The 109,343-nt window shown below is 50.6% G+C and overlaps 6 protein-coding genes across 7 annotated transcripts; 2 read left to right on the top strand and 4 right to left on the bottom strand.

Annotated features, from left to right (window-relative positions):
- The first annotated feature begins 517 nt into the window (after positions 1–517).
- Positions 518–10,021, top strand: nelfcd (negative elongation factor complex member C/D). Its single transcript, NM_001030511.1, is given in 15 exon segments — positions 518–631; positions 1,374–1,486; positions 1,714–1,823; positions 2,385–2,494; positions 2,570–2,677; positions 3,145–3,297; positions 3,673–3,803; positions 6,862–7,027; positions 7,215–7,349; positions 7,657–7,796; positions 7,902–8,016; positions 8,192–8,287; positions 9,370–9,510; positions 9,592–9,721; positions 9,815–10,021. Coding segments are annotated over 15 exon segments (1,749 nt in total). The 5' UTR covers positions 518–565; the 3' UTR covers positions 9,850–10,021.
- Positions 10,022–12,080: 2,059 nt separating this feature from the next.
- ctsz (cathepsin Z) lies at positions 12,081–19,155 on the bottom strand. The gene is given in 6 exon segments (NM_001112956.1): positions 12,081–13,138; positions 14,378–14,543; positions 14,650–14,800; positions 15,634–15,813; positions 16,551–16,714; positions 19,027–19,155. Coding segments are annotated over 6 exon segments (891 nt in total). The 5' UTR covers positions 19,143–19,155; the 3' UTR covers positions 12,081–13,024.
- Positions 19,156–21,427: 2,272 nt separating this feature from the next.
- Positions 21,428–28,222, top strand: tubb1 (tubulin beta 1 class VI). 2 transcript variants are annotated; one of them, XM_031894677.1, is made up of 4 exons: positions 21,428–21,560; positions 24,878–24,986; positions 25,957–26,067; positions 26,651–28,222. In XM_031894677.1, exons 1-4 carry the CDS (start codon positions 21,504–21,506, stop codon positions 27,748–27,750), a joined length of 1,377 nt encoding a protein of 458 aa, XP_031750537.1. In that variant the 5' UTR covers positions 21,428–21,503; the 3' UTR covers positions 27,751–28,222. The 2 variants fall into 2 exon arrangements, with proteins under 2 accessions (XP_031750537.1, XP_031750538.1); XM_031894678.1 differs by lacking the exon at positions 21,428–21,560 and adding an exon at positions 23,175–23,291.
- Positions 28,223–30,380: 2,158 nt separating this feature from the next.
- On the bottom strand, positions 30,381–34,686 carry atp5f1e (ATP synthase F1 subunit epsilon). Its single transcript, XM_031894746.1, has 3 exons — positions 34,275–34,686; positions 32,245–32,405; positions 30,381–30,950 (listed from the first exon to the last, which is right to left on the bottom strand). Exons 1-2 carry the CDS (start codon positions 34,304–34,306, stop codon positions 32,282–32,284), a joined length of 156 nt encoding a protein of 51 aa, XP_031750606.1. The 5' UTR covers positions 34,307–34,686; the 3' UTR covers positions 30,381–30,950; positions 32,245–32,281.
- Positions 34,687–36,828: 2,142 nt separating this feature from the next.
- On the bottom strand, positions 36,829–52,135 carry prelid3b (PRELI domain containing 3B). Its single transcript, XM_031894540.1, has 6 exons — positions 52,027–52,135; positions 41,789–41,957; positions 41,217–41,306; positions 41,012–41,082; positions 39,723–39,825; positions 36,829–38,828 (listed from the first exon to the last, which is right to left on the bottom strand). The coding sequence occupies exons 1-6, from the start codon at positions 52,056–52,058 to the stop codon at positions 38,709–38,711; spliced, it is 585 nt and encodes a 194-aa protein (XP_031750400.1). The 5' UTR covers positions 52,059–52,135; the 3' UTR covers positions 36,829–38,708.
- A 12,572-nt stretch (positions 52,136–64,707) lies between these two features.
- On the bottom strand, positions 64,708–87,230 carry LOC100495442 (androgen-induced gene 1 protein). Its single transcript, XM_002942787.5, has 6 exons — positions 86,614–87,230; positions 68,797–68,937; positions 67,216–67,317; positions 66,982–67,097; positions 66,744–66,895; positions 64,708–65,591 (listed from the first exon to the last, which is right to left on the bottom strand). Exons 1-6 carry the CDS (start codon positions 86,758–86,760, stop codon positions 65,551–65,553), a joined length of 699 nt encoding a protein of 232 aa, XP_002942833.3. The 5' UTR covers positions 86,761–87,230; the 3' UTR covers positions 64,708–65,550.
- Positions 87,231–109,343: the final 22,113 nt, after the last annotated feature.

The raw sequence follows: 109,343 nt of genomic DNA on the forward strand, positions 1-109,343 counted from the left end.
AATAACCCCCATGCAGTCTATAACATTCCCCTCCCCAGCAAGAGATGCGCAGGTCAGGGAGCAATAACCCCCATGCAGTCTATAACATTCCCCTCCCCAGCAAGAGATGCGCAGGTCAGGAAGCAATAACCCCCATGCAGTCTATAACATTCCCCTCCCCAGCAAGAGATGCGCAGGGAGCAATAACCCCCATGCAGTCTATAACATTCCCCTCCCCAGCAAGAGATGCGCAGGGAGCAATAACCCCCATGCAGTCTATAACATTCCCCTCCCCAGCAAGAGATGCGCAGAGAGCAATAACCCCCATGCAGTCTATAACATTCCCCTCCCCAGCAAGAGATGCGCAGAGAGCAATAACCCCCATGCAGTCTATAACACTGTATCACAGAACCATCCCGGTGCCCCAGTCCCTTACTGTCACTGCCTGCATTCTACTCTATGGCCGCCAGGGGCGCACGGTTACCAGTTTGACAGAACACAGGAAGTACGTCATCCACCTGCGCCGGGCGCGACAGAAGGAAAAGCAAAGCGCTCCCGGGAGTTTGGGACCCGGATACCGGGCGGGATGGACGCGGAGTTTTTCATGGGGGGGGCGGGAGGGATTATTGGGGACTGGGAGGACAGGGGAATGGTACGTACTGGGGTTACTGGGAGAGGCGCTGGGTGAGGGGCAGAGAGACGGGAATGAGAGACATATTGGGGGCAGATATTTTGGGGAGAAACGGGGGGGGCGGGATACAGGGATTGGGCACCGGCAGGGGGAGAGGGAGGGGGTTTTAGGGGGGCTTCAGAGTTGAGGTTAGGCTGGGGTTGGGGTACATATATATTGGGGTTGGGGTACATATATATTGGGGGGGAGGCAGGACAGGGGTTGGGGTACATATATATTGGGGTTGGGGTACATATATATTGGGGGGAGGCAGGCTGGGGTTGGGGTACATATATATTGGGGTTGGGGTACATATATATTGGGGGGGAGGCAGGACAGGGGTTGGGGTACATATATATTGGGGTTGGGGTACATATATATTGGGGTTGGGGTACATATATATTGGGGGGGAGGCAGGACAGGGGTTGGGGTACATATATATTGGGGCTGGGGTACATATATATTGGGGTTGGGGTACATATATATTGGGGGGGAGGCAGGACAGGGGTTGGGGTACATATATATAGGGGTACATATATATTGGGGCTGGGGTACATACTGTATATACTGGGGTACATATATATTGGGGCTGGGGTACATATATATAGGGGTACATATATATATTGGGGCTGGGGTACATACTGTATATACTGGGGTACATATATATTGGGGTACATATAATGGGGTTGGGCGCAGTTCTCACACAGAATTCTTGCCGTTCCAGGATGAAGACTATGGGGAAGGGGAGGATGATGGGGAGGTGCAACAGGAGTGTTTGCGGAAATTCACCACCCGGGATTATATCATGGAACCTGCTGTTTTCAACACACTGAAGAGGTGAGAGGCGCAGGGGCCCCCCAGGCTTCTGTGAGGAATGGGGGGGGGGGGGACAGAACCAAAGGGCAGAGGACAGGGAGCCGGGATGGGAATACACAGGGGGGAGTAGAGCCCAGAGGGTGGGGGAACCCAGAACAACTCCCAGATTGTCAGTGGGGTGGTGGGAGTTGCAGTTCACACAGCCTGAAACCCTCCTGTTACATTAAGTTGTTGCGTGTGAATTCCAGGTACTTCCAGTCGGGGGGGTCCCCAGAAAATGTCATCCAGCTCCTGTCGGAGAATTACAGCGCCGTGGCGCAGACTGTGAATCTGCTGGCGGAATGGCTCATCCACTCGGGTACAGACATTTATTTATTCCGACCCCCCTACTCGTAATTCCAGCCTCTCGTTCATACTGACTTGTTACTATTTCTAGCATCTTTGCAATTGGTCTTCATTTTTTATTTTATTTTTATAGTTATAGAATTATTTGCCTTCATTTCCAGCTATCAAATGGGGGTCACTGACCCCGGCAACCTGAATACTCTCTGCTCTGTGAGGCTCCAGTTTTATTGTTATTATTACTTTTTGTAACTTTATTTTCTAGTCAGTCCCTCTCCTATTCATATACGAGTCTCTTATCCAAACCTCTCCCTGGTTGCTAAGTTAAACACAACCCTAGCGACCAAATAGCTGCTGAAACATGAGTCCTGAATTGAAAATGAAATAACTAAAAAACTACAAATAATAAAAAATTGCAATTGCAAATTGTCTCAGAATATTCAATATACGTCCTTGCCACCCTTGGCCGGGTTAGTTTCCATCAAAGGAAACTGTAGGAATGGCACTGGTGAGTATTCTGGATAAGGGGTGAGCTTTGTGTGTATCCCCCCAAATACCTGTGTGTGATTGGCTGCAGGTGTGGAGCCCGCGCAGGTACAAGAGACGGTGGAAAACCATCTGAAGAGTTTACTGATCAAACACTTCGACCCAAGGAAAGCCGACTCCATCTTTACAGAGGAAGGAGAGGTAACAGGGATGTTCCGCGGGTTGGGGGGGCTAGAGAGTAGATTTGGGGGTACATTCTTTGCTCATTGTGCGCAGACGCCGGCCTGGCTGGAGCAGATGATCGCCCACACCACATGGAGAGATCTGTTCTACAAACTGGCAGAGGCCCATCCCGACTGCCTGATGCTGAACTTCACTGTCAAGGTGGGTACATACGGCTGGGCCCCCCCAGTCACCCCGAGTCTGAGCAACTCCTACTGCGCAGCCTTTGTGTATGAGATCTCCCAAGCCCTTTATTATAGGGGTGGTTCCCCTTTAAGATAACGTTTAGTATGTTATAGAATGACCTGTTCCTAGCAGCTTTGCAATTGGTCTTCATTATTTATTTTTTATAGTTATTGAATTATTTGCCTTCATTGTGCAGCTTTCACACAGGGGTCGCTGACCCCGGCAGCCAAAACCTATTGCTCCAGTTTTATTGTTATTGTTACTTTTTATCCCATATCTTTCTATTCAGCCCCTCCCCTATTTATATTCCAGTGTCTCATTCACACCACTGCCTAGTTGCTAAGGTAAACATGACCCTAGCAACCAGATAGCTGCTGAAAGTCCTTCTCTGGACCCTCAAAACTGTGCTTTGTGCTTCACATATTTTTTTTCCCATTTTGCAGCTGATCTCGGATGCCGGGTACCAGGGGGAAATCACCAGCGTCTCCACGGCGTGCCAGCAGCTGGAAGTCTTCTCCAGGGTCCTCCGTACTTCCCTGGCAACGATCCTGGATGGGGGAGAAGAGAACTTGGAGAAAAACCTCCCCGAATTCGCAGTACATACGTTTAAACCATTTGCGCCACATGGGGGGGGGGGGTGCTGCGCAGATGTAACGTGTGTTACGTGTGTTACGTGTGTTACGTGTGTAACGTGTGTAACGTGTGTTACGTGTGTAACCTGTGTAACCTGTGTAACGTGTGTAACCTGTGTAACCTGTGTTACGTGTGTAACCTGTGTAACGTGTGTAACGTGTGTAACGTGTGTAACCTGTGTAACGTGTGTAACGTGTGTAACGTGTGTTACGTGTGTTACGTGTGTAACCTGTGTAACGTGTGTAACGTGTGTAACGTGTGTAACGTGTGTAACGTGTGTAACGTGTGTAACGTGTGTAACGTGTGTAACGTGTGTAACGTGTTTCTGTGCCCCGCAGAAGATGGTGTGTCACGGAGAGCACACGTACTTGTTCGCTCAGGCCATCATGTCCATCCTGTCGCAGGAGGAGCAGGGGGGGTCGGCCATGAGAAGGATCGCACAAGAGGTCCAGAGATTTGCACATGAAAAGTAAGAGCAATGAGTGCATCCCCTGCTGCCCAATGAAAGGCCATTTATATAACGGGGTACAGCAAGAAAAGGGGGAACTTGTGCTCCCCACTAAACTATAAACCAGTAGGTGGGGGGGCAATGAGGCTGTGACCACAGAATTAATATAAACAACAACAAGAGCCCCTCTGCCCTCCCCCATTATCAATATATATAGGGCATTAACCCATTCTGTGCATTAAGCTGCCGAGAAATGCCCTCCCCTTTATACAGGGATTGTTTGTCCTTATATTGTAATATATTCCAGCTGCCCAACTGGGTCACACTCACCTCCAGTCTGGCCTGTCCTACACTCACTCACCCCCGGTCTGGCCTGTCCTACACTCACTCACCCCCGGTCTGGCCTGTCCTACACTCACTCACCCCCGGTCTGGCCTACACTCACTCACCCCCGGTCTGGCCTGTCCTACACTCACTCACCCCCGGTCTGGCCTGTCCTACACTCACTCACCCCCGGTCTGGCCAGTCCTACACTCACTCACCCCCGGTCTGGCCTACACTCACATCACCCCCCAGTCTGGCCAGTCCTACACTCACTCACCCCCGGTCTGGCCTGTCCTACACTCACTCACCCCGGTCTGGCCTACACTCACTCCACCCCCGCGTCTGGCCCTGTCCCACACTCACTCACCCCGGTCTTGGCCTACCTCACATCCACCCCCGGTCTGGCCTGTCCTACACTCACTACCCCCGGTTCCTGGCCTGTCCTACAGCTCACTCACCCCCGGTCTGGCCTGTCCTACACTCAACTCACGGCCCCGGTCTGGCCTGTCCCTACACTCACTGCACCGCGCCGGTCTGGCCAGTCCTAACACTCACCACCCCCGGTTGGGCTGTCCCCTCCTCCCGTCTGGCCTACACTCACTCACCCGGCTGGCTGTCCTACACTCACTCCCCGGTCTGGCCAGTCCTACACTCACTCACCCCCGGTCTGGCCAGTCCTACACTCACTCACCCCCGGCCTACACTCACTCACCCCCGGTCTGGCCAGTCCTACACTCACTCACCCCCGGTCTGGCCAGTCCTACACTCACCCCCGGTCTGGCCTGTCCTACACTCACTCACCCGGTCTGGCCTACACTCACTCACCCCCGGTCTGGCCTACACTCACTCACCCCCGGTCTGGCCTACACTCACTCACCCCCGGTCTGGCCTACACTCACTCACCCCGGTCTGGCCTGTCCTACACTCACTCACCCCCGGTCTGGCCAGTCCTACACTCACTCACCCCGGGTCTGGCCTGTCAGTCTACACTCACTCACCCCCGGTCTGGCCAGTCCTACACTCACTCCCCGGTCTGGCCTGTCCTACACTCACTCACCCCGGTCTGGCCTACACTCACTCACCCCCGGTCTGGCCTGCCTCACACCCCGGTCTGGCCAGTCCTACACTCACTCACCCCGGTCTGGCCAGTCCTACACTCACTCACCCCCGGTCTGGCCAGTCCTACACTCACTCACCCCGGTCTGGCCTGTCCTACACTCACTCACCCCCGGTCTGGCCTGTCCTACACTCACTCACCCCGGTCTGGCCTGTCCTACACTCACTCACCCCCGGTCTGGCCAGTCCTACACTCACTCACCCCCGGTCTGGCCAGTCCTACACTCACTCACCCCCGGTCTGGCCAGTCCTACACTCACTCACCCCCGGTCTGGCCAGTCCTACACCCTACACTCACTCACCCCCGGTCTGGCCAGTCCTACCCTCACTCACCCCCGGTCTGGCCTGTCCTACACTCACTCACCCCCGGTCTGGCCTGTCCTACACTCACTCACCCCCCGGTCTGGCCTGTCCTACACTCACTCACCCCCGGTCTGGCCTGTCCTACACTCACTCACCCCGGTCTGGCCAGTCCTACACTCACTCACCCCCGGTCTGGCCAGTCCTACACTCACTCACCCCCGGTCTGGCCAGTCCTACACTCACTCACCCCGGTCTGGCCGTCCTACACCCTACACTCACTCACCCCCGGTCTGGCCAGTCCTACACCCTACACTCACTCACCCCCGGTCTGGCCAGTCCTACCCTCACTCACCCCCGGTCTGGCCAGTCCTACACTCACTCACCCCCGGTCTGGCCAGTCCTACACTCACTCACCCCCGGTCTGAGTGTAGGGTGTAGGACTGGCCAGACCGGGGGTGAGTGAGTGTAGGACTGGCCAGACCGGGGGTGAGTGAGTGTAGGGTGTAGGACTGGCCACTCACCCCCGGTCTGGCCAGTCCTACCCTCACTCACCCCCGGTCTGGCCAGTCCTACACTCACTCACCCCCGGTCTGGCCTGTCCTACACTCACTCACCCCCGGTCTGGCCTGTCCTACACTCACTCACCCCCGGTCTGGCCTGTCCTACACTCACTCACCCCCGGTCTGGCCAGTCCTACACTCACTCACCCCCGGTCTGGCCAGTCCTACACTCACTCACCCCCGGTCTGGCCAGTCCTACACCCTACACTCACTCACCCCCGGTCTGGCCAGTCCTACACCCTACACTCACTCACCCCCGGTCTGGCCAGTCCTACCCTCACTCACCCCCGGTCTGGCCAGTCCTACACTCACTCACCCCCGGTCTGGCCAGCCCTACCCTCACTCACCCCCGGTCTGGCCAGTCCTACACTCACTCACCCCCGGTCTGGCCAGTCCTACACTCACTCACCCCCGGTCTGGCCAGTCCTACACACACTCACCCCCGGTCTGGCCAGTCCTACCCTCACTCACCCCCGGTCTGGCCAGTCCTACACTCACTCACCCCCGGTCTGGCCCGTCCTACACTCACTCACCCCCGGTCTGGCCTGTCCTACATATATATTGGTAACGGGTGAGTGCAGAGGGGCTCGTGTTGTCTATAGGTTAAAGTGTAAATGTGGGCGTATCTGTGCGTGGCTGCTGAGTCTCCCCAGACAGTAGAACGAGGCATCTGATTGGCAGAGACAGACGTGAGTAATGGTTGGACGTTGCTGGTGTAGAATAGAGAAGTGCAGGAATATATAAACTCATTACAAATAAATGTTCTTATTCCCCAGGGGCCATGATGTCAGTCAGATCACATTGGCTTTGGGCTCTGCCGCTTCCTACCCTCGGGCCTGTCAGGCGCTGGGGGCCATGCTGTCCAAGGGGGCCCTGAATCCGGCCGACATCACTGTGCTCTACAAGATGTTCACAAGCATGGACTCCCCTCCTGTAGAGCTGGTAGGGCTGGGCTTCTCTGTGTTATGGGCTTGTGGGGCCGGTGCCCTCTGAGTATGGATGGGCTATAGGAGGGGACAGTCTGGTAGCCCACATTAAAGGGACCCTGCCATGATATTTATGGGGCACTGCTTATCTGTAAATGGCTCTGTTACACAGCAAATAATTCCCATTTGTTCTTCCCCCGCAGATCCGCGTGCCGGCCTTCCTGGATCTCTTCATGCAGTCGCTGTTCAAACCAGGCGCCAAAATAAACCAGGACCACAAGCACAAGTACATCCATATCTTGGCCTACGCCGCCAGCGTGGTGGAAACGTGGAAAAAGGTTTGTTGGGGGGCAACCTGGGACCCCCGTTAGCCAACCTTGTGTCTGTATTTCCTCCATTCCCCTCAGCCCTTGCGTTATCCAGGGGACAAGGAAAGGCTTATAATACAGATAGTGTGACGGGGCCCCAGCGGGAGGCGTGTGGTGGGGGCCACTGTGGGGAGCATGTGTGTGCAGTAGGGGCCCCTGGGAGTGTGTGTGGGGCCCCAGTGTGCAGTAGAGCTGTCATTTGGGGAAGGGGCACCCAGTTATCTGTGCTTGGGGTGGGGGGCACCTACACTGCTCACCCCACTGTGCTTCGGTGCAGAACAAGAGAGTGAACATTAACAAGGATGAGCTGAAGTCGACCTCTAAAGCCATTGAGACCGTCCATAACTTGTGCTGCAATGAGAACAAGGGGGCGTCGGAGCTGGTGGCCGAGCTGAGCACCCTGTACCAGTGCATCAGGTGAGCCGGGGGGTAATCGCGGGGGGGCCGGTGTCCTGCCCTGGGTGGGGTTTGCCCCATTGGTGGCGCTGTTACTCACACTGAGATCTTGTGTTTGTGCATTAGGTTCCCTGTGGTAGCCATGGGCGTATTGAAATGGGTCGACTGGACGGTGTCAGAACCGCGCTACTTCCAGCTGCAGACGGATCACACCCCTGTGCACTTGGCGCTACTAGATGAGGTACATTGGGTCCAACTGCCCATTGCTGTGTAGGTTCTACTGAATCCATCTGCTTATTAACTGGTTCTGCTTCTCTTTGTGCCCCCTCTGGGGTATCTGTAATGCTACTCAATACCTGCCGCCTTCAGCCTTTCTGCTCCCCACCCAAATCCCACCGCTTCCCCTCTCATTACAGATCAGTACGTGCCACCAGCTGCTCCACCCGCAGGTCCTCCAGCTGCTCGTTAAACTCTTTGAGACGGAGCACTCGCAGCTCGATGTCATGGAGCAGGTAAGTCCTTGTGCCTCCGAGTACATTATTACATTACATTAACATTTATTTATAAAGCGCCAACATATTCTGCAGCGCTGTACAATAAGTGGGTTACATGCATTGGGCATACAGAGTAACATATAAAGCAATCAGTAACCGATACAGGAGGGGAAGGGAGCCCTGCCCAAAAGAGCTTACACTCTACAAGGAGTAACATATAAAGCAATCAGTAACCGATACAGGAGGGGAAGGGAGCCCTGCCCAAAAGAGCTTACACTCTACAAGGAGTAACATATAAAGCAATCAGTAACCGATACAGGAGGGGGAGGGAGCCCTGCCCAAAAGAGCTTACACTCTACAAGGAGTAACATATAAAGCAATCAATAACCGATACAGGAGGGGAAGGGAGCCCTGCCCAAAAGAGCTTACACTCTACAAGGAGTAACATATAAAGCAATCAGTAACCGATACAGGAGGGGAAGGGAGCCCTGCCCAAAAGAGCTTACACTCTACAAGGAGTAACATATAAAGCAATCAGTAACCGATACAGGAGGGGAAGGGAGCCCTGCCCAAAAGAGCTTACACTCTACAAGGAGAAAGGGTTGAGACACAAGGTGTGGGTACTGATGAGAACCTTCCTACTTTCTCCCAGTGCCCTGATAAACTTCAGTCACACTTTACTGCTGCGCTGCAAGTTGGAGTGATATCCCCCCCCCTCACCCCCAGCAGCCGATCAGCAGAACAATGGGAAGGGAGCAAGATAGCAGCTCCCAGTAGGTATCAGAATAGCACTCAATAGTAAGAAATCCAAGTCCGGCTTGGGACTCCTCCAGTTACATGGGAGTAGGAGAAACAATAGGTTAGCTGAAAGCAGTTCTAATGTGTAGCGCTGGCTCCTTCTGAAAGTACCCCATAAATATCATGGCACTGTCCCTTTAAGGTGCTAAGCTACACAAGGTGATTGGCTGCTTGCTACTGATATAACTGGAATAAGAGTATTTTTGTAGGAGAGATCCCCTGTATATCAGCTCTGGAACTGAAGTAGGGCTCCCTTACCGACCTACCTACTGACCCCCCCCTCTCCTACTTTCTGTGTTTAGCTGGAGCTGAAGAAGACGCTGCTGGACCGGATGGTTCACCTGCTGAGCCGCGGGTATGTCCTTCCTGTGGTCACCTATATCCGCCGGTGCCTGGAGAAACTCGATACCGACATCTCCCTCATCCGATACTTCGTCACAGAGGTGAGAACCCCCGGCTCCGCTCGTCTGAACTGTCCCCCATAATCCATTATTCCTCACTTGTCCCTGTGTCGCCCCCTGTAGGTCCTGGATGTCATTGCACCTCCCTACACCGCGGATTTTGTGCAGCTTTTCCTCCCCATCCTGGAGAACGACAGCATTGCCGGCACCATCAAGGCAGAAGGGGAACACGACCCGGTGACGGAGTTTATAGGTACAGAAATAAGTGCTGAAGTTTAGGTTCCCCTTTAACTGCTGCTTCCAAAGTGAAACCCTTCTATTAATATTTCCCTCTCATTTCTTGTAGTTCACTGCAAATCGAAATTCATCATGATAAACTGACCAGCAGGACGAGAGCTGTGAGCACAAAGGATTGTGGGGGATACAGACGCGTGGGGGAGGGGGGGGGCAACTCTGTGCTGTGTATATACAAACCTGCGTGTCGGGGGGCTGTACAGAAATGTGCGCTTTGTGTGTTTTTGCTTTTTTTTTTAAAATAAATATTCTTACAGAATTCTGTATACTGAGTGCAGGGCACCCACATATCCACGCACACCCCGACCCCTGTGCTCTGCGTGGCGCTGTTACTAGAGTTGGGGGGCGATTGCTCCTCCTTTCTCCACTCCTTTCCCTCATCTGACTGAGAGAAGAGCAAATCTTTGTGTTCCTGAGAATATGAAGAGTGCAGGCACCAAACTTTACTGGTGGCGTTATGTTTGGGTACAGGGGAGAGGCCGTGTTTGGGTACAGGGGAGGCCATGTTTGGGTACAGGGGAGAGGCCGTGTTTGGGTACAGGGGAGGCCGTGTTTGGGTACAGGGGAGAGGCCGTGTTTGGGTACAGGGGAGGCCGTGTTTGGGTAGAGGGGAGAGGCCGTGTTTGGGTACAGGGGAGGCCGTGTTTGGGTACAGGGGAGGCCGTGTTTGGGTACAGGGGAGAGGCCGTGTTTGGGTACAGGGGAGGCCGTGTTTGGGTAGAGGGGAGGCCGTGTTTGGGTACAGGGGAGAGGCCGTGTTTGGGTACAGGGGAGAGGCCGTGTTTGGGTACAGGGGAGGCCGTGTTTGGGTACAGGGGAGAGGCCGTGTTTGGGTAGAGGGGAGGCCGTGTTTGGGTACAGGGGAGGCCGTGTTTGGGTACAGGGGAGGCCGTGTTTGGGTAGAGGGGAGAGGCCGTGTTTGGGTAGAGGGGAGAGGCCGTGTTTGGGTACAGGGGAGAGGCCGTGTTTGGGTACAGGGGAGAGGCCGTGTTTGGGTACAGGGGAGAGGCCGTGTTTGGGTACAGGGGAGGCCGTGTTTGGGTACAGGGGAGAGGCCGTGTTTGGGTACAGGGGAGAGGCCGTGTTTGGGTACAGGGGAGAGGCCGTGTTTGGGTACAGGGGAGGCCGTGTTTGGGTACAGGGGAGAGGCCGTGTTTGGGTACAGGGGAGAGGCCGTGTTTGGGTAGAGGGGAGAGGCCGTGTTTGGGTAGAGGGGAGAGGCCGTGTTTGGGTAGAGGGGAGAGGCCGTGTTTGGGTACAGGGGAGAGGCCGTGTTTGGGTACAGGGGAGAGGCCGTGTTTGGGTACAGGGGAGAGGCCGTGTTTGGGTACAGGGGAGAGGCCGTGTTTGGGTACAGGGGAGAGGCCGTGTTTGGGTACAGGGGAGAGGCCGTGTTTGGGTACAGGGGAGAGGCCGTGTTTGGGTACAGGGGAGAGGCCGTGTTTGGGTACAGGGGAGAGGCCGTGTTTGGGTACAGGGGAGAGGCCGTGTTTGGGTACAGGGGAGAGGCCGTGTTTGGGTAGAGGGGAGAGGCCGTGTTTGGGTAGAGGGGAGAGGCCGTGTTTGGGTAGAGGGGAGAGGCCGTGTTTGGGTAGAGGGGAGAGGCCGTGTTTGGGTAGAGGGGAGAGGCCGTGTTTGGGTACAGGGGAGAGGCCGTGTTTGGGTACAGGGGAGAGGCCGTGTTTGGGTACAGGGGAGAGGCCGTGTTTGGGTACAGGGGAGAGGCCGTGTTTGGGTACAGGGGAGAGGCCGTGTTTGGGTACAGGGGAGGCCGTGTTTGGGTAAAAGGCACTGGGCAAATTGCAACTGCTACACCACTTTTGGCCCTAACTGGCAGAAGCACCACCAGGGCACTAACCTGAGTGGCCCCTTAGTCACTGGGACCTATTGTGGCTAGCAGGTTACCTGTCCGCTGAGCCAGGGCCTTGGGCTCCTCACCTTGGCTCCCAGCTGTTATTCCTTCTGCCCCAAATAGAGCCCTTTAATGTTATACCTTTCTGGGCCCTCCTCCTGCTTTAGAACCTTCCAGTGACGTCTCTAGTGGCCACTACAAGCAATTACATCTCCATTTCTCAGTACTCTGTCTCCATCTAGTGATCAAACACAGACATTACAACACAATACAACTTCACAACTAATTCATTTAATTCTGAGCAACATTCCCATGTGTCTGTGTGAGTTTCCCTCGGCACCCCCTGGCTGGCTCTTTGGCTCCTGATAACCCCCCCCCTAATGTATGTGTGAAATAATGAATTAACAACCCCCCCCCCCCCCCCCCCCCCGAGTGTTTTGATAAAACACAGAACTGATGAAGATTCTTTAGCGATAAAATTTTATTAGGAAAACACAAAATCACTTGCAGCGTGTTTTACTTTCCCTTTAATCTCGGCACAAAAGCAAAATCTACAAGATCATTCCATGTGATTGGCAGCAGCGATCCCCCCCCCCAGCAGCGCACTGACTGCCAACATTAACCCCTTTATTGCTGGCACAAATAAAACCTATGCAAAATTCCTGATAAAATAAAATTCTCAGTTAGATCTGTCATTTTATCCCTGATACCTGAGGTTGGTGTATTTAAGGCGTATTTACCCCTGACACCCCTTAGGGCCCATCCATGGGGCATATATACCTGAATTAGACTGAGGCACAAGTCACATTAACAGCCCTAAGGAGCAGATCTCAGCGCTCTCAGGAGCAAGCCCTCTATTCATTATTTGCCCCCTAGTGGGCATATTTTGAATGACACCCAGGCTTGTTCTGCCCACAGAGTGAGGTGCAACCCGGGGGGCAAGACAGGGGGCAAATGCATAACCAGGGTGGGTTGTTGCTTGGCAACTGAGCCAGATGGAGTTTGCATTAGTTCTGTGGCCCCAAACCTTATTGGCCCCAGGGTGGCTGCCAGCCGTACCCCATGGCCCTCATCCAATCAGCATTAGGCACTAAAATCATATAAAAGCACAATAAAAAAGATTCAGTAAATCAGTGCAGTTAATTGATCAGAAACATTGGAATCAAGTAGCCAATAAACACTGTTCCTGCCCCCGCAGTTACCCCCATGTACCTGGTGATGCCCATAAGCACTGCCCCCGGGCCCCTATTGCCCCCCTGAGTCAGTAACAATTTACTCTGCAGTAAAACCCAGATACTGCGTTTGTTCTAAAGCGAAGCCCCCAATATGGGAACGTAATAAAGAATCCAAGGCAAATGCGGCTGCGGGGAGTTGTTGCGGCTGCGGGGAGTTGTTGCGGCTTCTTGTTCCTTATGGGAGAATGGGGTCGCCGTAGGCACAGTCCTCCTCAATAGCCAGATTGTAGTCGGCCCCCTTGCCTCCCTTGTACGCACTGGTGACTATGCGCAGCCAGCCCCTCTCTCCCTGCGGGGGGAACACACACATATTAGGGTAAATACATGTACCGCCGAAACCTACAGGAAACAAGGGTGCTGGGAGTTGTGTTCCATGGCAGCTAGGGGGCTTCCCATATGGACTCCCTGAGTTAAAGCGCTATGTTGCCCTGTTGGATTCAGTCCCATAAACAGTATATCTCTTGCTATTTTGTACATAGAAAAGATGAACTACAAGTCCCAGAATTCCTTGTGATCATTTTTGGGGGCTTAGCAGGAGTTAAATAGGAGAGATCCTGGGGCAGGTGTAACAGTAAGTGGGGTATTTATTCTGGGACACAGAACCTAGAAACCCTTCAGAGGTCTTTGAACTATAACTCCCTGCACTGTAGCAGGCTGCCTGGAGGATCCTGGGAGTGACCTAGAGGATTCTGGGAGGATTATTGGGGCACAGTAGGAGGAGTTAAACAGGAGAGATCCTGGGGCAGGTGTAACAGTAAGTGGGGTATTTATGCTGAGACAGAGAACCAATAAATCCTTCTTTGAACTACAACTCCCTGCACAGTGGAAAGCTGCCTGGAGGATTCTGGGAGTGAACTGGGGGATTATGGGAGTGAATTAGGGGATTATGGGAGTGACCTGGAGGATTCTGGGAGGATTATTGGGGCACAGTAGGAGTTAAACAGGAGAGATAGTGGGGCAGGTGTAACAGTAAGTGGGGTATTTATGTAGGGACAGAGAACCTATAAACCCTTTTGTGAACTACAACTCCCTGCACAGTGGCAGGCTGCCTGGGGGATTATGGGAGTTACTTGGAGGATTCTGGGAGGGACAGAGAACCTAGAACCCCTTCTTTCAACTACAACTCCCTGCACAGTGGCAGGCTGCCTGGGGGATTCTGGGAGTTACCAGGAGGATTCTGGGAGGGACAGAGAACCTAGAACCCCTTCTTTCAACTACAACTCCCTGCACAGTGGAAGGCTGCCTGGGGGATTCTGGGAGTTACCTGGAGGATTCTGGGAGGGACAGAGAACCTAGAACCCCTTCTTTGAACTACAACTCCCTGCACAGTGGAAGGCTGCCTGGGGGATTCTGGGAGTTACCCGGGGGATTATGGGAGTTACCAGGAGGATTCTGGGAGGGACAGAGAACCTATAAACCCTTCTTTGAACTACAACTCCCTGCACAGGCTGCCTGGAGGATTGTGGGAGTTGTAGTCAATGGCAGGTTTGGGATGGAAGCAGCTGGTTTATATGTCAGAGTTTCTCACCCAGGGCTCCCCCCATGAATTGCGCACAATCCAGTATTCGGCGCCGCTCTCGTCCAATCCCCATCCAGCGACGGAGACAATATGGTTGATCATGGCGCTGGGCTGGTACTCGGCGTACAGACCCCCCGTGTAGGCATCGAGCTTCTCCGTGGCCATAATCCCACAGCTGCAGGCAAAGCACAATGGGGTTGGGGGTTATAGTTGGGTTTTCTGTCTCCCCAGCAGGGGGGGCACTGACCCCAGGGTACCGCCCACAGGGGCGGGTTCCCTACCTGATTGGCCCATTCTTGTAGATCTCCGCCATCATCTTCTCCCTCCCGCTGACCGAGCCGAAGTCCCCGACCTTCCATAGTGTGTAGTTGGACAGGTAGAAGCACTTCCCGAAGGTCACGCAAGTGCCGCATTGGTTAAACTTGTCGCATTCTGATTGGGGGAGAAACCAATATATTAACCCTTCCTTCCCTGTATATCTGTATTTATATCTATGGGAGGGAGCGACATGGCAGCTCCTACACAGACCTTACTGGCTGCGGGAGAGAAACCAATATATTAACCCTTCCTTCCCTGTATATCTGTATTTATATCTATGGGAGGGAGCGACATGGCAGCTCCTACACAGACCTTACTGGCTGCGGGAGAGAAACTAAGTGGAATATAAATAAATAATACTCAGGAATACCCTGTAAATTATATCCTTATAAAGGAAGCTTACTGATGTCATCAGTTATAATCAGTGCTTAGTGATGTCATCAGTTATAATTGGAGCTTAGTGATATCATCAGTTATAATCGGTGCTTAGTGATGTCATCAGTTATAATCGGAGCTTAGTGATGTCATCAGTTATAATCGGAGCTTAGTGATGTCATCTGTGTATAATACAGGGATATTATATGGACATGAAACTCCTTATTATAGATTAATAAACTACAGTTGGGTCATTTCCCTATGGGACCAAATAGTAAATTAGATCCTTATAAACGGAGCTTAGTGATGTCATCAGTTATAATAGCAGGATTAGTGATGTCATAATAACTTAGTGATGTCATTTGTGTCACATGACTTACTGAAACTTGTATATTATAATAAATACAGTACCCTCATCCCTTTATATGGCCATGGAACGCCTCAGTGACTTATAATATCCTTATATTTTACAACAGGGGGTACATTATTCACTATATAATTCACCCCATCCCAGCTGAGATCTGAATGGCCTTTATTTCCCAGAAGCCCCTGTGTAACCCGGAGTTGCTCACTTTGGTCCCTGGCTTGGTAGTTGTTGCAGGTCTCGTCGGGAATCCCGTGGCTGTTCGCATACTCCCAGACTCCCCCGTGGTCTCCCCCCTCGCAGGATCCGGCGTTGGCGCAATCAATGACGTGCTGGACGGACAGGTAGGCCGAGGGCCACACCCCCTTGCGCTTGATATTAATCCTGTCTGCGAATGGAAAGCACAGGGTCCCAGTCAGTCTCAGTCCCCCCCACGTGCCCCCCCCAGCGCCATTCTCTATTAGTGAATGGGGCCAAGTTACCCTTTAAATAGAAGACAGTAGAGCCAGGACTTTATTGCCTTTATACATGAAACCAGTTGTTGCCATACTGCTTCCCAGGCCTGAAATGGTGTCAATAAAACAACTCCATCTAGTGACAAAACCGGATACGACGTCCCAGCCCAGACGAGCAGTATGGCAGCACCGGCAACCAGAACGGAAAGAAACTGTCTGTGAATTAAAGGGGCGGTTCAACTTTAAGTTAACTTTTAGTAGAATGGCCAATTCTAAGCAACTTTTCAATTGATCTTCATTATTTATTTATTATAGTTTTTGAATTATTTGCCACCTTCTATCTCCTTGTAGCTTTCAAATGGGGGTCACTGACCCCGGCAGCCAAACCCTATTGCTCTGTGAGGCTCCAGTTTTATTGTTATTGTTACTTTTTATTCCTTATCTTTCTATTCAGCCCCTCCCCTATTCATATACCAGCCTCTCATCCAACCTACTCCCTTGTTGCTAAGACAATTTGGACCCTAGCAACCAAAATGGCTGCTCAAACTCTTGAACTGAAAATGAAATCACAAAAAAACCCCCCACAAATAATAAAAAATGAAGACCAACTGCAAACTGTCTCAGTCTCTCTCTGTCTCAGATTGGAAGGGGGATATAAGTAGGTCGGTACCGGCCATGGCGCTGGTGCTCCCGTGGGCCCAGCAGGAGCCGCAGTACTGGGGGATGTGCTGGTTCCGGGTGGTGCTGACATAGTTGGTTCCATTCAGATTGCGCCAGTCCCAGACTTTCGGCAGCTCCGACACGGGGAGGTACTCGTGGGGCCGCGGGTAGGTCCTGGGGGGCCGGGGGGAGAGTGCGGTTAGAAAAACAATGAAATCCAGTTTAAAGCAGATCCATGAAGGAGCCCTCAGTCCACTCAAAGGGGGTTGGGCTTGTGGTGAGTGGGTGTGGTCTGAGCTGGTCATGGCTGGGGGGTTGGCTTCATCAGGCAGTCGCCGGGTTGTCACTATGTGTGTAAGGGATGTTTTATTTGCCTTTGGGCCCCAAGGTGCCCATTGGGCTCCATCTTGTCCTACTGCCTCCATCTTGCCCTACTGTCTCCATCTTGCCCTACTGTCTCCATCTTGCCCTACTGTCTCCATCTTGCCCTACTGTCCCCATCTTGCCCTACTGTCTCCATCTTGCCCTACTGTCTCCATCTTGCCCTACTGTCTCCCTCTTGCCCTACAGTCCCCATCTTGCCCTACTGTCTCCATCTTGCCCTACTGTCTCCCTCTTGCCCTACTGTCTCCCTCTTGCCCTACTGTCTCCCTCTTGCCCTACTGTCTCCCTCTTGCCCTACTGTCTCCCTCTTGTCCTACTGTCTCCATCTTGTCCTACTGTCTCCATCTTGTCCTACTGTCTCCATCTTGCCCTACTGTCTCCATCTTGCCTTACTGTCTCCATCTTGTCCTACTGTCTCCATCTTGCCCTACTGTCTCCCTCTTGCCCTACTGTCTCCCTCTTGCCCTACTGTCTCCCTCTTGCCCTACTGTCTCCATCTTGTCCTACTGTCCCCATCTTGCCCTACTGTCTCCCTCTTGCCCTACTGTCTCCCTCTTGTCCTACTGTCTCCATCTTGTCCTACTGTCTCCATCCTGCCCTACTGTCTCCATCTTGCCCTACTGTCTCCCTCTTGCCCTACTGTCTCCCTCTTGTCCTACTGTCTCCATCTTGTCCTACTGTCTCCATCCTGCCCTACTGTCTCCATCTTGCCCTACTGTCCCCATCCTGCCCTACTGTCCCCATCCTGCCCTACTGTCTCCATCTTGCCCTACTGTCCCCATCTTGCCCTACTGTCTCCATCTTGCCCTACTGTCTCCATCTTGCCCTACTGTCCCCATCTTGCCCTACTGTCTCCATCTTGCCCTACTGTCTCCATCTTGCCCTACTGTCTCCATCTTGCCCTACTGTCCCCATCTTGCCCTACTGTCTCCATCTTGTCCTACTGTCCCCATCTTGCCCTACTGTCCCCATCTTGCCCTACTGTCCCCATCTTGCCCTACTGTCTCCATCTTGCCCTACTGTCTCCATCTTGCCCTACTGTCTCCATCTTGCCCTACTGTCCCCATCTTGCCCTACTGTCCCCATCTTACCCTACTGTCTCCATCTTGCCCTACTGTCTCCATCTTGCCCTACTGTCTCCATCTTGTCCCTCTGGAGCCACAGACAGAGCCAGAATGACGGATGTTGAGTAGAGTTGCAGGTTCCTATACAGACAGGGCTGGATGTATCACGTGAGTGGGGGGCACGTGTGGCACAGGAAGTCGGGGGGGGGGTATTTGCCACTTCCTACTCAGAGATCACAAGACCAAACACACAGATAATCCCCAGTCGGCCGGGTGTATAATTCCATACTTCCTCCTACTGAGCACTGGGCCCCGCCCACACACTAGGTCACATGACAGTACGGGGGGGTAATTAGGGTTACTGTGCTATTATATTATTACCCTATACATTTATATCACAGACTGGTGTCAGACCCTGGGGGTTGTACTGGGTAAAGGGAAAGTGAGATACGTCTGTGCAGTTGGTCAGTTTGTAATTTCTGTAATTAACCATGTGACTACCCCCCCCCATGTGGGGATTCCCCGCTGCTATGGGAACGGGCCAGAAAACGTATCAGCAACACAAAGTGACTCGGAATTAGAAATAGGAAGCAAGTGGCAGAGAGTTGTAGTTCAATGGCGGCTGTACCCCACTAACAGGCTGGGAAATAACCACTTGGGGGGGGGAAAGGGTTTCACAGGAAGTCAGTTCCCCCCAAGTGCAACAATGTATCCCTGGCAGGAAGTCATGTGACCAGCGCAGTCTCTTTCTGTCTCTGTCTCTTTCTGTCTCTGTCTCACTCTGACTTTGCTTTCTCCATCTAATCTGTCTCTCCTGAGCCCTGTCTGTCTGATCTGTCTCACTCTGACTGCCCTCTGTTTCCCCCCTGAAATCTCACCCTTTCTAACAGCCCCTCTCCCATGGTAGGGCCCCCCAGTAACAGGACTAGGGCCCCTGGCACCCCCAAACACACTATACAAATCACTGCTACAGACAGACAGACAGACAGACAAATAGACAGACAGACAGACAGAGGTTTGGGGGGGGGGGGCACTTACCTGATACCCGGGTGCCGTTTGAGGGGGGGCCTGTAGCAGTGCTGCCCCTGCTGGAAGTAGAGCCCCCCACTGGCCCAGGGGAGGAGGCAGAGGAGCAGCAGTAGGTGCCCGGCCATGATGGGACTCTCATGTGACTGACAGGGAAGGAACCAAACTGCCCCTTGTGCTGACTCACTGGGCTGCGCTCCCTGCTCTTAAAGGGACAGTGCACCATTTGTGTATGTACTTGGGGCCCCTTTCATACAGAACCTGAGGTTCCTCCTATATAGAGATAGATACATAAATAGATAGATAGACAGATGATAGATAGATACACAAATAGATAGATAGATAGATAGATAGATAGACGGATAGATAGATAGATAGATAGATAGATAGACAGATAGATACATAAATAGATAGATAGATACATAAATAGATAGATAGACAGATGATAGATAGATACACAAATAGATAGATAGATAGATAGACGGATAGATAGATAGATAGATAGATAGATAGACAGATAGATACATAAATAGATAGATAGATACATAAATAGATGATAGATAGATACATAAATAGATAGATACATAGATAGATAGATACATAAATAGATAGATAGACAGATGATAGATAGATACATACATAGATAGATAGATAGATAGATAGATAGATAGATAGATAGATAGACGGATAGATAGATAGATAGATAGATACATAAATAGATAGATAGATAGATACATAAATAGATGATAGATAGATACATAAATAGATAGATACATAAATGGATAGATAGATACATAGATAGATAGATGATAGATAGATACATAAATAGATAGATAGATATAGATAGATACATAAATAGATAGATAGATACATAGATAGACAGATGATAGATAGATAGATAGATACATACATAAATAGATAGATAGATAGATACATAAATAGATAGACAGATAGATAGATACATAAATAGATAGATACATAAATAGATAGATGATAGATAGATAGATAGATAGATACATACATAAATAGATAGATAGATACATAGATAGATAGATAGACGGATAGATAGATACATAAATAGATAGATACATAAATAGATAGATAGATACATAGATGATAGATACATAAATAGATAGATAGATACATAGATACATAGATGATAGATAGATACATAAATAGATAGATACATAAATAGATAGATGGATAGATAGATAGATACATAAATAGATAGATACATAAATAGATAGATACATACATACATACATACATACATAGACAGATAGATAGATATATAGATAGATATATAGACAGATAGATAGATAGATAGATAGGTAGACAGATAGATAGATACATAGATAGACAGATGATAGATAGATAGATACATACATACATAAATAGATAGATAGATACATACATAAATAGATAGATAGATAGATACATAAATAGATAGATGATAGATAGATAGATACATACATAAATAGATAGATAGATACATAGATAGATAGATAGACGGATAGATAGATACATAAATAGATAGATACATAAATAGATAGATAGATACATAGATACATAAATAGATAGATACATAAATAGATAGATAGATACATAGATACATAGATGATAGATACATAAATAGATAGATAGATACATAAATAGATAGATACATAAATAGATAGATAGATGGATAGATAGATAGATACATAAATAGATAGATACATAAATAGATAGATACATACATACATACATACATACATAGACAGATAGATAGATAGATAGATGATAGACAGATAGATAGATAGATGATACTGTGCACTTGGGTATTAGCACCTCGAGTACCAGAGGGCTTATAATGACCAAGGGGGGCAAAGCTACAGCCCCTGATCTGCTCTTGGCTCAGGAGCTTACACTTACTGTTCCTGACACACAATGTGTAAGTAGAAATGCAGAGAACAAGAAGGCAATGACACCCCCTATTGGGCAGATGGGGTAAATACCAATGATAAGACTCTGGCTGAGGCCCCCCATGTGATATATAAGGAGCCCCCCCTGTGTCAGAACTTACCCCAAACAGCAGCAAACTGGGTGCTGAACTCGGGGGTGCAGGGACTGGCACTTACCCCCCCCCCCCCAGCCCTGGCTGCAGTTCTATAGAACCCAGTGTATATCATAGCCAGTGTATCCGCCATCACTGCCTGTTTAGGAAGATACAACCCGACCCATTTGCCCCACATCCTCCCAGTTCCCTGTCCCTCGGGCGCCCGGCTGTGCAGAGATAACACTCACTGACGTCAGCTCGGCTATAAGAACCCTGGGGACTTAGTGGCTCCCACAGTGTCACTGCAGCTCCACCGAGAGGGTCACCCACCCACAGAGCCCACCCACCCACAGGGCTCACCCACCCACAGAGCCCACCCACCCACAGGGCTCACCCACCCACCCACAGGGCTCACCCACTCACCCGGAGGGCTCACCCACAGAGCACCGGCACCATGCGCGAAATAGTCCATCTACAAATAGGCCAATGTGGCAACCAGATTGGCTCAAAGGTATGTGCTCCCCTCCTACCCCCCAGTCTATGGGCTCCCTTTCTACCCCCCCAGTCTATGTGCTCCCCTTCTACCCCCCAGTCTATGGGCTCCCTTTCTACCCCCCAGTCTATGGGCTCCCTTGCTACCCCCCCCCAGTCTATGTGCTCCCTTTCTACCCCCTATGGGCTCCCTTTCTACCCCCCTATGGGCTTCCTTTCTACCCCACCCCCCCAGTCTATGTGCTCCCTTTCTACCCCCCAGTCTATGTGCCCCCTTCTACCCCCCAGTCTATGTGCCCCCTTCTACCCCCCAGTCTATGGGCCCCCTTTCTACCCCCCAGTCTATGGGCTCCCTTTCTACCCCCCAGTCTATGGGCTCCCTTTCTACCCCCCAGTCTATGGGCTCCCTTTCTACCCCCCAGTCTATGGGCTCCCTTTCTACCCCCCTATGGGCTTCCTTTCTACCCCACCCCCCCCAGTCTATGTGCTCTCTTTCTACCCCCCTATGTGCTCCCTTTCTCCCCCCCCCCCCCAGTCTATATTCCTTGCTGTAGAACTGTTCTGGAAGCCTCTCAGTGCACCCAGTTATTATTATGTTGGGGTTTCTTGGTTTGAGTTGCACCCCAAGATTTTGTTTTGAAACAATTTGGCTTTTCTATGATAAAATTTTGCATTTGGGGCGGAAGAGGCGACACTGCGATGGGCCCAGGGATCAGCCAATCACTTTTATTGCGAATTAAAGGGGTCATAGTGGCCCCCATATCCAGCATGCAAATGTGACTATTTTAGGGTGTAACTACAAGAGCCTGGGGTGCTGAGTTCCAGCTGATGGGCAGCCCCCCTATGGGCACAACTCCCTGCCCCCCTATAGGCGCAACTCCCTGCCCCCCTGCTATAGGCGCAACTCCCTGCCCCCTGCTATAGGCACAACTCCCTGCCCCCCCGCTATAGGCACAACTCCCTGCCCCCCCCTGCTATAGGCACATCTCCCTGCCCCCCTGCTATAGGCACAACTCCCTGCCCCCCTGCTATAGGCACAACTCCCTGCCCCCCCTGCTATAGGCACATCTCCCTGCCCCCCTGCTATAGGCACATCTCCCTGCCCCCTGCTATAGGCACAACTCCCTGCCCCCCCCTGTTATAGGCACAACTCCCTGCCCCCTGCTATAGGCGCAACTCCCAGCCCCCCTGCTATAGGCACAACTCCCTGCCCCCCCCTGCTATAGGCACATCTCCCTGCCCCCCTGCTATAGGCACATCTCCCTGCCCCCCTGCTATAGGCACAACTCCCAGCCCCCCCCCTGTTATAGGCACAACTCCCTGCCCCCCTGCTATAGGCACAACTCCCTGCCCCCCTGCTATAGGCACAACTCCCTGCCCCCCCCTGCTATAGGCACAACTCCCTGCCCCCCTGCTATAGGCACAACTCCCTGCCCCCCCTGCTATAGGCACAACTCCCTGCCCCCCCCTGCTATAGGCACATCTCCCTGCCCCCCCCTGCTATAGGCACAACTCCCTGCCCCCCCCTGCTATAGGCACAACTCCCTGCCCCCCTATAGGCTGATCCCCTTTGCCTCTCGCTGGGGGCGGGGCTTCTAATCCACAAGGAATGTAATGAAATACCTGATATGTATCGGGCTGTTCCTGCGCTTATAGTGACACAGGCGGGATTGTATTAGCAGCCGGGCTTCCCGGGAAGCGCCTGAACGCACCGCTAGCACTCTATGTATGAAAACATATCAAGGCCAAGGTAACGTTATCCCTTTGTGCAGGTCTGGCTGGGAGCAGTGATACCGTATGTTACACTCGCTGCGGCTAATACGGAGTTAATGTAGTTACTGCTGCCGGCTGCAATGATTTCCACTCTGTTATGCAGAATTAATGGGGTGAATAGCTGTCTGGGCTAGGGGGTGTGCAAATAGTGGGGCAATGTCCTGGGCAGTAGGGCAAGATGGAGACGGCAGGGCAAGATGGGGACGGCAGGGCAAGATGGAGACGGCAGGGCAAGATGGAGACGGCAGGGCAAGATGGGGACGGCAGGGCAAGATGGGGACGGCAGGGCAAGATGGGGACGGCAGGGCAAGATGGAGACGGCAGGGCAAGATGGAGACGGCAGGGGAAGATGGACACGGCAGGGCAAGATGGACACGGCAGGGCAAGATGGGGACAGTAGGGCAAGATGGGGACGGCAGGGCAAGATGGACACGGCAGGGCAAGATGGACACGGCAGGGCAAGATGGGGACAGTAGGGCAAGATGGGGACGGCAGGGCAAGATGGGGACGGCAGGGCAAGATGGACACGGCAGGGCAAGATGGGGACAGTAGGGCAAGATGGGGACGGCAGGGCAAGATGGACACGGCAGGGCAAGATGGACACGGCAGGGCAAGATGGGGACAGTAGGGCAAGATGGAGACGGCAGGGCAAGATGGACACGGCAGGGCAAGATGGACACGGCAGGGCAAGATGGGGACAGTAGGGCAAGATGGGGACGGCAGGGCAAGATGGGGACGGCAGGGCAAGATGGACACGGCAGGGCAAGATGGACACGGCAGGGCAAGATGGAGACAGTAGGACAAGATGGAGACAGTAGGACAAGATGGAGACAGTAGGGCAAGATGGAGACAGTAGGGCAAGATGGAGACAGTAGGACAAGATGGAGACAGTAGGACAAGATGGAGACAGTAGGGCAAGATGGAGACAGTAGGGCAAGATGGAGACAACCCACTGATCTGCATCACTGTTGAAATATAACTCCCAGCCAGGAGCTGCCAGGTGGTTTTGGGAGTAGTAGTTGAACAATGGCTGAAGGGGCATTACAGCTATTATTTGGTAAACCCTCCAACAGCTCTACAGTATTTAAAGATCAATTGGCCACAACAGGGGGGCACCGCTTTACAAGATAAAGCAGTATGGCAGCTTCCACATCATTTGTACAAATATAGAGATAAACAAACTCATTGCAGGATATAACTATAGAATATAACTCTGTGCCTCTAAGCCCCACCCCCATAACGTGACAGTCGCTCAGGCAGAAGGGACTCGGAACTCTCGCTCGAGAGCTGCAACATCAGGGTGTGTCTGTGGGGTCTCGGAGCCGCTGGGCAGAGCTGATAAGGAGAACTTGGGCTGGTCCTGCTGAATGGAGGGGGAGATAGGGCTGCGGCTCCTCCGTGCTTCCTGGGCGCCATTAGGGCTTATTATCATATATAACCCACTGCCCCGGGCAGGGCACAACCTGGGGCGGCTGGAACTGGGTTAGGAACGCTGTAGGGTATTGGGGTGCAGGAGGGGCCCCCAAACAGCCTGGTGACATCTCCATTTTGTGTTTCATGCAGTTCTGGGAAGTGATCAGCGATGAACATGGGATCAATAACCAGGGCAGTTACCATGGAGACTCGGCGGTACAGCTGGAGAGGATCAACGTCTACTTCAACGAGGCCCATTGTAAGTTCCGCTGGGACCCAAACGGGTCCAAATATAGAGAATAAGGCCCCTGGGAAAGTGGGGAAAGTATGATATAAATCAGGAATCATGGTTCCCAATAGTGATGGGCGAAATGTTTCGGCAGGCATGGATTTGCGGCGAATTTCCGTGTTTCACCATTGGCGGATTGTTTTGCGAAATGGATGAAAAAATTTGGCGCAGAAAAATTCGCCTGCGTCAAAAAAGAATAGCTGCGGGCGACGAAATAATAGCCGCGGGCAACAAAAGAATAGCCGGGGGCAACAAAAGAATAGCCGGGGGCAACAAAAGAATAGCCGGGGGCAACAAAAGAATAGCCGCGGGCGACTAAATAATAGCCGCGGGCGACAAAAGAATAGCCGCGGGCGACAAAAGAATAGCCGCGGGCGACTAAATAATAGCCGCGGGCGACAAAAGAATAGCCGCGGGCGACAAAAGAATAGCCGCGGGCGACAAAAGAATAGCCCCGGGGGCGACAAAAGAATAGCCGCGGGCGACAAAAGAATAGCCGCGGGCGACAAAAGAATAGCCGGGCGACTAAATAATAGCCACAGGCGAGAAAATAATAGCCGGGCAACTAAATAATAGCCACGGGTGACAAAATAATAGCCACGGGTGACAAAATAATAGCCGCGCAACAAAATAATAGTCGCGCAACAAAATAATAGCCACAGGCGAGAAAATAATAGCCGCGGGCGAGAAAATTATAGGCGGATGACAAAATTATAGCCGCGGGCGACAATTTTTTTTGCCGCACGACATTTTCGCCGTTTCGTAGATCTTTTGAAAGATTCACAAATTTTTCAGTGAAACGGAACAGATTCGCTCATCACTAGTTCCCAATGTTGTGATGAGACGGTTCGGGGGAGTTGGGGATAAAGGCCACATTAGCCCTAAATATGCCATAAAACCCCAAATCATTCATGGTGATGCGTTTCCCCCTCTCTCCCAGCCCACAAGTACGTGCCCAGAGCCGTGTTGGTGGATCTGGAACCCGGGACCATGGACAGTCTCCGCTCCAGCAGCATCGGACCTCTGTTCCGCCCCGACAGCTTTATCCATGGTGCGTCTCCTGTAGGTTCTAATTGGGGCAAATTGTGGCCTTGACCAAAAGTCTGAAATCTGCCCATATTGTCGGCTACAATGTCCTACTTGGCCACTTCCTGATCTCATTGGCTGCTTAGTCCCTAAACCGGATGTCTGTAGGTGCAGCCACCTAGGCAATTGCCCCACTGCCCCATACATCATCACTGAGGGCTTTTCATCTAGCCATGGGAGGCAAAATACTGTATTGGGCCACCGTAATGAATCTCTGGGCAAACCCCCCACCCACAGTGACTGAGGCCTCTCCCTCTAGCCATATTGACAAATTATTAGCCAACTGAGCCTCTCTATGTTCTGTAGTCATTTCTAGCAGTTAAAGTTCTCTTGCTCCAGCCATGGTACCAACACAAAGGGCAACTGGGCCTGTCATATAGTACCCCTGTCCAAATCCCTGCTGCCCCGACCCATAAGATATACAGCTCAGTAATTCTGTGGTAAAGATGGACAACCTCTATCTCCAAAGTCATCTCCATCCCAGTTATCCGACTGGACCTTCTCTCTACGCCATAAGGGTTTAACTCTTTTTTGTCTGAATATTTCAGGAAATTCTGGCGCTGGGAACAACTGGGCCAAGGGCCACTACACAGAAGGAGCAGAGCTGATCGAATCGGTAATGGATGTGGTGAGAACGGAAAGCGAAAGCTGCGACTGTCTGCAAGGGTTCCAGCTGGTCCATTCCCTTGGGGGGGGCACCGGTTCCGGGATGGGCACGCTGCTCATTAATAAGATCCGGGAGGAGTACCCCGACAGGATCATGAACACGTTCAGCATCATGCCCTCGCCCAAGGTCTCCGACACGGTGGTGGAGCCGTACAACGCCATCCTGTCCATCCACCAGTTGATAGAGAACACGGACGAGACCTTCTGCATCGATAACGAAGCCCTGTACGACATCTGCTTCCGCACCCTGAAGTTGACCACCCCGACCTACGGAGACCTCAATCATTTGGTTTCCATGACGATGAGCGGGGTGACCACATCTCTTCGCTTCCCCGGGCAGCTCAACGCCGATCTGAGGAAGTTAGCGGTCAACATGGTGCCCTTTCCGCGCCTCCATTTCTTTATGACGGGCTGCGCTCCCCTGACATCTCGCCGAAGCCAACAGTACAAGGCGCTGACCGTGCCCGAGCTCACCCAGCAGATGTTTGACGCCAGGACCATGATGACCGCCTGTGACCCCCACCATGGCCGCTACCTGACCGTGGCCGGTATCTTCCGGGGTCAGATGTCCACCAAAGAAGTGGACGAGCAAATGCTATCGGTGCAGTCCAAGAACAGCGCCTACTTTGTAGAGTGGATCCCGAACAACGTCAAGGTGGCCGTCTGCGACATCCCACCCCGCGGCCTCAAGCTGGCGTCCACGTTCATCGGCAACAACACGGCCATTCAGGAGATCTTCAGGCGGATCGCCGACCAGTTCTCGGCTATGTACCGCCGGAAAGCGTTCCTGCACTGGTACACCGGCGAGGGCATGGACGAGATGGAGTTTACCGAAGCCGAGTGCAACACCCACGACCTCATTGCCGAATACCAACAGTACCAGGAGGCCACGGCCGAAATGGAAGAATACTTCGAAGAGGAGGAGGAGGAAGTGGTTGAAGGAATACGGATCACAGAAACGATAGAGAAAGTCATCAAGTAGGAGTCGGCCGGCTCCCAAATAGAAGATTTAACCAAAATTGACCAAAATTTAGTGACAGAACTCAAGTTGCTCCTCAGGCTTTGGGCCTCCTCATACCTTATAGCAATTCTGTTGGTTCCGATCACAGAATCATTATGGAGGACCCTTCGCTTGTTCTGGGATTGGGGTTCATGTATAGAAACGTATATTATGGGTTTAGGGAACGGGTTCTGCCCACTTTTTTATATCAAAGCCAATAGGAGAGATCGACCAGTCGGAGACATTAGTTACAGATATCGGGGGCCATTAGTGAAGCAGAAGCCGCTGCCGTATAAAGGGGACACCGGAGGCTTTCCGTGCCCGACCAGTGAGTCTGACCTCACAAGTTGAAGAGAAGCAGCTTTAAAGGGGCCCCGTCAGAATAAATAGGCGATAAATGTCATATTATGTATCATAGTTTATAGAAAACAAATATACTTCTACTTTAGGTCAAGTGTTGTGGTTATTGGGGGGGGTGGGGTGATTATTGGGGGGTGGGGGGGTCTTGGTACTGGGAGCCTTTATCACTTTAAGGTCAAAATTACAATAAAACAGACAGTTGCCCCATTTATATGGGGGGTTTGCATAACACAGGTCATAGGTCTTCTGTCTTGGGTAGGGGGTCTCTCAGTCTGGCCCCCTTCTGCCGCCCCCCAAGCAGGTGTATGATGTACAGAGTGCTATTCTGCAATTGGTCTTCATTTTTGATTGTTTGTACTTTTTTTAGTTATTTTACTTTTTTTTTTAATGCAGCTCTCCAGTTTGGAGTTTCAGCGGCTATCTGGTTGCTAGGGTACAAGCTACCCTAGTAACCAGGGAGTGGTTTGAATAGGCAACTGGAATATGAATAGGGGAGGGGCTGAATAGAAAGATAAGGAATAAAAAGTAACAATAACAATAAAACTGGAGCCTCACAGAGCAATAGGGTTTGGCTGCCGGGGTCAGTGACCCCCATTTGACAGCTGCAAAGAGTCTAAAGAAAAATAAAATAATGAAGACCAATTGCAAAGTTGCTAGGAATAGGCCATTCTAGAACATACTAAAGTTAACAACCCCTTAAGCACAGGTTGGACACCTTTACTCTAGAGCAGCGGGGGCCTCATTTAGCCCCCAATGGCGGTTCAGCCGTTGCTCGGGGTTACAGCTGTAGGAACATACTGGTGTATCAGCCTCAGGGCAGCAATATTTACCCCCAAATCTCAGCCCGACCTACTTTTAGGCAAATAGGCTTTCTACCCAGAACTCCCCATACTGACAGTCAGGCTGAGTGCCCTTATCATTGATCCAAGGACCAGCAGGGAGGGGCTATCTTGGCTCTATCCCGTGCATTGTACAGAAGGAGCCAGTGTATCTATACTCCGCCCTATTTCATTGCAGCCAATGAGACTTTGGGAATAGCAGTACCAGCTGATCAAGGAACCCCATCACACAATCGCTCCCTTCCCGTCCCCGTTGCACAAGGAGCTGCTGAGAATGTCACTACGCCCCACAGAATAACACTCGTTAGTTTAAGTGGATACTTCAGAGAGGAGGGTGAGTGCCACTCACTTCAAGTACAGATCCCTGCCTCACAAGTCACACAGACGCCACCAATCAAACGGCGCCACTGGATTCCAGAGAATGCAAAGGGCAAACGTATGGGCAAATGTTAGCTGTACTCATAGGATACATTGCTGCACTTATAGCTCCTCCCCCACACAATGTGCAAGAGTAAGCTCCGCCCTATACAATTAGGTATTAGTATTAGGGTGAAGTCACACGGAGCTACTAGTAGCAGCTACAGAAACAGACAATGCTGATCATTTACTGATAATTGTCCCTATATGTGTTTAGCAGAGGCAATTCTCAGTACTGTCTATGGCAGGGGGTTTTCTGGTGTTTAGTAGCTGCTACTAAGTAGCTCTGTGTGTCTTCACCCTTAGGGCAAAGTCACACTGAGCTACTAGTAGCAGCTACTTTTTCACAGCTACTAAACCCCAGAAAATCCCCTGCCATAGACAATACTGGGAATTTCCTCTGCTAGAGACAATTATCAGTAAATGATCAGCATTGTCTGTTTTAGTAGCCGTGACAAGTAGCTGCTACTAGTAGCTCTGTGTGTCTTCACCCTAAGGGAGAAGAGACACAGAGCTACTTAGTAGCAGCTACTTGTCACGGCTACTAAACTCCAGAAAATCCCCCGCCATAGACAATACTGAGAGTAAATTCTGCTAAACACACATAGGGGCAGTTATCAGTAAATTATTAGCATGGTCCATTTCTGTAGCAACGACAAGTAGCTGCTACTAGTAGCTCCATGTGTCTTTAGGGTGAAGACACACTGTGTTACTAGTAGCAGCTACTTTTTCATGGCTACTACACACCAGAAAATCCCCTGCCATAGATAATACTGAGAGTTGCCTCTGCTAAACACACATAGAGACAATTATCAGTAAATGATCAGCACTGTCTGTTTTAGTAGCTGCTACTAGTAGCTCAGTGTGTCTTTGCCCTTAAGGGAGCTATTGTTGAAGTTTATAATAATGGACAATGTACCCCAATAACCTGTGTTATCACCACCATAAAACTTGTTATGGTGCATTACTTTGTTTAAAAAAAAAAATACCAAAATGGCAATTTCAAATATTTTCCGTTTAATAAGCAGCCAATGTAAGCAGAGAATTCAAGGCCAAGTAGTTCTCTCTCATCAACGAAGCCAGTGATTGGTTGTTCCTAAGCTTTAACTACAGGAATGAGCAGCAGTCGGAATAGTAGGGGTCCCCCTAGTTAGAAAAACACTTCACCTCCATTTTTGGGGTGAGAAGAAAAAGTTGACTCATTACTAAGGGAGGAGCCCGGAACCCAATCATGTGATCAATAAACACAAAGATACAGAGAAGGAATGTTCCGGGCTCCCACCCAGAGTAACAGATACAAACTCGCTGTGTGAGTGTGAGTGTCGGTGTGAGTGTGAGTGTCGGTGTGAGTGCAGACTCTATAAATAAACAAAGGGCATTTCCCCAAAACTAGAAACAAATCTGATCCTGATTTATTTACTCATGGAGTTCAATGTAGGAACAGAGAACAGTTGCCTCGTTAAGTTAATGATTCCGCATCACAGGAGGAGGGTCTCCCCGGCCGCCGCGGGGGGTTGCACTTCTCTCGCCCAGAGGAGGAACGAGCTGCTGGGTAAGAGTCACATGCTGCAGGGGAGAGAGAATGTGGCAGTTAGAATGTGGCAGTTAGAATTCTGCAGCTTATATATCTGTATAAATGTACAGGATCTGTGTGAAGTCACAACGACCAATAGAATGAAGTCTTACATAACCAATGGCCCCAGAAGCCATTGTATGTATGTTATTTGGCCAATTCTAAGCAACTTTTCAATTGGTCTTCATTATTTATGATTTATAGATTTTTAATTATTTGCCTTCTTCTGGCTCTTTGCAGCTTTCAAATGGGGGTCACTGACCCCAGCAGCCAAACCCTATTGCTCTGTGAGGCTCCAGTTGTATTGTTATTGTTACTTTTTATTCCTTATCTTTCTATTCAGCCCCTCCCCTATTCATATACCAGCCTCTCATCCAAACCACTCCCTGGTTGCTAAGGTAACTTGGACCCTAGCAACCAAATAGCTGCAGAAACTCCTGAACTGAAAATGAACTAAAAAAAAAAAAAACTACAAATAAATAATGAAGACCAATTGCAAATATTACTCTCTACATTATACTAAAAGTTAACTCAAAGGTGACCAACCCCTAACATTCCTCGGCTGCTTATTGGGTACCAACAGAATTCCTATAGCAGAGAGATCAGGGCTGGAGCAGGAAGGTCATTACGTCTATAAAGTGCTAGCTCTTGTGCCAATATGGATTACTGAGACACCACATGCTACATATAAATGGCAACAATACAAGTTCTCTAATTATAAATCCATCGGGAAGGACAGGGGGGGCGGCACAGGGAGGGACGGGGGGGCGGCACAGGGAGGGACGGGGGGCGGCACAGGGAGGGACGGGGGGGCGGCACAGGGAGGGACGGGGGGGGCGGCACAGGGAGGGACGGGGGGCGGCACAGGGAGGGACGGGGGGGCGGCACAGGGAGGGACGGGGGGGCGGCACAGGGAGGGACGGGGGGGCGGCACAGGGAGGGACGGGGGGGCGGCACAGGGAGGGACGGGGGGGCGGCACAGGGAGGGACGGGGGGGCGGCACAGGGAGGGACGGGGGGGCGGCACAGGGAGGGACGGGGGGGCGGCACAGGGAGGGACGGGGGGGCGGCACAGGGAGGGACGGGGGGGCGGCACAGGGAGGGACGGGGGGGCGGCACAGGGAGGGACGGGGGGGCGGCACAGGGAGGGACGGGGGGGCGGCACAGGGAGGGACGGGGGGGCACTTGTGTGCAGATTTGCAATGTTTTAGAATTCTCTGTATCTATAATGTAAAGGCCCAATACACAGAGCACATTGTGGGGGCGGGAGCAGAGAGTTCCTCGTTACCATTCCATTGGCCGCTTCCTCATCCAATCGCCGGCAGTTATTCCTTCTTCGGTTTAGCGATCCTCACATTGGCCAATGCCGCCTTCTCCGCTTCCACTTTAAACTGAGGCTTGAGTGCCGCCCGCACCGCCCTGGCGCAGATCTGCGAGTACCTGATGTAACTGGGGGGCAAACGGCAGCGACAGTTACTCACATATTGGGGTGTCAGACCCCCCCCGACTTGTTATAGGCAGGAAAACCTGCGCCACTGGGGCTTCACTGGGGGGGTAGTTTCTTAAGGTGGCCATACACGGGCCGACTATAGCTGCCGATATGGGTCCCTTGGACAGATTCGGCAGCTAATCGGCCCGTGTATGGGGAGAGCAGAGCGGCCTGGCCGACCGATATCTGGCCTGAAATTGGCCAGATCTCGATCGGGCAGGTTAGAAAATCTGGTCGGATCGGGGGCCGCATCAGCTCGTTGATGCGGTCCCCGATCCGACTGCCCCATTGCCGCCCACATAACCCGATCGTCTGGCCCCAGGGCCAAACGATCGGATTATTATTTTTTTTACCTAAATGCTCCCCGATATTGCCCACCCGTAGGTGGGGATATCGGGGGAAGATCCGCTCGCTTGGCGACATCGCCAAGCGAGCGGATCTGCTTGTGTATGGCCACCTTTACACTAAGTTACATATACACATGTAAGAAACAGCCCATCATTAAAGGTAATGGTAAGATCCTGGGGGGGCAGATTTAGCCAATAGCCAGTGCAAGGGGGGCAGATTTAGCCAGCTCAAGGGGGGGGGGGGCAGATTTAGCCAGCTCAAGGGGGGGGGGAGGGCAGATTAGCCAGCTCAAGGGGGGGGGGGGGCAGATTTAGCCAGCTCAAGGGGGGGGGGGGGGGCAGATTTAGCCAGCTCAAGGGGGGGGGGGGGCAGATTTAGCCAGCTCAAGGGGGGGGGGGGGGCAGATTTAGCCAGCTCAAGGGGGGGGGGGGGCAGATTTAAGCCAGCTCAAGGGGGGGGGGGGGGCAGATTTAGCCAGCTCAAGGGGGGGGGGGGCAGATTAGCCAGCTCAGGGGGGGGGGGGGCAGATTTAGCCAGCTCAAGGGGGGGGGGGGGGGGCAGATTTAGCCAGCTCAAGGGGGGGGGGGGGGCAGATTTAGCCAGCTCAAGGGGGGGGGGGGCAGATTTAGCCAGCTCAAGGGGGGGGGGGCAGATTTAGCCAGCTCAAGGGGGGGGGGGCAGATTTAGCCAGCTCAAGGGGGGGGGCAGATTTAGCCAGCTCAAGGGGGGGGGGGGCAGATTTACCAGCTCAAGGGGGGGGGGGGCAGATTTAGCCAGCTCAAGGGGGGGGGGGCAGATTTAGCCAGCTCAAGGGGGGGGGGGGGCAGATTTAGCCAGCTCAAGGGGGGGGGGGCAGATTTAGCCAGCTCAAGGGGGGGGGGGGCAGATTTAGGCCAGCTCAAGGGGGGGGGGGGCAGATTTAGCCAGCTCAAGGGGGGGGGGGGCAGATTTAGCCAGCTCAAGGGGGGGGGGGCAGATTTAGCCAGCTCAAGGGGGGTGGGGGCAGATTTAGCCAGCTCAAGGGGGGGGGGGGCAGATTTAGCCAGCTCAAGGGGGGGGGGGCAGATTTAGCCAGCTCAAGGGGGGGGGGGCAGGATTTAGCCAGCTCAAGGGGGGGGGGGCAGATTTAGCCAGCTCAAGGGGGGGGGGGGCAGATTTAGCCAGCTCAAGGGGGGGGGGGCAGATTTACCAGCTCAGGGGGGGGCAGATTAGCCAGTCAAGGGGGGGGGGCAGATTTAGCCAGCTCAAGGGGGGGGGGGGGCAGAGTGGGTGGTAGGGTGGGGGGGAAATGTCCCAGTGCCGGGACAATAATGTACATAAATAAGTCGCTAACAGACGGAGTGTATATATATACCGCTTGGCTACATACAGGGCCTCGCTATGGGGGTATTTAGCCCTCAGGGATGAAGCCGCCGGGCTAGAAACACCCAATACCCTCCGCCCCCCCCTCACCTACCTGAGCCCGGCCCCCCCTCACCTACCTGAGCCCGGCCTGTCTCCAATAAGCCACCATTTTGCCGCAGGAACCGAATCTCCAAATCAACCAGTGACCGAAGAGCGACTGACAGAAGGTCAGAAAGCGCCGATAGGAAAGGGAGGGACCTATATCTGTCGGCGGCCAATGACCTAGAAGCGCTGTATAATATCAGCCAATCACACGCAGCCCTGGAGGGTGAAAGGCAGCGGCCAATAACAAGAGCGGACAGGAGGAGGCGTTCTATCCTCGTCGAATCTCGATGGTTTCGCTCCCTTTCGCATTTCTTTTTTGCTTGTAACAACTTTATTGCGAGCAAATAAACAGAACAGTAACCTAATAGCAAGATGGCGGCCGGGACATTTTGTACCTCAAGGAGAGAGGGAACACAGTGACCTAAGCCTCCTTCATGTAATTACTTCAAATAAAGGAACAGTAACACTCTGTAATATAAAATACAGTCTGGAAATCTCTTCCCCCTCCCAGATACCCCCCCCCCCTGAAAGCCCAGTTACTGAGTGACTGAAACCCAAGTCTTTCCCTATAACTTAATCTTTGTTATGTGCTAAGGTGGGACCTGAAAGTGGGCTTAAACCTAAATACTCTAATAACCACTGCCATAAAGAGATAAATATATGGGGCCACATTCATTCCATCCCTCCAGATATTGCTGAACTACTGCTCTTATCTTCCTTTGACAAGATGGTGGGAGTTGTAGTTTAACGACAGCTGCAGGCTGGCCTGCCCTGACCTATGGCGGCAAGAAAACTAAAATAGACGCTGCTGCCTTGTGCGGCTTTACCCCTAGGGCAGGTGGGTCAGCGTTGGGATTTGGGTGATTTAGGGCTCAGGAGCCAATAGTAACAGCACCGAGAACACAGTGGGGCTCATTTAAAAACACTTTGCACCTGGGCAGTAACCCATGGCAACCAATGAAATGGTGAGCGGGATCAGATTTGGGTTCCGCTGTGATCCCTATAGAGTTGTTTAAGGGATTCTGTTGATATTTATGGGCACTGTTTATCTCTAAATGACACTGTTACACAGCTAATAATTCCCTCTGCCATTTAACCTTTTATTCTTCAACCAACAAATGTATTTGTAGCTGTAATATTGGTGTGTAGGCGCCATCTCAGTGCCTTGTGCCTGAGTCTGAGCTTTCAGCCAGCGCTACACATTAGAACTGCTTTCAGCTAACCTATTGTTTCTCCTACTCCCATGTAACTGGAGGAGTCCCAAGCCGGACTTGGATTTCTTACTATTGAGTGCTATTCTGATACCTACTGGGAGCTGCTATCTTGCTTCCTTCCCATTGTTCTGCTGATCGGCTGCTGGGGGTGAGGGGGGGGGATATCACTCCAACTTGCAGCGCAGCAGTAAAGTGTGCCTGAGTCTGAGCTTTCAGCCAGCGCTACACATTAGAACTGCTTTCAGCTAACCTATTGTTTCTCCTACTCCCATGTAACTGGAGGAGTCCCAAGCCGGACTTGGATTTCTTACTATTGAGTGCTATTCTGATACCTACTGGGAGCTGCTATCTTGCTCCCTTCCCATTGTTCTGCTGATCGGCTGCTGGGGGTGAGGGGGGGGATATCACTCCAACTTGCAGCGCAGCAGTAAAGTGTGAGTGAAGTTTATAAGAGCACAGGTCACGTGATTGGCAATTTGGAGGACAATTTTGTTGCTGGAAAGGGGTAACCATTTGGAAGCAGCATGTCCCAGGGCAGCACAGTCAGAAGAATTGTAACACAAATGGTTTCTTTCTTTAAAGGGGCAGTAAACCCCCCTTGTGCAACAAATAGAGCTTGTTCTGAACATACTTTTTGCCTATTGTTTTCATCATAAAAATTGAATGTAGTTTTTTATTTTTTGAGCCAAACAGAGAAACTGAAACTACTCTGTGTTTGGTCCTCGTGAGGGTGGTGAACTAATAAGGCCGGATTCCTTTAAACTGGGTCTTGAATTCATCCAAAACTCAGATCAGACAGATTTGGTGCGATTTCCAGGTTTGTTCCTTTTGTTCGGCAAAGGAAAGGGATAGAAGTAGCGTTTTGGGCTGATTGAAAATTTCTCCAAAGACCCCACTAGCCCCGCCCATCTGTGCCACTTCCTGCTGCCTCCTTTCCCAGGCTGTGCAGGGGCGGGGGCACTGTAGGATAGGAACCAATCAGCAGCTAGGCTGACCTGATAGGGAACTGCAGCCTGTCTGTGCTTGTGTGAGTGCAGGGCTGTGATTGGCTCTCCCCCTCCTACTGTGCTTCTGGCAGGGACCGTTAGGACACGCCCACCCCTCAAGTGAAACCCAGACAGGGACCTGAGAGGATCTATAGGGAGCTCCAATAAAGGGGCCATTGTTACAGATAGGGTTAATGTTCAGCCCAAAGGGAAACCAGCACCGTATATTATTCATAATTGCCTACAGGGTTAGGGGTTTCATTTATCCTCCTTTAAAGTTCTGTGAATGTAATAAGGGGGCATTGCCTAAAGGAACCAGTATGGCAGCTCACACACACCAATAGAAACTCACACGTAACAGTCACATAAGAGACACGGAGCCAAAGTTGTTGTTTTCCCCACTTTACTTGGCTTTGTTGATGAAATAACATCCCTTTTAGTAAGAACAATATTTATATAAAAATAAACTCTGGAGTGATCATTTTTACAAAAATGTCCATGAAGGCGCCAGTATTAACCCATGCAATGCTCGGTTCTGCCGGCCCGGCCAGATCTCTCCCAGGGTGCCCAGAACCACTGAACACTGGTTACATCAACAACAGGTAGCAGAACACAGATATATATATATATTCAATAGTAACGATGAACAATAAAAACGAGCAGTGGGGGGGGGGGGGGGGTGTTGTTTACCCAAGTGGTTCTTCCCGCAAGTACAGACTTCAAAACTGCTAATACCCCTCATTAAATACCCCCCCAGGCACTACATTATCCTCAGTACTTCAACAATAACTCCTTCATTTTTCTGTGACCTTCAATTACAATCTCTGTGACGTCCTCCTATCGCTTTAGGGTAACCGGTATGAACTACAGCTCACAGCCCTGGTCTTTTCAAAGTTAAAGGGGCTGATCACCTTTAAGTTGACCTTTAGTAGGTTATAGAAAGGCCAATTCTAAGCAGCTTTTCAATTGGTCTTCATGATTTATAGTTTTTGAATTATTTGAACTCTTTGCAGCCTCTCCTATTCTGATATCAGTCTCTCCATCAAACCACACGCTGGTTACTTAGGTCATTTGAATCCTAGCAACCAAATAGCTGCAGGAGAAAACACTACAAATAATAAAAAATGAAGACCAATTGAAAACTGTCTCAGAATATGACTCTCTACATTATACTAAAAGTTAACTCAAAGGTGAACCCCCCCCTTTGTAAAGCGCATAATCCCCCCACCCTGGGATTCCCTGTTGGATGTTACTACCTGCCCTGTACGGGTGCTGCCCCCGCGGGGCTGGGAGAGGGTGGGGAAATACAATAGAAGCAAATTTACATGCTTTGAATAGCAGAGGAACATGCAGCCAATCAAGAGCCAGTTATATAAGTGGCCAACATACCCCCCCCCCCCCCCCCGTGTCCAACATAGAGTTTGTGCTCCATTTAAGATCTATATTATTATATTTTCTGGCTTCGGGGCAACTGCAGAAGGAGAGGGCAATAATCCAATTTTGATCACTAATTAAATGCCCTTTATAATGCAATCCTCCTTCTCTGTAAACCCGAGACACAGGCAAGAGATGGTGGAAGGGAGGGGCTAGTTGGTGGAAGGGAGGGGCTAGTTCTCATAGAAACTGCTAATTATGGGGGGGGGGGGGTAACTAGGGTAAAAATAAAATAATGGCCCTCAGTGTTGATGTTGGACACGGGTCTATGTGGCCCCTCTGATGGTAGGAAATAAAGGAAATTCTTACTGATATTATAAAAAGGGAGAAATGAACCATTTCTAAAGCCTAAATGCAGTCGGCGGCAATACGAGCGTTGCTACGTTGCCAGGCAACCATCAGTCGTTAGCGCGAGGGATAAAGGCATTATTCTGTTATAGGCATAGGTCACATGGTTGGTCCCATACAGTGAATTTGGAGTAAATGAAAAGCTTTCCAGGGCCGCCCCCACTTCAGCCTTAGATGGGGGAGGGGTCTCAGGTCACATGACACAAGTCGGGCATTTGGCCACGTTAGAAAGGGCTGGCATCCAGTCGTATCCATGGAGGGCCGCCTGCTGGTCCCCCTAATGTCATCGTTGTTCCCCCAAAGCCGTTGCCCCCCCCCCCCCCCCCCGAAACAAAGTCCAATTTGAAAACCTACTCAATAAAGATACATTCTTAAATAAGAATAAATAGATTAACTGTAACTGCGTGGGGGGAGGAGCCACGGCTTGCTCCGTATCATTGGCTAACTAAAATAACTAATCGCTACTGTGGCCCCTTCCGTGTCATCATTTCTCCACGAACGCCGCCGCCGCCATCGAGGACCTGATGCTGCTCCTGGTCGACGCTTTGAGATCTTCAATTTCGGCGTTTAATCGGCCGATGACCCACTCCATGGCGTCCCGACCCTGCAACGGAACCAAGGGGGGTTAGTGCCGGAAGCTCCGACAGCGCTGCGCCGACTCTAACGCTCTAGAACCTGCACTTTATATGGAACAAACCTGGCAACTCCCAGCATCCTTCAGTACAGCACAGAGCAAAGCCCCTGATTATTTAATAAGGATGGAACTCTATGGGGGTGATGTAATAAAATGCCCAGGAGCAGTAACCCATAGCAACCAATCAGCAGGAAGCGTGTATTGGTCACCTGTTTACAAGCTATCATTTTATTGGTTGCTTTTGGTTAATGCTCCTGGGCAAATTAGCACCTTTTATTACATATAAGGGTATATAGCGACCAACACTAGGGTCCAGTCCCTCCTTATTGCTTTAAAGGGGATATTCACCTTTAGTATGATGGAGAGAGTGATATTCTGAAACAATTTGCAATTGGTCTTCATTTTTTATTATTTATAGTTTTCGATTTATTTTACTATTTGTTCAGCAGCTCTCCAGTTGCTAGGGTTCAAATTACCTTAGCAACCAGGGAGTGGTTTGGATGAGAGGCTGGTATATGAATAGGGGAGGGGCTGGATAGAACGATAAGGAATAAAAAGTAACAATAAAACTGGAGCCTCACACAGAGCAATAGGGTTTGGTTGCCGGGGTCAGTGACCCCTAGCTGTTTTTTCAAAAACTATAAAAAATAAATAACGAAGACCAATTGGAAAGTTGCTTAGAACTGGGCATTCTATGACATACTAAAAGTTAAGCATAATCATGAACGAATCAGCCAATGGGAACGGACCATGTTGCTGGCAATATTGAGTGTCTGGGGAAAGAATAGAAGTAACAGAGCACAGGGGGCGCTATTTCTCTAAAGCCCTGGGGTAATGGCCCACATTGGGGGGGCAGGGACTTACCTTGTTTGCATTGGAAGAGATGGTATTTGCCATCATGCCCTCTAGGTAACTGCTCAGACTGACCCCCTTCACCGTGATGATGGCTTCCTGGGTCAGCACCGTCCTGTAACAAAATACATTTATTATTCCACTGATTGGCTTTACTTCCCCTTAGTAAGTACAGTATGGGGGGGGGGGCAAGGTGGGGTGACTTATTACATATGGGGGGTGAAGTCTAACAAGAGTAATATTCTGAGAATTTGCAATTGGCAGAGCCGCAGAGCAATGTGTGAGAGACAGGCAGAGCCGCAGAGCAATGTGTGAGAGATAGGCAGAGCCGCAGAGCAATGTGTGAGAGACAGGCAGAGCCGCAGAGCAGTGTGTGAGAGACAGGCAGAGCCGCAGAGCAATGTGTGAGAGACAGGCAGAGCCGCAGAGCAATGTGTGAGAGACAGGCAGAGCCGCAGAGCAATGTGTGAGAGACAGGCAGAGCCGCAGAGCAATGTGTGAGAGACAGGCAGAGCCGCAGAGCAATGTGTGAGAGACAGGCAGAGCCGCAGAGCAGTGTGTGAGAGACAGGCAGAGCCGCAGAGCAATGTGTGAGAGACAGGCAGAGCCGCAGAGCAATGTGTGAGAGACAGGCAGAGCCGCAGAGCAATGTGTGAGAGACAGGCAGAGCCGCAGAGCAATGTGTGAGAGACAGGCAGAGCCGCAGAGCAATGTGTGAGAGACAGGCAGAGCCGCAGAGCAATGTGTGAGAGACAGGCAGAGCCGCAGAGCAATGTGTGAGAGACAGGCAGAGCAATGTATGAAAGACAGGCAGAGCCGCAGTCTAACAAGAGTAATATTCTGAGAATTTGCAATTGGTCTTCATTTTTTATTCAGTTATTTCACCATTTGTTCAGCAGCATTCCAGTTTGGAGTTTCAGCCACTCTCTGGTTGCTAGGGTCCAAGTTACATTAGCAACCAGGGAGTGGGTTGGATGAGAGACTGGTATATGAATAGGGGAGGGGCTGAATAGAAAGATAAGGAATAAAAAGTAACAGTAACAATAAAACTGGAGCCTCACAGAGCAATAGGGGTTTGGTTGCTAAGGTCCAAGTTACCTTAGCAACCAGGCAGTGGGTTGGATGAGAGACAGGAATATGAATAGGAGGAGGGGCTGAATAGAAAGATAAGTAATAAAAACTAACAATAACAATAAAACTGGAGCCTCACAGAGCAATAGGGTTTGGCTGCCGGGGTCACTGACCCCCATTTGAAAGCTGCAAAGAGTCGGAAGCGAAAGACCAATCAAACTGTTACTCACTTCCCAGGGTCTTGGGGGTGCGGCTTGTAAAGGAGTCGTTCGTCCACGGACACCATGTTTGTGAATGTGATCTGCAATAAAGGGAACATCCCAGTGTTAATCACTATGGCAGCAGGAGTAGTGAGTACGTGTTGTAAGCGCTCAGCAGAGATGGCAATGGGGGGGGGGGGGGGTTGAATGCAAAAGGCAGCACGGTCAGACTTACATTGGAGGATTTCAGCTCCATTGTTTTCTCCCCAGGATCCACCACGGAATGTTCATGAACGTAGGTCTTGGTTCTAGATGCCCCGATAATCTAGAAGAGAACACGGAACAGCTCAGTGAATAAACAGATGCAGAGAGTGATATAGAGACAATTTGCAATTGGTCTTCATGTTTTGTAGTTTTTTTTAACTACTTGAATTTCTGTTCGGCGGTTTTCCAGTTTGGAGTGTAAGCAGCTATTTGGTTGCTAAGGTGTAACTTACCTTAGCAACCAGGGAGTGGTCTGAATGAGAGACAGGTATATGAATAGAGGAGGGGCTGAATAGAAAGATAAGGAATAAAAAGTAACAATAACAATAAAACTGGAGCCTCACAGAGCAATAGGGTTTGGCTGCCGGGGTCACTGACCCCCATTTGAAAGAAGAAGGCAAATAATTCAAAAACTATAACAAATAAATAATAAAGACCAATTGAAATGTTGCTTAGAATTGGTCAATCTATAATCTTAATCTTTAATAAAGGCATCAGAGACTTCAATGCAGAGTGTTTACCCCCCCCCCCGGCCCAACTCACCGACTTGACCAGGGAAGGCATCCCCCACTCGGTGCTGAGGAGCCGCTCGCTGTGCAGTTTGCCGCTGGGGTCCACGTGCCGGTTCAATACGTCCACCCCGACGACGCTGGGGTTCATGGGATTGGGGTACTTCTGCATGGCGGCTGTGGTGACCGTCTCCCATGGGTGGCTGCGGGGAAAGCAGGAATATGCTCATTATCACGGCATTGTATAGGGAATAAAGTGCCCCCTGTTGTACAGTATAAGGATATTGGAAGTCACCAAGGAGTCACGTGACCATATAAAAGCCCCCCCCCAGCCACAGCCCGGGCAGCAAAGCTTGCAATTCCTTGCGTCAGAGACACGGGGCGGGTTCTGCAATCTCCTGCAGTGCAGCATTGGGCAACGGGCCGGTACTGTTTGTACTTGTACTGCCGGGGCCTCTATTCTGTGTAACTGCACGTCATTGGCTAATGAGAGGGACACACCCCTGAGAGAAACGTCTATAGAGATTTATTCTGATAACAGCTTACTTCCCCTTTAAAATCTTAACATTGAGACACAGGCAGAGCCGCAGAGCAGTGTGTGAGAGACAGGCAGAGCCGCAGAGCAGTGTGTGAGAGACAGGCAGAGCCGCAGAGCAGTGTGTGAGAGACAGGCAGAGCCGCAGAGCAGTGTATGAGAGACAAGCAGAGCCGCAGAGCAATGTGTGAGAGACAGGCAGAGCCGCAGAGCAGTGTGTGAGAGACAGGCAGAGCCGCAGAGCAATGTGTGAGAGACAGGCAGAGCCGCAGAGCAGTGTATGAGAGACAGGCAGAGCCGCAGAGCAGTGTATGAGAGACAGGCAGAGCCGCAGAGCAATGTATGAGAGACAGGCAGAGCCGCAGAGCAATGTATGAGAGACAGGCAGAGCCGCAGAGTAATGTATGAGAGACAGGCAGAGCCGCAGAGTAATGTATGAGAGACAGGCAGAGCCGCAGAGCAATGTGTGAGAGACAGGCAGAGCCGCAGAGCAGTGTGTGAGAGACAGGCAGAGCCGCAGAGCAATGTATGAGAGACAGGCAGAGCCGCAGAGCAGTGTGTGAGAGACAGGCAGAGCCGCAGAGCAGTGTATGAGAGACAGGCAGAGCCGCAGAGCAATGTGTGAGAGACAGGCAGAGCCGCAGAGCAATGTGTGAGAGACAGGCAGAGCCGCAGAGCAATGTGTGAGAGACAGGCAGAGCCGCAGAGCAGTGTATGAGAGACAGGCAGAGCCGCAGAGCAGTGTATGAGAGACAGGCAGAGCCGCAGAGCAGTGTATGAGAGACAGGCAGAGCCGCAGAGCAGTGTATGAGAGACAGGCAGAGCCGCAGAGCAGTGTATGAGAGACAGGCAGAGCCGCAGAGCAGTGTATGAGAGACAGGCAGAGCCGCAGAGCAATGTATGAGAGACAGGCAGAGCCGCAGAGCAATGTGTGAGAGACAGGCAGAGCCGCAGAGCAGTGTATGAGAGACAGGCAGAGCCGCAGAGCAGTGTGTGAGAGACAGGCAGAGCCGCAGAGCAGTGTATGAGAGACAAGCAGAGCCGCAGAGCAATGTGTGAGAGACAGGCAGAGCCGCAGAGCAGTGTGTGAGAGACAGGCAGAGCCGCAGAGCAATGTGTGAGAGACAGGCAGAGCCGCAGAGCAGTGTATGAGAGACAGGCAGAGCCGCAGAGCAGTGTATGAGAGACAGGCAGAGCCGCAGAGCAATGTATGAGAGACAGGCAGAGCCGCAGAGCAATGTATGAGAGACAGGCAGAGCCGCAGAGTAATGTATGAGAGACAGGCAGAGCCGCAGAGTAATGTATGAGAGACAGGCAGAGCCGCAGAGCAATGTGTGAGAGACAGGCAGAGCCGCAGAGCAGTGTGTGAGAGACAGGCAGAGCCGCAGAGCAATGTATGAGAGACAGGCAGAGCCGCAGAGCAGTGTGTGAGAGACAGGCAGAGCCGCAGAGCAGTGTATGAGAGACAGGCAGAGCCGCAGAGCAATGTGTGAGAGACAGGCAGAGCCGCAGAGCAATGTGTGAGAGACAGGCAGAGCCGCAGAGCAATGTGTGAGAGACAGGCAGAGCCGCAGAGCAGTGTATGAGAGACAGGCAGAGCCGCAGAGCAGTGTATGAGAGACAGGCAGAGCCGCAGAGCAGTGTATGAGAGACAGGCAGAGCCGCAGAGCAGTGTATGAGAGACAGGCAGAGCCGCAGAGCAGTGTATGAGAGACAGGCAGAGCCGCAGAGCAGTGTATGAGAGACAGCAGAGCCGCAGAGCAATGTATGAGAGACAGGCAGAGCCGCAGAGCAATGTGTGAGAGACAGGCAGAGCCGCCAGAGCAGTGTATGAGAGACAGGCAGAGCCGCAGAGCAATGTATGAGAGACAGGCAGAGCCGCAGAGCAATGTGTGAGAGACAGGCAGAGCCGCAGAGCAATGTGTGAGAGACAGGCAGAGCAATGTGTGAGAGACAGGCAGAGCCGCAGAGCAATGTGTGTGAGGAGACAGGCAGAGCCGCAGAGCAATGTGTGAGAGACAGGCAGAGCCGCAGAGCAGTGTGTGAGAGACAGGCAGAGCCGCAGAGCAGTGTATGAGAGACAGGCAGAGCCGCAGAGCAATGTGTGAGAGACAGGCAGAGCCGCAGAGCAATGTGTGAGAGACAGGCAGAGCCGCAGAGCAATGTGTGAGAGACAGCCAGAGCAATGTGTGAGAGACAGGCAGAGCCGCAGAGCAGTGTGTGAGAGACAGGCAGAGCCGCAGAGCAGTGTATGAGAGACAGGCAGAGCCGCCCAGAGCAGTGTATGAGAGACAGGCAGAGCCGCAGAGCAGTGTATGAGAGACAGGCAGAGCCGCAGAGCAGTGTGTGAGAGACAGGCAGAGCCGCAGAGCAATGTGTGAGAGACAGGCAGAGCCGCAGAGCAGTGTATGAGAGACAGGCAGAGCCGCAGAGCAGTGTATGAGAGACAGGCAGAGCCGCAAAGCAATGTGTGAGAGACAGGCAGAGCCGCAGAGCAATGTGTGAGAGACAGGCAGAGCCGCAGAGCTATGTATGAGAGACAGGCAGAGCCGCAGAGCAATGTGTGAGAGACAGGCAGAGCCGCAGAGCTATGTATGAGAGACAGGCAGAGCCGCAGAGCAATGTGTGAGAGACAGGCAGAGCCGCAGAGCAATGTGTGAGAGACAGGCAGAGCCGCAGAGCAATGTGTGAGAGACAGGCAGAGCCGCAGAGCAATGTGTGAGAGACAGGCAGAGCCGCAGAGCAATGTGTGAGAGACAGGCAGAGCCGCAGAGCAATGTGTGAGAGACAGGCAGAGCCGCAGAGCAATGTATGAGAGACAGGCAGAGCCGCAGAGCAATGTGTGAGAGACAGGCAGAGCCGCAGAGCAATGTGTGAGAGACAGGCAGAGCCGCACTGACATGTGAAACGGAACACTAAATATAAGTGAAGTCAGATGGGAATGGGGGGGGGGGGGGGGGCAGATGGTTCTACAGGATCAGCACGTGGGGCCGGTGCTGGCCGACTGCCCTTCCCTGTTCTACAGCAGAACCAGATCCCATGAGCCCTATGGCCGCTCCCACCATATATATATAACTGTAACGGAGGTTCCAAGGCAGCAGAATGTGACAGTTTGCGACTGCACCTCCCCCCCCCCCCCCCCCACACAGTGAGACAGAGAGGCAATTAGAGCAGTGGCCCCTCCGGTGCCTGTAACAAGGTGTCCCCTGCCCCCGGGTGGGACAATGGCACGGGGTGAGCGCACATTCCCACACAACAAGCAGCACTAACCGGTTGTGGGTAAGGAATGTGCGACCTGAGTGACACGACAAGGAGGGGCCCAAGGGCACAGCCAGCAATAACCTTATCTGCCTCCCTGCCCCCCCTGTGCCTCCCTGCCCCCCCCCCGTGCCTCCCTGCCCCCCTGTGTCTCCCTGCCCCCCCCGTGCCTCCCCTGCCCCCCCCCGTGCCTCCCTGCCCCCCCCGTGCCTCCCTGCCCCCCCCTGTGCCTCCCTGCCCCCCCGTGCCTCCCTGCCCCCCCGTGCCTCCCTGCCCCCCCGTGCCTCCCTGCCCCCCCCGTGTCTCCCTGCCCCCCCGTGCCTCCCTGCCCCCCCGTGCCTCCCTGCCCCCCCGTGTCTCCCTGCCCCCCCGTGCCTCCCTGCCCCCCCTGTGCCTCCCTGCCCCCCCTGTGCCTCCCTGCCCCCCTGTGCCTCCCTGCCCCCCTGTGCCTCCCTGCCCCCCCTGTGCCTCCCTGCCCCCCCTGTGCCTCCCTGCCCCCCCTGTGCCTCCCTGCCCCCCTGTGCCTCCCTGCCCCCCCTGTGCCTCCCTGCCCCCCCTGTGCCTCCCTGCCCCCCCTGTGCCTCCCTGCCCCCCCTGTGCCTCCCTGCCCCCCCTGTGTCTCCCTGCCCCCCTGTGCCTCCCTGCCCCCCCTGTGTCTCCCTGCCCCCCCCCTGTGCCTCCCTGTGTCAGAACAAAGGGCAAATTAAACCAACGAAACACAATCCTGGTGCCACACACTAAATACCCAGCAGCCCCCGACAGCCTGACTGTATATCGTGGGGGGAGAGTTCTCTGTGATTTCAGCTGCCGGAGGCCCTTGGGCCCAGTAAGAGTAAAATGGCACTACAGGCTGGGACTCCCAGCAGCCCCTTACTGGGCCACACTTCTCTATATAGGGCCCCCCTTCTGTGCCTAAACTAACCGCTGGCCTATGGGCAGCTACAGGGCAACTGCAATAATCTAGTCAGGGCCTCTCTATACTGCCTGTAACAATCTATGGTACCCAGGGCCTCTCTATACTGCCTGTAACAATCTATGGTACCCAGGGCCTCTCTATACTGCCTGTAACTATCTATGGTACCCAGGGCCTCTCTATACTGCCTGTAACAATCTATGGTACCCAGGGCCTCTCTATACTGCCTGTAACAATCTATGGTACCCAGGGCCTCTCTATACTGCCTGTAACAATCTATGGTACCCAGGGCCTCTCTATACTGCCTGTAACAATCTATGGTACCCAGGGCCTCTCTATACTGCCTGTAACAATCTATGGTACCCAGGGCCTCTCTATACTGCCTGTAACAATCTATGTACCCAGGGCCTCTCTATACTGCCTGTAACAATCTATGGTACCCAGGGCCTCTCTATACTGCCTGTAACAATCTATGGTACCCAGGGCCTCTCTATACTGCCTGGTAACAATCTATGGTACCCAGGGCCTCTCTATACTGCCTGTAACAATCTATGGTACCCAGGGCCTCTCTATACTGCCTGTAACAATCTATGGTACCCAGGGCCTCTCTATACTGCCTGTAACAATCTATGGTACCCAGGGCCACTAATTACACTAACTGATACTTTGTAGCACCAGTGCAACTCATTACACAACCTTAATTACCCCATTATACCCAGGGGGCCCATTATACCCAGGGGGCTCATTATACCCAGGGGGCTCATTACACAGTGTAACAGTCAGGGCCACTGTTTGGGGCCACAGGGGCTCATTACAGACAGGAGCCCAATCTTTAGGGAGCTGCACAGACACTGAACGGATCAGCACAAGTAGATCAGCCGGCGCTCAGAAGCCCCAGGGGCAGCACAGATAGTGGGGGAGGGCAGATTTAGAAGTCACGGGGCACTTACTCTAATACATCTTGTGCAGATTTAGGGCTGGAGGTAAGTTCCTGTATCATACTGGGGGGCTGAATGGGGCTATGGGGAAAGTCCCAGCATTCCATCTGGGCAGATGTAGGTTGGAGGGCAGTTGCCCCCTTATAGTATTACACCCACTCTGTGGCTGTTACTGTATTACGGGGGGGGGGGGCAGAAGCTGGGGGGGGCTGGAGTGGCTGTTACTGTATTACAGGGGGGGCAGAAGCTGGGGGGGCTGTTACTGTATTACAGGGGGGCAGAAGCTGGGGGGCTGTTACTGTATTACAGGGGGGGCAGAAGCTGGGGGGGCTGTTACTGTATTTACAGGGGGGCAGAAGCTGGGGGGGCTGTTACTGTATTACAGGGGGGCAGAAGCTGGGGGGGCTGTTACTGTATTACAGGGGGGGCAGAAGCTGGGGGGGCTGTTACTGTATTACAGGGGGGGCAGAAGTGGGGGGGCTGTTACTGTATTACAGGAGGGCAGAAGCTGGGGGGCTGTTACTGTATTACAGGGGGCAGAAGCTGGGGGGGCTGTTACTGTATTACAGGGGGGCAGAAGCTGGGGGTCTGTTACTGTATTACAGGAGGGCAGAAGCTGGGGGGCTGTTACTGTATTACAGGAGGGCAGAAGCTGGGGGGCTGTTACTGTATTACAGGGGGGGCAGAAGCTGGGGGCTGTTACTGTATTACAGGGGGGCAGAAGCTGGGGATCTGTTACTGTATTACATGGGGGGCAGAAGCTGGGGGGCTGTTACTGTATTACAGGGGGGCAGAAGCTGGGGGGGCTGTTTCTGTATTACAGGGGGGCAGAAGCTGGGGGGCTGTTTCTGTATTACAGGGGGGGCTGTTACTGTATTACAGGGGGGGCAGAAGCTGGGGGGGCTGTTACTGTATTACAGGGGGGGCTGTTACTGTATTACAGGGGGGCAGAAGCTGGGGGGGCTGTTACTGTATTACAGGGGGGCAGAAGCTGGGGGGGCTGTTACTGTATTACAGGGAGGGCAGAAGCTGGGGGGGCTGTTACTGTTTACAGGGGGGCAGAAGCTGGGGGGGCTGTTACTGTATACAGGGGGGGCAGAAGCTTGGGGGGGCTGTTACTGTATTACAGGGGGGCAGAAGCTGGGGGGGGCTGTTACTGTATTACAGGGGGGCAGAAGCTGGGGGGGCTGTTACTGTATTACAGGGGGGGCAGAAGCTGGGGGGGGCTGTTACTGTATTACAGGGGGGGCAGAAGCTGGGGGGGCTGTTTACTGTATTACAGGGAGGGCAGAAGCTGGGGGGGCTGTTACTGTATTACAGGGGGGGCAGAAGCTGGGGGGGCTGTTACTGTATTACAGGAGGGCAGAAGCTGGGGGGGCTGTTACTGTATTACAGGGGGGGCAGAAGCTGGGGGGGCTGTTACTGTATTACAGGGGGGCAGAAGCTGGGGGGGCTGTTACTGTATTACAGGGAGGGCAGAAGCTGGGGGGGCTGTTACTGTATTACAGGAGGGCAGAAGCTGGGGGGGGCTGTTACTGTATTACAGGGGGGGCAGAAGCTGGGGGGGCTGTTACTGTATTACAGGGGGGGCAGAAGCTGGGGATCTGTTACTGTATTACATGGGGGGCAGAAGCTGGGGGGCTGTTACTGTATTACAGGGGGGCAGAAGCTGGGGGGCTGTTTCTGTATTACAGGGGGGGCAGAAGCTGGGGGGCTGTTTCTGTATTACAGGGGGGGCTGTTACTGTATTACAGGGGGGCAGAAGCTGGGGGGCTGTTACTGTATTACAGGGGGGGCTGTTACTGTATTACAGGGGGCAGAAGCTGGGGGGCTGTTACTGTATTACAGGGGGGCAGAAGCTGGGGGGGCTGTTACTGTATAAGGGAGGGCAGAAGCTGGGGGGCTGTTACTGTATTACAGGGGGGCAGAAGCTGGGGGGGCTGTTACTGTATTACAGAGGGGCAGAAGCTGGGGGGGCTGTTACTGTATTACAGGGGGGGCAGAAGCTGGGGGGGCTGTTACTGTATTACAGGAGGGCAGAAGCTGGGGGGGCTGTTACTGTATTACAGGAGGGCAGAAGCTGGGGGGGCTGTTACTGTATTACAGGGGGGCAGAAGCTGGGGGGGCTGTTTCTGTATTACAGGGGGGGCAGAAGCTGGGGGGGCTGTTACTGTATTACAGGGGGGCTGTTACTGTATTACAGGGAGGGCAGAAGCTGGGGGGGCTGTACTGTATTACAGGGGGGGCAGAAGCTGGGGGGGCTGTTACTGTATTACAGGGGGGGCAGAAGCTGGGGGGGCTGTTTACTGTATTACAGAGGGGCAGAAGCTGGGGGGGCTGTTACTGTATTACAGGGGGGGCAGAAGCTGGGGGGGCTGTTACTGTATTACAGGAGGGCAGAAGCTGGGGGCTGTTACTGTATTACAGGAGGGCAGAAGCTGGGGGGGCTGTTACTGTATTACAGGGGGGGCAGAAGCTGGGGGGGCTGTTTCTGTATTACAGGGGGGCAGAAGCTGGGGGGGCTGTTACTGTATTACAGGGGGCTGTTACTGTATTACAGGGAGGGGCAGAAGCTGGGGGGGCTGTTACTGTATTACAGGGGGGGCAAGAAGCTGGGGGGCTGTTACTGTATTATAGGGGGGGCAGAAGCTGGGGGGCTGTTTCTGTATTACAGGGGACAGAAGCTGGGGGGGCTGTTACTGTATTACAGGGGGGCAGAAGCTGGGGGGCTGTTACTGTATTACAGGGGGGGCAGAAGCTGGGGGGGCTGTTACTGTATTACAGGGGGGGCAGAAGCTGGGGGGGCTGTTACTGTATTACAGGGGGGGCAGAAGCTGGGGGGGCTGTTACTGTATTACAGGGGGGGCAGAAGCTGGGGGGCTTACTGATTACAGGGGGGCAGAAGCTGGGGGGGCTGTTACTGTATTACAGGGGGGCAGAAGCTGGGGGGGCAGTTACTGTATTACAGGGGGGCAGAAGCTGGGGGGCTGTTACTGTATTACAAGGGGGGCAGAAGCTGGGGGGGCTGTTACTGTATTACAGGGGGGCAGAAGCTGGGGGGGCTGTTACTGTATTACAGGGGGGGCAGAAGCTGGGGGGGCTGTTACTGTATTACAGGGGGGCAGTATTACAGGGGGGGCTGTTACTGTATTACAGGGGGGGCAGAAGCTGGGGGGGCAGTATTACAGGGGGGGCAGAAGCTGGGGGGGCAGTTACTGTATTACAGGGGGGGCAGTATTACAGGGGGGGCTGTTACTGTATTACAGGGGGGGCAGAAGCTGGGGGGGGCTGTTACTGTATTACAGGGGGGGCAGAAGCTGGGGGGGCAGTTACTGTATTACAGGGGGGGCAGAAGCTGGGGGGCAGTTACTGTATTACAGGGGGGGCAGAAGCTGGGGGGCAGTTACTGTATTACGGGGGGGCAGTATTACAGGGGGGCAGTATTACAGGGGGGGCAGTATTACAGGGGGGCAGTTACAGGGGGGCAGTATTACAGGGGGGGCAGTATTACACGGGGGGCAGTATTACAGGGGGGGCAGTATTACAGGGGGGCAGTATTACAGGGGGGCAGTATTACAGGGGGGCAGTATTACAGGGGGGGCAGTATTACAGGGGGCAGTATTACAGGGGGGGGCAGTATTTACAGGGGGGCAGTATTACAGGGGGGCAGTATTACAGGGGGGGCAGTATTACAGGGGGGGCAGTATTACAGGGGGGCAGTATTACAGGGGGGCAGTATTACAGGGGGGGGCAGTATTACAGGGGGGGCAGTATTACCAGGGGGGGCAGTATTACAGGGGGGGCAGTATTACAGGGGGGGGCAGTATTACAGGGGGGGGGGGCAGTATTACAGGGGGGGCAGTATTACAGGGGGGGCAGTATTACAGGGGGGGCAGTATTACAGGGGGGCAGTATTACAGGGGGGCAGTATTACAGGGGGGCAGTATTACAGGGGGGCAGTATTACAGGGGGGGCAGTATTACAGGGGGGGCAGTATTACAGGGGGGGGCAGTATTACAGGGGGGGCAGTATTACAGGGGGGGGCAGTATTACAGGGGGGGCAGTATTACAGGGGGGGCAGTATTACAGGGGGGCAGTATTACAGGGGGGGCAGTATTACAGGGGGGCAGTATTACACGGGGGGGCAGTATTACAGGGGGGGGGCAGTATTACAGGGGGGGCAGTATTACAGGGGGGGCAGTATTACAGGGGGGGCAGTATTACAGGGGGGGCAGTATTACAGGGGGCAGTATTACAGGGGGGCAGTATTACAGGGGGGGCAGTATTACAGGGGGGGCAGTATTACAGGGGGGGCAGTATTACAGGGGGGGCAGTATTACAGGGGGGGCAGTATTACATGTAACTCTGTGACCCTTTAGTGATGTAGAATTATATTAGTTCTGAGCTTATGGGGGGGGGGGGACAGGGGGGTAGATGGGGGGGGCTGGGGGGGACAGTTTCCATACACGGGGGGGGAGGGGTAGAACTAGTGGGGCAGTTACAGGGGCAGTTGGTGCCGCAGGAGGGGTAGATAGCGGCAGAAGGTTCCAGAAGCCCCAGGGGTCGGTAGGTTTCCCGGTGTTACCCCCCCCCCACCCTTTCCGTGCCGGCCCCGCCCCCTCACTCACTCAAACACGTGTTCCGATGTCCAGATCTTCATCCTTCCGCTCCCCTATCCGGCCTCCGACTGACAGCGGCTCCGGCACAGCGCGGGGAATCATGGGAATGGCAGCGTCACTAACTGCGTCACAGCCGGTGGGCTGGGCTTAGTGCGGGAACCGCCCACTTCTACTGTAGTGTGACCTTCCCTGTCTGTGTTATATCTACTGATATGTACTGTGTCCCCTCTGTATATTTGTATTTATACATATGGGTAGGGGGTGCCATAGTGTTTCCCTTAGACAGTACAGTATGGGGGTACAGCTTATTGTGTGCCCAGAACATTCCTTCTCTGTATATTTGTATTTTATACATATGGGTAGGGGGTGCCATAGTGTTTCCCTTAGACAGTACAGTATGGGGGTACAGCTTATTGTGTGCCCAGAACATTCCCTCTCTGTATATTTGTATTTATACATATGGGTAGGGGGTGCCATAGTGTTTCCCTTAGACAGTACAGTATGGGGGTACAGCTTATTGTGTGCCCAGAACATTCCTTCTCTGTATATTTGTATTTATACATATGGGTAGGGGGTGCCATAGTGTTTCCCTTAGACAGTACAGTATGGGGGTACAGCTTATTGTGTGCCCAGAACATTCCCTTTCTGTATATTTGTATTTATACATATGGGTAGGGGTGCCATAGTGTTTCCCTTAGACAGTACAGTATGGGGGTACAGCTTATTGTGTGCCCAGAACATTCCTTCTCTGTATATTTGTATTTATACATATGGGTAGGGGGTGCCATAGTGTTTCCCTTAGACAGTACAGTATGGGGGTACAGCTTATTGTGTGCCCAGAACATTCCCTCTCTGTATATTTGTATTTATACATATGGGTAGGGGGTGCCATAGTGTTTCCCTTAGACAGTACAGTATGGGGGTACAGCTTATTGTGTGCCCAGAACATTCCTTCTCTGTATATTTGTATTTATACATATGGGTAGGGGGTGCCATAGTGTTTCCCTTAGACAGTACAGTATGGGGGTACAGCTTATTGTGTGCCCAGAACATTCCCTCTCTGTATATTTGTATTTATACATATGGGTAGGGGGTGCCATAGTGTTTCCCTTAGACAGTACAGTATGGGGGTACAGCTTATTGTGTGCCCAGAACATTCCTTCTCTGTATATTTGTATTTATACATATGGGTAGGGGGTGCCATAGTGTTTCCCTTAGACAGTACAGTATGGGGTACAGCTTATTGTGTGCCCAGAACATTCCTCTCTGTATATTTGTATTTATACATATGGGTAGGGGGTGCCATAGTGTTTCCCTTAGACAGTACAGTATGGGGGTACAGCTTATTGTGTGCCCAGAACATTCCCTCTCTGTATATTTGTATTTATACATATGGGTAGGGGGTGCCATAGTGTTTCCCTTAGACAGTACAGTATGGGGGTACAGCTTATTGTGTGCCCAGAACATTCCCTTTCTGTATATTTGTATTTATACATATGGGTAGGGGGTGCCATAGTGTTTCCCTTAGACAGTACAGTATGGGGGTACAGCTTATTGTGTGCCCAGAACATTCCTTCTCTGTATATTTGTATTTATACATATGGGTAGGGGGTGCCATAGTGTTTCCCTTAGACAGTACAGTATGGGGGTACAGCTTATTGTGTGCCCAGAACATTCCTTCTCTGTATATTTGTATTTATACATATGGGTAGGGGGTGCCATAGTGTTTCCCTTAGACAGTACAGTATGGGGGTACAGCTTATTGTGTGCCCAGAACATTCCTTCTCTGTATATTTGTATTTATACATATGGGTAGGGGGTGCCATAGTGATTCCCTTAGACAGTACAGTATGGGGGTACAGCTTATTGTGTGCCCAGAACATTCCCTTCTCTGTATATTTGTATTTATACATATGGGTAGGGGGTGCCATAGTGTTTCCCTTAGACAGTACAGTATGGGGGTACAGCTTATTGTGTGCCAGAACATTCCCTCTCTGTATATTTGTATTTATACATATGGGTAGGGGGTGCCATAGTGTTTCCCTTAGACAGTACAGTATGGGGGTACAGCTTATTGTGTGCCCAGAACATTCCTTCTCTGTATATTTGTATTTATACATATGGGTAGGGGGTGCCATAGTGTTTCCCTTAGACAGTACAGTATGGGGGTACAGCTTATTGTGTGCCCAGAACATTCCTTCTCTGTATATTTGTATTTATACATATGGGTAGGGGGTGCCATAGTGTTCCTTAGACAGTACAGTATGGGGGTACAGCTTATTGTGTGCCCAGAACATTCCCTCTCTGTATATTTGTATTTATACATATGGGTAGGGGGTGCCATAGTGTTTCCCTTAGACAGTACAGTATGGGGGTACAGCTTATTGTGTGCCCAGAACATTCCCTTCTCTGTATATTTGTATTTATACATATGGGTAGGGGGTGCCATAGTGTTTCCCTTAGACAGTACAGTATGGGGGTACAGCTTATTGTGTGCCCAGAACATTCCTTCTCTGTATATTTGTATTTATACATATGGGTAGGGGGTGCCATAGTGTTTCCCTTAGACAGTACAGTATGGGGGTACAGCTTATTGTGTGCCCAGAACATTCCTTCTCTGTATATTTGTATTTATACATATGGGTAGGGGGTGCCATAGTGTTTCCCTTAGACAGTACAGTATGGGGGTACAGCTTATTGTGTGCCCAGAACATTCCTTCTCTGTATATTTGTATTTATACATATGGGTAGGGGGTGCCATAGTGTTTCCCTTAGACAGTACAGTATGGGGGTACAGCTTATTGTGTGCCCAGAACATTCCCTCTCTGTATATTTGTATTTATACATATGGGTAGGGGGTGCCATAGTGTTTCCCTTAGACAGTACAGTATGGGGGTACAGCTTATTGTGTGCCCAGAACATTCCTTCTCTGTATATTTGTATTTATACATATGGGTAGGGGGTGCCATAGTGTTTCCCTTAGACAGTACAGTATGGGGGTACAGCTTATTGTGTGCCCAGAACATTCCTTCTCTGTATATTTGTATTTATACATATGGGTAGGGGGTGCCATAGTGTTCCCTTAGACAGTACAGTATGGGGGTACAGCTTATTGTGTGCCCAGAACATTCCCTCTCTGTATATTTGTATTTATACATATGGGTAGGGGGTGCCATAGTGTTTCCCTTAGACAGTACAGTATGGGGGTACAGCTTATTGTGTGCCCAGAACATTCCTTCTCTGTATATTTGTATTTATACATATGGGTAGGGGGTGCCATAGTGTTTCCCTTAGACAGTACAGTATGGGGGTACAGCTTATTGTGTGCCCAGAACATTCCTTCTCTGTATATTTGTATTTATACATATGGGTAGGGGGTGCCATAGTGTTTCCCTTAGACAGTACAGTATGGGGGTACAGCTTATTGTGTGCCCAGAACATTCCCTCTCTGTATATTTGTATTTATACATATGGGTAGGGGGTGCCATAGTGTTTCCCTTAGACAGTACAGTATGGGGGTACAGCTTATTGTGTGCCCAGAGCATTCCTTTCTGTATATTTGTATTATACATATGGGTAGGGGGTGCCATAGTGTTTCCCTTAGACAGTACAGTATGGGGGTACAGCTTATTGTGTGCCCAGAACATTCCCTCTCTGTATATTTGTATTTATACATATGGGTAGGGGGTGCCATAGTGTTTCCCTTAGACAGTACAGTATGGGGGTACAGCTTATTGTGTGCCCAGAACATTCCTTCTCTGTATATTTGTATTTATACATATGGGTAGGGGGTGCCATAGTGTTTCCCTTAGACAGTACAGTATGGGGGTACAGCTTATTGTGTGCCCAGAACATTCCTTCTCTGTATATTTGTATTTATACATATGGGTAGGGGGTGCCATAGTGTTTCCCTTAGACAGTACAGTATGGGGGTACAGCTTATTGTGTGCCCAGAACATTCCCTCTCTGTATATTTGTATTTATACATATGGGTAGGGGGTGCCATAGTGTTTCCCTTAGACAGTACAGTATGGGGGTACAGCTTATTGTGTGCCCAGAACATTCCTTCTCTGTATATTTGTATTTATACATATGGGTAGGGGGTGCCATAGTGTTTCCCTTAGACAGTACAGTATGGGGGTACAGCTTATTGTGTGCCCAGAACATTCCTTCTCTGTATATTTGTATTTATACATATGGGTAGGGGGTGCCATAGTGTTTCCCTTAGACAGTACAGTATGGGGGTACAGCTTATTGTGTGCCCAGAACATTCCTTCTCTGTATATTTGTATTTATACATATGGGTAGGGGGTGCCATAGTGTTTCCCTTAGACAGTACAGTATGGGGTACAGCTTATTGTGTGCCCAGAACATTCCCTCTCTGTATATTTGTATTTATACATATGGGTAGGGGGTGCCATAGTGTTTCCCTTAGACAGTACAGTATGGGGGTACAGCTTATTGTGTGCCCAGAGCATTCCTTCTCTGTATATTTGTATTTATACATATGGGTAGGGGGTGCCATAGTGTTTCCCTTAGACAGTACAGTATGGGGGTACAGCTTATTGTGTGCCCAGAACATTCCTTCTCTGTATATTTGTATTTATACATATGGGTAGGGGGTGCCATAGTGTTTCCCTTAGACAGTACAGTATGGGGGTACAGCTTATTGTGTGCCCAGAACATTCCTTCTCTGTATATTTGTATTTATACATATGGGTAGGGGGTGCCATAGTGTTTCCCTTAGACAGTACAGTATGGGGGTACAGCTTATTGTGTGCCCAGAACATTCCTTCTCTGTATATTTGTATTTATACATATGGGTAGGGGTGCCATAGTGTTTCCCTTAGACAGTACAGTATGGGGGTACAGCTTATTGTGTGCCCAGAACATTCCTTCTCTGTATATTTGTATTTATACATATGGGTAGGGGGTGCCATAGTGTTTCCCTTAGACAGTACAGTATGGGGGTACAGCTTATTGTGTGCCCAGAACATTCCTCTCTGTATATTTGTATTTATACATATGGGTAGGGGGTGCCATAGTGTTTCCCTTAGACAGTACAGTATGGGGGTACAGCTTATTGTGTGCCCAGAACATTCCTTCTCTGTATATTTGTATTTATACATATGGGTAGGGGGTGCCATAGTGTTTCCCTTAGACAGTACAGTATGGGGGTACAGCTTATTGTGTGCCCAGAACATTCCCTCTCTGTATATTTGTATTTATACATATGGGTAGGGGGTGCCATAGTGTTTCCCTTAGACAGTACAGTATGGGGGTACAGCTTATTGTGTGCCCAGAACATTCCCTCTCTGTATATTTGTATTTATACATATGGGTAGGGGGTGCCATAGTGTTTCCCTTAGACAGTACAGTATGGGGTACAGCTTATTGTGTGCCCAGAGCATTCCTTCTCTGTATATTTGTATTTATACATATGGGTAGGGGGTGCCATAGTGTTTCCCTTAGACAGTACAGTATGGGGGTACAGCTTATTGTGTGCCCAGAACATTCCTTCTCTGTATATTTGTATTTATACATATGGGTAGGGGGTGCCATAGTGTTTCCCTTAGACAGTACAGTATGGGGGTACAGCTTATTGTGTGCCCAGAACATTCCTTCTCTGTATATTTGTATTTTATACATATGGGTAGGGGGTGCCATAGTGTTTCCCTTAGACAGTACAGTATGGGGGTACAGCTTATTGTGTGCCCAGAACATTCCCTCTCTGTATATTTGTATTTATACATATGGGTAGGGGGTGCCATAGTGTTTCCCTTAGACAGTACAGTATGGGGGTACAGCTTATTGTGTGCCCAGAACATTCCTTCTCTGTATATTTGTATTTATACATATGGGTAGGGGGTGCCATAGTGTTTCCCTTAGACAGTACAGTATGGGGGTACAGCTTATTGTGTGCCCAGAACATTCCTTCTCTGTATATTTGTATTTATACATATGGGTAGGGGGTGCCATAGTGTTTCCCTTAGACAGTACAGTATGGGGGTACAGCTTATTGTGTGCCCAGAACATTCCCTCTCTGTATATTTGTATTTATACATATGGGTAGGGGGTGCCATAGTGTTTCCCTTAGACAGTACAGTATGGGGGTACAGCTTATTGTGTGCCCAGAGCATTCCTTCTCTGTATATTTGTATTTATACATATGGGTAGGGGGTGCCATAGTGTTTCCCTTAGACAGTACAGTATGGGGGTACAGCTTATTGTGTGCCCAGAACATTCCTTCTCTGTATATTTGTATTTATACATATGGGTAGGAGGTGCCATAGTGTTTCCCTTAGACAGTACAGTATGGAGGTACAGCTTATTGTGTGCCCAGAACATTCCTTCTCTGTATATTTGTATTTATACATATGGGTAGGGGGTGCCATAGTGTTTCCCTTAGACAGTACAGTATGGGGGTACAGCTTATTGTGTGCCCAGAACATTCCTTCTCTGTATATTTGTATTTATACATATGGGTAGGGGGTGCCATAGTGTTTCCCTGTGCCCCCCTGCACTCTCCGTCCCGTCTCTATCACTCTCACTCTCTCTCTCTCACTCTCTCCCAGTATAACAGCAGGTCGGTGCCAAGGACACGCTGGGGGGGGGTGGAATTACGTAAGGGGTGGGGCAGGATTGGGTAAGTAGGGGAAAGGTGACTGTCACACTTGGGGCAGTTCCACGTAAGGGTCACGTGAAAGTGACTTTTCAAGGGGAAACAAAGAGTCCCTTTTGCTAAAAAGCTCCAGAGATAACGGCGTCACGTGACAGATAAGAGACTGACGCAGCCACTCGGGGGCCCCGGAGCCGGTTCCAGCCCACGTGTGGGAGCTGCAGTTCAGTGGTTTTGTTTGCACTGCCCTAGCCCAGCTTTGCTCTCTGAGTTAACTCTTAGTATGATGTAGAGAGTGATATTCTGAGACAGTTTGCAATTGGTCTTCATTTTTTATTATTTGTAGCTTTTTAGTTATTTCACTTTCAGTTCAGGAGTTTCAGCAGCTATTTGGTTGCTAGGATCCAAGGTACCTTAGCAACCAGGGAGTGGTGTGAATGAGAGACTGGTATATGAATAGGGGAGGGGCTGAATAGAAAGACAAGGAATAAAAAGTAACAATAACAATAAAACTGGAGCCTCATTTGAAAGCTGGAAAGGCAGGTTGTTTTACCGTTACAGTCATCACCTCACCCAGTTGCCCCTCAGACTCAGAAGCACCAGTCGTTTCTAGGAGAGTTGGGCAGTACTTTGGCCACAGAGCTGTACTTGCCCCTGGTCCCTCCCTCACACCCCTCCAGCCGACACCCACTCTCCATTCTATGAATTAGGGGTGTTTGCAGATAGACCCCCCTAATTTAGCAAATCTACTGCGTTATTGGTCATCCAATGGATCAACTGTGGCTTCTATGATTGGTCGATAAAGGTACCTGCTGCCGGCTGATTGGGCTGCCCAGGCTGCTGTTGTCATTTGATTGGTTGAAGGTGTCAGTGAAGTTGTCACTCCTTTTTGCCCCAACACGGGCAGATAGCAACTGTCACTCAAACTGATTGTGTCTGAGCCTATCAGCCCTATTCAAACCAAAGGGGATACCCCCATTCGCTGAGCCCTGGATCTCATTATATATATATATATATATTGCCCCTTAGTGCCTAGAAGGGGGGTTATTAGAAGCAGAGGTAGGTACTTAGCTCCTGTTTTGTGCAGGAATTTCCCCAAAATCAGATTCCCTATCCCTTCCCCATCTGTGGTACATTCCAAAGAGCTTTGACTGATAGGGGCTTCTGGGAATTGTAGTTTGGTTATTTGGTTGGTCATTGTTAACCGGCATTAGGGGAATCCTGGGGGTGCTGGGAGTTTTACCAATCAGGGAATCCTGGGGGTGCTGGGAGTTTTACCAATCAGGGAATCCTGGGGGTGCTGGGAGTTTTACCAATCAGGGAATCCTGGGGGTGCTGGGAGTTTTACCGATCGTCAGGGAATCCTGGGGGTGCTGGGAGTTTTACCGATCGTCAGGGAATCCTGGGGGTGCTGGGAGTTTTACCGATCGTCAGGGAATCCTGGGGGTGCTGGGAGTTTTACCAATCAGGGAATCCTGGGGGTGCTGGGAGTTTTACCAAACAGGGAATCCTGGGGGTGCTGGGAGTTTTACCAATCGTCAGGGAATCCTGGGGGTGCTGGGAGTTTTACCAATCAGGGAATCCTGGGGGTGCTGGGAGTTTTACCAATCAGGGAATCCTGGGGGTGCTGGGAGTTTTACCGATCGTCAGGGAATCCTGGGGGTGCTAGGAGTTTTACCGATCGTCAGGGAATCCTGGGGGTGCTGGGAGTTTTACCAATCAGGGAATCCTGGGGGTGCTGGGAGTTTTACCGATCGTCAGGGAATCCTGGGGGTGCTGGGAGTTTTACCGATCGTCAGGGAATCCTGGGGGTGCTGGGAGTTTTACCAATCAGGGAATCCTGGGGGTGCTGGGAGTTTTATCGATCAGGGAATCCTGGGGGTGCTGGGAGTTTTACCAATCAGGGAATCCTGGGGGTGCTGGGAGTTTTACCAATCAGGGAATCCTGGGGGTGCTGGGAGTTTTACCAATCAGGGAATCCTGGGGGTGCTGGGAGTTTTTATCGATCAGGGAATCCTGGGGGTGCTGGGAGTTTTACCGATCATCAGGGAATCCTGGGGGTGCTGGGAGTTTTACCAATCAGGGAATCCTGGGGGTGCTGGAGTTTTACCGATCATCAGGGAATCCTGGGGTTGCTGGGAGTTTTACCAATCAGGGAATCCTGGGGGGTGCTGGGAGTTTTACCGATCGTCAGGGAATCCTGGGGGTGCTGGGAGTTTTACCGATCGTCAGGGAATCCTGGGGGTGCTGGGAGTTTTACCGATCGTCAGGGAATCCTGGGGGTGCTGGGAGTTTTACCGATCGTCGGGGAATCCTGGGGGTGCTGGGAGTTTTTACCGATCGTCAGGGAATCCTGGGGGTGCTGGGAGTTTTACCGATCGTCAGGGAATCCTGGGGGTGCTGGGAGTTTTACCAATCAGGGAATCCTGGGGGTGCTGGGAGTTTTATCGATCAGGGAATCCTGGGGGTGCTGGGAGTTTTACCAATCAGGGAATCCTGGGAGTTTTACCAATCAGGGAATCCTGGGGGTGCTGGGAGTTTTACCGATCATCAGGGAATCCTGGGGTTGCTGGGAGTTTTACCAATCAGGGAATCCTGGGGGTGCTGGGAGTTTTACCGATCATCAGGGAATCCTGGGGGTGCTGGGAGTTTTACCAATCAGGGAATCCTGGGGGTGCTGGGAGTTTTACCAATCGTCAGGGAATCCTGGGGTTGCTGGGAGTTTTACCGATCGTCAGGGAATCCTGGGGGTGCTGGGAGTTTTACCAATCGTCAGGGAATCCTGGGGGTGCTGGGAGTTTTACCGATCATCAGGGAATCCCGGGGGTGCTGGGAGTTTTACCGATCGTCAGGGAATCCTGGGGGTGCTGGGAGTTTTACCGATCGTCAGGGAATCCTGGGGGTGCTGGGGAGTTTTACCAATCAGGGAATCCTGGGGGTGCTGGGAGTTTTTATCGATCAGGGAATCCTGGGGGTGCTGGGAGTTTTACCAATCAGGGAATCCTGGGGGTGCTGGGAGTTTTCCGATCGTCAGGGAATCCTGGGGGTGCTGGGGGTTTTATCGATCAGGGAATCCTGGGGGTGCTGGGAGTTTTACCAATCAGGGAATCCTGGGGGTGCTGGGAGTTTTCCGATCGTCAGGGAATCCTGGGGGTGCTGGGAGTTTTACCGATCATCAGGGAATCCTGGGGGTGCTGGGAGTTTTACCGATCGTCAGGGAATCCTGGGGGTGCTGGGAGTTTTACCGATCATCAGGGAATTCTGGGGGTGCTGGGAGTTTTACCGATCATCAGGGAATCCCGGGGGTGCTGGGAGTTTTACCGATCATCAGGGAATCCCGGGGGTGCTGGGAGTTTTACTAAACATCTAACAAAACCGTCTGTAGGTTTGAGAGACATGTGGCACATTCAGCCAGCAGATGGCGCCATGTAGTTCCCCTGGCTGCACTACACAGTAGAACAGGGAAGGCAAGTGCATGGCATACAAAGGGTGCCTTCAACTACAAATCCCAGAATCCCCCGTAGGCACCCACAGCAGCCGGGCACTGAAACCATTAAACATCGCACAGAGCTGCTTTGTGGGACCCCGGTGGCTGGTGGGTTGGGCCTGGGGGTCTCTCTGCGCCATATACAGCAGGCTTGTCTGAAGAGCTTGCAGCTGAGTTCCCAGTGTTCAGTTTGACCCTCCCCAGTAGAACTGAATTCTTGCCTTTTTCACGCTGCTGCTGCTTCCTACAGGGGTGGGGGGCAATACAGAAGCAATGTAGCCCCCCATTGGCTAATGGATAGAGGGGTGCAACCAGGGTGTGAGCACCTAGCAACCAGACAGCCGCTGAAACGCCAGAGCTGCTGTGAAATAACAAAAACACAAATTATAACAAATGAAGACCAATTGCAAATTGTCTCAGCCTATTACTTTCTACATAATAAAAGTTAACTCAAAGGTGACAACCCCTTTAAAGGGGGGCGGGGCTCATTTTTATAGTAGTTTCTAGCGCGCAATCTCCATATAATGATCGGGGTGGGGGCAGATACCTCTTTCCATGTTGATATTATAATAAATCTGCCCCCCCGTGTGTATTATTATGGGGGCTGCTGCCTCTGCAAACCCCACAACCAGAATCAATAAAGGACAAGTTAAATGCAGTGCCTTCAACTACCACAAGGGGGTGCCAGTGTCCTGCCGTAACCCGCGCAAATCCCCCTGCCATTGGAACTGCTTGATATGAGCGGCGCTTTCTATTCTCCCCACTGCCAATAACTATTCTTTACCCCCCCAAGGGCTGGTACCATTATACAGAACTAAAGGGGGGGGGGCAATATGGCAGCTCCCACCTATACGTATACAGGAAATGTAAATGTTCTGTGATGAATGGAGTCCGATTTATTGGTGAGTTATACAATACGAGGTGGGACAGAGACCCCCCCAGCCTACTCAGGGGGTGCAGGGAATAATAAGTGACATTGTTCTGAGCGGAGCAGCACAGATTACAGAGAGATAGAATGACTTGCTGATGGTTTTATCCCCCAGAACGGACAAAGGCGGCCATGGAGCATTGACAGATGAGATCAGACCACCGCAGACCTCGCCTGAGCAAATCCCCCGTTTCCTGGGGGCACAATAGGCTCTGCGCGCTCACACGGGGCCCCTCAGCCGCGCCTGTCAGGGCCGCTCAGTCCAGTTGGTAACGCTTGTCACCCCCTATTGAGCGGCCCATTCTCCCCGGCCTCATTGCCTTTGTGCCCAAACTCTCCCCGCGGGTCTCTCCGCACTCCCGGCCGCCTTTCTCATCCACAGAGCAAATAAAAGGCCCCAGAATCTGTCACCGGATCCCTGGTTCCCACAGGCGCCGCCGCAACTCCCTGCCGGCCAAAGGCTGACGTATTGCTGCTGTGATACGGGGGGGGCCCACCCAGAAAGAGATGGAGGGGCAAGTGGCACAGAGCAGAAATTGGGACTGAGAGAAGGAAGAGGAAGGAAAGGGTTAATCCAAGGGCAAATATGCCTACGAATGCCCGGGGCCCTAAAACCCTGCGCTGCCCTATTGGCAGGGCCACCATATGGATTTTGGGGTTCCATACTGCTAGGGAAGCAGGGTGCACTTCACTAGGGAGGCCCATTTATTAGCCCATAGGTTACCGGGGTAGAATGGGACCCTATTGGAAAGGCCTGTACATGTAGGCCACACCCACAATCTACCCAGTCACTCTCATATGCTGAAGCCCCACCCATAATCCACCTGAGAATGACACTTTTCCATCTCACAAGGTGCCAGACTGCAGTATCCCCCTACTATTGCCATCTCCCTATGTTAGATAACACCAATATGGCAGATAGGCTAATAGGGAAGACTGTCATTGGAGCATTTTCTTGCATATGTAATTCAGTTCGGATCCCATTGCTGGACTAAAGGATTTAGCCGAGGGCTTCACTAGTCACGTGAGGTCAACGCAGGCTCATTGTCATTGGTTGGTACAATGTGCCATAAATTTCCCATGAGGCTTTGTTCTTCATTTTACTTTATTCATATCCGTTGCCCACGGATAAATCACGGCTACTGCCCTTGTTGGGGTAGAACCCAGTACCCAGCTACTATGTTATAGAATGACCTATTCTTAGCAACTTTTCAATTGGTCTTCATTATTTATTCTTTATAGCTTTTAAATGATTTGCCTTCTTCTTCCAACTCTTTCCAGCTTTCAAAATGGGGGTCACTGACCCCGGCAGCCAAAACACTAAATATTGTTACTTTTTATTCCTTATCTTTCTATTTAGGCCCTTCTCTATTTATATCCCTATCTCTCTTTCAAACCACTGCCTGGTTGCTAGGTTAAATTGGACCGTAGCAACCAGTTTGCTACTGAAATGCCAAACTGGAGAGCTGCTGAACAAAAAGCTAAACCTGCAAATAATAAAAAAATGAAGACCAATTGCAAATTGTCTCACACAACCAGCACTATATATTTATATATACTTTTTCTTCTATATATTTTATAGGTTTATATAGGTCTATATATTTTATAGGCTACCCATAATGCCTTGTTACCACAGAAGCAGCTTTGGACCAATGATAAAAGCACTGATTGTTCTTTATTAGGCAGAGGTAGATGGAGGGTCCGTCTGGGGTTGCCACCTCTCTGTGGCCATAGATCCGGGGGGGCTGTTTTGACCCGGACAACCCTTATGTCCGGGTCAAAACCAGAGAGGTGGCAACCCTAGGTCCGTCTCTTGGCTGTGCCCCCCCCGACAACTCGCACTACGGACGCACACAATTAGCAGCGTGTCGGTTACACAACATGGAATGCAAAAGACTCTCTTGCGCCCCCCCATGGGAGAAGGGAAACAAGTCTCAGTCCGTAAGTCTTTATGGGCGATGGTGACCCAGTCCATATGGGGGTTCCATTCAAAAGCCGGCCCCTTAATGGCAGCACAAACCAGAGGCTGGCGCTGTTCTTATGCAGCTCTATGGTAAAATGGAAAGTGGCCAAAAGTGGTACTGCAACTGCTCATCTATTTTGTTATTTAAAATGAGTCGCGGCCACAAAGAGCCCTTGATGAGCGAAGTGCAGGGGAAGGGCCATCGGCAGCGCAGGGGAAGGGCCATCGGCAGCGCAGGGGAAGGGCCATCGGCAGCGCAGGGGAAGGGCCATCGGCAGCGCAGGGGAAGGGCCATCGGCAGCGCAGGGGAAGGGCCATCGGCAGCGCAGGGGAAGGGCCATCGGCAGCGCAGGGGAAGGGCCATCGGCAGCGCAGGGGAAGGGGGCTACAGTGTACGTTCCCGCCAACTGGGGGAAGGGGGGGGGGGCAATTAAAGTCCTAATCTTCTTCCTGATTCCCTTCCAGAGGGGAAAAAAACTACAATAAAAAAAGAAGTAATCCTTTGTAGAAAAAAAATAGTGGGAGGGTCCATGATTTTATTTTGCTTTCCGTTTCCTGGGAGGCTTTCGGGGGGTACCTGTGAGACAAGAAATATACAGGAGTCAGGTCATGTGTGGGCCCCCCCCACAACCCCCCCCCCCCCGGGCCAACAATCGGATCATAATGGGGCCTAGGGGGGCCTCTGGGAAGAGAAACTCTCCCAAGAGTCCTCTATCAAAAGAAACACAGGATTTCTTGTCTCCTTCTGTGTCACATGTTCTTCTGTGTCAGACTTCCTACTCTCAGAAACATCCTTCAGGGCAGGGGCACGTGTCTGCTCAGTTTGCTCTTCTTTCCTCTCTCCCCCTCCCTTCTCCTTCTCTCCTCCCATCTCTACCCCTCCCATCTCTGTGTAATCTGAGCTACCAGCAGCCAGAGCTGCAGCAGGAAGCTACTGAGACCAAGCTAAAATGGCAGCTACTACCTTAAATAAACAGAGGGAGCTTCTAGGGCTGTTACTCAGGCAGGTAAAGCTTTCTGCTGAATAAATATAGGGCTCCAGGTGGCACTATTGTGGCTGTTCTATTGGCAATAAAATGTCTGATTGCTCCCCCTTTTTGGTGATTAAAGAGGAAGGAAAGGTCCTTCTACTTTAATCACCAAAAAGGGGGGCAATCAGACAGTGGGTGGAGTCTTGTGTCAAATCTCACTGGTTTCATCATGTGGCTCTGGGTCAAAAAAAGGGGTTCACATGGGGCCCTCCCCCCCACAGACCCACTGGAAAAGGACCCAGTCCATGGGAATTTCCAGCCTCCCTCATTGGCGTCTGGCAAGCTCCCACCCAGTATGCATTGCAAAGGCCTTCCTCAGGCCTCAGGTCACCAAGTTGGCAACAGACCTGGACTGGCAACCTGTGGGTTGTGGCAAATGCCAGAGGGGCTGCCTCCCCAGATGTATTGTTCCGGGGGGGGGCTGTTTGGGCCTCTATGTACCTGAAATGCCAGGCCCCAGTAACATCCATTTCCTAAGAACCTAAAGAAACTTCCACCTTAATCTATGGAGCCCAAAGTGTTTCAGATAATGGACCAAACCATTTTGTAGGGGGTTTTCCGCCCCTAAACCACGAATGTGGCCAGTAATGCCTGCCCCCCCCCCCCCCCAAAGATGATCCATTTACAAATGAACTGAAAGCAAATTTACCAACTTGGGCACCACCAGCGACTGTAAATGGGTTTAATGACGGACTTACCCCAGCGGAACCAAGTGAGGAGCTCCCCCAGGCAGTAGAACGGGACCGTAACCAGCATAGCCCCCGCGAAAAACACTGCCAGACCCACAGCGTCAAGCTTGGCCAGGAGAGGGTAAACCCAAATGCCCGACGCGTGGTGTATCCACAGAACCCTGGGGGGGGGGGGAGGCCAAAGGGTTAGTTCCATACACAGCTCACCAGAATGGCTTCTCAGGGGCCACACCAACTATGATCTTACCAGGCCATGTAGAGCAAAGAGAAGGCGGCCATGATGGATATGCCCCACTTCCTGCTGGGATACCGATGCGAGCAGGCATAGAGCTCGACGAGGAGGAGTGGGAGGACAACCGTATGCTGTGTGCGGGGGGCAAAACGGGGTAATATCAGTATCAATGGCAGGTAACCAACAGAAGTGCAGCCAATCAGTACAAGAGACTGCAGCCTATCAGGATGAAGCTATGGAGTAACTCACCATACAGTGGTTCAGCCATTGGGGAATGATAGAGTCCAGAACCTTGGGGTAGACGAGCTCGCGGTCATAGGCGTAGATACCCCAGAAGGAGGCGACTACAAACTGGTGAGAGACACACAGCGTGTTTGGTACAAACACCAGGTTAAAGGGGAAGCAAACCTAAACATTTACAGAATGGGTAATTCTAAGCAGTTTTAATTGGTCTTATTTATTTGCCTGTTGACTCTTTGCAGCTTTCAAATGGGGGTCACTGACCCCGGCAGCCAAACCCTATTGCTCTGTGAGGCTCCAGTTTTATTGTTATTGTTACTTTTTATTACTTATCTTTCTATTCAGTCCCTCCCCTATTCATATACCAGTCTCTCATCCAAACCGCTCCCTGGTTGCTAAGGTAATTGGAGCCCTAGCAACAGGATAACTGACCCCAGCAGCCAAATCCTATTGCTCTGTGAGGCTCCATGTTTATTGTTATTGTTACTTTTTATTCCTTATCTTTCTATTCAGCCCCTCCCCTATTCATATTCCCGTCTCTCATTCAAACCACATCCCTGGTTGCTAAGGTAACTTGGACCCTAGCAACCAGATAACAGCAGAAATTGGAGAGGTTGTGAACAAAAAACCCACAAATAATAAAAAGACCAATTGCAAATATTACTCTCTACATCATACTAAAAGTTAAAGGGGGGGGGTTCACCTTTGAGTTAAGTTTTTGTATGTTATACAATGGCCAACTTGAAGCAACTTTTCAGTTGGTCGTTATTATTTATTTTTAATAGTTTTTGAGTTATTTTTACCTTATTTTTACCTTCTTCTCCTGACTCTTTGCGGCTTTCAAATGGGGGTCACTGACCCCGGCAGCCAAACCCTATTGCTCTGTGAGGCTCCAGTTTTATTGTTACTGTTACTTTTAATTCCTTATCTTTCTATTCAGCCCCTCCCCTATTCATATATCAGTCTCCCATCCAAACCACTGCCTGGTTGCTAAGGTAATTGGAGCCCTAGCAACAGGATAACTGACCCCGGCAGCCAAACCCTATTGCTCTGTGAGGCTCCAGTATTATTGTTACTGTTACTTTTAATTCCTTATCTTTCTATTCAGCCCCTCCCCTATTCATATTCCTGTGTCTCATTCAAACCACCCCATGGTTGCTAAGGTAATTGGAGCCCTAGCAACAGGATAACTGACCCCGGCAGCAAAACCCTATTGCTCTGTGAGGCTCTAGTTTTATTGTTTTGTTACATATTTTTCTATTCAGCCCCTCTCCCATTGATATATATATATATATACCAGTCTCTCATTCAAACCACTCCCTGGTTGCTAAGGTAACTTGGACCCTAGTAACCAGATAGCTGCTGAAGAAAAAGTGAAATAACTGAAAAACTACAAATAAAAAAAAAATGAAGACCAATTGCAAATTGTCTCAGAATATCACTCTCTACATCGTACTAAAAGTTAACAAAGATGAACTTTATTTTGCTGTTTTCGCGTTAATGTAATTGCCCCGGCGCTCTCCAGGTTGAGTTTATACCCCCACACCCTTTCTATCTACCCCCCCCCAGCAATCTTGCCCACACACTTACCACGCCTATAGGAAAGGCCAGGACGGCGAAGGTGCCATCTCTGAGCTGCAGGAGGAAGGAGGAAAGCTTCTTTTTCTTGGGCAGAACCAGCGGCGCCAGGTCCGACAGAACACAAATTGCAAAGAACACGGTCTGGAGAACCTGTAACAGGGAAACGGCGTTATTCTCAGCAAAACCACTAAAACCACTGAAAAGATATTTCATGTTTTCACTGGGAGACGCAGAGTTAAATACGGGTCACGCCAAGTTCCTAGACAAGTGGGGGGGGGGGAGGGGGGGAGGACTAATAATACATATTAGGGGGGGAGTATTAAGTGGAATTTATGGATAAGATATCTGCAAAATTAATGGTGCAAATGCTACAGGTTCGTGCCGAGTGCAGACGAGTGGGGGGATCAGACAATCACACAACACTCATTTGTGCTGATACAGAATATTGTATAATAACCCCCAGACTTCCCATCATCCCCAGCGGCAGGGCTTAACCCTATCTGTACCTCAATTAGCTAAAGTCTTGGGCAACCTATGGGAGAACATTGGCACCAACAATCCGACTGTCCCCTTAGGTAAATTCTGGGAGCATAACGGAGGCAACTCACTGCTGCAGCAGCACAGGGGATAAACCAAGCAGACATGCAAGATGGAAGGCAACACCGGAGATGGTCAGGACTGGGATTGAAAATGGGCCCTGGCATTCCCAGTACCCAGAGGCGCAAACAGCCCCCCCCCCAGCCCAATAAATAGTGACTGTCTGTGGCACCTTACAGCCCCCCTGGCATTCCCAGTACCCAGAGGCGCAAACAGCCCCCCAGCCCAATAAATAGTGACTGTCTGTGGCACCTTACAGCCCCCCTGGCATTCCCAGTACCCAGAGGCACAAACAGCCCCCCCAGCCCAATAAATAGTGACTGTCTGTGGCACCTTACAGCCCCCCTGGCATTCCCAGTACCCAGAGGCACAAACACCCCCCCCAGCCCAATAAATAGTGACTGTCTGTGGCACCTTACAGCCCCCCTGGCATTCCCAGTACCCAGAGGCGCAAACAGCCCCCCCCCAGCCCAATAAATAGTGACTGTCTGTGGCACCTTACAGCCCCCCTGGCATTCCCAGTACCCAGAGGCACAAACAGCCCCCCCCAGCCCAATAAATAGTGACTGTCTGTGGCACCTTACAGCCCCCCTGGCATTCCCAGTACCCAGAGGCACAAACAGCCCCCCAGCCCAATAAATAGTGACTGTCTGTGGCACCTTACAGCCCCCCCTGGCATTCCCAGTACCCAGAGGCACAAACACCCCCCCCCAGCCCAATAAATAGTGACTGTCTGTGGCACCTTACAGCCCCCCTGGCATTCCCAGTACCCAGAGGCACAAACAGCCCCCCCCACCCCCAGCCCAATAAATAGTGACTGTCTGTGGCACCTTACAGCCCCCCTGGCATTCCCAGTACCCAGAGGCACAAACAGCCCCCCCCCCCCCCCAGCCCAATAAATAGTGACTGTCTGTGGCACCTTACAGCCCCCCCGGCATTCCCAGTACCCAGAGGCACAAACAGCCCCCCCAGCCCAATAAATAGTGACTGTTTGTGGCACCTTACAGCCCCCTGGCATTCCCAGTACCCAGAGGCACAAACAGCCCCCCCAGCCCAATAAATAGTGACTGTCTGTGGCACCTTACAGCCCCCCTGGCATTCCCAGTACCCAGAGGCACAAACAGCCCCCCCCCCCCAGCCCAATAAATAGTGAGTGTCTGTGGCACCTTACAGCCCCCCTGGCATTCCCAGTACCCAGAGGCACAAACAGCCCCCCCAGCCCAATAAATAGTGACTGTCTGTGGCACCTTACAGCCCCCCGGCATTCCCAGTACCCAGAGGCACAAACAGCCCCCCCAGCCCCAATAAATAGTGACTGTCTGTGGCACCTTACAGCCCCCCTGGCATTCCCAGTACCCAGAGGCACAAACAGCCCCCCCAGCCCAATAAATAGTGACTGTCTGTGGCACCTTACAGCCCCCCTGGCATTCCCAGTACCCAGAGGCACAAACAGCCCCCCCCCAGCCCAATAAATAGTGACTGTCTGTGGCACCTTACAGCCCCCTGGCATTCCCAGTACCCAGAGGCACAAACAGCCCCCCCAGCCCAATAAATAGTGACTGTCTGTGGCACCTTACAGCCCCCTGGCAATTCCCAGTACCCAGAGGCACAAACAGCCCCCCCCCCCCAGCCCAATAAATAGTGAGTGTCTGTGGCACCTTACAGCCCCCCTGGCATTCCCAGTACCCAGAGGCACAAACAGCCCCCCCAGCCCAATAAATAGTGACTGTCTGTGGCACCTTACAGCCCCCCCGGCATTCCCAGTACCCAGAGGCACAAACAGCCCCCCCAGCCCAATAAAATAGTGACTGTCTGTGGCACCTTACAGCCCCCCTGGCATTCCCAGTACCCAGAGGCACAAACAGCCCCCCCCACCCCCAGCCCAATAAATAGTGACTGTCTGTGGCACCTTACAGCCCCCTGGCATTCCCAGTACCCAGAGGCACAACAGCCCCCCCCAGCCCAATAAATAGTGACTGTCTGTGGCACCTTACAGCCCCCCTGGCATTCCCAGTACCCAGAGGCACAAACAGCCCCCCCAGCCCAATAAATAGTGACAGTCTGTGGCACCTTACAGCCCCCCTGGCATTCCCAGTACCCAGAGGCACAAACAGCCCCCCCAGCCCAATAAATAGTGACAGTCTGTGGCACCTTACAGCCCCCTGGCATTCCCAGTACCCAGAGGCACAAACAGCCCCCCCCCCAGCCCAATAAATAGTGACTGTCTGTGGCACCTTACAGCCCCCCTGGCATTCCCAGTACCCAGAGGCACAAACAGCCCCCCCCCAGCCCAATAAATAGTGACTGTCTATGGCACCTTACAGCCCCCCTGGCATTCCCAGTACCCAGAGGCACAAACAACCCCCCCCCCCCCAGCCCAATAAATAGTGACTGTCTGTGGCACCTTACAGCCCCCCCGGCATTCCCAGTACCCAGAGGCACAAACAGCCCCCCCCCCCCCCAGCCCAATAAATAGTGACTGTCTGTGGGCACCTTACAGCCCCCCTGTCATTCCCAGTACCCAGAGGCACAAACAGCCCCCCCCAGCCCAATAAATAGTGACTGTCTGTGGGCACCTTACAGCCCCCCTGGCATTCCCAGTACCCAGAGGCACAAACAGCCCCCCAGCCCAGCCCAATAAATAGTGACTGTCTGTGGCACCTTACAGCCCCCCTGGCATTCCCAGTACCCAGAGGCAACAAACAGCCCCCCCCAGCCCAATAAATAGTGACTGTCTGTGGCACCTTACAGCCCCCCTGGCATTCCCAGTACCCAGAGGCACAAACAGCCCCCCCCCCCAGCCCAATAAATAGTGAGTGTCTGTGGCACCTTACAGCCCCCCTGGCATTCCCAGTACCCAGAGGCACAAACAGCCCCCCCAGCCCAATAAATAGTGACTGTCTGTGGCACCTTACAGCCCCCCCGGCATTCCCAGTACCCAGAGGCACAAACAGCCCCCCCAGCCCAATAAATAGTGACTGTCTGTGGCACCTTACAGCCCCCTGGCATTCCCAGTACCCAGAGGCACAAACAGCCCCCCCCACCCCCAGCCCAATAAATAGTGACTGTCTGTGGCACCTTACAGCCCCCCTGGCATTCCCAGTACCCAGAGGCACAAACAGCCCCCCCCCAGCCCAATAAATAGTGACTGTCCGTGGCACCTTACAGCCCCCCTGGCATTCCCAGTACCCAGAGGCACAAACAGCCCCCCCCCCAGCCCAATAAATAGTGACTGTCTGTGGCACCTTACAGCCCCCCTGGCATTCCCAGTACCCAGAGGCACAAACAGCCCCCCCCAGCCCAATAAATAGTGACTGTCTGTGGCACCTTACAGCCCCCCTGGCATTCCCAGTACCCAGAGGCACAAACAGCCCCCCCCCCAGCCCAATAAATAGTGACTGTCTATGGCACCTTACAGCCCCCTGGCATTCCCAGTACCCAGAGGCACAAACAACCCCCCCCCCCCCAGCCCAATAAATAGTGCTGTCTGTGGCACCTTACAGCCCCCCCGGCATTCCAGTACCCAGAGGCACAAACAGCCCCCCCCCCCCCCAGCCCAATAAATAGTGACTGTCTGTGGCACCTTACAGCCCCCCTGTCATTCCCAGTACCCAGAGGCAACAAACAGCCCCCCCAGCCCAATAAATAGTGACTGTCTGTGGCACCTTACAGCCCCCCTGGGCAATTCCCCAGTACCCAGAGGCACAAACAGCCCCCCCAGCCCAATAAAATAGTGACTGTCTGTGGCACCTTACAGGCCCCCTGGCATTCCCAGTACCCAGAGGCACAAACAGCCCCCCCCCAGCCCAATAAATAGTGACTGTCTGTGGCACCTTACAGCCCCCCTGGCATTCCCAGTACCCAGAGGCACAAACAGCCCCCCCAGCCCAATAAATAGTGACTGTCTGTGGCACCTTACAGCCCCCTGGCATTCCCAGTACCCAGAGGCACAAACAGCCCCCCCCAGCCCAATAAATAGTGACTGTCTGTGGCACCTTACAGCCCCCTGGCATTCCCAGTACCCAGAGGCACAACCAGCCCCCCCAGCCCAATAAATAGTGACTGTCTGTGGCACCTTACAGCCCCCCCTGGCATTCCCAGTACCCAGAGGCACAAACAGCCCCCCCAGCCAATAAATAGTGACTGTCTGTGGCACCTTACAGCCCCCCTGGCATTCCCAGTACCCCAGAGGCACAAACAGCCCCCCCCAGCCCAATAAATAGTGACTGTCTGTGGCACCTTACAGCCCCCTGGCATTCCCAGTACCCCAGAGGCACAAACAGCCCCCCCAGCCCAATAAATAGTGACTGTCTGTGGCACCTTACAGCCCCCTGGCATTCCCAGTACCCAGAGGCACAAACAGCCCCCCCAGCCCCAATAAATAGTGACTGTCTGTGGCACCTTACAGCCCCCCTGGCATTCCCAGTACCCAGAAGGCACAAACAGCCCCCCCAGCCCAATAAATAGTGACTGTCTGTGGCACCTTACAGCCCCCCTGGCATTCCCAGTACCCAGAGGCACAAACAGCCCCCCCCCAGCCCAATAATAGTGACTGTCTGTGGCACCTTACAGCCCCCCTGGCATTCCCAGTACCAGAGGCACAAACAGCCCCCCCCCAGCCCAATAAATAGTGACTGTCTCGTGGCACCTTACAAGCCCCCTGGCCATTCCCAGTACCCGAGGCACAAACAGCCCCCCCCCCCAGCCCAATAAATAGTGGAGTGTCCTGGTGGCACCTTACAGCCCCCTGGCATTCCCAGTACCCAGAGCACAAACAGCCCCCCAGCACCAATAAATAGTGGGACTGGTCCTGTGGCACCTTAAGCCCCCTGGCATTCCCAGTACCCAGAGCACAAACAGCCCCCCCAGCCCAATAAATAGTGACTGTTCTGTGGCACCTTACAGCCCCCCTGGCAATTCCCAGTACCCAGAGGCACAAACAGCCCCCCCCCCCAGCCCAATAAATAGTGACTGTCTGTGGCACCTTACAGCCCCCCTGGCATTCCCAGTACCCAGAGGCACAAACAGCCCCCCCCCAGCCCAATAAATAGTGACTGTCTGTGGCACCTTACAGCCCCCCTGGCATTTGCCAAAACCTACAGATTGGCCTGTACTGGAGAAGCCAATATATAAATATGCTCCATGCACAGATCACTAAGAGGTGGTCAAGTTGCCCCCCAATATCAGCCCATGTATGGCCATACCAAGCATCTGCCTCCCTAACTGCCCCAATTGCCCCCCTAAACAGTGCCACAGCCTGTAGTGCAACAGGTGCTTCTTACATAAAACTCTCCCAATAAACCCAGTGGTACCTGCCGAACATTCCGGAATCCCTATGTTTCATAACAACATTATCCCGGGGGCACAGAGTTTCTCATGGGGGGGCGGGGACCAAGCAGAAACTCAATGATAAATTGGGTGGAGATTAAATGGGACTTAGAAAGCAGCTAAACTATCCGGCATCATAAATACCATGATAATAGCGTTTAGACAGGAGGGGGGATAAGACGCAGAAAACACTTATTTGATACAGAATATTCCGGAATAGCCCATTGGGTTCTGTAATGTTCTAACTGCACCGACACTTTGCTGGGAAGATGGCGGCCAAGTGACAAGGTGTCTGTGGGCAGATTCAGTATCCGGGGTGCTGGGAGTTAGCGATCAGGGTCGCCATCAGAAATAACGGGGCCTCTCACAAAAAATTTTTCTGGGTCCCCCTCCTCCCACAACCTGCCCCCCAATGGACTCTCCCCCAGTGACCCCTCCCATCAGAACAAAGGACACATAGCATTGGTAGCCAGGGCCCCCCTAAAACACTGGTAGCTAGGGGTTACGTTTTGCATTGGTGCCAGTCAGGGACCCCCTAAAACATTGTTAACCAGCCCAGGGCTCCCTAAAACATTACTCGTCCTCCCCCAGTGTCTCCATACTATGGCCTGCTCCTCCAGCTCCACCCAGCATCCTCCAGCGCCCACCACCCAGCACCCACCAGCTCGACCCAGAATCCTCCAGCTCCCCCCACAAAGCACCCTCCAGCTCCCCCCAAGTATCCTCCAACTCCCCCTACGTCCTCCGGCTGTGTCCCCCAGCTTCCCGCCCCAGCATCCTCCAGCTACCCCCCCCCACAGCATCCTCCAGCTCCCCCCCCACAGCATCCTCCAGCTCCCCCCCCCCACAGCATCCTCCAGCTCCCCCCCACAGCATCCTCAAGCTCCCCCCCACAGCATCCTCCAGCTCCCCCCCAGCATCCTCAAGCTCCACCCACCCAGCATCCTCCAACTCCACCCGCCCAGCATCCTCAAGCTCCCCTCACCCAGCATCCTCCAGCTCCCCTCACCCACCATCCTCCAGCTCCCCCTAAGTCCTCCGGCTGTGTCCCCCAGCTCCCCCCACCACAGCATCCTCCAGCTTCCCCCACCCCAGGATTCTCCAGCTCCCCCAACAGCATCCTCCAGCAACCCCTACGTCCTCTGGCTGTGTCCCCCAGCTCCCCCGCTGCATTCTCACTTTTATAAGGTTGCGCCCCCTGTGTCAGTACAGTACTGACGTCCCACGTACGCACGAGACGCGACCAATGGGATTACCACCAATGATAGGGGCCCGGAATTGATTAAAAGGGGCTCGAGCTACTAATAAAACTGTAGCACGGCCGGGCCCCCTTTAATGTTAAAATCGCACGGACCCGGGACGACTGTCCCCCCTGTGCCCCCCTGATCTCCGGTTGTTGGTTGCAGACTCTGCCCCGAACGTACAGGAGAGTATCAGCCGTCTGTGACTGTTCCCTCTGTATATACAGCACTGCCGCTCAGGGAAATGCCCCCGGGGAGCAAATAAGGGGAAAAGGGCAGAGCTGCCTCTGAGAGCAGATAATAAAGACATTAAAACTGTAACAAAATGGAAAGGGAATGAAGCCGGGCAGATAGTACAGAGGTGGGAAAGGGGCAGAAAGGAACAGAGGGGAAGGGAGAATGGGCAGGAGTAAGGAAAGAGAGTAACACTACTATACTAGTAATACTATAGGGAAAGGGACAATAAGAGTAGAAATGTGGGGGGGAGAGTTAGAGCGAGGGAAGGGGGCGATCACAGGAAGAGATGAATGTAGGGTAAAATATGGATAAAAGGGGATGAAATGTGGATAAGAGAAGCAAATGATAAAAGATGCCGGATAAAGGGGAAAAATATCAAAGCATAGAAATATCAGGCAAAAGAAAATTCAAGGAAAAGAAACATGGAACAACAAAGAGAAACAGGTTATTGTGCATTTTATTTCTGTCTACAGGGTTGTGGGCCGGGGCCTGTATTAGCCCTGCTGCTGTGTGTTCTGGGGTATTATACATGGAATTGGCACTATATTTATCTGCTGTGGGTTCTGGGGTATTATACATGGAATTGGCACTGTATTTATCCTGCTGTGTGTTCTGGGGTATTATACATGGAATTGGCACTGTATTTATCCTGCTGTGGGTTCTGGGGTATTATACATGGAATTGGCACTGGTATTTATCTGCTGTGGGTTCTGGGTATTATACATGGAATTGCACTGTATTTTATCCTGCTGTGTGTTCTGGGGTATTATACATGGAATTGGCACTGTATTTATCTGCTGTGGGTTCTGGGGTATTATACATGGAATTGGCACTGTATACATGGAATTGGCACTGTATTTATCCCGCTGTGGTTCTGGGTATTTATACATGGAATTGGCACTGTATTTATCCTGCCTGTGGTTCTGGGGTATTATACATGGAATTGGCACTGTATTTATCTGCTGTGGGTTCTGGGGTATTATACATGGAATTGGCACTGTATTTATCCCCGCTGTGGGTTCTGGGGTATTATACATGGAAATGGCACTGTATTTATCCTGCTGTGGGTTCTGGGGTATTATACATGGAATTGGCACTGTATTTATCTGCTGTGGGTTCTGGGTATTATACATGGAATTGGCACTGTATTTATCCTGCTGTGGGTTTCTGGGGTATTATACATGGAATTGGCCCTGTATTTATCCTGCTGTGGTTCTGGGGTATTATACATGGAATTGGAGCTGTATTTATTCCTGCTGTGTGTTCTGGGTATTATACATGGAATTGGCACTGTATTTATCCCGCTGTGTGTTCTGGGGTATTATACATGGAAGTTGGAGCTGTATTTATCCTGCTGTGTGTTCTGGGGGTATTATACATGGAATTGGGCACTGTATTTATCCCGCTGTGTGTTCTGGGGTATTATACATGGAATTGGCACATGTATTTATCTGCTGTGTGTTCTGGGGTATTATACATGGAATTGGCACTGTATTTATCCCGCTGTGTGTTCTGGGGTATTATACATGGAATTGGCACTGTATTTATCTGCTGTGGTTCTGGGGTATTATACATGGAATTGGCACTGTATTTATCTGCTTGTGGTTCTGGGGTATTATACATGGAATTGGCACTGTATTTATCTGCTGTGGGTTCTGGGGTATTATACATGGAATTGGCACTGTATTTATCTGCTGTGGTTCTGGGGTATTATACATGGAATTGGCACTGTATTTATCTGCTGTGGGTTCTGGGGTTTATACATGGAATTGGCACTGTATTTATCCCGCTGTGGGTTCTGGGGTATTATACATGGAATTGGCACTGTATCTTATCCCTGCTGTGGGTTCTGGGGTATTATACATGGAATTGGCACTGTATTTATCCCGCTGTGGGTTTCTGGGGTATTATACATGGAATTGGCACTGTAGTATCCCGCTGTGGGTTCTGGGGTATTATACATGGAATTGGCACTGTATTATCCCCTGTGGGTTCTGGGGTATTATACATGGAATTGGCACTGTATTTATCCGTGTGTGTTTCTGGGGTATTATACATGGAATTGGCACTGTATTTATCCTGCTGTGGGTTCTGGGGTATTATACATGGAATTGGCACTGTATTTATCTGCTGTGGGTTCTGGGGTATTATACATGGAATTGGCACTGTATTTATCTGCTGTGGGTTCTGGGGTATTATACATGGAATTGGCACTGTATTTATCTGCTGTGGGTTCTGGGGTATTATACATGGAATTGGCACTGTATTTATCCGCTGTGGGTTCTGGGGTATTATACATGGAATTGGCACTGTATTTATCCTGCTGTGGGTTCTGGGTATTATACATGGAATTGGCACTGTATTTATCTGCTGTGGGTTCTGGGGTATTATACATGGAATTGGCACTGTATTTATCCTGCTGTGGGTTCTGGGGTATTATACATGGAATTGGCACTGTATTTATCTGCTGTGGGTTCTGGGGTATTATACATGGAATTGGCACTGTATTTATCCTGCTGTGGGTTCTGGGGTATTATACATGGATTGGGCACTTGTATTTATCTTGCTGTGGGTTCTGGGGTATTATACATGGAATTGGCACTGTATTTTATCCTGCTGTGGGTTCCTTCTGGGGTATTATACATGGAATTGGGCACTGTATTTATCCTGCTGTGGGTTCTGGGGTATTAAGTACATGGAATTGGCAACTGTATTTATCTGCTGTGGGTTCTGGGGTATTATACAAAGGAATTGGCGCTTGTATTTATCCTGGGTTTGTTCCCCAAGCAGTATGTGGCATTATTAGACCACTCTTTCCTGATTATTACTCGGTACTCACCTGGTGGTAATGATACTGAATACACTTTAGAAACACACGACACGGGACCTGAGAGGATCTATGGGGAGCTGCCTCCCTAACTGCCCCAATTGCCCCCCTAAACGGTGCCGCAGCCTGTAGTGCAACAGGTGCTTCTTACATAAAACTCTCCCAATAAACCCAGTGGTACCTGCCGAACATTCCGGAATCCCTATGTTTCATAACAACATTATCCCGGGGGCACGGAGTTTCTCATGGGGGGGGGGGGGGGGGCTAAGGAGAAGCTCAATGATAAATTGGGTGGAGATTAAATGGGAATTTGGAAAACAGCTAAATTATCCGGCATCATAAATACCATGATAATGGAGTTTAGACAGGAGGGGGGATAAGACGCAGAAAACACTCCTTTGATAAAGAATATTCTGGAATAACCCATTGGGTTCTGTAATGTTCTAATTGCACCGACATTTTGCTGGGAAGATGGCGGCCAAGTGACAAGGTGTCTATGGACTGATTCAGTATCCAACCTTCGGCTGTCAGAGGGGTACTGCGATCAGGGTCGCCATCAGAAATCACGGGGCCCCTCAACAAAATTTTCTGGGTCCCCCTCCTCCCACAACCTGCCCCGCAATGGACTCTCCCCCAGTGACCCCTCCCATCAGAACAAAGGACACATAGCATTGGTAGCAAGGCCCCCCTAAAACGGTGTGTTCTGGGGTATTATACATGGAATTGGCGCTGTATTTATCCCGCTGTGGGTTCTGGGGTATTATACATGGAATTGGCACTGTATTTATCCCGCTGTGGGTTCTGGGGTATTATACATGGAATTGGCCCTGTATTTATCTGCTGTGGGTTCTGGGGTATTATACATGGAATTGGCACTGTATTTATCCCGCTGTGGGTTCTGGGGTATTATACATGGAATTGGCACTGTATTTATCCCGCTGTGGGTTCTGGGGTATTATACATGGAATTGGCCCTGTATTTATCCTGCTGTGGGTTCTGGGGTATTATACATGGAATTGGCCCTGTATTTATCCCGCTGTGGGTTCTGGGGTATTATACATGGAATTGGCACTGTATTTATCCCGCTGTGGGTTCTGGGGTATTATACATGGAATTGGCACTGTATTTATCCCGCTGTGGGTTCTGGGGTATTATACATGGAATTGGCACTGTATTTATCCTGCTGTGGGTTCTGGGGTATTATACATGGAATTGGCACTTCTGGTATTATCTGATCCTTCCGCTGTGGGTTCTGGGGTATTATACATGGAATTGGCACTGTATTTATCCTGCTGTGGGTTCTGGGGTATTATACATGGAATTGGCACTGTATTTATCCTGCTGTGGGTTCTGGGGTATTATACATGGAATTGGCACTGTATTTATCCCGCTGTGGGTTCTGGGGTATTATACATGGAATTGGCACTGTATTTATCCTGCTGTGGGTTCTGGGGTATTATACATGGAATTGGCACTGTATTTATCCCTGCTGTGGGTTCTGGGGTATTATACATGGAATTGGCACTGTATTTATCCCGCTGTGGGTTCTGGGTATTATACATGGAATTGGCACTGTATTTATCCCTGCTGTGGGTTCTGGGTATTATACATGGAATTGGCACTGTATTTATCTGCTGTGGGTTCTGGGGTATTATACATGGAATTGGCACTGTATTTATCCTGCTGTGGGTTCTGGGGTATTATACATGGAATTGGCACTGTATTTATCTGCTGTGGGTTCTGGGGTATTATACATGGAATTGGCACTGTATTTATCTGCTGTGGTTCTGGGGTATTATACATGGAATTGGCACTGTATTTATCCTGCTGTGGGTTCTGGGGTATTATACATGGAATTGGCACTGTAATTTATCCTGCTGTGGGTTCTGGGGTATTATACATGGAATTGGCACTGTATTTATCTGCTGTGGGTTCTGGGGTATTATACATGGAATTGGCACTGTATTACTGCTGTGGGTTATCTGGGCTGTGGGTTCTGGGGTATTATACATGGAATTGGCACTGTATTTATCCTGCTGTGGGTTCTGGGGTATTATACATGGAATTGGCACTGTATTTATCCTGCTGTGGTTCTGGGGTATTATACATGGAATTGGCACTGTATTTATCTGCTGTGGGTTCTGGGGTATTATACATGGAATTGGCACTGTATTTATCCTGCTGTGGGTTCTGGGGTATTATACATGGAATTGGCACTGTATTTATCCTGCTGTGGGTTCTGGGGTATTATACATGGAATTGGCACTGTATTTATCCTGCTGTGGGTTCTGGGGTATTATACATGGAATTGGCACTGTATTTATCCTGCTGTGGGTTCTGGGGTATTATACATGGAATTGGCACTGTATTTATCCCGCTGTGGGTTCTGGGGTATTATACATGGAATTGGCACTGTATTTATCTTGCTGTGGGTTCTGGGGTATTATACATGGAATTGGCACTGTATTTATCCTGCTGTGGGTTCTGGGGTATTATACATGGAATTGGCACTGTATTTATCCTGCTGTGGGTTCTGGGGTATTATACATGGAATTGGCACTGTATTTATCCTGCTGTGGGTTCTGGGGTATTATACATGGAATTGGCATTCCTTGGGGGTTAAGGATTGCTTTATCCTGCTGTGGGGTTCTGGGGTATTATACATGGAATTGGCACTGTATTTATCCTGCTGTGGGTTCTGGGGTATTATACATGGAATTGGCACTGTATTTATCCTGCTGTGGGTTCTGGGGTATTATACATGGAATTGGCACTGTATTTATCTTGCTGTGGGTTCTGGGGTATTATACATGGAATTGGCACTGTATTTATCCTGCTGTGGGTTCTGGGGTATTATACATGGAATTGGCACTGTATTTATCCTGCTGTGGGTTCTGGGGTATTATACATGGAATTGGCACTGTATTTATCCTGCTGTGGGTTCTGGGGTATTATACATGGAATTGGCACTGTATTTATCCTGCTGTGGGTTCTGGGGTATTATACATGGAATTGGCACTGTATTTATCCTGCTGTGGGTTCTGGGGTATTATACATGGAATTGGCACTGTATTTATCCTGCTGTGGTTCTGGGGTATTATACATGGAATTGGCACTGTATTTATCCTGGCTGTGGGTTCTGGGGTATTATACATGGAATTGGCACTGTATTTATCCTGCTGTGGTTCTGGGGTATTATACATGGAATTGGCACTGTATTTATCTGCTGTGGGTTCTGGGGTATTATACATGGAATTGGCACTGTATTTATCCGCTGTGGGTTCTGGGTATTATACATGGAATTGGCACTGTATTTATCCTGCTGTGGGTTCTGGGGTATTATACATGGAATTGGCACTGTATTTATCCTGCTGTGGGTTCTGGGGTATTATACATGGAATTGGCACTGTATTTATCCTGCTGTGGGTTCTGGGGTATTATACATGGAATTGGCACTGTATTTATCCTGCTGTGGGTTCTGGGGTATTATACATGGAATTGGCACTGTATTTATCCGCTGTGGGTTCTGGGGTATTATACATGGAATTGGCACTGTATTTATCCTGCTGTGGGTTCTGGGTATTATACATGGAATTGGCACTGTATTTATCCTGCTGTGGGTTCTGGGGTATTATACATGGAATTGGCACTGTATTTATCTGCTGTGGGTTCTGGGGTATTATACATGGAATTGGCACTGTATTTATCTGCTGTGGGTTCTGGGGTATTATACATGGAATTGGCACTGTATTTATCCGCTGTGGGTTCTGGGGTATTATACATGGAATTGGCACTGTATTTATCCGCCTGGGGTATTATACATGGAATTGGCACTGTATTTATCCTGCTGTGGGTTCTGGGGTATTATACATGGAATTGGCACTGTATTTATCTGCTGTGGGTTCTGGGGTATTATACATGGAATTGGCACTGTATTTATCCTGCTGTGGGTTCTGGGGTATTATACATGGAATTGGCACTGTATTTATCCTGCTGTGGGTTCTGGGGTATTATACATGGAATTGGCACTGTATTTATCCTGCTGTGGGTTCTGGGGTATTATACATGGAATTGGCACTGTATTTATCCTGCTGTGGGTTCTGGGGTATTATACATGGAATTGGCACTGTATTTATCCTGCTGTGGGTTCTGGGGTATTATACATGGAATTGGTGGGTTCTGGGGTATTATACATGGAATTGGCACTGTATTTATCCTGCTGTGGGTTCTGGGGTATTATACATGGAATTGGCACTGTATTTATCCTGCTGTGGGTTCTGGGGTATTATACATGGAATTGGCACTGTATTTATCTGCTGTGGGTTCTGGGGTATTATACATGGAATTGGCGCTGTATTTATCCTGGGTTTGTTCCAAAGCAGTAATGTGGCATTATTAGAAACTCTTTCCTGATATTACTGGTACTCACCTGGTGGTACTGATACTGATACATTTGAAACACAGACAGGGACCTGAGAGGATCTATGGGGAGCTGCCTCCCTAACTGCCCCAATTGCCCCCCTAAACGGTGCCGCAGCCTGTAGTGCAACAGGTGCTTCTTACATAAAACTCTCCCAATAAACCCAGTGGTACCTGCCGAACATTCCGGAATCCCTATGTTTCATAACAACATTATCCCGGGGGCACGGAGTTTCTCATGGGGGGGGGGGGGGGCTAAGGAGAAGCTCAATGATAAATTGGGTGGAGATTAAATGGGAATTTTGAAAACAGCTAAATTATCTGGCATCATAAATACCATGATAATGGAGTTTAGACAGGAGGGGGGATAAGACGCAGAAAACACTCATTTGATAAAGAATATTCTGGAATAACCCATTGGGTTCTGTAATGTTCTAACTGCACCGACACTTTGCTTTGAAGATGGCGGCCAAGTGACAAGGTGTCTGTGGACTGATTCCGTATCCAGCCTTCGGCTGTCAGAGGGGTACTGCGATCAGGGTCGCCATCAGAAATCACTGCTGTGGGTTCTGGGGTATTATACATGGAATTGGCACTGTATTTATCCAGCTGTGGGTTCTGGGGTATTATACATGGAATTGGCACTGTATTTATCCCGCTGTGGGTTCTGGGGTATTATACATGGAATTGGCACTGTATTTATCTGCTGTGGGTTCTGGGGTATTATACATGGAATTGGCACTGTACTTATCCTGCTGTGGGTTCTGGGGTATTATACATGGAATTGGCACTGTATTTATCCTGCTGTGGGTTCTGGGTATTATACATGGAATTGGCACTGTATTTATCCTGCTGTGGGTTCTGGGGTATTATACATGGAATTGGCACTGCTGTGGGTTCTGGGGTATTATACATGGAATTGGCACTGTATTTATCCTGCTGTGGGTTCTGGGGTATTATACATGGAATTGGCACTGTATTTATCCCGCTGTGGGTTCTGGGTATTATACATGGAATTGGCTCTGTATTTATCCTGCTGTGGGTTCTGGGGTATTATACATGGAATGGGCACTGTATTTATCCTGGCTGTGGGTTCTGGGGTTTATACAATGGAATTGGCACTGTATTTATTCCTGGCTGATGGGTTCTGGGGTAATATACATGGAATTGGCAGCATGCTATTTATCCTGCTGTGGGTTCTGGGGTAATCATACATGGGATTGGCACTGTATTTATCCTGCTGTGGGTTCTGGGGTAATTATACAGGGAATTGGACTGTATTTATCCTGCTGTGGGTTCTGGGTATTATACATGGAATTGGCACTGTATTTATTCTGCTGTGGGTTCTGGGGTATTATACATGGAATTGGCACTGTATTTATCCTGCTGTGGGTTCTGGGGTATTATACATGGAATTGGCACTGTATTTATCCTGCTGTGGGTTCTGGGGTATTATACATGGAATTGGCACTGTATTTCCTGCTGTGGGTTCTGGGGTATTATACATGGAATTGGCACTGTATTTATCCTGCTGTGGGTTCTGGGGTATTATACATGGAATTGGCACTGTATTTATCCTGCTGTGGGTTCTGGGATATTTATACATGGAATTTGGCACTGTATTTATCCTGCTGTGGGTTCTGGGGTATTATACATGGAATTGGCACTGTATTTATCCTGCTGTGGGTTCTGGGGTATTATACATGGAATTGGCACTGTATTTATCCTGCTGTGGGTTCTGGGGTATTATAGCATGGAATTGGGGCACTGTATTTATCCTGCTGTGGGTTCTGGGATATTATACAGGGAATTGGCACTGTATTTATCCTGCTGTGGGTTCTGGGGTATTATACATGGAATTGGCACTGTATTTATCCTGCTGTGGGTTCTGGGGTATTATACATGGAATTGGCACTGTATTTATCCTGCTGTGGGTTCTGGGATATTATACAGGGAATTGGCACTGTATTTATCCTGCTGTGGGTTCTGGGGTATTATACATGGAATTGACACTGTATTTATCCTGCTGTGGGTTCTGGGGTATTATACATGGAATTGGCACTGTATTTATCTGCTGTGGGTTCTGGGGTATTATACATGGAATTGGCACTGTATTTATCTGCTGTGGGTTCTGGGGTATTATACATGGAATTGGCACTGTATTTATCCTGGGTTTGTTCCAAAGCAGTAATGTGGCATTATTAGCAACTCTTTCCTGATATTACTGGTACTGAGAATAGTGCTATTCAGCTGGTTCTGATATTACTGGTACTCACCTGGTGGTACTGATACTGGTACATTTGATACACAGACAGGGACCTGAGAGGATCTATGGGGAGCTGCCTCCCTAACTGCCCCAATTGCCCCCCTAAACAGTGCCCCCGCCTGTATTGCAACAGGTGCTTCTTACATAAAACTCTCTCAATAACATTCCGGAATCCCTATGTTTCATAACAACATTATCCCGGGGTCACAGAGTTTCTCCTGGGGGGGGGGGGGCCAAGGAGAAGCTCAATGATAAATTGGGTGGAGATTAAATGGGACTTAGAAAGCAGCTAAACTATCCGGCATCATAAATACCATGATAATGGAGTTTAGACAGGAGGGGGGATAAGACGCAGAAAACACTCATTTGATACAGAATATTCCGGAATAACCCATTGGGTTCTGTAATGTTCTAACTGCACCGACATTTTGCTGGGAAGATGGCAGCCAAGTGACAAGGTGTCTGTGGGCACATTCAGTATCCGGGGTGCTGGGAGTTAGTGATAACCAACCTGTAGAAGCCCATGATTCGGACCCTAGTGAAATGGGAAAATCTTCAATCTCATCCATTAAATCCCAGTCACATGAAATGCACACAATTAGGATTAATGCCGCTGCAGGCTGCACTGCTTTATAACCAGCCCCATGTAACCAGAAGTGATTGCTCTCCAGCCCTGAGGCACAGGGGGTTCCTATGGGGCTGCCCATACACTGCCTGACCTACCAACCCACTTACACACAGGAGTAGGTACAGGGAGCAATTTGTTGGGCAATTAATGCAGCAGCAGAGGGGATAAAGCAAGTAGCCCTGCCAGTAGGTGGAAGGTACCATGTGGTTCTGCTGGGGGGGGGGGGGGGATTAGCCCTATATCATGCAAGCAGTCATTATACCACGCCTAATATCGAACTCACCTGGTTAATAAAGGTCAAGTACTTCCACCTGCCCCCATACGAGTGGGCCCCATGGCTCTGGGCCGCCCCTGTCACTTCCAGGTTCTGTTGGACCCCGAAGATATTCCAGCCCAGGAATCCCAGATGTAGCGCCAGCACCGCCGCCATCTTGGTACTCCTCCTACGCCTGCCTGGGCTAAACGAACTGCGGCCGGGGGAGCGGGGGGGGAGCACGAAGTCTGTCAGGGCAAAGAGCGCCGGAGAAAGGCGTAAACACGTACTGCGTCTTCTAACAACACGCTTAGTGCCCCTGTGTAGCCTGCAGAGGGAGCGCAGCCCGGGCACCGAGTGCTTCTGGGTAACATCTACCCCCCCGCTGCAACATGGTTTGTTCCAAAGCGTCGCCCTGTGCCAGAGTCCGTGTTGGTGTCGATGCCAAGGTGCCCTCAGGGGCTGCACTTCCTTCCCTTCTGTGAAGTGTTTTTCAGGATATTACTGATACCGGTACTGAGAATAGTGCTGTTCAGCTGGTTCTGATACTGCTGCTACTCAACTCGTACTAATGATACTTTTAGTCAGCTGGTACTCGCTGGATTCTGGGCCAACCAAAAACATGGCCGCTGTTTGCACTGCAGAGGGACAGGTATCAGTCAGAGGCTGGCCAATCAGCAGGAGGCAGATCTGTTCCAGGAAGTGGAGTGGAGGGAAATCATGGACTCTGCACAGTAATGCTGAGAGTACCACCTGTAGTATATATAGGGAACCCCATAGTCAGGGTGCAGGGAGTTAGTTAACCCTTCCCATTCAGCAACATAATAAATGGTACTAGTGCGACTGCCAGAGCTGTTGCTGTGTACTCTGGATCTGAGATTTCCCATCAGCCTCTGTGACACCTGCAGTGGAACCCCAGGATAGGGAACTGAAGCCTGTCTGTGCTTGTGTGAGTGCAGGGCTGTGATTGGCTCTCCCCCTCCTACTGTGCTTCTGGCAGGGACCGTTAGGACACGCCCACCCCTCATGTGAAACCCAGACAGGGACCTGAGAGGATCTATAGGGAGCTCCAATAAAGGGGCCATTGTTACAGATAGGGTTAATGTTTAGCCCAAAGGGAAACCAGCACCGGGTATTATTCATAATTGCCTACAGGGTTAGGGGTTTCATTCATTACCCAATATGTCTCCTTTAAAGCTGCCGGACTGCCCCCTGTCCCAGGATTCTCCTCTCACTGTCACCGGGAGTTGGTGAGATCTTTGCATTTAGCCACCCCGGGGGGCTACAATCTGGTGTAGCTACACATAACTCTGCTCACACTACCTTGGTACCAGTAGTAACCAGCACAGGCCCATATTGGGCACACTCAGCATTTCTTAAAGTGACAGTGGACCTTTTTATTGCAAAGGGGGATCAGCCATTATATTGCCAATTATTCTGTTATTTTTCTGTTCTCATTTCCTTGCGTCTGTATTATCTTGCTGATAAATTACAATTTGTCTCTTATCTACATATTGTGTGGTTTATTGTCTATTATGTTTGGGTTAGTGATCACTGCTGTTGCAGTTCCCAGGGAGTTGTTGCCCCCCAACTTATAACTTATCCAAACCCCCACAAATTTCCCACTAAGGCTTGGGATCTATCCTGTTAGCACCCCTGTATGGCCCTGGACCAGTACCAACTGTGAGCCTGACCCCCAACATCACTGCCCAACCTCACTAATGCTCTTGTGGCTGAATGGGAGCAACTCCCAGCAACACTGTTCCACCATCTAGTGGGAACCTTCCCAGAAGGGCAGGGGCAGTTATAGCAGCAAGGGGAGGGGCAACCCAACTGACCCCCTGTGGGATGGAACCCCGACTGTGAGCCTGATCCCCAACATCACTGCCCAACCTCACTAATGCCCTTGTGGCTGAATGAGAGCAACTCCCAGCAACACTGTTCCACCATCTAGTGGGAACCTTCCCAGAAGGGCAGGGGCAGTTATAGCAGCAAAGGGAGGGGCAACCCAACTGACCCCCTGTGGGATGGAACCCCGACTGTGAGCCTGACCCCCAACATCAGTGCCCAACCTCACTAATGCTCTTGTGGCTGAATGGGAGCAACTCCCAGCAACAATGTTCCACCATCTAGTGGGAACCTTCCCAGAAGGGCAGGGGCAGTTATAGCAGCAAGGGGAGGGGCAACCCAACTGACCCCCTGTGGGATGGAACCCCAACTGTGAGCCTGACCCCCAACATCACTGCCCAACCTCACTAATGCCCTTGTGGCTGAATGGGAGCAACTCCCAGCAACACTGTTCCACCATCTAGTGGGAACCTTCCCAGAGGAGTAGGGGCAGTTACAGCAGCGAAGGCAACTCTATAGTAACCCCCTTAGGTTGGGAATGGGGTGCTGGGTGGGCAGGTGTCTGGATAGCGTATCTTTTGCCCCAAAGCATTACCACATGGCACCATATAGTTCATTAGTCCTACATTCTTGCTCAAATATTTGCCATGTGTTCCTGGGTGAGGGAAGTCCGTACCCCCCGGGGCCTCAGTTTAACCTGACACTTCCATTATACAAAGAGCCGCTTGTTAAGAACACGACCTGAAGGAAATGCTCTTTATCGGATCAAAGATGACAATGAGTGAAACCCAATCTTTGCATTAAGGACATTATCCAATAGGCTTTGCTGGGCTTTATATACACCGTTTTGCTTGACATAAAGTTCTCTAATGCCTAATTGATTTTTTAGCTGCTTTGAGTGGCGTTATTATGGGATGTTGGCTCAGTGTAGAGCATCAAAGACAGGATTGAAGTTCTCTGCTATTATAACCTGCTGTCCGTATACCCCTCGGCCTTCCTCTGTTAGTAGGAAAACAAGGAGAGTGTGTGGGGAAGCCAAGAACGTTTCCAGATGTGCAGCCTTATATGTTCTACAGAGATAATATCGTTATAGAAGCTTCTATATTGAATGACCAAGGTGGCATTGTCAGGCAAGGGCAGCCCAGGCTCTGTATTATTATTATTATTATTGTACTTTATAATGTCCCCAGAGAAACCAGTGAGGTTCCTGCTATACATTGACCCTCAAACCCACGGGATTAGATGCTTATTCTGGGTAGAGACATGCTGATTGCCTTTTATAGGGCGTCTTTAAACCCATCATCTCGTTACCTTGTCCTTCATCTTCTAATCAATCTTAAAAGGTTGTATTTGACCCATTTAAGCTGTTATATAAAGTCTTTTACCCTTTTTTCCCTTGTAAATTTTTCCAAGCTCTTACCTTGAGCTTTTTAACCAGGCAACTGTAGGCTGATCATTTCTAGTTATTTTACCAAATACATTATCTTCCACTATAATCTAAATCCTAAATCAGTGGTTGATAGACTAAGACAAACGCCTAAGATCCAGCCCTTGATTAGGGCCGCCACTAATTACAGGTTTACAGATATACAGAAACATTGGGGTAACAGTCACACCGCTATAGTTCCAGGGGTACCCAGGGCACAAATCAGCACTCACCCCAAATCTTCCCCTAACTGGCCTTCAGGCTGGGCCCCCTTAGCCCATAACAAGGTTACAGATATATAGAAACATTGGGGTAACAGTCACCCCGCTATAGTTCCAGGGGTACCCAGGGCACAAATAAGCACTCACCCCAAATCCCCCCCTAACTGGCCTTCAGGCTGGGCCCCCTTAGCCCATAACAAGGTCACAGATATATAGAAACATTGGGGTAACAGTCACCCCGCTATAGTTCCAGGGGTACCCAGGGCACAAATAAGCACTCACCCCAAATCCCCCCCTAACTGGCCTTCAGGCTGGGCCCCCTTAGCCCATAACAAGGTTACAGATATATAGAAACATTGGGGTAACAGTCACCCCGCTATAGTTCCAGGGGTACCCAGGGCACAAATAAGCACCCCAAATCCCCCCCTAACTGGCCTTCAGGCTGGGCCCCCTTAGCCCATAACAAGGTTACAGATATATAGAAACATTGGGGTAACAGTCACCCCGCTATAGTTCCAGGGGTACCCAGGGCACAAATAAGCACTCACCCCAAATCCCCCCCTAACTGGCCTTCAGGCTGGGCCCCCTTAGCCCATAACAAGGTTACAGATATATAGAAACATTGGGGTAACAGTCACCCCGCTATAGTTCCAGGGGTACCCAGGGCACAAATAAGCACTCACCCCAAATCCCCCCCTAACTGGCCTTCAGGCTGGGCCCCCTTAGCCCATAACAAGGTTACAGATATATAGAAACATTGGGGTAACAGTCACCCCGCTATAGTTCCAGGGGTACCCAGGGCACAAATAAGCACTCACCCCAAATCCCCCCTAACTGGCCTTCAGGCTGGGCCCCCTTAGCACTTAGCAATGATAGGCCCATAGGCCTGTGATACAGGTAGGGGCATTAGCCATGGGGGTGACATTTATCAGGTGGTTGCAGGTAAGTTGGGGCAATATATATATATATGGGGGGGCAATATGATACAGGTAGTTTTAAGGAGTTAATGTGGTGACGGCCCCTGAAAATGATCCAACTCCCAGCAGCCCTCTAATTGTCACTTATATATTCTTTGGTTGTCTTGTAACTATGACTACTGGAATGTAGACATTCAGGAGCGAGAGAGATGGGGTTGGGGGGGGCGAAAAAAAAAAGCCTGGTTTCCGTGACAACTGATGAAAGCATAACTGCATGAAAGGGAGAAAATAAATAAATTAAAATCATAACAGAGAATCTGCTGCATCTTTATTTTTGGGGGATGAAATCACCGAGGAGAAGGCAAGTGACTGTCGCCATAGGGGTGCGCGGGGTGTTACGGGGGGTAAGTACCCGTGTGCTGTTTGCCCTGGGGCAGTAGGTTCCATGTAGAATGAGCAGTAGTGTCGGAATGAGAATAATTAAAGGGGAAGTTCACCTTCTGATAGAATAAGGGAGTCCTGGGGGGGCTCAGGAACTTGTACAGGGGGTTTATATTCAGCGCTGGGCTCGGTGATAGTGAGCAAGCAGAAAGCAGCTATATACTGTATATACTGTATATATATATATATATATATAGTCATTCCTGCCCCCTGTAGGGAAATATCTCCTTTCAAATGTAAATGTGCATTTATTGTGCTGGAAATGTCTTTTGTCCCCTCCATTCATTTTACCTGTTATTACTAATTCCTTCTGCTGTCAGTCTGGGGCCACAGCATGAGCGAGCAGGGAAGAAATTACTTGGTATGGTACTATATACAGTATATATTATTATTATTATTATAAGAGTGCTTATTCAGACTTACATTTACTTTTGGGTTGCTAGGGATACTTTCCCTGGCAACCTCCCTGCCACATCTGTCTCCCCCCCCCCCCGTCTCCCTCAGTCCTGTGTGTGTTGGGGTAATGCCCAGAACTGAGCAGAGCTAAATAGGAAGGAATTCATGTTGCTATCAGTATAGGACCATGGGGAGACCGGCCTATCTGCTGCCCCGTAACTGGGGGACACATGGAAGGGGGGTCAGGGTTGGTGGCCTTTTCTCCATCATTAGCTCTAGCTGTACGGAAGGGACCAGCCATGGAGAGCGCCTTAACCTTGCAGAACACAGAGTGGAAGATGAAGACCATGTCTCTCCTATAGCCATAGGGTTAAACTCTGGATCCCTGCCAGTCCCATTTGGCAAATATTATTGCAATGATTGACATGGAGACCAGCTCTCTCCTGCTTGTGGCAGATCCAAGACAGGCAATCAGTTCTGAATCATTCCCTGGAGCTGCTGTTTAACCTCTTTCCCAAAGCGCCTGTCAGTAGGAAATAACTGTCTGCGGAGATACTGGCTGCTAAATACACAGGGCATAGCGGCCAAAAGCCTTGTTATACTGCATTGGGGGCGAACTGTGTGGTTTGAGCATGTCTTAGCACTAAGGTCAATATATAACAAGGCCCCCAGGGGATCAGGTTTGGCACAGGTCTGTTTGAATTGAGTGGGGAAAGCCAGTGAGGAAGAGCTGGACATGTGAGGAAGAGCTGGACATGTGAGGAAGAGGTGGACATGTGAGGAAGAGGTGGACATGTGAGGAAGAGTTGACAGGGAGAGGAAGAGCTGGAGATGCGAGGAAGAGTTGACAGGGAGAGGAAGAGCTGGAGATGTGAGGAAGAGTTGACAGGGAGAGGAATAGCTGGAGATGTGAGGAAGAGTTGACAGGGAGAGGAAGAGCTGGAGATATGAGGAAGAGCTGGAGATGTGAGGAAGAGTTGACAGGGAGAGGAAGAGCTGGAGATGTGAGGAAGAGCTGGACATGTGAGGAAGAGCTGGACATGTGAGGAAGAGCTGGACATGTGAGGAAGAGGTGGACATGTGAGGAAGAGGTGGACATGTGAGGAAGAGCTGGACATGTGAGGAAGAGCTGGACATGTGAGGAAGAGCTGGACATGTGAGGAAGAGCTGGACATGTGAGGAAGGGCTGGACATGTGAGGAAGAGCTGGACATGTGAGGAAGAGTTGACAGGGAGAGGAAGAGCTGGAGATGTGAGGAAGAGTTGACAGGGAGAGGAAGAGCTGGAGATGCGAGGAAGAGTTGACAGGGAGAGGAAGAGCTGGAGATGTGAGGAAGAGTTGACAGGGAGAGGAATAGCTGGAGATGTGAGGAAGAGTTGACAGGGAGAGGAAGAGCTGGAGATATGAGGAAGAGCTGGAGATGTGAGGAAGAGTTGACAGGGAGAGGAAGAGCTGGAGATGTGAGGAAGAGCTGGAGATATGAGGAAGAGCTGGAGATGTGAGGAAGAGCTGGAGATGTGAGGAATAGCTGGAGATGTGAGGAAGAGCTGGAGATGTGAGGAAGAGTTGACAGGGAGAGGAAGAGCTGGAGATGTGAGGAAGAGTTGACAGGGAGAGGAAGAGCTGGAGATATGAGGAATAGCTGGAGATGTGAGGAAGAGCTGGAGATGTGAGGAAGAGTTGACAGGGAGAGGAAGAGCTGGAGATGTGAGGAAGAGTTGACAGGGAGAGGAAGAGCTGGAGATGTGAGGAAGAGTTGACAGGGAGAGGAAGAGCTGGAGATGTGAGGAAGAGCTGACAAAGTGAGGAAGAGCTGACAAAGTGAGGAAGAGCTGACAGGGAGAAGAGGAGCTGGAGATGTGAGGAAGAGCTAACAAAGTGAGGAAGAGCTGACAGGGAGAGGAAGAGCTGGAGATGTGAGGAAGAGTTGACAGGGAGAGGAAGAGCTGGAGATGTGAGGAAGAGCTGGAGATGTGAGGAAGGGCTGGAGATGTGAGGAAGAGCTGACAAAGTGAGGAAGAGCTGGAGATGTGAGGAAGGGCTGGAGATGTGAGGAAGAGCTGACAGGGAGAGGAAGAGCTGGAGATGTGAGGAAGAGCTGGAGATGTGAGGAAGAGCTGACAGGGAGAGGAAGAGCTGGAGATGAGAGGAAGAGCTGACAAAGTGAGGAAGAGCTGGAGATGTGAGGAAGGGCTGGAGATGTGAGGAAGAGCTGACAGGGAGAGGAAGAGCTGGAGATGTGAGGAAGAGTTGACAGGGAGAGGAAGAGCTGGAGATGTGAGGAAGAGCTGGAGATGTGAGGAAGGGCTGGAGATGTGAGGAAGAGCTGACAAAGTGAGGAAGAGCTGGAGATGTGAGGAAGGGCTGGAGATGTGAGGAAGAGCTGACAGGGAGAGGAAGAGCTGGAGATGTGAGGAAGAGCTGGAGATGTGAGGAAGAGCTGGAGATGTGAGGAGATGTTTGAGTAGAAGACAAGGCATAGGGGCAAGAGGGCAAGCTGTAAGTGGGGATCACTAGGGAACTCTAAAGCATTGGAGGCAGCAGGGGCTTAGGGTGGAGGCGATAGTTTGAATGAACCAAGTTTCCCTTTTTCCCAATTCAATCCCTCCCTGCCCCGACTCACAGGTTTGGGTTCATACACCGCACGGGTCAGTAGGCAAGAAGAATTCCTGCACTGCATGATAAACCCAGAGGCATGCTGGGAATAACAGTACTTTGCTCCAGTAATTGGCCCAGAGTGCTCCCTATGTAAACATGTCTGGTTGAGTTAACTGGATCTTCCCCTCACAGCCATAAACGTAACAAGCGTCTCACACGCGGGGCCCCCCATGGCGGGACGGAACCAACCACCCTTCATCTCAGAACCTGCCCGAAGGGACTCTATTGGCTAATTGCAAACATGTAACGTTTAGACTGTACCTCTTTAAAGTCTTTATTAGCCAAAGGCCAAACATGCACCGATGTCTGGTTCAATTTCATTCATCCTTAAACTGCCCATATACTGGTGGATCAGCGTGTGTGTGGCCCAGATTGGGCTGATCCGATTGATAGGCCCCTGGCCCCACAGGTCATATAGGGGACCCATTGGGAGAAGTCGCATCCCAGACCACACGCAGCCCTCACCTTGCTGGATTATCCATCCAACCCAATCAATATAAGGTGAACCCCAACAGTGTTTGTTTGGCCCCTGAAGCCAATCAGCTGCCATCTTTTTAAGGGGTGATCAAATCAGCAGTCAGCATTGGCCGGTATATGGCCACTTATAGAGCAAAGCACCATAAATAGTCAGAGAACTCCGAGTATTCCTGAAATCAGCAAAGCAGGATTCTGTGGTCCGACCCAAGTTTTCCCAGAACCCCCTAAACACGGGCGCCGACAACTGCGTGTGAAATACGAGGCCTATGGTTACATCATGTGACATTAGTACATCAGTGATCTCGTTTAAAGGCCAAGTCATCATTCCTCGTAGCCATGTAATGTGCGTAGCGTGCCCCCCCGTCTGTCCGACCAATTAACCCGAGTCCCAGTTGGTTCTGATGCACAAATCTCAGCTGTCGGAGCCCACCCTTCCCATCACAGGTCCTCTGGCCGGGAGCCCACAACAATCACAGTGTCATAAACCCCACAAGCAGAAATATGCGCTGTGCAAATATCATACGGTGGGAATCAAAAATCTCTCAGCAAATATTTTAACAGCGCTCAGAGGGGACTGCGGAACGGTCACGAGCTCCTGGGCCAAGATAGTGATTGGCAGCCTCACCTCTGCTCTGTGCGGTTACTGTGCTGTGTGTAGATATGTTGTGTTACAGGGGTTACTCACCTTTGTTTAGCACGATGTAGAGAGTGATATTCTGAGACAGTTTGCAATTGGTCTTCATTTTTTTATTATTTGTAGTTTGTTAGTTATTTCATTTTCAGTCCAGGAGTTCTCCAGTTTGGAGTTTCTGCAGTTATTTGGTTGCTAGGGTCCACGTTTTGTTAGCAACCAGGGAGTGATTTGGATGAAAGACTGGTACAGGTATGGGATCCCTTATCCAGAAAGCTCCAAATTACGGAAAGGCCATCTCCCATAGACTCCATTATAAGCAAATAATTCTGATTTTTAAAAATGATTCCCTTTTCTCTGTAATAATAAAACAGTACCTGTACTTGATCCCAACTAAGATATAATTACCCCTTATTGGGGGCAGAACAGCCCTATTGGGTTTATTTCATGGTTAAATGATTCCCTTTTCTCTGTAATAATAAAACAGTACCTGTACTTGATCCCAACTAAGATATAATTACCCCTTATTGGGGCAGAACAGCCCTATTGGGTTTATTTCATGGTTAAATGATTCCCTTTTCTCTGTAATAATAAAACAGTACCTGTACTTGATCCCAACTAAGATATAATTACCCCTTATTGGGGGCAGAACAGCCCTATTGGGTTTATTTCATGGTTAAATGATTCCCTTTTCTCTGTAATAATAAAACAGTACCTGTACTTGATCCCAACTAAGATATAATTACCCCTTATTGGGGCAGAACAGCCCTATTGGGTTTATTTAATGGTTAAATGATTCCCTTTTCTCTGTAATAATAAAACAGTACCTGTACTTGATCCCAACTAAGATATAATTACCCCTTATTGGGGGCAGAACAGCCCTATTGGGTTTATTTAATGGTTAAATGATTCCCTTTTCTCTGTAATAATAAAACAGTACCTGTACTTGATCCCAACTAAGATATAATTACCCCTTATTGGGGGCAGAACAGCCCTATTGGGTTTATTCAATATTTATATGATTTTTAGCAGACTTAAGTTATGGAGATCCAAATTACGAAAAGATCTCTTTTACAGAAAACCCCAGGTCCAGAGCATTCTGGATAACAGGTCCCATCCCTGTATATGAATAGGGGAGGGACTGAATAAAAAAGAAAGTTACAAAAAGTAACAATAACGATAAAACTGGAGCCTCACAGAGCAATAGGGTTTGGCTGCCGGGGTCAGTGACCCCCATTTGAAAGCTGCAAAAAAAAAAAAGTTTTTGAATAATTCAAAAACTTTAAGAAATAAATAATGAAGATCAATTGAAAAGTTGCTTAGAACCTACTAACAGTTATCTGCACGAAAATGTAGGCGTCTCTGCAATACATTAAAGGAAAACTGCCATGATATTTATGGGGCTGTTTATCTCTAAATGACACTGTTACACAGCAAATAATTCCCTCTGCCATTTAACCTTTTATTCTTGAACCCACAAATGTATTTGTAGCTGTAATATTGGTGTGTAGGCGCCATCTCAGTGCATTGTGCCTGAGTCTGAGCTTTCAGCCAGCGCTACACATTAGAACTGCTTTCAGCTAACCTATTGTTTCTCCTACTCCCATGTAACTGGAGGAGTCCCAAGCCGGACTTGGATTTCTTACTATTGAGTGCTATTCTGATACCTACTGGGAGCTGCTATCTTGCTCCCTTCCCATTGTTCTGCTGATCGGCTGCTGGGGGTGAGGGGGGGGGGGGGGATATCACTCCAACTTGCAGCGCAGCAGTAAAGTGTGACTGAGTCTGAGCTTTCAGCCAGCGCTACACATTAGAACTGCTTTCAGCTAACCTATTGTTTCTCCTACTCCCATGTAACTGGAGGAGTCCCAAGCCGGACTTGGATTTCTTACTATTGAGTGCTATTCTGATACCTACTGGGAGCTGCTATCTTGCTCCCTTCCCATTGTTCTGCTGATCGGCTGCTGGGGGTGAGGGGGGGGGGGGGATATCACTCCAACTTGCAGCGCAGCAGTAAAGTGTGCCTGAGTCTGAGCTTTCAGCCAGCGCTACACATTAGAACTGCTTTCAGCTAACCTATTGTTTCTCCTACTCCCATGTAACTGGAGGAGTCCCAAGCCGGACTTGGATTTCTTACTATTGAATGCTATTCTGATACCTACTGGGAGCTGCTATCTTGCTCCCTTCCCATTGTTCTGCTGATCGGCTGCTGGGGGTGAGGGGGGGGGATATCACTCCAACTTGCAGCGCAGCAGTAAAGTGTGCCTGAGTCTGAGCTTTCAGCCAGCGCTACACATTAGAACTGCTTTCAGCTAACCTATTGTTTCTCCTACTCCCATGTAACTGGAGGAGTCCCAAGCCGGACTTGGATTTCTTACTATTGAGTGCTATTCTGATACCTACTGGGAGCTGCTATCTTGCTCCCTTCCCATTGTTCTGCTGATTGGCTGCTGGGGGCGAGGGGGGGGGGGGATATCACTCCAACTTGCAGCGCAGCAGTAAAGTGTGCCTGAGTCTGAGCTTTCAGAAGGAGCCAGCGCTACACATTAGAACTGCTCCCATGTAACTGGAGGAGTCCCAAGCTGAACTTGGATTATATACTGTGTGTATATATATATATATACATATATATAGGTGTGTGTATGTGCATTAATAGGTATGTGTATATATATATGATCATTTAGAAGAGTTGAACTTGATGGAACTTGTCTTTTTTAACCAAAGTTACCTATGTAACCATGTGGGGTGATGTAATAAAAGTCACTATGTTTGGCCAGGAGCCGTAACCAATCAGCAGGTAGCATTTACCGGTCACCTGTTTCAAAGCAAACATCTTGTTGGTTGCTATGGGTTACTGCTCCTGGGCAAACATAGTGATTTTTTGTTACATATGGGGGTATGTGTTGCAGTTTGTGCCCATAAGTGGTGGCACCCGTGCCAGGTGGTGTAGATAGGGGGCAGCGCAGAGCATTGCGCCCAGCAGGAGTTGGCATGAGTTTTGTAAGGGGCAAATCACGTCTCGTATTGAACACTTTATTGTGTGCAATAAAGGAAAGAAGAGGTTAAACCTCAGTCGTGTCATTCCGTTCGCCCACGCAGAGCTGCAGTGGCAGGAACATTATGAGCAGGAACGCCACACTGCCACTTACGGTCATTAGAACTCTACCCACGCCGTGCCAGCCTGCCCCCCGGCACACCAGCAACATGGCTACTGAACAGCAACAGGGGGAGGGGACTCATTTTGGACCCAACCCCATTACCAATATGCTAGTTATGGACTCACCCTGTGCAGGTAACCATAGGTAAGAGTGTAAGCTCCTTTGCCCACGTATTGGTCTTTCCTTCTTGGTGTTTTCTTTGGTGCCATAGGAATTATATATATATTTACTTCTATAGATTTAGGAAATCAAGCGAAGGGTCAGTTGGAAATTGAGTAGTGATGGGAAGGAGCACATACCTGCTGCAGTACCACCTTCTACCAGCAGGTTGCAGTGAAGAGCTGCCCCCGAAGGTTCACTCATAAGCACTATGGAACAGCTGATGTGACTCTATAATAACCAGTCATTCCCCTGCTGGAAAGTTCATGTAGGAGCCGCTCATATCAGTCAGTAAATAGATCCCAATACAAACAGCCGATGTGACTCTATAATAACCAGTCATTCCCCTGCTGGAAAGTTCATGTAGGAGCCGCTCATATCAGTCAGTAAATAGATCCAAATACAAACAGCTGATGTGACTCTATAAATAACCAGTCATTCCCCTGCTGGAAAGTTCATGTAGGAGCCGCTCATATCAGTCAGTAAATAGATCCCATACAAACAGCCGATGTGACTCTATAATAACCAGTCATTCCCCTGCTGGAAGTTCATGTAGGAGCCGCTCATATCAGTCAGTAAAATAGATCCCAATTACAAACAGCTGATGTGACTCTATAATAACCAGTCATTCCCCTGCTGGAAAGTTCATGTAGGAGCCGCTCATATCAGTCAGTAAATAGATCCAATACAAACAGCCGATGTGACTCTATAATAACCAGTCATTCCCCTGCTGGAAAGTTCATGTAGGAGCCGCTCATATCAGTCAAGTAAATAGATCCAATAAAACAGCCGATGTGACTCTATAATAACCAGTCATTCCCCTGCTGGAAAGTTCATGTAGGAGCCGCTCATATCATTCAGTAAATAGATCCCATACAACAGCTGATGTGACTCTATAATAACCAGTCATTCCCCTGCTGGAAAGTTCATGTAGGAGCCGCTCATATCATTCAGTAAATAGATTCCCAATACAAACAGCGATGTGACTCTATAATAACCAGTCATTCCCCTGCTGGAAAGTTCATGTAGGAGCCGCTCATATCAGTCAGTAAATAGATCCCAATACAACAGCTGATGTGACTCTATAATAACCAGTCATTCCCCTGCTGGAAAGTTCATGTAGGAGCCGCTCATATCAGTCAGTAAATAGATCCCAATACAAACAGCTGATGTGACTCTATAATAACCAGTCATTCCCCTGCTGGAAATTCATGTAGGAGCCGCTCATATCAGTCAGTAAATAGATCCCAATACAAACAGCTGATGTGACTCTATAATAACCAGTCATTCCCCTGCTGGAAAGTTCATGTAGGAGCCGCTCATATCATTCAGTAAATAGATCCCAATCAAACAAGCTGATGTGACTCTATAATAACCAGTCATTCCCCTGCTGGAAAGTTCATGTAGGAGCCGCTCATATCATTCAGTAAATAGATCCCAATACAAACAGCTGTGTGACTCTATAATAACCAGTCATTCCCCTGCTGAAAGTTCATGTAGGAGCCGCTCATATCAGTCAGTAATAGATCCAATACAAACAGCTGATGGTGATCTATAATAACCAGTCATTCCCCTGCTGGAAAGTTCATGTAGGAGCCGCTCATATCAGTCAGTAAATAGATCCCAATACAAAACAGCCGATGTGACTCTATAATAACCAGTCATTCCCCTGCTGGAAAGTTCATGTAGGAGCCGCTCATAATCAGTCAGTAAATAGATCCCAATACAAACAGCTGATGTGACTCTATAATAACCAGTCATTCCCCTGCTGGAAAGTTCATGTAGGAAGCCGCTCATATCAGTCAGTAAATAGATCCCAATACAAACAGCCGATGTGACTCTATAATAACCAGTCATTCCCCTGCTGGAAAGTTCATGTAGGAGCCGCTCATATCAGTCAGTAAATAGATCCCAATACAAACAGCCGATGTGACTCTATAATAACCAGTCATTCCCCTGCTGGAAAGTTCATGTAGGAGCCGCTCATATCAGTCAGTAAATAGATCCCAATACAAACAGCCGATGTGACTCTATAATAACCAGTCATTCCCCTGCTGGAAAGTTCATGTAGGAGCCGCTCATATCATTCAGTAAATAGATCCCAATACAAACAGCTGATGTGACTCTATAATAACCAGTCATTCCCCTGCTGGAAAGTTCATGTAGGAGCCGCTCATATCAGTCAGTAAATAGATCCCAATACAAACAGCCGATGTGACAAAGGGGCAAGGGCACTAAGGGGGGCAAGAACACATCTGCCCAGGGTCTGTCTGCCCCCCGACCTTATGCCAAATATAAAATGCCTGAGTGCCCAATCCCTTCCACGGAGGCTGGGGGCAAATGTGCGGAGTCTGGGGGCAAGATTCCCTCTTTGCACCAGGGGCATATTTAGGGCTGGTGTGCGTTGTGCATATGCCCCATAGGGGTGTATTTAGGTCCGGTGCCGAGTGCAAACTTGCCCGATTTTTGCCTTCCATTTTGGAACCGATCCCTATTTTCCTGCTGTGAAGCCTCCCCCCCCCAGATATTTATCCCACCCCGACGTGCCCCTTGCCCCTTCCTTGATAAATATGCCCCTAAGTGCATTCAGTTCAAATATTTTTCCCACCTAAATCTGCATCTAATAAATATGTTATGAAACCGGGCGGCTGCGGCATGTGACCCCGAGAGAAAAATGGGCTGTTGGGAGATGAGTCTGAAGCCTGGGGGGGGGGGGGGGAATGTGGGAAATGCGGCTTCGGAGATGAAGTTTGGGAGCCGAATTGGGAAGGCGAACGGCACCGTAGGGATAATCAGGAGCGGGACGGCTGGACTCGATAGGCGCACACCCGCTCCCCTGGCACTGCCCTCAAATCTATTACTTGTGCCACATAGGGATTCCCCTGTACTAAGCACAATTCAGCAGGAACAGCCCCCTAAGTTTGCCCATAGCCTGTACAGAGAGATACCATAAAACTATGGCACATAGGGATTCCCCTGTACTAAGCACAATTCAGCAGGAACAGCCCCCTAAGTTTGCTCATAGCCTGTACAGAGAGATACCATAAAACTATGGCACATAGGGATTCCCCTGTACTAAGCACAATTCAGCAGGAACCGCCCACTAGTGCTCACCTGACCGTGTGTGCTGCTGGGTGCTGATCGCAGTTTGTGTGGTGCTCGTTGAGCTCAATCATGAGCAATTGTAGCCCTGGAGGGTGTGGTGCGCCCAAGGATGCTGATCCAGGAAAGCCCCAGGCCTCATCTGAGTCACCTAGGCCTCGGGGTGCTTCTGCAGAAGGAGGAGTTTCTGAGGGGCCCCAAGCGGAGTCCCCAGTGCAAGTTGCGGGGTTTAACCCTGATATGCTGCCGCATGAACCGGGATTCCAGGAAAATCTGGCCAAGGGAATTCAGAAGTTTAAGGAGAAAAGGGCTGAGCTTGCGGCTCTGAAATCTCTAATAAAGACCAAGAGGTACGAGTGCGCTAAGGCCTACAGCCTGGCCCGGCCCCGCAAGAAGGTAGAGATTGCTGCCCTGTGCGACAAGCAGCGCACTCTGGAGCGGGAGCTGGACTTCCTTGGCAAGGGAATCGGTGCGGTAAAGGAATCGTTTGATAATGCCGAGCGGTTCCGGGAGATGGAGCAGAGGCGCCAGGAGGAAAAATACAGGGCATCGCTGAGAAGCAGAGCCATTACTGAGGTGTCCAGCGATGAGGAGCCTGAAAGCTCTGGGGCCCTCCAGCCAAACCGGCCGGCTCCAAAGTGCCAAGGAACACCCACTGGCACTCCTACTGGTACCCCCTCAGGTACACCGGGCCTCCTAAGGGAGATCAGGCAGGCGGAGTCTCCTTGCTCCCTGAGGCCGCAAAAAATGGTCTTTTCTTTGGAAGAAATTGATGATATTGACCCCAAGGAAAAGGTGAAAGCAAAGGAAAAGAAACAGCAGCTGGAAGTAAGTAGCTTTGTCTACACAGAATCTGATTTCCCTGTCCTGCCCTCACCCCAAAATCAGCCTATGTCTATGGGTGTCTCCCAGGCTGCCCCTCAGTCAGCTGAGGATGTTGGGGTGCAGTCAGCCCCTGCTGCGTTGGCCAGTTGGGCACAAAAAGCAAATGCCAATGTGGCTGCAGCAGGGAAAAGTGAGAATCTGCCATCTGGGAGGAATGCAGGGCAGCCGGCGCAGAAAATGGCTGAAAGGGAGTCAGTTTGCCACACTGCTGCAAACATTGGTGCAGAACAACAAGCGGGCCCTGAGGGTGACATCTCACAGCAGCCAGAGGCCATTACATCCACTACTGTGTCTCTCCCAGACCAGGAAAAAGCCAGTTGTGATGGGAACAACTCGGAGCGGAACCATAAAGGCAAAGCTGGAGTCGCTGAGCAGCAGGAGGAACAGCGAAAGGGAAACAAGAAGAAGGAGACCAAGCCTGCTCCTAAATCTGGCAGGAAGAAGGCGGCTGCAAAAGACTCTGCAGCGGACTCTTGTAGTTCAGCAATTCCAACTGCTGCCATTTCCAATGGTGCAAGTGTGTGTGGGCGTGACTGCAGTGAGGGGATCGGTGAGCAACTGCCTGAGGCTGGTGAGTGCACTGGGAATGTGAATTCTGTGGGTGTAAATGTGTGTGGGGGGAAAGTGTTGGGGGGCTCGGGTCCAACTGTGCAAGGGTCAAATGCTGTTGTGCAAGAGGTGAATGTGGGTGCAGATACAAGTGCTGTGGGTGCAGGTACGAGTGCTGTGGGTACAAGTGCTGTGGGTGCAGGTACGAGACCTGTGGGTGCAGGTACAAGTGCTGTGGGTGCAGGTACAAGTGCTGTGGGTGCAGGTACAAGTGCTGTGGGTGCAGGTACAAGTGCTGTGGGTGCAGGTACAAGTGCTGTGGGTGCAGGTACGAGTGCTGTGGGTGCAGGTACAAGTGCTGTGGGTGCAGGTACAAGTGCTGTGGGTGCAGGTACGAGTGCTGTGGGTACAAGTGCTGTGGGTGCAGGTACAAGTGCTGTGGGTGCAGGTACAAGTGCTGTGGGTGCAGGTACAAGTGCTGTGGGTGCAGGTACAAGAGCTGTGGGTGCAGGTACGAGTGCTGTGGGTGTGGGTACAAGTGCTGTGGGTGCAGGTACAAGAGCTGTGGGAGCAGGTACAAGAGCTGTGGGTGCAGGGGTGAATGACCCAACTGGCGCAGTTAATGCCACAGCGGCGGGTGTGAGTGCAGTGAATGAGGTGGCGGGAGTGAGTGGCCAAAGCTTTGCTAATATTGTCCGTGGCAAGGCTAAAGGGCCTGGCAGTGTGAATGTGGCGAAGGTGGCAGTGAGTGGGGCGCGTGTGAGTGACAAACCTGCAGTGGGGAATTACCCCCGACGTGGGAGGATCTACCCCGCAGACTCGGGGAGGCGCAGGAATGTGGTGCGGTTGCAGTGGGAGGGGGAGGGTCCCTTGCCTGAAGGAAATATTGTCGTTGATAAGATCTGTGATATGGGCTTCACTGCAAATGATATTTATTGTTTTGTGCATAACAAAGTGTTCAAAGATTATACCATCAGCTTCATGAGGCCCCAGGAGCTAGACGAGTTCTGGGAAAAGTTTAGGGATGCCACAGGGATGTGGGAGGGGTTTCGGGCAGTGCCCGTGTCTAGGCCTGGGGTCTGCAAGGTCACCATTCTCATAGAGAACGAGTCCATCCCCCCCGCAGACCTTAAGATCTGGCTGAGGAGGTATGGGGATGTGATAGGGGAGCTGGAGAGGGACTTTGGGTACAGGGGGATATGGACGGGGGGCTGGCAGGCTAAGGTGCGCCTACGCACAGTAGGCAATGTCACCCAGCACATCCCCAGCTCCGCATACATTGGCCGGGATTTAGTCTGCTGCTTTTATCCCGGGCAGCCCAGGGAATGTTGGAAGTGCGGCTCCACCAGGCATTTCAGTATTAGTTGCGATGTACTGAAATGCGCCATGTGCCTTGGCGTAGGTCATGTGGCAAAGCACTGTCCCAAAAGTATCCGGTGCAACTTGTGCGGAGAGCTCGGCCATGCGTATGGTTCCTGTCCTATGTCGTGGCAAAGCATTGAGGAGGAATACCGCAAGGAAATGGGGGTGCTGGAGTCCGAGGCCACACAGGGTCAGGTGGTTGGGGAAACTCAGCCTGTGCCTGATCCTGACCCGTTCATCCCCCATAATTCATCTCAGCCTCCCCAGGGCCCCCAGCCTCCCCAGGGCACCCAGCCTTCCCGGGCCCCGCAGTCTTCCCAGGCCCCACAGTCTTCCCGGGCCCTGCAGTCTTCCCGGGCCCTGCAGTCTTCCCAGGCCCCGCAGTCCTTCACATCCGTTAGGGCAACACGGGGAAGGGGCAGAGGGAGAGGGCAACCTAGTGGACGGTCACTAATGTCCCAAAGGGTAGTTCAGGAGACCCCCCCTTCTGAGCGGCCTAGTGTGGCTAACAACACATTGGGGGATTGGGTTAAAGTAGGCGAACCCCAGAAAGCCACCTTGGCCAAACAAAAGGCTACCAACTCGAGTGGGGGGAATCACAGGAAGAAAGAGGAAAGGGCAGAGGGTGCCCATGCAAAGGAGGGGGCTGATCCCTTTCCTTTATCTGTAAACAGATTTGCTCCTTTATCTTGGGGGGAGAGGGCAGAGTTGGAGGAGGAGGAGGAGCTAAACAGGGAGCTGGCACGGTCTGATAACGCCAACTCTTCCTCTTCGGAATTTGAGTACATAAGTCCGGCTGAAGCTGAAAAGCTTCCATCTGGTCTCTCTGCAAAGAGGGAATGCTCTGACGATGATAGGAAGGTAAAAAGGAGGGTGGAAACCTCCTCATCTTAATCACCCTGTAAATGGCTGTTCCCCCTCCGATACGCGTCGTGACCATTAATGTCGCGAGCGTTAAGTCTGTAGGTGCAAGAGACACGGCCTTCTTTTTTCTCTCCCGAGTTGAGGCAGACATTTTATTTTTGCAAGAGACCAGGTTATGCAATCTTCAGGTGCTCCATAGGGCCAAGAAGGAATGGGTGCACGGTCCTTCTTACTGGTCTCTTGCGGCCGAGATGTACAGCGGAGTGGCGGTCCTTTTTAAGACCAGTAAGGTAACAGTCAAACGGGTGATTGAGGTAGAGATGGGCAGATGTATGGTCTTAGACGTCCTGCTGAATGGGCAGAATCTTCGCCTTATTAATGTGTACGGTCCTCAGACCCTAAAGGCGAGGAGGGACCTGTTTAGCAGGATTAAGCCCTTTCTTTTTACAGCCCGGCCGATAATTTTTGGCGGTGACTTTAACACCGTGACTAGGCCTATGGATAGGGGAGGTGCCGCAGGTCGGCTGGGCTACGATAGCATTTACCTGAATAGCATAGTTAGTCAGGCCGGCCTAGAGGATGTGCACATTCGCCACTTCCCTGACCGCACGGGTTTCACTTTTTATAGAGGAACATGTAGAAGTAGGATAGACAGGTTTTTTGTTAAACAGGACTTCATAGTGTCTCCTCCTGAGGTGACAGCCGTGGAGTTCTCCGATCACTGTATGGTGAGTGTGTCCTTGAATGTTTCAGAGTCCCCTCAGAGGGGAAGGGGTCTTTGGCGCCTGAATTCGGCCCTCCTGGGGAGGAGTGTGTAAATCAGTCCTTCAGGGAGTTCTTTCAGGCTCAGGAATCCTTATTAGATCTGTGCAACACTAAGGCGGAGTGGTGGGAGATGGTCAAAAAGAGGGCAGCAGGACTCTTTTGAGGCCTAGCAAACAAGATACAAATTGATAAAGATCGTGCCTACCAATCTCTCAGGAGAAAGTTAGACAGACTGGTGTCTGATGGGGCCCAAGGTGGGGAAGTTGCCAGGGTCCGTGCCCTCATGAAGGAGTATCAGTATGACAGGTACTCTTCCCTGGTTTTGGAGAGGGACTACGGGAAGCACCACTCGCCCGACCCTTACCAAAACTGCCGGGAAGTGTTTTCCCGCAAGTCCATACACGGCTTGCAAAATGAGGCTGGGGTACTAGAGACTTCGGTCCCTGGTATTCTCAGAGTTGTTAAGAACTACTATGCTAAACTCCTGAAGGGGCAGGGGCTCTCCCGGGCCAGTATGTCTTCCTTTCTGGAAGAGACCCCTATTCTGCAAGATGAGAATATTTCTTTTGACGAATTGGAGTGTGAGATTGGAGTTGAGGAGGTCAGGAAGGCAATTGAAGGCTTAGGCCTCAAAAAGTCTCCAGGGCCTGACGGTTTAACAGCCGAATTTTATAAACAGTTTGTTGATGTCCTGGCCCCTCGTCTCACAGAGGTATTCAATAGCACCCTGGAAGAGGGCCTACTCCCTCCCTCTATGAGACACTCAGCTCTTATTCTCCTCGCCAAGGGTTTGGACCAGTCTAAGGTTGAGAACTGGCGCCCCATCGCTCTTCTCAATACAGACCGAAAGATTCTGGCAAAGGTCATGTTCAACCGCCTTTTTCCTTTTGCAGAAAGGCTTCTTTCCCCCTCTCAGCACTGCACAGTGAAGGGCCGCAGCACCTTTTCCGCTGTCCTTGGCATCCGGGAGGTCCTAGAGCGGTGCAGGATCTGCGAGTGGGGTAAGTATCTGCTGACTTTGGATCAGTCAAAGGCTTTCGATAGGGTAAACCACGAGTATCTCTGGTTGCTCCTTGACAGGTACGGTCTTCCGGGTAAATTTGTTAATTGGCTAAAGATTTTGTATAAAGGGGCCGAGAGTTTCCCACTTGTGAATGGTTGGTCCGGGGAGAGCTTTGGGGTTTCTTCTGGGGTCCAACAGGGCTGTCCTTTGAGCCCTTTGCTTTATGTATTTGCCATTGATCCCCTCATAAGGCGGATAGAGTGCAATGCATTAGCAGGGGTTCCTCTGTCTCCCGGGAGGGCCCTGAAGGTCTCCGCTTATGCAGACGATGTCACAGTAGTCGTGTCTAGTGGGGAGGAGGCAGAGACTGTGGCACGGGTGCTAAGGGACTACTCAAGGGCCTCTGGGTCCTTGATTAATCAGAATAAGTGCAAAACTTTCTGGATGGGGAAGGGAGATCCTGCCTTCGATCTTCCGGATGTCTTCCCAGTGGCCCAGCCCAAAATTAAAATTCTTGGTATCGAATTTGGCCATGGCGATTATGCCAAGCAAATTTGGGAGGGCAAGTTGGAAACCGCATCTGTTCTGGTGAACCGGTGGAAAGGGTTGAAATTTACCCTCAGAGAAAGGGTGGATCTTATCAAAACCTACCTGATTCCAATCTTTTTGTATCTCAGCCATGTGTGCCTTTTGCCAGAAGCTTTCTACGTTAAGATCAAAGGTCTCTTCTTCCAACTGTTATGGGGGAATAAGACAAACCTCATCAAAAGAAATATTACCTACCTACAAAGGAAGGAGGGGGGTCTCGGTATGGTGAACCCCGTTGTGTTCTTCGTGAACACCTTTATTAAGTATAACTATAACAACCTCCTGTTGGAGAAGCCTCCTTTGTGGGTGGAGATCTTCAGAGTTTGGGCCCTTCCTTTTCTTGAGTGTTGGAAGAGAGGCGGCTTGGTAAAGAGCGTGCGTGCTCCTCATGCCCCTCTCCCGCCTTATGTTGCCGTGAGTCTGAAGGTGATGAGGCGGTGGTGTGTGTCTGTTGGGGAGATCAGGGCTTCTCCAAGAAGGGACATCGATAGGAGAGTCTTGGGTTCCTACTTTCATGCATCACTGGCCCTGAAAGACTGTCCAGACGAGGTGTTGAGATCAGGGCTCTCTTTAGTCAATTCCCCAAGGGTTCCCCCGAAGCTCAGGGATGTCGTCTGGCGCTCCTTCCACGGGAAGCTCTATGTTAATGGGAATCTGAAGTACAGACGCACTGATGACCGTGACTGCCCACGAGAGGAATGCTCTGGGGAAGTGGAAACGATGGACCACTTCTTGCTTCAGTGCCCCTTTAACATAGATGTTTACAAACAAGTCTCTGCTGCCTTGGGCATTCCTTGCCTCTCTGGTTGTAATTACCAGGAGTGGGCCTATGGGGCATTCAAGCGACACAGGGGGTATGATTTGGGCACTCTTTTCTTAGTCAGCTCTGTTGTCCGCTTTTACACCTGGAACACACGGTGCAAGGTTTCTCTCAGGCGTGAAGTCCTCCCCTGTCCAGTGGTGGTGGATATGGTACTGGGTGAGCTCGGGAAGATACGCTCTTTGGAGAGACAAAGGATGGATGGAGCAAGGTGGAAGGGTCTGTGGAGGGGCATTCAGTTTGACCCACCGTGAGTCTCTTGCTAATTCTTATGTCTCTTTGGTGATGGGCTAGTTCTTTTCACCCCCCTTAGATTTTTGCCTTCGTCGTATTTTTCTGATGGGGCTTCATACAGTTTTAGGTGAGTAGCCCAATCTTTTGCCTTCCTGGAGTCAGAGCCATGTTTTGTGTATATAGTTGTTTATAGTAGAGTGGCACCCAGCCAGGCTGAGCCACTCATTGAAGTTGAGTTAAAGTTGGAAATTGAGCA

Source organism: Xenopus tropicalis, chromosome 10, assembly GCF_000004195.4.
Source record: "Xenopus tropicalis strain Nigerian chromosome 10, UCB_Xtro_10.0, whole genome shotgun sequence".
Lineage (NCBI taxonomy): Eukaryota > Metazoa > Chordata > Amphibia > Anura > Pipidae > Xenopus > Xenopus tropicalis.

Coding starts and splice junctions, on each gene's coding strand:
- tubb1 (XM_031894677.1), top strand. CDS start 21,504: ATGCGCGAAATAGTCCATCTACAAATAGGCCAATGTGGCAACCAGATT. Junction 21,561..24,877: donor GCAACCAGATTGGCTCAAAG/GTATGTGCTCCC, acceptor TGTTTCATGCAG/TTCTGGGAAGTGATCAGCGA. Junction 24,987..25,956: donor CTACTTCAACGAGGCCCATT/GTAAGTTCCGCT, acceptor CCTCTCTCCCAG/CCCACAAGTACGTGCCCAGA.
- atp5f1e (XM_031894746.1), bottom strand. CDS start 34,306: ATGGTGGCTTATTGGAGACAGGCCGGGCTCAG. Junction 32,406..34,274: donor TGGAGACAGGCCGGGCTCAG/GTAGGTGAGGGG, acceptor TTTGCCCCCCAG/TTACATCAGGTACTCGCAGA.
- prelid3b (XM_031894540.1), bottom strand. CDS start 52,058: ATGAAGATCTGGACATCGGAACACGTGTTTGA. Junction 41,307..41,788: donor TGCCTTCCCTGGTCAAGTCG/GTGAGTTGGGCC, acceptor GTTCTCTTCTAG/ATTATCGGGGCATCTAGAAC. Junction 39,826..41,011: donor CACCCCCAAGACCCTGGGAA/GTGAGTAACAGT, acceptor ATTTTGTTACAG/GACGGTGCTGACCCAGGAAG.
- LOC100495442 (XM_002942787.5), bottom strand. CDS start 86,760: ATGGCGGCGGTGCTGGCGCTACATCTGGGATTCCTGGGCTGGAATATC. Junction 67,318..68,796: donor TGGCCTTTCCTATAGGCGTG/GTAAGTGTGTGG, acceptor GTCTCTCACCAG/TTTGTAGTCGCCTCCTTCTG. Junction 67,098..67,215: donor AATGGCTGAACCACTGTATG/GTGAGTTACTCC, acceptor CCCCGCACACAG/CATACGGTTGTCCTCCCACT.